This window comes from Xenopus laevis, chromosome 1S, assembly GCF_017654675.1.
Source record: "Xenopus laevis strain J_2021 chromosome 1S, Xenopus_laevis_v10.1, whole genome shotgun sequence".
Classification (NCBI taxonomy): domain Eukaryota; kingdom Metazoa; phylum Chordata; class Amphibia; order Anura; family Pipidae; genus Xenopus; species Xenopus laevis.
The window spans coordinates 27,671,462-27,815,640 of NC_054372.1; the positions used below are offsets into that span (position 1 = coordinate 27,671,462).

Here is a 144,179-nt window from a genome sequence, read left to right on the forward strand (position 1 = left end):
TGCTCACTCCAAGGGTTAACATCAATCCTAACTGGGTAATTGTGGTGTAAATCAGGTCATACTTCACTCAGCACCCCCACTTGTGCTATGTGCCATCATGGGTGAATTATAAAATGACAGAGCCACAGCACTTATGTTCTATATGAAAGCCCTAGAGGTGCCTTATAGATTTGATATGCAAGTGTTAGTCAATACACTGCAGAGCAAGTTTCTTGTGTCACTCAAGGAAATCACATTTTGACACTGGCCATGTGACAGACTGCACTGCTATATTCTATTTTTGTATTTATTTTTTGGTATTTATAGCACCAACACATTTACTCAGCGCTTTAGAGAGATTGAACATCATTCACATCAGCCCCTTACCAAGTGAAGTTTACAAATGAAGGTCCCTATCAGGGTTGGAACTAGGTGTAGGCTGAAGAGGAACATTCATAGAGTGCAAAGCTTGGGGGCCCTAGGCTAGAGTCGTGCAGCGGGTCGGGTACCCGCTGGTTACCCGTAAAAACCTGAGGTACCCTGCGGGTTGCATGTAGAAGTTTCGGGATCAGGTATAGAGGCGGGTCGGCAGTTCTTCGGGTATGAGGGACGCGGGTCGGGTCGTGGGTCTTCTCAATAGCGAGTTTTACTCCTTTGTTTCTGATCCCGCCTACTTCTAATGATGTCACTTCCGGTTTACAATGACAGCACTTCCTGTTCAAATCCTTTTTTTCTGATCAGGCCTACTTCTAATTATGTCACTTCCAGTTTACAATGCCAGCACTTCCTGTTTTACTCCTTTTTTTCTGATCACGTCTACTTCTAATGATGTCACTTCTGGTTTACAATGACAGCACTTCCTGTTTTACTCCTTTTTTTCTGATCACGCCTACTTCTAATTAATAATTAAGAATCTGAATGAAAAGCAGGAGGGTGATTTAAACAAGCTACCTTTTGAGCACTGCTGTCCTAAAAGAAACATACAAAGTATTTTGCAGAAAGTCTTTAAGCAAGAATTTAAGCAAACATAGCTAGGCAGTCCTACCTACTATATTTGAAGAAGCAGATAATTGCATGTTATCTTGTTGCAGCAGTTTTCTCCACGTTAATATAGCATGGTGATCTGTGGCAAGTGGTCACTTTAAAGAACAAATGTTAGTACTATGGCTGTCAACTCCCTCTGTATTTCCAGAAGTTACCCGTTTTCAACCCATTTCCACTGGCTTCCTGTCACTATAAGGCATGCCCTCATCGTAGTTACAACTGTGCATGTACACTGAGCATTCAGTAACATCAGCAGGGCTTTGTGTACATGCACAATGGGGTCCATCACCAAGCCAAATCCACAATTTAATGCTGCTAATCTCCTTATCTTCTCATTGGGGGTTCAGGTTTCCTGGATCTAGTTTTGTGTTGGCTTGAATCGGGTTAATTCTGGTGTTAATTCATCCGGCTTTGTTATCCACAAAACAAGATCCTTCAGATCCTTCTGAATTAAGGATACTCAACAAACCTCCAGTTAGTGTATAACATTTTTTTACCATGTGTAATCTTGGATTTACCAACATTTAACCTGATTTGCCAGTTTGCTGACCAGTTTTCCAGTTTAGTCAAATTGCTCTGCAAAGTGGAATGGAATTTATAGCTTTGCACAATTAGTGTCACCAGCAAAATTAGGAACAGTACTTTTAATGCCTACCTTCAGGTCATTAATAAACAAAAGGACCAAGTACAGAGCCCTGTGCTACTCCACTAACATCACTGGTCCAATTAGAACATTTTACCACAACTCTTTGTAATCTATCTTTTAGCCAGTTCTCTGTTCAGCTACAAATATTACATGGTATATCAATATTTCTTATTTAACCAGTAACCTTCTGTGTGATACTGCATCAAATGCAAATAGATCACGTCCACTGCCATCTTTAGTATAAGTTCCTGCTCACCTCTTCATAATACAATTAGTCTGGCGAGATCGGTTATGAATAAAACCAATACCCCTTACAAACGTTTCTAATTGATGTCATACTAACAGGCCTTTAGTTTTTAGGCTGAGAATGGTATGACTTTTTGAGTAATGGCAATGACTTGGCAAAATGCAAAATTGCAGTCCTCCAATCATTGAACTATTGAGGCAGCTATACACTTGCCAATAATATGTATATGGTCAATAGGCAATACAGATACAGAATGAGGGGCCATGCATGCAAAGGACAACTTTCTATAGTTCCAGTCATTCAGACCAACAATCTAAACTAATCTAAAGTGATGTGGAAAGAAGCTGCTCTCCCTCGCTTCTCTTCCTCATCTTTTTGCAATTTTGCAGCATACCAAATTGAGGTACTGAAATTTATCCATCAAGCAAAAAATATTGACTGGGATTGTTGTGCCAGCATACCTGTAAAGAATATTTTTTAAAAAAAGGTGCCAGGATACCACAAAAAAGGACTTTGCATGTAGCGCAAAGATGCTACATTTTTCCCCTTGCAATACTGGATGCAGTTTGTACTAGTCTAGGTCTTGTATAACTCTGAACAATCAGATATTTGTTTCTGAACAGCAGATCGGTTAACCTTTTCACTGATTGGTTGCTACAGATGGAACTTTCCCCCATTATTATGCCGTACAGAAAATAAGGGACAACGCATTTATTTCAACTTCAGATTTTATTTCATTGCATTTTTCTTCATACTGGAAAAATATTTTAATACAGATTTAAAAAAAAATATTATTTTTAACTAAATCCATTGTGTCAATCAACATTACTCTCTGCACTCCGAAGAAACAGAATATACATTGATCACTACTAGAGACTGGGTTTAGTACAGCGTCCATGGTTCCCTAACGGTGCATATAGGAATTAACTGTATAAAAATAGATTGGGGCATTGGAAATGTATTCTCTACATGGAATGTTACTGCAGAATCAACAGGTTTTGTTATCTGATAGGTAAACTCAGTGGTGCTCAAGTTGTTCTCTTTTACCAAAGCAGTAATATATTACACACTACATACTAGGGCTGTTGTAGGATGAATACCCAGTTAATGCATTGGGGCCTATTTATAAAGCATTAAAACAAATTCCTACAAAGCTTTAGTGTTTTATGGCAATGATGGAGAGGGAGAGAAAGGGAAATGGTTGATGGGATGGAGCTATAGGGGTAAATTTATCAAAGAATGAAGTTCCGCCACTAGAGTGAAATTCCGCAGCTCTCAATTAATTTCTATGGGATTTTGAAAGGCGTATTTATCAATGGGTGAAAGTGAAAGTTCACCCTTTGATAAATACGCCTATAAAAATCCCATAGAAATGAATGGAGAGTGGCGGAATTTCACTCTAGTGGCGGAACTTCACTATTAACTTCACTCTTTGATAAATATACCCCATAGAGAGTGCATGTTTTACAACAGGGGCTATAATATTATAATACACAAAAGCCATGAATAACCTGTAAATTATATCCTTATTAAAGGCTCTTAGTGATGTCATCAGTTATAAAGGGAGCTTAGTAATGTCATTTTTTTCACATGACTAAAACATGTGTATTATAATAAATAAAGTACCCCTTGTTGGAAAATATGAGGATATTCGAAGTTACCTTGGAGTACCATGACCTGTATGAAAGCCTTATATAATTCCCCATTTCCGGTAATTCATGACGTTGCTGAGCACCGATGATAACCAATGGCATCACTAAGTACAGTTTATAAGCATATATTTTACTGGATATTCATGGTTCTTGTGTATTATTTAATTAGAATATAATTATATATTTAATTATATAATAGACAAGAACCATGAATATCCTGTAAAATATATGTTTATAAACTTTTTTGTTACTGTATTGTATCTTGCCAGTATCTATGGTAACATGTTGCATGACAGTTGGATGAAAGAAGGTGGAAAGCTAGTGGAACAAATCATGGTTGACACAAAGTTTAATGTGTTAGATGAGATTCCAGATAAAGGAGAGTGGCCTGAGCATCATGCAGCACATTTATGTCTGTATTTAGAATGAAACCTGATTTGAGACTAATGGCCAAACATGTAATTTCTCAGTACATAGTTGGTTATACTCACAATAAACTGATTTCTATAAGTACATGTTATTTAGCCAAGTGTAAGGTATGTGGTAGCACAAGGGGATACTCTGTTATGTCACTATCTGTGGATTTATTGACCTTTATCTTTGTATGCAGCCCATAGACAGCTATAACCTTTTTCCTAGTCCAAGTGATCCCCATGACTGTAGCTCTATTTATATACACTACTTATACTGATACCTACATGGAGTTATAGAGCTCTACATTCTAAAGGTGGCCATACGCGGGCCGATAAAAGCTGCCGACAGACCGAGTCGGCAGCTTATTGGCCCGTGTATGGGGCCCCCCAATGGGCTTCCCCGATCGAGATCTGGCCGAAAGTCGGCCAGATCTCGATTGGATGGGACAATAATCCCGTCGGATTTCGGCCGCATCTGCTCATTGATCCGACTGCCCGTTCCCATTCATTAGGATCTGATCGTTGGGCCCTAGGGCCCACGATCGGATCAGCCCGATATTGCCCACCTCAAGGTGGGCATATCAGAGAGAGATCCACTCGTTCGGCGACATCACCAAACGAGCGGATCTCTCCGCCACCTTAAGTTGGCTCCATCAAGGGAAGAGGCCTGAGGCATATCATTGAACTATTGGGAAACAAGTCAAAATGTAGAGCTTTCTCAATGCAAATAAAATGTGATCAAGGGAAGCCTCTGTGCTTTATAACTCTTTTCTGCACGTTTCCATGTTTGACTATGATTTTTATCTCAGGTCATTACTAACATGCCTATTTAGACAGACAACATTTCTTTATTTTAATATCTCTTAATAAGCATGTAGCCTCCTTTCAAAACTAAAGCTTATCGCCCTTTATGGAATTCTTTTTGTGTGCCTTCTCAGGAAACATCTTATATCCATGCACTTGATTATCTCAGTCCAGGAACGGACTAAACACTCCTACTAAATGTCTTTTTGGGGTTTGCAGCAGGCCTGTGTTAGAGGTCCAGAGTAAGATCTGAATGTGGTTCCTACAAGATGTTTCCTTTGAAACAGCAGACAAATGCATGTTTACTGCTTGTAAAGATTTTTTACTAACTCTTTAAAGGTAAAGGCACACGCTAAGATTCGCAGAGATTTAGTCGCCCAGCGACAAATTGCCTCTTCTTCGGGCGACTAATCTCCCCAAAAATCCTTCCCACCGGCTACAATCTAAATCAGCGGCGGAATGGCACTCGGAGTGCTTCATTTTCCGAAGTTGCCTCACAAAACGTAGCACTCCGAGTGCGATCCCACCAGCAATTTAGATTCTAGTCGGCAGGAAGGCTTTTCGGGGAGATAAGTCACCCAAAGAAGAGGCGATTTGTGGCCGGTGACTAAATCTCCCCAAATCTTAACGTGTGCCTTTACCCTAAGGCAGGATCCCCAACCTTTACCCGTGAGCCACATTCAAATGTAAGAAAAGTTGGAAAACAACACGAGCAAGAAAAACAGAGAATATGTTTGGCAGTATACATGGTTTGTATGCAACCAAAACTTGCCTTAAATTCAAAAATAAGCACCTACTGTGAGGCCACTGGGAGCAGCATCCAAGGGGTTGGTGAAGAACATGTTGGGGGCAATGCTTTAAGGTATCAACTTTAAATTGCCAATAACACCATAAAAATTAGCTGAAACATTAGGTTCTTCCTTCAATTAAAAAAAATTACCATATTACCAAAATGTACAAGGCAAGCAAATAATCTATAAACTATAAACCAAAAATTCTATTTACTTTCCCTTTAGACACATGTACTCTTAAATGAACAGTAACACCAACAAATGAAAGTGTTTTCAATTAATGAAAATATATTGTACATTTGCTCTGCACTGGTACAACTGGTGTGTTTGCTTCATAAACTTCATAAACGCTACTATAGTTTATATACTATAGCTGCTGTGTAGCCATGGGGGCAGCTATTCAAAGCTGAAAAATAGAAAAGGCACAGGATACACAACAGATAACAGATAAGCTCTGTAGTATACAATGGGATTCTTCAGAACTTTTTTGTTATCTACTGTGTATCCTGTGCTTGAATGGCTGCACCCATGGCTACAAAGCAGCTGTGCACCTGATACATCCTCCTAATGGCGGCAATCAGGGGTGGAAGCAGAGCGCCAAAGGTTCCTGACAAGGTGATGGGAACAGGCCTGGGTTGGCGGGACCCACTGGGTTTTTTCCTGGTGTCCAGCCGGCCCAGTCCAACCCTGGATACAGTCCCTTCCCACAGAGCAATACAAAATAAAGTTTTCTGTGTTAGGAACTTAGGAATCGGATACACACAGAAATAATTCCGAATGAACACTTATATACAACATTTCTAATATTTCAGACTGAAATACAGAATACCAAGGACAAAAATATATCATTCTCATTGCTATTCACAAAAAAATGTCCTCACATGAAATCTCACATGAGGCTAAGGCGATGTTCTGGTACAGCACAGTCTTCAGCTGGTTAGGAAACTGTGAATGTATATTTGTCTTTCAATCCACTCAACAAAATGAGACACATTGCTGTAGACTCCGGGTCCTAAAACCTTGGAAAAACATACAGATCCCCAAGATGTGAGACCATACAGCGTCCATTTTCCTCCTGGCTGTTCACAAACAAGGGGCCCTCCACTGTCTCCCTGTGAAAAAACACAACGCAAACGTTTATTTACAGGAAAACATTGGAACATTTTATTCATGCAACAGTATCCAGATGTCCAGCCTAGGACTCTTGGAACATTCTGGGAGTTGTAGATCAAGGGACACTATATTAAGTTAAGACTCTGCTATTTTAGCTACATCCTTATAATTGCCTAAAAACATATACAATTATTTTATTGATACTTTATTTTTTATTATTAGTTTTATTAAAAAAAAAAGTAAAGGAATAATCATTTGGAGGGGAGCAATTTGTTAGACATCCCCAGTGATTATAATTGCTTACCTGAGACCCTGGGCCGGTGCTCCTGTTAACTGAAAACTACACCGGCCCGGGATACTAGTATAGGAGCATTACATCTCCTTGTGGATCCCTGTATGATCCCAGGCCAGGTGTGCAAAGTTGAGCTTTTCACTTTACAGTAAACAACAGTCACAAGGGATCTCTTGGAGAAGAAGATGGTTATGTGGCCCTCCAACAGTAGTACCCCGGCTAGTGCAGTTTTCAGAAAACAGGAGCACCAGTTGGGGGTAAGATAATATAATCACTTAGGGCACCCTCCAATGATTATACCTTTTCTTCCAAAGTAAACACTTTCCATAACAGGGTTTCAATGGTGTCTCCATTGGAATATCTGTATTTGCAAAAAAGAGAGCCACACTCAGGACTTCCCTGTCTGAATGTTTTCTTTCCATTGATGTCAATTTTACAGGCCTATAGTTTCCTGGCTAAGCATGGGATCACTTTTTGAATAATGGCATCACATTGTCACGGTCAGCACCCTAAATTCAGAACCAATGCTAAGCACCCTGTTCTCGGCTCTTGCTTCCGCCTTTAACAGCCGCCTTTCACCTCGGTAGGAGCCCTCAGCTAATCGGATGCCGCCAGGTCTTATTAAGAGAGGTGCCAAGCGAAAGGTTCTGAACGAGCAAAGTGGCACGATGGTAATGCAAAGTCTTTTGGTACAAGGCGTAGGCAGAAAGCGTAGTCAAATCAGCCAAAAATTCGCGCCTATGCACGCTGGCGTCATCACGCCAGTGCGACTGCGCCTTTAATTCTAGCAGAGGCGCGGCGCGCACTAGAGATCCGGCGCATGAGAGGAGGAAGACCGTCGTGGCGGGCGTCCCTGCCGAGAGCGCGGCGGCCCACTAGACTACCAGGGTGAGTAGCCCTCACACACATTAGCAATTCGCAATAGCTTGGCACCATGCCAGACATGGTTTAGTCATCATCAATAGGTTATGCAGCAGTGTAAACAGAAGTGGTTTTAAATCTTTGCTTTTTATATGTTTCCATCCATTAATGTATCATCCTCTCATACCAAGGGTTATTTATCAAAATCCAAAAAATGTCTCACTATTTTCTGAAAACTACTCCTACCAAATCCACACAGACTTCCCCCCCTATTTATCAATAAATGTTTCTGAAAAAAATCGATAAAATCATTTAAAAATCCATACTGTACAAATTTTTCGCATTTGTCATCAAAATACTGCGACTTTTTCAGATTTGACTCCTGAAACCTGCAACTTTTTTTTTCGGATGTGACGCCCGAAAACCAAGAAATCTGAAAAAAACCCAGTACCATCTGGATTTAATAAATCACGAAAAGGTTTTTTTTCCTATGAAAAAATGGTGGTTTTCCCTTTTAAAAGTCAGAGCAGAAAAATCAGACTTTAATAAATAACCCCCAAGGGTCTCACACACCCTTGCTTGAGAAGCTTAAGTGTTTTTTTGTTATCTATTATAATTGATCTATCTATAATGTATTGAAAATATTAATCTTTGTCTTAAACCTGCAGCCCACCAACTTCCAGCATCCCATTGACATCTAAAAAGATCTGTGTTGTATTAAGCTGCCTTTAATATACAAGTCTACATTTGATTAAATATACAGAACATTTATTCTCTGCAGATGTCTTTAACTAAAAAGTCAGCTATTTCATTCAACTGTGCATGCGTTTGCCCCGGGAATTTAAAGAAAGAAGAAGCTGGAAGAGGATCGCTCTGTGGTGCTCACTGGTATAACCCCGGGCCCGTGAAGTTTTCGGTGAAGCACTGGCCCTGGGATTTCAGGTAAGTCAATACAATCACTTGGGGGTGCCTAACATTTGGCACCCTCAAGTGCAGGATGCCTTTCCTTCTCCTTTAAAGTTTATATTATTCAATGATGGTATAGTGCTGCAGTTCGTGGGAAATGGTACCACAGGCCTGACCTTTAATAAGCAGAATAAACTATACTGTGGCTGGAGATTTATTTGCCATTTTAACAATCCACAAATAAAGGAAGCTTCTCGGCATAGCATAGCATACTTTTATTTGCTTGTCCAAGCTCATTAGCCACGACTTTACAATGCCTTTCTACTGTCAGGGAACATCATTAGATGTGATGGCGCCAGACAGTGCCTTCTATCCCTTGCCTTCATATTAAAGAAATTGGTTTGCGGAGGCAACATCCATAACAAAAACAGGGCACTTTACCATGCAGGAATCGATTGTTCCAGACTCGTAGCCAGCACACAGCATACTGGATGTTATTGTCTTCATATCAAAATAGGATTGACAGCGTTCCAAGGAAATAACCCGAACTTCCCCTTCTTGCAACTTAAAAGGCACTGAAAGAAAGTGATTCCAATAAATATTCTCTTTTTTTCTCTCTAATGTAGAAAAGTCATTACATAAACCACAGACAATGCTATGGAACTACATCTCACACGTGACCCCTATGTCTGCATAAAGGTGTTTTTAAGCCTCCATAAAGGTTGAAATACTAAGATTCGGAAGGGTTTTTTTTACAGTGAGAGCTGTGAAGATGTGGAATTCTCTCCCTGAATCAGTTGTACAGGCTGATACATTGGATAGATTTAAGAAGTGGTTGGATGGTGCTTAGCAAGTGAGGGAATACAGGGTTATGGAAAATAGCTCATAGTACAAGTTGATCTAGGGACTGGTCCAATTGCCATTTTGGAGTCAGCAAGGAATTTTTTCCCCCTCTGAGGCAAAGTGGAGAGGCTTCAGATGGGTTTTTTGCCTTCCTCTGGATCAACTGGCAGTTAGGCAGATTGCAAAAAAAAAAAAGCTGGAACTTGATGGACGTGTGTCTTTTTTCAACCTTACTTACTATGTTACTATGTTACCACATTGAAGGTGGAAAACAGAAATATTGCGGGGATTTTTGTGCAATTTTTATGGGCTTCCCAGCAGGTTCTGCTTCTCACCTGATGCTGAAATTGCAATTTATCTATAATGGCATTAACAAAAAAAAAAAATTAAATAATTGGTGGCCATGTTTTTAGCACTTGAAGAATGCTGCTAAACTTTAATAACTAACTCCTAAATGTATTTACTTGCATTGCAAGGTTATAATGACCTATAACTTCTCTCTCGCAATAGATGTTACTGTTTAATCCACAGGCTGCCAAACTGTAGAAAATGCACATCTTAGGTCTTAATATTTTAAATGGGGGCTCAGAAGCCAAATTAAGGAGCAATCTTATAGGATGAGTGCTTATTTACTGTACATTGGATCGCCCAGAACTACAGCAGTGTGACTGGTAGGACTACTTACTGTATGTGTTTCAGTATTATGAACTAAAGGTAAGTCATGTCCATATTTTGGACCACATTTTCCCCTTAGAATCTAAAAACTCCAGTCTAGGGGATAAAGATGTTGAATAATAGCTACCTTTATAAGCAAAATGTGAAGGCCTTGGAACTAGGGTTACCAGCTGACCAATGTTATTAGCATATACAAAAATAGGGGGTTGTGGGAGCACTCAAAAGGATAAGTTAAAGTATATTTAAGTATAATGGAAGTGCTACTTTTCAATGCACATTCCCTGGTCCCCTGTCTCATAAGTAATTCAGTAGATATGCAAGTGCATGTGTTTACGAAACAGGGGTTTTCAGTTACAAAGTTATGATCATAAAGTTGAACAAAAATCCCTTCTAGAAAAAGATGTAAAGCTATTTTATTTTTCAGGAGAAATGTATGTCTCTATGGAATTGCTTTATCAGATTATGCTGTTGGCAACAAAAACACTTGTCAATGTCAATGTCAATTGCTGTTAAAACCTCTTGGCTATAAAAAATACTACTGTATATGCCTTTCAGGAAGAAGACTTAAAGGGATACTGTCATGGGAAAAACATTTTTTTTTTCAAAATGAATCAGTTAATAGTGCTGCCCCAGCAGAATTCTGCACTGAAATCCATTTCTCAAAAGAGCAAACAGATTTTTTTATATTCAATTTTGAAATCTGACATGGGGCTAGACATTTTGTCAATTTCCCAGCCAAAAAATGTCACTGATAACAATATTAGCTCTTTAAAGAGTGATACTTTCAATTTATGTCAGCATTGGTAATATTAATGAAATGTGTATTTATTTAAAATTTGCTCTATTTCCCCAATAACTGTATAATTGTTTCCTAAACAGCCAGTTTATCTACGATAGGATGGTTAGAAGCTTCCTTATCACCTACCATGGTCCTTCTTTTGTGTCATAATCCCATTCCAAGATGCCAAAACGTTGCACAGAGGGATCAGAGCAGTATAAATCTCAGTATAAATCTCAGTATAAATCTCAGTATAAATCTCAGTATAAATCTCAGTAAGTCATAATCTGCTCTAGGGCAAGAGATAATGTGATTTGAATATAAAACAATACAGGTATGGGATCCGTGATCCGGAAACCCGTTATCCAGAAAGCGCCGAAATATGGAAATGTTGTTGGCTATAGACTCCATTTTATCCAAATAATTCAAATTGTAAAAAAGTATTTTCTTTTTCTCTGTAACAATGAAACAGTACATTTTTCTTGATCCAAACTAAGATATAATTAATCCTTTTTGGAGGCAACACCAGCCTATTGGGTTTATTTAATGTTTTCATGATTTTCTAGTAGACTTAAGGCATGAAGATACAAATTACAGAAAGATCCCTTATCCAGAAAACCCCAGGTCCCGAGCATTCCTGATAACAGGTCTCATACCTGTATAATATTAGCATAACCATGCAAAATGATAATTACATATGTTAGTGATATATATCTGAAAATCTTAGAAACTAAGAAGAAAAAATACTTTGAGAAATTGGACTGTGGGTATAAATCACAAAACACCACATATTTCAACAGAGAAATATTCCAAACTGAAATATGTTCTGCTGACATGCATGAAGCAGAGCAAATTTAGACCTAAACAATATAACAGGCACAAATCTGTAACTGACAGTTGGGGCTGAATAGTTTGATTTGAGTGTATTATCATTCAGAAATGAAATGTTAACGATGCAGCTAAATGAAATGTTAACGATGCAGCTAAATGAAATGTTAACGATGCAGCTAATTTGGAATGTTATGAATACAGCTAATACAGCTAAATGAAAACAGGATTGTTCTGCTTTCACCCATGCCCTGCTGTTCACTTTCAACAATTGCATAAATGATAGAGTTTTTGGCACAATACTTACTTTTGGTACCCATGTGGCCCCAGCCTGTGATGTAACAATATGTATCTGGTTCTATCAACTGTCCCTTAGTCGGTAAGCACACGGGTCGTACATAACTGGTCTCTGTGATGTCCTCATTTAATTCTACAATGCTAATGTCATAGTCTACTACAGCTCTGTTGAAGCGTGGGTGGAGGATTATTTTCTTCACCAGACGGGTCTGCGCAAAATCTGATGGGTGATCCAAGTTGTTTATTCCGAATACAACCTTCCACACTGCGGCACTTTCTCTCCTATACCACATCGAACACATACAGCAAAATCAGTTATCTCACTCTTATATAAATTCCATTCTGTGCTTTAATACATTTTCAAATATGCATTTAATTTGCTACTAAGGGGTCATAATCAAGTGCCATATCCATCAACACTTTCTAAAATGCTCTACCAAACATGTACAAAATAATAAATATAACCACCAAACTCATAATTTTTGATACTGGGGAGCCACAATATGTTCCCAGGATGCAACTGTAGTGCAGAGCTTAATCTTAGCCCAAAAATATCTGTTCCAGGGCTGGAACCAAACAGAAAGTCTGGGGTGCCAATCCAAGGGGGGAATTTAATGTTCCATTAAGAAGCCTACATGTATCAGGCACAGAACATTCATTTATAAACTCAGTATCTCCCTATTACACATCTTACTGCTCTACAGCCAGCCAAGTAGTTTCTACGGCAGTTTTTGGACTATTAAAAATCAAATTAAGAATAAATGTTGGGCCAAAGAAAGAAACAATTATTCTGTTACATTATTTGTCTTACACAGGTATATATACTGTATATACATTTTTACACCAACCTAGAACCTCAGTGTACCTACCAATCATCCTTTTAAGGTACTGTATCATTAAAAAGCAGTGGGGCTTACTGAAAAGAGGGTGTCAGTTAGGAAGGTCAGAGCATGAATTGATATCAGGCAAAAATAATATATTGCTAAGATAGTATTCTGATTTTAGCCCTTCAAGCTCAGTACTGCACTTTACCCACCATCATTGTCACTTTGTTGTGAATAATATGATAAATACACTATATGACCAAAGGTTTGTGGACACCCTCTCTAAGTATTGGAATTGGCTATATCAGCCACAACCACCGTTGCTGAAACAGGTGCCACTATATCATAAAATCTTTTGGATAGGCCCTTTCCTGTTTCAGCTCAATAATTCCAGATGCACAAAGCAATGTCTATACACAAAGGGTTTGCAGGAGTGAGGGGAGTGGAAGAACTTTACCAGTTTACACAGAACCATGACCTTAGCCAAATAAACACCTGTGGGATGAACTGTGTGGTGTTTTTACAAAGGGCCTATAGGTGTCACTGTGCACAAGAGTTATACTGTGTACATAGTACTTTCTATACTGCTTAAAAGTATTAGTTACTATTGAAGTGTAATGACTGCATGAACCTGCTAATAAAGCACTGTTATACTCTTCTCATCCTCGGCTACCAAAACATAACAAATTGGCGACATGATGTCTCTTCTACCTCTGCAGCAGCTTTTCTCCCAAACCCTGGTGAGCCTACCATACCTTTTACTGCTTAGATCCGTATGTTTGAAAATTACATTATTTCTGCTGACCAAGGGGAGATTTCTGCTGCTAGAAAGCGTGCTTTACTTATTCACTGCCTGGGAGCAGAGGGACAGCATATATTCTATACATTACCATTAGCTGATGAGACTTATGAAACTGCACTTATTGCTTTAAAGAACTTTTTCGTGCCAAGCGTAAATGTGGTTGCTGAAAGATATAAATTCAGCCAACGTGGACAACTTAATGGCGAATCCACAGAACAATTGGGAGCCTCAAGCCAGGCCTGATCCCCAACATCAGTGTCCATTCTTGGGAGGACCAACTTTGTATTAATTAAACTGGTTTCAGAATGCGATGCTGGACAGGCTTGTGCCCACATGCTTTTGACCACATAGTGAATTTTGGTGCTAAGAATACAATGTATATGCTCTGACTGAATGTTGCCTTCTGCTTGCTTCTAAGTACAGTTATGGGATCCATTATCTGGAAGTCCGTTATCCAGAAAGCTCCAAATTACGAGAAGGCCATCTCCGATAGACTCCATTTTAATCAAATAATTCAAATTTTTCAAAATTTAATAAATCCCATCTAAGATATAATGAATTCTTATTGAAGGCAAAACAATTCTGTTGGGTTTAATTAATGTTTAAATGATTTTTATAGAAGACTTAAGGAATGGAAATCCAAATTACAGAAAAATCCCTTATTTAAAAACCCCCAGGTCCTGAGCATTCTGGATATCTGGTGCCATACCTGTACATTGTTTAACATTATATTTGCATTTTAAAACTTGCTTCAATTATTATAATTGATGTGAATTGATCAGTAGTTGCTGATCTAAACCAATATTCATCTGTTATTCAAAATGACTCAAAACAATAGGCACTCACCCCTCAAAGCAATGTGCCACGGTAAGCACCCATTTTTTTCCTATCAGTACACAGCCACATATATGCCCACTTGGATCACTCTGTAGGGAACATTGCCACGGCCAGCGTCCAGGCCTGCTGGTCCTTCCACCAAGTATCCGTTTGCTCATTCTCGCAGCAGGGCGGCGCCCACAATCTAATGATAATAACAGTTGAATGTACACATCAGTTATTTGCATCACTCTGTATACTTTAATTTTATCTACCCTTGATATAATCTGAACAAAATTACCCAAATCTGTTTTACTTATGAGGGTATATTTATCAAAGAGTAAAGTTAAAAATTGCCACAGTCTGCTAAAGTGAAATTCCGCCACTCTCCATTCTTTTCTATGGGATTTTAAAAGAGTATTTATCAATGGGGGAAAGTGAAAGTTCATCCTTTGATAAATATTCTTTTAAAAATCCCATAGAAATGTATTGAGAGTGGAATTTCACTCTAGAGGACTATGGCGATAAATATACCCCTAGTATAGTTTTGCCGAAAACTAATATGATGTTTAATATAGGGTCAAGGGGAACTTAACTTGGCCCCAGACCCATCTTGGCCTGAAAATATCCTTGGTAAAAGTTCAAATGGCACAATTACTATTCTATTAACACAATAAACTGTAAAAGTGCACGAAGTAAACATTCATAATTGGTGCTTGCTGACATCACTTGTGTCACATGACACATTTCAATTGTATATATAATATAAATAAAATACCCTTTATAAGGATATTAGAATCACCATGACCTGTAGAAATGTTCCTGTGATCACGGGCCTCCTCTGTGTCTTCATTTTTGGTAACAGGGCCAGAACTAGTGGTAGACAGAAGAGGCACCTACCTAGGGCGCAACTATAAGGGGGCACTTGGCAGGTACTAAGCTTCTTCTGCCTACCCCCAGTCCATGTTCGCTGCCCTCTCTACCTCTCTCTAGTCTCCTCTCCTTCACTCCCCTCCACCTTCTTCCCCTCTCTCCTCCACCTCTTCCCCTTCTTCCTCCCCCTCCTTCCTCCTCCCCCTTCTTCCCCTTTCTCCTCCTTCTCCTTACCCTCCCTCCTCCCCCTCCTTTCCCTCCCTCCCTCCCTCGTCCCCCCTCCTTTCCCTCCTTCCCTCCCTCACCGCCGATCTGTAACTTGTCTTGATCAGACGCACACATTAGGGCTTGCACACAGTTGGTGGCAGTCTGGTCGGCCGGGTTGCCTAGGGCGCCTGGTTGGCTTGGCCTGGCCCGGCCCTGTTTTATTGTATTCCTTATGCAACTGTTAGTACTTAAGTTACAGCTTCTTAAAAAAGCTGTTCACCATAAAATTAATTCAATTAATTATTGAATGAATTATGTAGACAGCAGTAAGACAATTAGCAAATAGTCTGTATTTTTTTTTTCTGGTTACCTGGGATTACCTACTTACTATTTCAGATTGTCGGCCTACATTTTAGATCTGAGATAGAATGTTTCTTGTCCTCCTGCATTCTAAAGGCATGGACACATGGATGTTTCCATACAGCGTATATAAATGGCATATACCAAACATGACAGTTGGAGGTTATACTACACTGATTGTTGACAGACCCCGTATCAAACACCACACAACATGCTCCATTTATATGCATAGGACAAGATTACAGGTCAGGTGGCAACACCCTACAAATGTTATGACTAGGTGCAGTAATCCAATCGTTCATTTTATTTCATTAGTTTGACTTCACTATGCCAATTAAAGTTTATTGCTGATTGACTTCTATGTGTCCCTGAAGTGGTGCAGGTTTACTTATGTTAGTAAAACTGTATCTTTATAACCATGGCAATTATATGCTAACACACTATAAACTACAGACAACGGTGCCGTTCCATAGAAGATTCCCATGAAGGCATTACCTCAAGTGTCAAGTGTATGTTGTACTTAATCACCCTCAGGCCTCCAGACAAATGAATTAAATTTCACGATTTCTATGCACGCTGCATGGTTGTTCAGAGAACCACATTTCATTTCACGGGGATAACTGTTATCCTATATACCAACTTGCTATGATGTTGGACTGTGTAAATATTAGCAATGTAAATATATTTCACACAGATGCCTCTGCTGCTACATATTACTGCTCTCCAACAAAGGTCACATTCTTTAAACTTCGCTACATTCAGAAGCATTTAATTCCAAGATATTAGAGTGCAGATGGTTTTACTTTCAAATGCAGTAAAGAGTATCACTGTTTGAAATAAAATCCCAGGAAAACCAACTTGATTCCTGGCAAATTCTGAGAACACAAAATGAACAAGCACAAAAGTGATACCAGAGAATTAAATATGTAGCTTCCACATTATCAAAGTAGGCTGTAGTGTACATATACTGTCTGGGTATTGGAGGTGCATATGTACCCTTGGTTCCCATGCTTGGTTCCCATGCATCTCTGGGGTCTGTGATTTAGATTTAGGGCCAGTAATAGTGGTAGGCAAGAGAGGTGGCTGCCTGGGAGGTGCAACCAGTGGGCAAAGTCGAGCATGGAAGCTTATCAGATGTATTAGCTGGGGGAGAATGGCGGAATGTTAGGGCACCCACACAACTTGGGTGGTACTGGTTCAGGACTGATCCACCTTAATAGGGTGCTATTGGTTCAGTCTATGAGTAAATGCCCATAACATTTGGAAATGCATAAGGCATAGAGTACTATTTGCCTATTGTCTTCAGTTCTTTGCCTGTCTATGGGATCTAAGTAGTGAAGGGCTCCTCCTGACATGATAGGCAGAAGCGTGAGTTATGACTGGAACCCTGGCATCTGTTCTGGGTTTTGAGATACCAAATGTGATACTCCCTGCCTGTTCCTGACTGTCCTGATTGTTGCCTTCCTTGACCATAGAATGTATATTTACTATGAGCCTTTTAATCCCTTGAACACTACACTATTTGACTTTGGCCTGTTCCTCAGAGTCACACTTTCTACGAAGTACCAACTTCCAGGACCTGAAGGCCTTGCAGCCCTGACAAATTTAAGGCACAAGTTGTACTGTTATAAGCCATCATGACACCTAGTGCATAATGATGTATTTAGCATAGCAAAATATGAATAGTCATATGACCATGTCATTTACAGCCCTTTCAAGGGAGGGTTCAATGTTGTCAGTATGAGTTCCTTTAAAACTACTATACAGATGTCAATAAAAAAAAAATATTAGAACTGATAGGCCTATATAGATAGGTTAGCCATGCAAGGGCAAAAACATAAAGGGGCCCATTTACTTAGTTCGAGTGAAGGAATAGAAGAAAAAATACTTTGAATTTCGAATGGTCGAATATGGCTACTTCGACCATCGAATTGGCTACTTTGACCTTCGACTACTACTACGACTTCGAATCGAACGTTTCGAACTAAAAATCGTTTGACTATTCAACCATTCGATAGTCGAAGTACTGTCTCTTCAAAATTCTTCGACCCCCTAGTTCGCCACCTAAAACCTACCAAGGCCAATGTTAGCCTATGGGGAAGGTCCCATAGGCTTCCTAACAATTTTCTGTTTGAAGGAATATCCTTTGATCGATGGATTAAAATCCTTCGAAACATTCGCTTCGAAGGATTTAATCGTTCGATCAAACGATTATTCCTTTGATTGTTCAATCGTAAGAATAGCGCTAAATCCTTCGACTTTGATATTCGAAGTCGACGGATTTTACTTCGACGGTCGAATATCGAGGGTTAAATAACCCTTGATAATCGACCCTAGGTAAATGTGCGCAATAATGTAATTTATAAAGAAAAGCAATTTCACTCAGCTGAGTATTATGGCTCTAATAATATTATTAGTTTACTTCTTATTGGGGCAGCATGTGATTTATTTTAAACTTTGAATCTCTATTACTGCCCTTCAATTTGACTTTATAAGCACTAATGCTAAACTCCATTTTCTCCAATATATGTATCTTCTCTCTAGGTCATTCATTTTGATTAATGGATCTCATATCAGAATAATTCATTTATTAAAAAGGTTCTTCACCTGACCTGATTGTGGCTGAAAAATGGCTGCATTTTAAGCCACTTAAACATGAGTACACTGCTGTGAATTTTGATTTGAGTTACGTTTTCCTTCAAAGCCTTCTTTTCATCCTACTGTCTCCTTCAGCAAAGTAAGTGACCTCCTCTGAAAGAGTTAGCAATTCTACTGAATCAATAATCTCATGTGAAGAGAACAACAAATATTTCATTTTATTCTGCTCCATTTCCAGACTAGTAAGATTTAAAATAGAAAAGAAAGAGTGGTAGGAATAATGAAAAAAAATTATATATTTTTTGTAAAACCTGAAACTTCTCTGCCATTACAATTCTGCTTAGTCATTTTCTATCTTTTTCCCGAAACATGTTGTGATATGAACACCAATAAGGGTTGATTTCAAATTAAGCACTGTGGATTCCTTGTCTGTTTCTACCTTTATTCTTGTGGATTTCTATCTTGTTTTTTGTGAGTTTGCATACGTATGAATTACAAAAATCCACCCTCTTCACCTCTTATGTCCAAGTCATACTTGACTTCGCTGGAAGTGCAGCGGACCAGAGTGTCTTAATTACGACATATTCTTAGAATACAGAATATGGCTTCAAAGAGTTCAGGGGCAAAGAGGGCAACCAATAACAGGTGAAGGAAGGTAATCATGAGTATAAGCGTGCTATTGGGAAGTCCAAAGACCCTAAGAGAAAATGGTATTTAGGAGAAAGGATCTCCATGTGTAAGCCAGTTGTCAAATCATCGCCACAGCATATAATAATGAATGTAAAATATAAGAATATTAGACGTCACCCTGGAATTTCATTGCCATATGAAAACACAAGACCAACGTTGGTGTATTTTTTTTATCCGTGGATCTCCAAGGTCATGTCCAATGTCTCTTATTTAATATAAATAGGGACTACATTATTTCTTATGATAAAAGAACGATGTGACATAAGCAACATAATAAACATGGTTTATAACTACTGACATTACTAAACACTGTTTATATAAATCTGTTTTACAAGTTATTCATTTTTTTATTATTATTAACATGTATTTATATAGCGCCAACATATTGCGTAGCACTGTAAAGTAACTGTGATTATACAACTACATCACATGAATTACATACATAGAATATATGGAGTAACAAACATCACAATCAATACAGGTACAAAGAGGTGAGGAAGGCCCTATGCATAGGCATACAGTCTAAAGGGAAGGGAGTAATACACAAGGTGTGGGGCAAGATCGAAGTAAGTGGGTGAGAAATGTGGTGTTGCGTTTGGTAGTTAAGCAGAGTGAGTGTATTTTATAATGTGTTTTATATGTTTATCCTGAGTGGGACAACTGTTAGGACACCCGATGATGTCCTCTATAATCCCATCCCCTCATCCACTGGCTGTGTTGTTTCTATTTATACACCCTTTTTAAAAGCACACAGAACTAACCCATTTTCTCCTGAGTATACTCTGGTGGCTTACCGATAATAGGCCTATGAGCCTATGATCAAGTGTTTATGACACGAAACGCGTAAGGCTGTGGACACAATAAACTTCTTCACTTTGAACCATTTGCCTGGTGGACGTTTGCCTTCATTGAGTGTCTGCTTCAAAAGGTTTTTCGGTTTTGTCCACTCCCCATGCTGAGGGCTTAGGGTGGTGCACCTGAGCCACTTCCTTTTCGTGGTGAGTAATCACTTTACATTTGGAGACCCTACGTACTATTACTAGTGCCTTGTGCTGCCTTCAGAAAATGTAGTATTACTCTCTACTCTTTGGCATCATATGGAGAGGAAAATGTCTGCTAATAGTGATAGTTTTCCGGGTTGCCAGAAGACTGGACCACTAATAGTTTAATAAGCATAAGGACTGTTACCAGGAAAGGTGGTACTTTTGGTTCCTGCAACAGTATTAGTTTGTTAAGCTACACCAGAATGAAAGAAATATAAGCAAGGGTGGGAGGGGGTGGTTTGTCTCCTGTAACCTTAAACGTAATTATCATGTCTGTTGGGGCACTTACTCATAGGCTGGCCTATGAGTAAGTGCCCCAACAGGCATAAAATGCGTTAGGCCTTTGCCAATATGTCCTAATAAATATTTTGTATTATTTTACTTGCTGCTTTATTTTTTGGAGGAACTCACGTTTATCATTGGGTGAAATGTGAGAATACCCTCCTGCCTATTCTCATTTTCTTTTTTTCAACTTTTGAAAACGCATTTATTTTGGTAGTACTCATTTTGACTGTGTGCGCCATTTGTTATTGAAATTTCCTGTAACCTTTTACCAACCTTTTATCAAAATACAAATTTGTGAATTTTAGACGTTTTTTCTTTAATTCAAATTAACTCAAATTCAAATGTTTGCTTATTTATTCAAAAAATAGAAAGTAAAAAGTAGAATGTTCCTAAAAAAGAACTTGAATGCATCAATCTCAAATTCAATGGGTCTACAAAATAATTGAAAAACTTAAAAAAAACACAAAATTTTGCCTAGGACAGCTCTCATTGACTTCTACATGAACTCACAGTTTAAACTTTTGAATGTCAAAATTTTAGAATTCGAGTTTTTCCAATTTAGGAAAACTGGGCAGGATTCCCTGAGATTGGCTCAGCGATCGGCCAATTGCTGAAAGGAAACAGATTCAGAATGCATGATATGATGAAATAGAGACAGTAGAAGGAGGAGCTAATGAAGGGGAACACGACTACACAGAAGCCACTGTATGGAAAATGTCCTTACCTTCCTTGGTACAAAGAAGTGAAACTTTGCGTCTGCTTTCGCATGCTTGCCTAGGAAATGAAATATATATATATTTAATATATAAGTTGTCTTCCTATCCTATAAGAATACAAAACAGGCTACATAATAGTATTTATTTGTTGGCCTCCCTGGGAAATATTTGTTCCTGCTCATGGCCATTTTCTGCATGGTCACTTCAGAAATAAGAGTATATAGGGTAACCACTGCATTACTGTAAAAAGGCCTACAACTGACTCAAAAATCAATGTGCTTGATATTGGAGTTAACGGTACCAGGTATCAATTAATTGTACTCAATTAAAAACATTCATCCTTCCTCTTTATTTTAAAGGGTATTTAAGCTCATCAAAAGTTGTGTGCCAGTGTGTTTGGACCGATTATATTATCAGCTTCTAGTTTGTGCTGATAAATATTGGCATTGAAGGGAAGAGTGTTGGCCTGAAAAGAGAGGATGGGAACATGAGTAAAGGTACTGAATAAAATATTTGTATTCATCTCAGTATTCTATATACATGAGAATGTCTAGGCAACCCTATGACCTGAGAAGAAAAAAGTGTGAGATGGAGAAAAAAAAAGGTTGTTTTTGGTTGTCAGCCAATGTGAAACAAACCTAACAAATGTTATCTTTAGTGACTTAAAGGGGTTGTTTGCCTTTAAAATAATGTTTAGTATAAAGTAGAGGGTAATATTCTGAGACAATTTTCAGTTGGTTTTCATTTTTTATTTGTGGTGTTTGTGTTATTAAGCTTTTTATTCAGCAGCTCTCCAGTTGCAACTTTAGTAATCTAGTTGCTAGGGTTACCCTAGCAACTATGCATTGACTTGAGTAAGAGACTGGAATATGAATATTAGAGGATCTGCATAGAAAGATGAGTAATATAAAGTAACAATAACAATACATTTGTAGCCTTACAGAGCATTTGTTTTTTACATGGCATCAGTGACCCCCCCCCCCCATTTGGAAGCTAGAAAGAATCAGAAGAAGGCAAATAATTAAAAAAAAACTAGAAAAAATGCAGCCCAATTGAAAATTTAGATAGATAGATGATGATAGATAGGGATAGATAGAGATAGATAGAGAGAGAGAGAGAGAGAGAGAGAGAGAGAGAGAGAGAGAGAGAGAGAGAGAGAGAGAGAGAGAGAGAGAGATAATAGATAGATATAAAAATTATATTGGGTTATTTAAAAGAAGATCTTTTACAGAGCAATTAGTAGGAATAAGTCAGACAATGGTTGTTCATTTATTACAAGAAGGGAACTAATGTTGGGAAGACTCCTACTGAGTTCCAAGCTGTGCACCATTAACAGCATTTTTTATAAGCAGGAATAACAGATTTGGCTGGAAAAGATTAAAGTGCATGGAACATCTGGATGTTTTAATGTGGTTCCATGTTGCTATCTAACACGCTTCAGCATCATCTTTTTGTAATCTTTTTCACCTTTCTTTTGCTGCTATTTACTAGTGTAATCAGCTGTACAAGGCTGTAAGAGGACTGGCGTGATTTGTCTGCCGCTGTCTGTATGTTAGAATGTGTTGAGATGGCATTAATAAGGGCAGCAGACAGTGGGGCAGCCATCAGTAACTATACTGCTTCAGATTAACCTCATAGATATTGCCCCTATCTGCTCTATTGGGAGCTTAAAGACCCCCTGCCATTCCAACATGATAAATAAAAAGAAATTACAATAAAATCAGTCAAGGAAACTTGACAAGTCACTGAGACCTGCATCCTCGGTGTTGGGAAGTATATGATTTAAATATGCAGGCTACTTATACCCTTAATGGGAGATCCTTGATGGTGAAGGACCTGGGGGTACTTGTTTAGCTGTAGCAGATAAAGTTATACAATGTAAGTAAAGTTATGCAATGCATTCCCTGAAGTAGTTGTATTAGCAGATACTGTTCATGAGCTCCCATATGTAAGGACACAAAGGACAGTAGCAGTAACTAGTGATGAGCGAATTTTTTTGCCATGTATGGTTTTGTAGCAAATTTTCACTGCCGGCGAAACATTTTGCAGAACGGCGCCAAAAATTTGTCACGTGGTACAGTAGTCAAAAATGTTGTGCGGTAGACTAAAAAGTCACAGTAGACAAAGTCTCCCATAGAATCCAATGTATTTCCATGACAACAATGTCATCCATAGACTTGTGGGGGAATGTAATAAAAGTCACAAAGAGCTAAACAATTTGCACAAATAAGAATTTAAATTCGAATTTTGCAATGTAATACGCTTCCTTAAACTGTTATTTCATTGCAAATTTTCATTGCACATTGCTCGCTTTTAAGAAGTGTATGAAGGTGTTGTAATCTTTTGGAGCAAACGTAACAACTTTTTCAGTAAGAAGTGTTATTACATTTACTGCGCACTGACGCAAACTATAAAATTCGCACCGTTGGAAGTGGTCGCTAAACAGTTTTCCGGCTTTGCAAAAGCAGAATTAAATTCCTGCAATGGAAAATCCGTTTGCACAAAGGTGTAACTTTTCGCATTGCGAATATTTTTTCCCTTACTGACTGTTATTACATTCCCCCATTTGTGTTTTGCAATTTTTTTGCCATTTTACAAATTGTCTCGTAGTTTTGTGAATTTTTCAGCGAAGCGAAAAGGGACAGATTTGCTCATTACTAGCAGTAACTTTAAACTGGACTTTTTTTCTAGTGTCACATACTATAAGAAAACGATATTTCTAGGAACACGGTTTACGTAGAGGAAGCAGTGTTTTACTGCAATATGGGGGGAATGGGGAGACTTAAAAAGTCCAAAACTCAATGAAGTGATTTATTAAATGGAGAACAAGCTGACAGGCCACAAGTTCAACAGGCACACAAACACCTCAATATTATTGTTAGCTTAGTACTGTAACATTATTGATTACTTCTGAAGATCATACCCTTTTATTAGCAGCTCATGAAATGTAGACCCGTTTTGCTTTTTCCAGTCTTCCTTCAGGTGCAGCCATTCATTATGTTCTAAGTAGTCAAGTTCTGCTGCTTTTGCTGTTGTAGATGGACCTCTGGAACACACACAGACTGTTGTTAAATTTTTTTACTTATACCTGTATCTGAAACACTGTGGCATTCTATGATAGGTAGTGGAAACATTTTATTTAATTTAGTTCCAAAAAAAAACCTATATTGATGTTTTCTGTTTGTGTAAACGGAAGTGTGTTGTCTGGTACTCATCTATTCCCACTTCTTTTAAAACTTAACACTCTATTTCTGTCTTGCTTAATGGAATCTACTTGATCCAAACTAAGATATAATTTATCGTTATTGAAGGCAAAACAAGCCTATTTGGTTTATTATTGTTTAAATGATCTTCTAGTAGAGTTAGAGGGCATGTAAAGGCAAAAAAATAAAATACCATTTTTACTTTCTTTGAAAAAGAAACCTATCTCCGATATACTTCAATTAAAAATGTGTACTGTTTTTATAAGAAACCTGACTGTATGCAGTGACATTCTCCCTTCATTTACTGCTCTGGATAGGAATTGTCAGACGGTCCCTAACTGCTCTGCAGGGAAACAATCATACTTATGAACAGCAGGGGGAGCCCCTGCCTTACTTCCCAGCCATGCAGAACTCAAGCAGCTTTGTTTGTTTCCCTGTAGAGAAGTCGGCGACTGTGTAGAGATTTGTATTGGATTTTATTTTTGCCTTTACATCCCCTTTGCTGTTTCCAACTCCAGCTGCAGGGAAAAAGATCATAGAAACAGATTTAAACAGATAAACTGGGATTCTATTTGGAGGATTATTTTGCTGCAGTCACTGGTTCTGCAGAGTTGGAGAAAGTTTTTATTAAACAATACAAAAACTATAAAATCCACATTAGATTACATGACAACACAGGATCCAGTGGAGTCTGTATATTCTGATTATTAATCAGTCTTGCTGTATCTGCTTCTGGCAGATATTATTTGACTTGTGCTGTTTTGAAAATTTATGACAATCCCTAAGCAGCCCAGACCACACTGAGCATGTGCACAGTCTTAGTCTTGCAAGATGTTTAACAAAGTTACAAGATGGTGACCCCCCTCTGGCCAACTTTGAAAGCATAAATCATTTGTTTTATTGGCTTTTGGTGCAGTAAGTTCATTTTTATGTTTAGTATACAAAATATAGCATTTCTAACCTTATTCTATTTTAGACTTTACTTCTCCTTTAGTGAAGAGCCAAATTATGGAAAGATCTGTTATCCGGGAAACCCCAGGTCCCGAGCATTCTGGATAACAGGTCCTATACCTGTAGCAAGGTCAGCATAGAGATGTGTGATGTTGAACTACAACCTACAGTGGATTCTGGTTGTTGTAGTCTAGCAGTAGCTGGAAAGCCATAGTTTAGGTCTAGATCCGTGGAACTCATCTTTCAAATGAATACACTGATAATACATAATTTTCTATTTGCTATAGATACATATTTTTATGACACTGAGGGGGTTATTTGCTAAACTCTGAATGCAAAAATCCCGAATTTTTTTTTGATTTTTCTCTAAAATTCGGACTTTTAAAAAATCACAAATTTTTCAGAATTTATTAAACCTCGAGGATGGAAAAGTCTGAATAAGAAAATCCGGCATCTCAGACCTGTCGAGGTTGCATATAAGTCAATGGGAGAAGTCCCAATGATTTTTTTGTTGGATTTCGTATAATACCCCAAAGTTTTCAGGCAAAAAAGCATAAGAAATCTGAGTTTTCAGGTGAAAAATCCAGAAAAATCATGAAAATCTGATTTTTCATGCAAAGCTAATTTTCGGGAAAATTTAATAAATAAGCGTAAAAAACCTGAGAGGATTTGATCGGAGTTTGTAGCAGTAAATGTTGAGATAAAACTGATTGATAAATAACCCCCTGAATGTTAAAAAAAAGTATTTTTGGCAAGCACAGCAGGGTTGGTTGCCATATGAAGGCACTTTAAGTATAACTGGCAGAGCTGGTTACTCTCAAATGCCCAGATCTCACTGACTCACATGTTAAATTTATTTTACAACCCTCACCATGGTCATTAAAGTGGACCTGTCACCCAGACACAAAAATCTGTATAATAAAAGTCCTTATCAAATTAAACATGAAATCCAATTTCTGTTTTTAGTAAAGCATTCATAGCTGTTGTAAGTTAATGTAAAAATCTCAGCTGTCAATCAAATATTGCCTACCCCTCCTCTATGCCTTAGGCATGGAGGCGGGGCAAGCAATTACTTTCACTTTCCATTCAGCTTTTCCTAGATGTCGCTGTTTTCCACACATTACCTCGTTCTCTTAACTATTTAATTGTGTAACCAGGGCATGGGGATGGACATCAGGTCCCCCATTCTGGTGCACAAACAAGATTCTGAGATGACGCAAGGCTTGTCTTAATAACAGTGTCCACAAAATGGCACCTGTCTGCTTGCTATAATTATGAATTCCCAGACTGAAGGAAACATTTACATTTTTTTTTAAAGCCAGTTAAGAGGGATCTGACTATAACATTTCCTTCCACTGGGAAAGTCGACTCAAAAAAGAAATAATTTCCAGTAGGGATGCAACAAATACACTATTTGGGATTCAGATGAATCCCCAAGTCCTTTATGAGAGATTTGGCCGAATAACGAAATTAATCTGAATCTTAATTTGCAGATGCAAATTAGGGGTGGGAAAGAAAAAGTGAAAAAATTTATTTTACTTACTTATTTTGTGACAAAAAGTCATGTGATTTCCCTTCCCGCCACATCAGAGTCAAATACGGACGCTGGCGTCAAAAACAAGAAGCCGACGCTGTTTCGCAAATTTTTGGCTCAAATTCGCCCATCACTATCTATTTATTGTCATACTCAGAATTATTATGCTACAAACTACTGACCTTACCCTAAACCCATTTGATTGCAGACCCATTGTGTCAACTCTTCGTCCCAATCATCTGCACATACGTGATAGTCAGATGCTGACCTGTGAATGGTCAGGACAGTCAAAGAGCTGGTACTTTTAGACAAGGTGACTGAAAAGAAAAAATTTACATTATTATGAAGGTAGTTTGTGTGAGATTCCGAAACAAATAGAATAAAATGTAATACATTGTAGGTTAAACCTTACCTTTTAATGATTAGAAATGCTTCAAATAAAAAGGAAATCCAGCCTAGCATCCAGCATGCAAGTAGAGAGACACCTGCCGTGGGATCTGTGATCTCTACTGCCTAACCCAAGATATTTTATAAAACTGCCAGTTGGTGAACATCGCTGCGAAATATGTTGGCGCTATATAAATACATGTTAATAATAATAATAACTGAAATTGATCACTCAAGAGGGCTTGTTTCCACTGCTCCATCGTGTAATGGCAGTGACCTTTACACTTACCAGCCACCAATGCTTTACATTGTGCAGGGTGATATATCCAAAATGTTTTTGTATATGCTAATGTCAGGTTTATTTACCTCTTATCATCCACGAAAACCCCATGTTATGTATAAATAGTGCTGACATTGCTTCAACAGACATTTTGGAAGCCATCACTGTGTGTTCCAACTAAAGATGTCATTTTCAAAGGAGTGTCCAGATACATTTGGGTACAAATGTGCTCATATATTATTTTTGGTCATATAATGTAATGTAGTGACTGTGCATGGGTCTGCATGGGCTTATAAAAAAGGTTCTCTTAATATCATTTTGTACAACTTTCAGTATGTGTATGACATGCTGATGCTCTTCACTAGCGATGGGAAAATAAATTAGTCAGGCGCAAATTCTTCGCAAATTTCCGTGTTTCACCTCCATCGAATAAATTTGTGAAACTGCAGCGAAAATTTGGCGGCATCAAAAAATGTTGGACGCACGGCGGAAAAGTCGCTTATGTCAAAACCGTCACACCTCAAAATTATTTGACGCCCATTGACTTTAACGCCGGCATCAAAATTGATGCGATCGTCAGAACTGACGCTCACGGGACAAATGAGCCCATCACTACTATTGATTATGGATATTGGGTGGTTGTAGATCAGCTCTGTTTGAAAATCTACTCTGTTGATGCACCATACCTGCCAGTGTATTTTGTGGTGGCAGACTAGGAAGTGAAGAAGAGCTGCAGCTACTCTTCACTTAAATTTTGTTCTGGGATGATCGAGAGGCAACCATACCATGTGTGGGCCTTGTCCATCCATTTGGCAGGATTGACTGGATACTGGTTAGAGTTGCATAGTGTATGGCTGTCTACAATAGGAGTTGGTTTGCTTGGAGATACAAGTAAAATGACTATTTACCACAATTCCATTCATCTGAGCTGTCTGTGCAGTCAATGAGACCATTACACCATCGATCACATGATACACATTCATGATTCGCGCATTCAAGTTCTTCAGATGTGCATGAAGCTGTTGATAATTGAGATAATACTGGAGTGAGTTTTCCAGTTCTTGCCTAACTCCTTGTAATAATAATAATAATTATTATAATAATAATATTAATGCAATACTATTGATTTCAACTAACCCAATATAAACCCTTTACTCTTAGAGGCATATTTATCAAGGGTCAAATTTGCAATTTATATGAGTTTTTTTTAACTCCCATAAACTCCCATCAATTTGAAATTTGTCTAGTTGAAATTTATTATTAAAATCAAATTTTTCCAACTGGACGAATTTAAATGACCCGAAAACTCAAATAGACTTCGATCAAACTAGATTCAAGTTTTTTCTCCGAAAAAACCTCCAATGTCAGGAAAGATTCAAACATCTCCAAATTGATCCCTGGACCTCTCCCATTGACTTAAACAGCAATTCGGCAGGTTTTAAGTGGCGAATAGTCAAATTTGAATTCTTAAAGGGCCAGCGCATGATACATCTGGAAAATTTAATTCAAATTCTTTTAAAGAACTTGAATCGAGTTTGGATAACTCTTTAGTCTAATTTGACCTTTTTGACCATAAAAAAAAAATTGAAAATTAGAATTCAAATTTTCAATTCGAATCTTAATAAATCTGACCCTTAACATTTAGATGTATTTTTGTAGATTAAAATAATGGGATTAAACCCTTTATCCAGAAAGAAACATATCCCAAGCATCACATATATTCTATAGATCCTATAATTCCATAATTAAGCAGTTCATATATAAAAAAAAACAGATTTGCATACAACAGTTCTTTTCCTCGAGTTCTTCTGGACAATCAGGAAATCCATCACAGATCATGGAATGTTTAATACACATTTTGTTCACTGGACATTCCCAAAGGCCTCTCTCTGCACATTCTGCCAAAATAAGAAGAACCTGTTATTAAAACCAAGTACTTTTAGTATCAAGCAATGATCCAGCATCTCTCATACAGGCAGGTTTTTAGAATAATTAGAATTTCCCCTGTGTGGCTTCTGTATGACTGCATTTTATACAAAAAAAATCACCCACATTTTTATCTTTTCAGTGTTTCCTCACAGTCAGGTTTACTGGCTATCCCTGGGCAAATTTGCAAACCCAGGGAAATCAATCAATGATTAGCTCTGGTTGGACAGCCATCAAAAGGAAACATTGATGTACATTATGTATAAAGTTCCAATGGTTCAAGCACTCCCACACTGAGATATATCAGACCCAGGTGCTATTCCTTGCCAATTATTCAGAGTTTCTCAACATTAAAAGAAAACAGGCCAACGTTTCAGTTCCCCAACTTGAACCTTTATCAAGACCTTGACCTCTTGATAAAGGTCCAAGTTGGGGACCGAAACGTTGGCCTGTTTTCTTTTAATGTTGGATTAAATAAAGGTGAAGATTTTTTCTCTCTCTCTCTCTTTCTCTTTCTCTCTCTCTCTCTCTCTCTCTCTCTCTCTCTCTCTTTCTCTCTCTCTCTCTCTCTCTCTCTCTCTCTCTCTCTCTCTCTAATGTATTTATAGAACTTGATGAGAATTGATTAAAATATTTAATCTTCATACAAAAGGTTCTCTAAATAAATTAAATTATAAGTATTTTATAAATTATATGTAGAATAAAATAATTTTAAATGAACTGGTGTGTTGGTATTATCAGATAAGCTTTAACTACATATTTTATGCAAGATGACTAAATGCTAAATTATTTGTTAATGCTGCAGTTATTTTCACTGAGTTAGTTTAAAGGAGAACTAAAGCTTAACAAAATAGTCTAATGTTTTGACATTATGTGCAGCATTTCTAGCCTACACTTTTTCCAGGTTAGTTGTGTCACGGCCGGCACCCGATACCAGAACAAGTGCCAAGCACCCTGGTCTCGGCTTCACCAGTAGTGTGACCACCGTTGGGCTTCGGGAGGAGCCCTCAGCTTACTTGGGTGCCACCTGGACTTAAAGAGGGGTGCAAGGCGAGATGTTCTGGCTGGCAAAGGGGCACGGCTGTTAGCAGAGTCTTTAGGCCGAAGGTCACGGTACAAAAGGACAAGGCAAGCGGATGGTCAGACAGGCTGAGTCGAGGCAGGCGGATATCAGAATAGTCGGGCAGGCAAGGGTCAAAACCGGGTATCAAACAGACAGATGGGATCAGGCAAGAGAGTGGTCAAAGTTCAGGCTGGGTCAGGATTCAGAGTTCAGAATAGTCAGGATACAGGCAGGGTCAAGCACGGACAATCAAAACAGGATACAGGTTCAGGGACAGAAAACACAAGGCTCAGGAAGCACCAGGATAACAATCCTATCACGGGCAAGGTCCTGTGGTTAAAACTGGGCTTTTGTATTTTCAAATTTGGCGACATTGCGCGCTGGCGTCATCACTGACATGTTTATTCTGAAACTTTAGGCTGGTGCAGTAATTCAAGTATATAAAATATGTAGTTTCTAACCATACTTGTTTCTAGGGTTTAGTTCTTCTTTAGAAACATGATGAGAAAGTGTTTCATAGTTACTTACCACAGTTTTTTTCGTCGCTGCCATCTTCACAATCTGCTTCCCCATCACACCTTCTGGAGGATAGAATGCAGCGTCCAGAACGGCATTTGTAGTGACTGGGTGAACATTCTGCAGGGAGACATCATTGTAACTAAAGGCTTAAAGGTAATTCTTGCCAAGATAAACTAGGAAATATACAAGATATACCATGAATAACCATGTTTGCTTGAAGTCCTAAAAAGGTGTTTAAGATGCAGCCCCGGACTGGGTGAACATTTTCCTGGGGGACATTAGTATAACTAATATTATGATATTGATTTCCACACAAAAAATATTTGTGCACACAAGAATTTTCTTTTGCGTACAGCCAAGAAAAAATTAGAGGGAACAATGTCTGCGCCCCTAGTATGTGCTACATAATTGGTGGTTAGTGTAGTTTGCCCTAAGTATAAACCCTACATACCTGCCTACCCCCGTCAAACTGCTCAGGTTTGTCATGGCTTGATGCGCAGCTATCTTCGTTTCTACATACAGTATGTTCTGAACGTATGTTTTTAAGTAAGTTATCCAAGTATGTATACACCTCGGATTTCTTAGAGCAATTTCCCACGTACCCTCCTGATGGTGGACCTGGTTGACTCCACACACATAAATGGAAAGTGGACTAGATCAGACTATGTCAATCACTGTTGACTGATGAGCACTCATACTCTCTCTGCTGAGTAACTTTTACCCCATTACAATTGCATATTCTATAAAGCAAAGGTCAAGTAGAAGAATAGAACTACTAAGGACAGAGACACATGTGGAGATTCGGGGAGATTAGTCAGGCAGCGACAAAACGCCTCTTCTTCGGACGACTAATCTCCCCGAGCTGCCTTCCCGCCAGCTATAATCCAAATCGCCGGCGGGATGGCACTTGGAGTGCTTCATTATCCGAAGTCGCCTGAAGTTTCCTTGTAAGGCAACTTCGAGAGACTTTGAAAAATAAAACGCTCAGAGTGTCATCCCGCCATCGATTTAGCTTCAAGCCAGCAGGAAGGGGAGATTAGTGCCTCTTTGCTTAGTACCATCCCTTATTCTGAATTTCTTCTGCTCTGGATTCATTTGCTGCTATCTTATCTTCTTTTTAACTTTTACTTTTCAGTTTGCACTGCAGGACCATCATTCCTCAATCCATTCCCTGCAATGACTATGCTTTTCCCAACCCCTTCCCATTCCGAAGTCGCCCGAAGTTTCCTCGTGAGGCAACTTCGTGTGACTTGGGAAAACGAAGTGCTCCGAGTGCCATCCCACCGGCAATTTAGCTGGCTGGAAGGCAGTTCGGGAAGATTAGTTGCCCGAAGAAGAGGCGATTTATTGCCGGGCGACTAATCACCCCGAATCTCTACATGTGTCTCTGCCCTAAACCATTTTTCCAGCCTAACCTTCTACATCTTCATCAGGCATAAGGCAGGTCTGATTATCAGATTTTTCATCTGGGAACTGGGTACAGTCTGTGTCTTCAGGCCACTGTAATCCCACAATGCCCAGTACTGGTTCACATCGCGCTTTTGAATGTTCACAAAGTGACCTGCAAAGAGACAATTGAAACAAGCTATAGAACTAATTTCCTCCCTAAACAAAAATGACACATCATTCACAAATGATATTCAATCTTTGCCCTAAAGCTGTTGGAGAGTACAATGCAGGGTGGTTGGGTGGGAGGTGTTATCCCTAACGTAGCTATAAAGATTAAATAATATTAATTGTAGAATTTTTCTCCACTTTTTCATTAATGGCACGCTATCATTGAATTCTGATCTGTAAAAGAAAGGAAATTGGGGAAAAATATTTACTTCAATTTCACAATAATATTTATGCTGTGCTACCTTTTATTTAATTCAGTAGTCCATCATTACGGAATGAGATTCTAAAGAGGAGTGGACTCACAGTGTGAGAGTTATGCATATTTGCTCTAAGATGTTGAAGGATCAACCAGAACAAGGGAAATATTACCCACTTCCACAGGAAGAACCCACATATTTCTTCAGATTTTACATAAAGATCCTGTTTCTTCTGCACCAACAGTATATACCGGTAAATGTTGCTTAGTATAAGAAATGATGTTTTCTGCTCCATACCAATTCTTCTTACTCTCATCCTCTGATCTCTCATTCCCCCAGTGCCTATTTGCTTAGTACCATCCCTTCTTCTGGATTTCTTCTGCTCTACTCAGATTCATTTGCTGCTCTTTTATCTTCTTTTTAACTTTTACTTTTGAGTTTGCACTGCAGGACCATAATTCCTCAGTTCATTCCCTGCAATGACTATGCTTTTCTCAACCCCTTTCCATTCCCTGGGGGTGATTTTTGCAGACATCAAAAACATATACAGAGCTTTAGTTTAAAATTCTGGCAAACAACTAAGCTGAGGTGGGATTGGTGACATGGCGATTGATATGTATGTTCTGACAGCAAGATACCACATAATTCCACTCCATATCTATTAAAGTTCACCTTGGCTAACAACATATTGATTAATTAGAGACTATGCGGTAACTTCAGCACAGTCATTTGAAATTCAATATAAAAAATATTCTGGGACATTTATATGAGGCCAGGCAGTCTCAGGATAATTATATCAGTGACTAACATGACTACATGAGTTTTTTTGGTTAGTCTTGCCTTTCAATGATGGATATATAGCACTGATCTTTCAGGAAAATCACTATACCTCATCTCCCACAAGGCTTTCTCAGTCTGCACCCCTATTGTTATGCCAGTGCAACCAAATATTATTATCTGAATATGTCTCAGGTTTGGCAGATCTACCAGTAGATGAAGAAGCACATGTCTGCCTTCCTTTAGTTCGAATTTCTTGCTGCCAACCAGCTAGGGAGCAGTGATGCAATGCTCAAAAACAATGGTCATCATACCCTTACCTGTCATGTCGCTCCCCCAGCCCTCACATCACTGTAAGGGCAGTGGATTCCATTGGGTGCTGCTAAGATTTGTCCCAGCACTGAAATTACTTAATGAAAATCAAAACATTAAACCCAACAAGTTAAGAAGTAAAGAAAACCAGCATTTAAAGATTTAATAGTGTTATTATCGCCAGGTGTAAACATTCCCTTATTTCACATGATCCCAAACAGAGGGGCTTAGGCAGAAAGTCAGTTGAGGGTGGTGGCACACACAGCGTTCAGGGGAGATTAGTCCCCCGGCGACAAATCTCTTCTTCGAGCGACTTATCTACCTGAAATGCCTTTACGCCGGCTAGAATGTGAATCGCCGGCGGGAAGGCATTTCGGGGAGATTAGTCGCCCGAAGAATAGGAGATTTGTCGATGGGCGACTAATCTCCCCCGAACACTACGTGTGCCACCGCCCTGAGAGGAAATTTAGGGTTCTTACACACTGCATTTTTTATGCATTTGAGACACAGGTTTGAGTTGCATTTTATTCTGTGTTTTATGGGGGTGCTGCATTTTCTTTTCTATTCAATAGAGAGTTGCATTTCGAACTGACAAAAACGTACTCATGTGAGTACATACTGTATAAATTCAATACATGAATGTTTAGAATACAATGCTTTCCTAAACTCATAATAAATGCCTTTGTGTAAGAGTCCTTACAGTGAAACCAAGCCCTACAGCTATTCAAGGAGAAATCTGGACTGTAAACAGATAAATAGTACAGCATTTTTTTCATATATTTTTTATTATGAATTTATACATGAAAGGGTTCTCAAATGAAAGGATACATATTTAGAAGTTATCACTCATTATAACATTATTATAGCCATGAGGTTCATATTAATTTGGTATATATTATATCAGAAAAGCCAGAAAAATTGAGTTACCTGCAAGGTGGTATGCGCTGATGTGTCTCCGGCTCACACTTAGGTACCAGAATGGTGCATGCAAAGTACATGAGATATTTGTAGCAATTGGTTTGGACAAGGGCTGGAAATAGTGAGGATTCCCAGCTAATAGAGGCTTCTTTCTGTGTTCGATGACCGAGGTAATTTGGGAAAGTTGTGTAGTTATAAGGCAAGTTAATGCATAGCTCCAAAGTGATTGGTTCACATTGACCTGAAAACACGTCAAAACAGAAAACAATAAATGATTTATGATTTAAGTAAAGATTCTAAAGCTTTTGTGTCCAGCAACTCTAAGCACTGACTAAAGATACTGGAAGATATATTTCACATAATTTTCTAGCTAGCTATCCTTCTCGGACTCCTTGCCTCTATTCTGACCATAATTCTGTCTGATCCTCTTCTGTGCCACAATTTGAATCAAACTGTACAGTGTTTAGGTTTCCTGTAGGACCACAGAAAAATCTTATCACTCAACCAGTCCCTGGGATTCTGCTCCACAGATCATGATATAAATATATGTTTGTGTAAAGATCTGTTTTGTATACTGTAAATCATGAAATAAACATACTGTAGTTCTTCACTGTGGATTCAGACTTCTTGACCCTATTTTGTTGTGTGTACTGTGGGATTTACAAATTTTACAGAAATAAACTATTTAGATGGACCCTACAGTTTAAATAAAACAAGAAAATGAAGACAACACTTACTGCAGTTGGTTATGTTTTGAGTCATTCCACAGTTGGGATCATTAACACAGGCCCGGGCACATGCTGCATAGACACATTTTGAATCCCCATCATGGCAAGGCTGACCTGAAAGCAGAATCGATAAAGGCTCATTTACAAATAAAAGTGCAGTGGGCAAAGTGCAATTTCAGGATTCCAGCATAACTGTGGCTGCAAGCAGTAGTTGCACTTGGGGAAATTTTGTCCGGGGCATCAAGACACGTTTTGCGCATGTGCGTTTTGTTGAACCAGGTTATGCTGTACAAGATTCTGACTCTCTATGTTAGGGGTCCTCAACTTTTTTTTTTAATTATTAGCCACGTTTAAATAGAAAAAAGTTGAAGAGCAACATAATTATGCAAAAAGTTCAGAGAGGAGCAGATGATATTAACAATTGGTAGCCCCTATGTGGACTGACGGTCTAAAGGAGGCTTCTTTTTCCAGTACACCAGGTTTTTATGCAACTAAAACTTGCCTCCAAGGAAAGAGTTCAAAAATAAACAACTGCTTTGAGGCCACTGGGAGTAACATCCAAAGGGTCTGAGAGCAACTGGCTAGGGATCACTGCTCTATCCGTATATAAACAAATAGCAGGTATAGGGCACTCTAGAAATCACTTGCAGATGAGACCAAATATATGTTAAAATGTAGAAAATCTTTATTTAGACATTCATGTTCAGCTTTACGTATTTCATGTCCATCTGACACTTACTCATAAGCTTAAACTAATTACATATGATGTCAGTATCTCACCAATGAGAAAAGAGGGAGGAGAAAAAGGACTCATAGGTCCAATCCAAATCCTGAATAGAACAATAAAGATTTCAAGAAATACAAGAGTCTTTCCAAGTTGAAATTCACAATATATATGTGTATATATATATATATATATATATATTGATTTTTTGTATTGATTTTTTGTGGAACGTTTCCTGTATATATTATTTTTGTATCGATAACTTTTGTATTTTAATGTCAATTTGATGTTCCTTACTTAAATGTTTGATTCCCTTTCAATTTTGGATTGGACCTATCAGTCCTTTTTCCCTCCCTCTTTTCTCATTGGTGTTTGGGTCTTTAAATACTGACATCCTATCTAATTAGTTTAAGCTTATGAGTCAGTGTCAGATGGACACGAAATGCGTAAATCGTAAACTGATATCTGGTCTGATCTGCAAGTGACTTCAAGAGAGCCCTATACCTGCTATTTGTTTCTATATACTTATATAAATATATATATATATATATATATATATATATATATATATATATATATATATATATATATGTATATATATGTAGACAAAATGCAGGGATTGACAGCACTCCAAGGAAATACATCAAGTCAATAATTCAAATGAAAGTGGAGATTTATTGGTGATCCAACGTTTTGGCTCCGCACAGAAGCCTTCGTTAGGGAATGTTTTTCTTTCCCTGACGAAGGCTTCTGTGCGGAGCCGAAACGTTGGATCACCAATAAATCTCCACTTTCATTTGAATTATTGACTTGATGTATTTCCTTGGAGTGCTGTCAATCCCTGCATTTTGTCTACATACTTCTCAGACTAGCACCCAGGTTTCTGCATACTAATGGTTGTGCATTCCATTCTGTTTGATTATATATATATATATATATACAGTATATATATATATATATATATATATATATATATATATATATATATATATATACACATATATCTATACTGACCGCTTTCCTGAGCTGAGGGCCTGGGCAGGAGCACTTGGGCCACTGCTTTACCTGGGTGAGTCTCTTACGCAAAATGTGTGCTTTTTTTTTTTGCTTTTCTGATCACTGCTCTATGTCATATGACATCTTTGTGTGATGCTTTAGAGGCAAGTATGCTGCACCTATTGATGTGGGCTGCTGTGAGAAGCCTGGAGGTAAAACCAAAACCTTGAGGCCCTGCATTACAATGTTAATGGAGAAATAGAATGTAAACAAGAAAAATTGATTTGGCTTCCATCGACTATAGTGCAAATCAGTAAAGGATTAATTATAAGCTTGAACATGTTTTTGGGGACACATCACACCACTAAATCCATCCTTGGTTTGTAAATATGCAGCTTGCACTTACCCTTTATTTCAGGGCAGTTTTCTTCATCGCTTCCATCTTTACAGTCATTGTCCCCATCACATCGAAAGGCACTGGGAATACACTGTCCATTCTTGCACTCTGTCAGTCCTTGGCTGTGACAAGCTACGGGTATTGTTCTAATTAAAAGCTAGACCACTACCCTGTACATTAAATATATTCCCACACTGCTAAAGAAGTTAACCACAATATGAAGGAAGTTAAAACGTAGGGGCTGATTTATCAAGTATCTAACTGGGGAGTGCAGAAGGATTTGCAGAAACTTAATTGAAAGGAATGCAGAATTAAACTAATTTTGCGAAGGCATTTGATACAGTGCCATGATTGAAACAATAAAATAAATATTTCTAAATATTGAAATCTATAGCTTAATCTGTTTTTTTTTTTTTTTTTTAAATATTTTGGCACTAATATTTATAAAAGTTAAAGTTTAGGAATGGGAAAAAGAAAATAATTAATGGGTGTGGAGTTTGGACATAAAGTCACTTGTTGGCAGTAGAGATATGTAAGAGCACATTTATTCCAATTTGAGATACAATTAAAACATATAAAAAATTGCAATTCCTCCAGGAGATGAATACAGAATAACAAATCCTTTTTTACAGAAAGCAAATATAATAAACAGGACATCTTACAGCAGTTGACTTCATCTGACTTGTCGGCACAGTCATGGTCTCCATCACACACCCAACTTAATGTTATGCATCGCCCATCTCCACACCGATAACTTTCCAAGGGGTTGCAACCTGAACAAGCATATGTGACAGGTGACGTCTAATGAAACACTTAGAAGAGACAATATACTGATACATTTTATATGTTATAAATGATTACAACTTGGTAAAATTTCCTTAAAATATAAGGGTGCTCCATTGATTGAAGGATGTGCCATTCATAAATGCCCACTTACTATATATAATGAAGCACTTTAAAGGAGAACTAAACCCTTAATGAAAAAAACCCTACCCCCTACCCTACATAGACCCCTTCCCTGCTCCCCCCCCCAGACTAGCTGCTACTCCTGGTAAATGCCCGTAACTCTTTACTTACCCCTTGGTGCAGATTCAGGGCATCTGAGTTCACAGGCGCCATCTTCCGGCACTTCGGGTCTCTTTCCTTCACTTCGGCAATTTCGGTCACTTTCGGCAGTGTGCAGTTGTCGAGAAACGGAAGATCGCTCCAACTGCACATGCGCCGATACACCACTCCCATTCGATGATAAGAGAAGAAGATGGCACCCGTGAACTCCGATGCGCTGAATCTGCACCGAGGGGTAAGTAAAGAGTTAGGGGCATTTAGCCAGGGTAACAGCTGGGCTGGGGAGGAGCAGGGAGGGGGGTCTATGCAGGGTTGGGTGGGGTAAGGTTTTTTAATTAAGGGTTGAATTCTCCTTTAAAATGTTTCTACCTTCATTTGAACACTGGATGACTTTTTTCATTGTGGAACATGCTTCTTAACTATTTCCTAAGAAGAATATTATTCCCAGACTGAGCCAAATAAGTAGTCATGGACTTAACTGGGTAATAAGTGGTATTACACCCAGGAGCATAGAACCATGCCTGTAATAAGTAGGACTAGTGACTAACAAGGACTAGTGACTAAATGCCATGACTGGTCATTATCTGCATTATTGTAGAAGTGATATGACTTCAGCTTAAAGGAACAGTAACACCAAATAATGAATGTATTGCTGCACTGCACTGTTACTACTGGTGTGTTTGGTTCAGAAACACTACTATAGTTTATATAAACAAGCTACTGTGTAGCCACGGGGGCAGCCATTCAAAGCTGAAAAGGAGAAAAGGCACAGGATAGACCTCAGAAAACAGATAAGCTCTCTAATATACAATGGGAGTCTTCAGAACTTATCTGTTATCTACTGTGTATCCTGTGCTTGAATGGCTGCCCCCATGGCTACACAGCAGCGTGATTATATAAACTATAGTTGTGTTTCTGAAGCAAACAGACCAGTTTTACCAGTGCAGGGCAACAGTACTTCATAATGTAATTCCTTTAAAACATTTACATTTTTTTGGCATTACTGTTCCTTTAATAAGGAAAGAGTAGACAAGGTCTTCATATGGTGTACAACAGCAGCAATGTCTTCTTCCATGACAAACAGTTACATGTTGATTGTGTCAATCAGATTTTTGCTCATAAATACATTTTATACAAGATAAGATGGGCGTACCAGATGTTGTGCATATGTGGGCTTTTTGTAATAAAGAGTAGGGATGTCGCGGACTGTTCGCCCGCGAACTAGTTCGCGCGAACATCGACTGTTCGCGTCCGCCGAATATTCGCGAACGTCACGCGACGTTCGCCAATTTGGGTTCGCCTTAGCTGGCGCTTATTTTTGCCATTTCTCCCCCAGACCAGCAGATACATGGCAGCCAATCAGGAAGCTCTCCCTCCTGGACCACCCCCACACTCCCTGGACCACTCCCCTTCCATATATAAACTGAAGCCCTGCAGCGTTTTTTCATTCTGCCTGTGTGTGCTTGGAAGAGCTAGTGTAGGGAGAGAGCTGTTTAGTGAGTTGAGGGACAGTTGATAGTAACTTTGCTGGCTAGTAATCTACTTGATACTGCTCTGTATTGTAGGGACAGAACTCTGCAGGGATTTGAGGGACAGTGAGTTTAGGTTAGTTAGCTTTGCTGACTAGTAATCTACCTTCTACTGCAGTGCTCTGTATGTAGCTGCTGTGGGCACTGCTTCTGATCTCATCTGCTGACTGCTGCCTGTAACCCAATAGTCCTTGTAAGGACTGCTTTTATTTTCTTTTTTGTTTTTTTTACTTTGCTACTGTAAGAGCCCAGTGCTATTAGTCTAGCTGTGTTGGGGAGTGGGACTGGTGTGCTGCTCCTCCTAGTAGTTCACCACCACCAGCACCAACCAGAGTCAAAATTGTTACAAAGTATCTTATTTGCACCTGTTAGCTGTTCTGAGCTCTCTGCCAAAAGCTAATTAAGTTAGAAACTGGGTTTTTTTCTGGCTGTTCAGTGCAGAGAAAAGAGGGACTTTCCAGTACAAAAGAGGGACAGGGGGTTGAGTGGTCAAAAGAGGGACAGTTGGGAGGTATGCAAGTGCCACCTAGCTGTGTGAGCTTTTTCACATTCTGTCTAAATAACAATAATAATTCCGTGTCCGTAAACATCACCTGAGTGATGTTTTTACAGCAGCAATAATATATTCCGTATCCACTACTGTATACGTTGCCCTTGCAGGCATTGTTTGCCCAGTCTTTAACCAAGTGCCACCTAGCTGTGTGAGCTTTTTCACATTCCGTGTCCAGAAACATCACCTGAGTGACGTAGTGTGATTTCTGCCCTTTACAGCACAAAACGCAGCGCTGTGTCAACAATGTATTTTTCAGATACATTTTTGCCCTTGATCCCCCTCTGGCATGCCACTGTCCAGGTCGTTGCACCCTTTAAACAACTTTAAAATCATTTTTCTGGCCAGAAATGTCTTTTCTAGCTTTTAAAATTCGCCTTCCCATTGAAGTCTATGGGGTTCGCGACGTTCGCATTTTTGGACGCATGTTCGCGAATATGTTTGCGAACATTTTTTCCGACGTTCGCTACATCCCTAATAAAGAGTCACATGGAAATATGAAATCCATTGTGCATTGGTTCATATGTTTTTCTAAGTTAAAACCTTTTAAAATACGTCACTCCCAAGCTGTTTTTCATTTTTCAACTTGTTATCTTGTTAAATGTTATATCGATGCTATTATTTAATCATCCTGGCTGCAAAAACAACATTTCAAAGCAGAAGCTCTACAATTCAGAACAGAATAAAGATGTTCTGTCTCTGGCTGCCAAATTCAGGACATACCGCAATTTTGTTCGTCGCTTAGATCTCCACAGTCATCATATCCATCACAAACCAAGCTGCGATTCAGACATTTGCCCGTGTTACAGCGGAATAAATGTTCACTGCAATCTGTAAGAGGATAAAAATGAGACTTTAAGAGTCAGAGATACAATATCCTACGCATTCCATAAAATGAAAGAATATCACGCCAAATGGGGCTTGGGGGTATATACATAACTCCTGCCAGATCATGGTACAGTTTGTTGTAAAGGAGGTGAAAGCATTCCAAGTATTTCTCCTGCAAAATGCCCAAAAATGAAGGGAGCCAGGCACCCTACTGGGAAACTACATAATAAATCCAGGTACTGTCTGTGCTGAAATAAATCAAGGCTTGAAGGCTCATATCACATGTTCTTGAGATGCCACTTATCACCCAACAAATATGTCCTGCAGCACTTGAAATTCATTCCTGGCATATTATATGAGCAAAAGGGAAAGCCCATGATTAACAGTGTGAAATAGAACAGTCATAACAATATAAATCATATATATGTCGAGTCAGTATTAGCCTTTTAATACATTGTGTGTTGTACTGTTTCAACTGATGTTGTTGCTTCTACTGGTGAAGTCGTTTCTTCTCTAGGAAACTAGTATACAAGTAGTTTATAGCGATATTATAGCTTTATTAGTACAGATATGGGACCTGTTATTCAGAATGCTCAGGACTACCGGATAACGGACTTTTCCAAAACTTGGATCTTCATACCTTAAGTCTACTAGAAAATCATGTAAATAAACCCAATATCTTGGGTTTATTTCAAATAAGAATTAATTATATCTTAGATGGGATTAAGTACAAGGTACAAGGTTTATTATTGCTACAGAGAAAAGGAAATCATTTTAAAGAAATTCGAAAGTCGCCCATTCTGTAAATCGTGGATAATGGGTTTCCGGATAATGGATCCCATACCTGTAGGTTGAATTTATTTTGTTTGACCGTATCATATTATATAGCTGGAAATCTGCAATACTTGTGGAGCTCATAACTAGGAGACAGGTCAAAAAGAATTACTAACTAATTGGTATGGGCCATTATACCCACATTTTATTATTTTCCTATTCTCTCTATGGCTAGATTCAAGCTTAGGGGATAGTTCCACCTTCAGCTAGTGCTGCACATTTCCTTTGCCATTTTATTTGGCAAGCCATGTTCCTAAAAACATCATGTCACTTAAGTTGGCCTTATATACACCAATAAGAGCCTGTGATTTTTGGTACTTTATGGTGGCCCCATCCCAATCGATATTCATGTTCTATGGACATCAGTTGGTTCAGGGATCAGACATGCTGGAAAATTCAGAACATTAGGAAGCAAAGGTGCCGAGCACAGCAATACTGAAGTACGGGTATGGGACTTGTTACCTAGAATGCCCAGGACCTGGGGATTTCCGAATAAGAGGTCATTCCATAATCTGGATTTTCTACCACTCTAAAATAGAAGGGCTGCAGCCTCTCTTCAATTACAGGTAAGGGATTCGTTATCCGGAAACCCGTTATCCAGAAAGCTCTAAATTATGGGAAGGTCATCTCCCATAGACTCCATTTTAATCAAATAATTCAAATTTTTAAAAATGATTTCCTTTTTCTCTGTAATAATAAAACAGTACCTTGTACTTGATCCTAACTTAGATAAACGTTTGATTGGTTCCAATGGGTTACTGCCTAGGTGCTAATTTTCCAAGATTTGATAAATGAGCCCGATAGTTGCTGCTAAACACATTTTAAAAGGAAGCCAGTGCATTTCTCTCCCATCTGACTTAAAATTGTTGTTTCATTCTTCTCGTTGATTCCATAAAAGTGTCTACATATCAAATCAACGCTTCACAGCCAGCTTGGCAAAGATGACGTTTTACAAATCAACAGACATCTCACTGTCATGTTAATTCAGTTGAAGGATTTATTTCACAGCTTTTATTCTTGAGCTGAGTGACAGCTTATTTATGTTTCAGAGCGTGACAGTCATTTGTTAGGACTTTTGCATTAGATGTTCCCTGTCAGTATCATTCGCATTTGTAAATCACAGAGGCAATAAAGCATGAAACAAGTATTCAGCAAAGTATAAGATGCATCTAGGAGCCTTCTCTTATTTTACTTTCTCTAGAAAACAACTTTATAGCTACTGGATATGTTTCTAATATTTGCATAATACACAGGTAATGAAATATTGAATACTGAAATATTGTGAGCAATGGACATATGTGGAAACTGCAACATTGCTTACCTCAGGTAAAGTTATTACATATGTCACCAGGTATAAGAGTTGGATACAGCTAAATGAACAGATTGTGGGGCAAATTTACTAAAGGGCGAAGTGACTAACGCTGGCGAAAATTCACCAGCGTAACGTCATTTAGGTACATCGCTGATTTACTAATGGTCGCTGGTGTAACTTCTCTAGAGAAGCAGATAGACTCTAGCGGTACTTTGCTCCCTAATGCCTGTCGAATTTTCACTCTGGCGAATGGACGTAACTAAACGTAAATTCACTAAGATGCGGATTTTACTGAACGTTACTTCTTGCGCCAGACTTGCCTTCACCACCTCAGACCAGGCGAAGTGCAATAGAGTAGACAGAACTTGAAAATTTTTCAAAGTCCACAAAACGATGGTGTCTTTTCATTTTTCAGGGTGATAGGCTGCAAAAGAGCGTAAAATTCTTTTGGGGTAACCTGCTTCTCCCCTACATTTCCTAACATATGGCACTATATATAGTGAATAAAGTACCCCCTTTTGTAAAATATAGGGATATTATAAGTTACCGAGGAGTTTCATGACCATATAAAAACACGAGGCCGAGGTAACTTCTAATATCCTCATATTTTACAACTGGGGGTACTTTATTTATTATAATACACAAATTTCAATGAGTCATGTGACAGAAATGACATCAGAACTCACCGTTTATAACTGATGACATCAGAACTCACCGTTTATAAGGATATAATTTACAGGATATTCATGGCTTTTGTGTATTATATAGTGGATAATGTACCCCCTACTGTAATTTATAAAGATATTATTAGTCACCGAGGAGTTATGTGACCATATAAAAGCACGAGGCCGCAGGCCGAGTGCTTTTATACAGGTCACATAACTCCGAGGTGACTTCTAATATCTTTATAAATTTAAGTTGGGGGTACATTATGCATTATAATCTACAATTTTTGTGTGCAGTGGTTTATTTCCTAAATAGCTGACTTTACTACATATCTGGCTTAACGTTCTATACAGTTGTAAATTTTAGTCTGTAATTGTTCCCTTGGCTGACTTCAGTTTTTGGTTTACCCAGTTTCCCTTATTTAGGACTAAGTACCTGCATCTGTACTCTTCTGGGTCTTTTAGTTCTTTTAATGTGGCCTGCTATGGGTGACGTCATCAGCTGAGGAGAGGGAAAGGAAGAGAGATTGAAACTGGTACCGGATAGTGGAGGGGAGCGACACTGGAGAGGGGCCTTGTGAGGGGAAGCCAGACAGAGCAGACTGTCACTTGATGTCTGCGAAGCAGAGGAACCGAAACTTGAGATGGTGGGAGGGAGGGGGAGCCAGACTGCAGACGCAGCGTGCGAGGAGGGAGCTGGGAACGTCATCACGTGAGGCACTAGACGGAGCCGACACGGAGGGGCAAGGAGAGAAGAAAGTAAAGACTGGATGACTTGCGAGTATGTTAGGAGGAGCGCGTTAGCTGGTCTAGGAAATTAGACGGAAGGGGGGGCAGAGTGGAGTAACAACTACAGGGAGAGCAGTGGCAAGTGCTCTCTGTCTTATAATCGGCGCGTTCTGCCGCAAGAACGCGCCGTTTATAAGGATATAATTTACAGTCTGGTCCCATAGGGAAATGACCAGACTGTAGATTATAAACTATATAAACTATACACTGGGCTCATGTGTAGGGCAATATAACAACTCTATTTTATTTTATTAAGGTTTCCTGGACTTGTGTAGTGTAATGTATTTGCTGCAACATATACGTCCATTCAGCTTTAACTTCCCGCCCTATGCAAATTAGCCAACTTCGCCAGCGTTCGGCGCCCTGGACGCAACTTCGGATTTTAGTGAATTAGCGTTGTCCTGGCAAATCTACACTTGTCGCTGGCGAGGTTAGTAAATTTGCCACGATATATCTTAGTTAATCAACTAAGTTCTATCATTAGACAGAAATGGCAAATCAGTCAAAAATGTAGTATTACTTTTTACAAATAGCACAATATGCCATATTTAGCAGCTTTCCGGCTAACAGGTCTCTGGATAATAGATACCATACCAGTACATACATATACTACTACAGGTATGGGACCTGTGCCCAGCATCACTCAATTTTTTTTTTTGTTTGTTTTTTGTGTTTTTTTTTTTTTTTTTTTTTTTTGACATTTAGAAAATGTTTTATTATCACTCAATTTTTAACCTGGTCAAGTGCAGGGTACAGCAAGTCCAAGTGCTCTGAAATATTTAATGATGGTTGATTTTTAATGCTACAAATGTTGTCCCTAATGCTTGAGGAACTGTCAGTCAGATGTGGAATGTTTTGTATTAGAAAGCGCCTCGTTATACCTTAAATTCAGGCTATTAGTTAGTTAGGCTAAGTAACCAAAAATGTTATAGTGCTAACACATTACCAGCCTCTGGGATACTGATCAAATAAAGTATCCATGTTATTAGCTGTTCTTACACTGCCAATATGCTGGATTGGATAGTAGGCCCGCTCGCACACCCTGGCCTTCAATTCTGGATGCCTTGTGCTCGGTGTTGGAGGGATCGGCACCCTCCCAATTAATCTCAGAGAAAAGTACACTGGCACACGCGGCAATTCAAGCAGGGAGGACCGGTCCTCTCTGCTTGAATTGCCGCGTGTGCCATTGTACTTTTCTCTAATATCTTCAAATGCATCATGATCGCCCTCTTTTTTTTGGATCTGGCAATGGATGAACAGCAAAAGCAACTCCCCTGCAGCACAATAATGTGTCTTGACACTTATCTGATTGAGTCTATTGCTCAATTTTAAAAATATATATTGGCTGGAATGATAATAAAATCGATTGAGTGGAAAAACGAGTGTCTGAGACTGACTTACTGCAATATACCTCGTCACTCCAGTCATCACAGTCATTGTATCCATTACACGTTAGTTTCTTTTGTATACACACTCCATTGGCACACAAGAAGCTGTCGTGTTCTCTGCACGGAGCTAAAAGATAATGAATAATTATATGTCAGTCAGATAATGTATATAGGTGGCTAGTGGTGGCAGTTAAGTGGTAGTTAAGCTTTAGTTCTCCTTTAATATCTACAGTGTATAAGCACAGAGCCAAATGCATTTAAAAAAAGACTAAAAAATTCTGACCTTCTTGTCCTTTTTAATGTTTTCTGTTTTATTCCATGAAAACGAGAACAAATATTTATGTGTTGTACAAAATACATGATTTTGTTGCTATCTACTAATCTCCGAGCTTTAGTAAATAGGCTATTACCCTGCATCCTTTTTCTACTTAACTACCTGACCTCTGATACATATCCAGTTATATAGCATTGCCAAATGAGGATTTAAGAACAAATCCTGCAAATTAAAGAAGAAACAGTGTTTTTTTGTTGAAGTCATAGCTCCCCCATGCCCATTTTTAATTTGTTCTGTGGACCCAAATCCCAGTGTAAAATTTATATTAGCGCCATGAACGTTTACAAGCACATTCTGTAATCAGAAGCAGACTGGCACATTGACATCAATTCCTAAGGACAGCAGTGTTAGCAGAATGCGATGCCTGTTTAAAGAGGGTTTGGAATGCTTTCGCTAGAGAAAATGCCATTGTCATGAAACCCAGTTGGGTTTTCAGCAATTAGCATCTATCATTGTTTGTACTTACTGTAAAGGTCCTCTTCTTTTAACAAAGCTGCCTTTCTGTTTCTGTTTGGGTGAGATTCTAGTAATTAAGCAGTTGGAAAACCTGTCTGAAACTCAATTAAATCAGTGTAGGATTTTGAGTAGTGATGGGCGAATTTGTCGCTGAAAAATGTGCAAATTTCCAGTGAAATTCGTGAAACGCTCGTGTCAACACCAGCGGTAAAGTCAATGGGCATCCTAATAATGTTGATGCACAATGGTTTTGCCACTAGAGACTTTTCCGGGGCATGTCCAAAATTTTTTGATGCCATAGAATTTTCGTGGTCGTTTTGCAAATTTATTCGCCGGAGGTGAAACATGGAAATTTGCTGCAAATTCGTGCCCGCGAATTTATTTACCGATCACTAATTTTGAACACTAAACAGGATTCCTATGTCTATCCTATGTTAATAAGAAATCTTAGCAATGAAGATGAAAATGCCACACCACTTACAGTCTCAGCCTTTTATTGTTTAGAATGATACAACCTCTCATTATATATTGCAGTAGAGGTATCACTGGTCATATACTTTAGGAGGATTTAGGAGGAGGATGTGAGTGACCAGGGAATAAGAGCCATCTTACTTTGGCAACTTCCCCCCATCCTGCCCTATTTAGTAAGAGGGTATTAGCCATCGTAGCAATAAATAAGAATGACTTCCCTGCAGCTAGAAAGGGGGGATACCAATTTTAATGCATACGTGGGGTGCAAGGTATAGGCCTCGGGCTAGAACTTTATTAAGGACTACAAGGTAGCAGGTGTGTTGTGGGGATTAGGAGGTGGAGGCTTTGTTAGGCTTAGCAGTGAGTATCCTCAAGTTATTGATGTTATACAGTATTTATTGTTTAAATCATATTTCTGTTTAATGTGTTATGAATATCGATATTATACTATTATGGCTATGTTAGATTTCTTAAAGAGATTCTGACACCAGAAATTAAACCATTTTTACATCTATCATAATATTGGCTTTGTTTGCTAATTTTAATTTTGCCATAAAGTATTTGCTCAAGGCTTTTACATTACCCATCTGTCTCCCCGTGCTCATCTATGAAGGGGCTGCCATATTTGTGCAGCAGGAGTCCGTAAGCATTAGAAACTGACAGGGTGAGATGGGACAGTCAAGTTGGCAAAACAGTCAGGTTTAAGAACATCATCTAAAAATTATTTACAAAAACAGACCTCTCCGTAAACAACGATCAGCATGACCTATAGGTAACTTTTAATGTAAATTCATATTTTAAAAAGTAGTTTTTTAGCGTCAGTATCACTTTAATAAACAAAGCTAAGGCTGTTTCAACCAAAAGCTGGCTTCTGAGTATATGGCTTAGGGTTTCAGGAGAGGCCTGGGAATTATGATTGCCCTAGCATTAATGTTATACCAGAATGTCATACATTGCTTTCCTTTCTCTTGCAATGGAGAGAAGCACACACGGCTGGTGTTGCTGTTGTCTGTTTTATTCTGAAACTGGGAGCACCTTAGGAACTCTGGCCACGAAGAGTTGACCACCTGCAGCATTGGCTCACAGCCTTCTTGCGCTGCCTCACAAAACGATCTGCATGGCAGTAGGGGGTAGCTGCATTAAAGACAAATCCACAAAAGAAGAGGATTAAGACACCTTATTAAAGGAACAATATAATCAGTGAATAAAAGTGATTTGTTGTTTTCATGTCATTTTCATGAAATGGCTCTCTCCATAGCAGCATAACACTTTTGGGTATAGTAGCCCTTTAAATGCAGTTGTTTTGGTGATTTGGGTAGCCCACTCCGCTAGCATTCCCAGTAAATATAAATAGCACATGGTTAAAAGCAGATTGATATGTTTTGGGTAGCCGAAGATGAGTAGAGTATAACAGTGCTTTATTAGCAGAGTCATGCAGGCATTATACAACAGTAACTTTCACTTTTAAGCTGTACAGAACGTCCTGTGTATGCACAGTGACACCCGCAGGCCATTTGTATAAACACCACAATTACTTACAAGGACAGACTGTTACACATTGTCATCACCTACAGAAGTGCTGGATGATATATAAAGTGCTTCACGTTCCTGCTGAATTATCTAATGGAGATCCAGAGCAGTGCATGAGTTCAATGCACAGTTGCTTATCACTTGGGAGCTGCTATAAGGAGACGGGGCGTGAGGTGTGAAGTTCTGTGAATGAAGTGCCCATTCCAAGCCGACACTTACTTGACACATCTGACAACAACAGTCTTTGTGCATCTTTGCCAACAACCAATATAGCACAGAGTTATGGCCACTTCACTGGTGTCAGATAGCTGATAACATGCTGCACTACACATTGTATGATTCAAAAAGAAAATAGAAACCAACAATTGTTTGTGACAAGTGACAGGGCTGCTATATCCTACTTTTATGTACCTGTGATATACAGTTTGGCGGGAGGTGTCCATGTTGTTTCGTATATTTACTTCTGTCTTAATTAAAGGGAAGTTGACCTGATTTATATGTAAATTTCTCAACCCATAATGTTTTTTCCTGGTACAAACAGAACACTCATGGGCCTCCATTTAAAGAATTGCAGCTTTCAACACACCACTGTGGGTTAAAGGGATCCTGTCATTGGAAAACATGTTTTTTTCGAAACGCATCAGTTAATAGTGCTACTCCAGCAAAATTCTGCACTGAAATCCATTTCTCAAAAGAGCAAACAGATTTTTTTTATATTCAATTTTGAAATCTGACATGGGGCTGGAAATTTTGTCAATTTCCCAGCTGCCCCTGGTCATGTGACTTGTGCCTGCACTTTAGGAGAGAAATGCTTTCTGGCAGGCTGCTGTTTTTCCTTCTCAATGTAACTGAATGTGTCTCAGTGGGACATGGGTTTTTACTATTGAGTGTTGTTCTTAGATCTACCAGGCAGCTGTTATCTTGTGTTAGGGAGCTGTTATCTGGTTACCTTCCCATTGATCTTTTGTTTGGCTGCTGGGGGGGGGGAGGGGGTGATATCAATCCAACTTGCAGTAAAGCAGTAAAGAGTGATTGAAGTTTATCAGAGCAAAAGTCACATGACTTGGGGCAGCTGGGAAATTGACAATATGTCTAGCCCCGTGTCAGATTTCAAAATTGAATATAAAAAAATCTGTTTGTTCTTTTGAGAAATGGATTTTAGTGCAGAATTCTGCTGGAGCAGCACTATTAACTGATTAATTTTGAAAAAAAATTTTTTTTCCCATGACAGTATCTTTTTAATAATTATTTGCCTGAATGTTGTACAATGCAGGATACCGTGCTCTGGAAAGAGAAAGGCATTTGGTGCCTAGGCCTTTGAGCAAGGTGTTGGACAACTGAATGGCTGTGTGAGTTGAGTGTATGAGTACCATGCATGCTAACTTGACTCCAGTGACAAGCTTTGTACCTAAATACAATTGCCCTGCATAAAGGGTACAAATGACGCCCCTTGTGTGCTATATAGTGCCTTGCCACCATGCTGTTCATAAAGGAGATATATACATATATAGTATGCTATACTTTGGTTGGAGCCTATACTTCACTAGGAAGTCAAAGTTATTATATGTTAGAGGGTGTTTCCGATTATCCTGCTAATGTGATCCAAATGAAGCATGGAAATTGAACAAGATGGTACCATTTGGAGGGGAGCAGCTGTGCATTACTCAATAATACAATATTAATTTCTGTAAAACCACTAATCTTCAACTGAGATGGCAGATTGTTATGGCAATTACCATAAACTAATGTGCAGTGTAATTACCTCTATGTGGATGAAATTGCAGTTTTCACAACTTTCCTTATAGTGACCTTGAAGCAGGTCTGTAAATCCAGTCACTCCAGCCTTTATACATTACATTTTTGGCTAACTAACTATATTAGAAACGTTTTTTTTATTTTGCACAGCCCATCTATTTACCCAGTTTTTATTTTTATATTGAACAATTGCTTTAAGGCTCCTTTCAAAATGAACAATACGTGCCAACTCTGTGAAAATGATGTCTGTGATAATAAGGAATTCAGGGAGACTTTACTACGGACTAATCACAATGTACAAAAAGTTACTGATAGGACAGGAACGTAGGTCTATTTTTACAACACACACCATTTTGAAGCAGTTCTTGCAATGTCCTCTGTGTGATCCAAGTATATTAAATAGCATTTAACATTTCTGTTATCAATTAGATCATTTTTGCTCTGCATATATTTGTATTTTGTAATCAGACTGGGAGACCCCATACCTTTGCATGAACAAATAAACAAACAAAAAAATGGCTTGAATGAAACTTCAGAGGCTGAGTTATTGTTAAACATGACAGACTGCTTGCTTGGGTTTACAAAATAACATTTGGGCAAATAATTACAAAGAACATAGTGTTTGTAAAATCCCGTATAATGTAACCAGGCATGTGATTTTGTCCTCCAGCTGTTATGGACTAACTACACCCATGGACACCCAGGGTTTTAGAGAACAGAGCTGGATGCCTTCAGTTTAGACATCTGTGCTATTAACCCCATGACAGTTCCCTGATGTGCCAAGAAATGTATCAGTGATGAGAGGAGATATAAATGCTCCATCAAGCTGCACCTGCATTTGGAATAAGATCAGGTTTTGCTGAGCTGTTAGACCTGCAAATAAGTTCGGTATCTGAGTACCAGGTCCGGACTGAGAATTAAAATAGGCCCTGGCATTTCAGGTACACAGAGGCCCAAACAGCCCACCCCAGCCCACTAAATAGTGACTTTCTATGGGACCTTATAGCAGCCCCTCTGGCATTTGCCAGAACCCACAGATTGCCAGTCCGGGCCTGCTGAGTACTATGCAAAAGAAAGTTTTATCTATCACCTTTACCTATCAGGATTTTCTAACAGAAATGAATGCCTTAATTGATTTCAGCTGCACCGTGGGATATCATTACCCATTTCATTGGAAGCAAACTGTTCTGATTTCATCTCCATGGGTACTGGATACATCTGTATACTGTGTGAGCAAAGAATGAATACGCTTGTGACATGCTTTCACACTTCCAACAGACCTTCACAATATGGGGTGAGGCCCAGATGTGTCCATTTATTATTGTATAATAGAAACCTGCTCGGAAACCATCTTCTCCACATAAACATGCACACAGGCGACTGAAACATGTACCATTTGTAACTATCCGATACTGAGAGAACTTAAAGCATTTGTAAATGTGTCTAAAGAACAAGTCTATCTCTATACTAGTAATGCTCACTCTAACAAATAGTGGTTTATTACCTTTCCCCGGATTGGGAAGAAATTCTGTCTTTGGATTTCTGTAGCTTTCAAATATTATAGAACTTTTGTTAGTGATCATAAAATAATAATATTCTGTGCATTATGTCTTATTTTTTCTATTTAACATGTCCTGTCTCTCCCAGTGCATCACAAGCTTTCAAGTACTGTCTACAACACAAATAACAAAGCTGCCATCTAAAGGCTAATCAGCCAACCACTATAGAATAAATATCAGTTGGGGAACAATGCATCTTCATTGTTCCTGCGAGCCAAATAAATATCTATTATTAATAAAATGTAAAAATTCTGTATGGTATGAACAAACTCTTTCTGACACTCCTGTATGCATACCATGTTCTAGCCAAAAAAATTGCTAGGTCAGAAAAAATTTAGCAAAACTGGGGAGGAAAACACCTTCGAGGCAGTGGTGAAAAAATGCTGGATGATGCCCCTTATGGCAGAACACTTAATTAAAATCATAATAATCATTATGTTTGGTGTAAATGCACATTGACGATTTTTCCACAGTCCTGTTGCTTTCTGCTATGAATGGATATTATTAGTGTTGGGCGAATTTATTCGGCAGGCATGGATTTGCGGCGATTTTCCACATTTCACCCCTGCAAATGTTTTTTCATGAAACTGCGGCAAAAATTCACTGGCGAAAAATTCGTTGCAACAACAAAATTGGCGTGCCCATACAAATTGTCACGTGTCAAAATTATTTGGATGCCAATTGACTTTAACATTTGGACAAAATAGTTGCGTGTATAAAAATTTTTTCAAAATTGTCACATGTCGAAAATATCTTGATGCCCATTGACTTCAATGCGTTTCGCAATTTTTTCGGCGAAACAGGACACATTCGCCCATCACTAGATATGATCAACAAAATATTATAAAATCTATTTTTGTACATACTGTACATATAGGTTTATTTATATTTTCAGCCGGCAGTCATGGCAGCCTTCTTTTGGCTCAATCATGGTTCTGGCTAAATGTTCACATCGATTCTTTCTTACTAACAGAATTAAAAGTTGCAATCCAATGGTGCCATTAGTTCAAAAGACAAGCTGTGCAGAGAAAAGTGAAGTGTTTCTAACAGGTACAAACCATATTTTGCTCAGCTATCAAGAAAGGGTTATATAGTGTGTTTTACTAGACTCTAGAGTCAACTTTACTACCCAGCTATGGGTTTATATCATCAATGTTAAGGCTCCCTAACCATATAGATAAACACAGAGGTAAAAGTCAACAGACAATGGTGCACATCTTTTCATAGGCACCAAGCTACATAAAAAAACTATTCACAGACAACATGGAGGTGTTACCAAGAAAATCCAGTAAGCAGCATCCAGTCCTGCCTAAAAAGTCATGCCTAAAACTGACCTATCTGTATTGCTGAAGAGGATAATAATCAGGCTTAGAGCAATTTCCAACTAGGATGAAAAGCCGCCTGTTGAGACTCTATCTTTGACAGTATTTTTGAACATTTTGCAAGAGATTTTACAAATAACACAACACAACAGCACAAATATCTAAGCCTGTGTAGAAAAAAAATTGAATCTATTATATTTTTTAATTGGATTTTGTATCAGGACTGTCCACATGGAGGTCAATGTGCCACTTGTGGCCCCCAACACTTTTTATGGTCCCCCAGCCTTCCCTTGGACTCCACAGAAATTGTTTTACAACATTTTTTCAATGTGATCTGACATTGTAGTGTACAGTTTGTAAAATACTAACCCTTTACTGTAATGTATCAGATTGCTTAGTAGACTAGTAACTAGTTCTGGGTGTTTGTGACTGCAGTGAGGGAGGCCCTACTAAATTTCTTTAAAAGAGACAGCTCCTGAGTGCAGTGTTGCTGTAAAAAGCTGCGTAGCAGAAAGATTACAGAAGGAGAGCAAAAACAAAGCTGACATATGCCAGTAAAAGCTGTCAGACTTCAAATGAATTCAACCCCCTTTGGATTTACTGTTCTGTGTTATTAGCAGGCCTGCTCTGCAGGTGTAATTTGTTTCAATAATCTAACATAGATACTAAAGAACATAGGAGAAATATTGTTGAGTACTCTGGAAGTGTATTGATAAGGAGATACATTTCTCTGTTGTTGCTTAGCTTAAATAAGTTACATTTCATATAAACTGTACCTAACTTGCTTATTGTTGTGGCTTGTGTGCATAAACTTTATCCACAGAGAATCTCATTGACCACCATCTCCCAAACTGCTATGGTCCCCTAGATTGTATACACTAAAAGGAGAACAAAACCCCTTTTAATAAAATCCCCTACCCCCCCTTCCCTGCATAGACCCCCATCCCTGCTCCCCCCAGCCTAGGTGTTACCCTGGGTAAATGCCCCTAACTCTTTACTTACCCCTCGTTGCAGATTCAGGACATCAGATTTCACGGGCGCCATCTTCTTCTCTTCAGTAATCTTCTGGAAGAGAGTGGTGTATCTTCGCATGCATAGTTGGCGCAATCTTCCGGTCCCAAGCAACTGTGCATGTGCCGAAAGCCACGGAAAAAGCGCCGGAAGATGACCCAAAGATTACCGAAGAGAAGAAGATGACACCTGTTAACCTGAATCTGCAACAAGGGGTAAGTAAAGAGTTAGGGGCATTTACCCAGGGTAACAACTAGGCTGGGGGGGCAGGGAGGGGGGTCTGTTTAGGGTAGGGGGTTTTAATAAAAAGGGTTTGGTTCTCCTTTAAGCAGCTTTAAGTTAATCTTGGTGTCATTCCAAAAGTTATTGATGAAAAAAATTACAATAAAGAGGACAAAAATCAAAATATGCACATCTTATTTCATTGATGAAAAACAGCAAAAAGGACTAGATCCAGTTCTGAACTGTACACTTATTCTGTGAACAACCTTAGAATTTGAGTGATTTATGTCCATGTACAATAGTTTGCTACATTTCAACCTGTACAAACCACGTACGCTAGGGATGTTTGACTTTTTAAAAATAGCCCACAGTCAAGTTTTAATCCCAGTAGACATTTATAATTTGGTGCTGCCAAATACCTCTCATCGCTGTGGCTGTAGCATTCTGGAAGGGCCAGACTGCAACCGAAAAGCATAATGTGTTGATAGCAGCTGAGACGATTGAGATAGCTGAAGAACTTGAGGAACATTTCCATCTCTATGCTCTTAACAAAGGAATACACTGATTTGGGAACAGTGTAATTGTACGGCAGATTTTGGCATTGGTTGTGCGTAATGTTTATACAGGCACCTAGAAAAAAACAAATTAGAAACATTTAGTTAAAAAACAAACTATATTATAAAAGGTTTTTCCTTTAAAAAATGCAAACTGGTATGCATAGTGTAGGGTATGGCTTTCTTAGAGCTCCCTAATTCTGCAGAACATGGATAATGTATTTTCTTTCTCCAATAAAGATTATGGATCGACAAGCACCACTGGCCCCCCCCCCCACCAAACTTCTCTGACCTCTCTTTCTACTACATTTCTCTTAGATTCTTAAATAATAGATATCCAACGCTGCCTCAATAGCTCCTACAGTGGAACCCTGATTCCTAATTCCAGGGTTCCCACAGTGAGTAGCATCAATTGGTGCACCACAAGAATCACATTGTAATGTCATCATAATAGCCAGCACCAGAAGTGATGCAATCTTTATTTGCATTCAATTAATTATCACATGCCTGTGTCGTTGCATTTGTTTTGACCTACCAGGCACAGTTTCCCACATGGTCACAATTACACTGGACTTATGGAAAAACTACATAATGAGTAATGCAGATGATAGCTTGCATATAAATATAAATATAATCTTTGCCATACCTTCTTTAATTGCAAGCCCGTGCTTTGCTGGACCAGATGTCTTCACTGATGAAGAGTTATATTCCTCAATCAAGTCCCCAGAAGTGACATTTGTAGTCCTTTTTTCTAGTAGGGTTTCATCTTGTTCCCTTTCTTTGGTCAGTAAGGAATCATTATTATCATCATCACTGTCTTGTAGTAGTGTGCTTTGAGTAAAAGGGATGAGTGGCTGTTCTTTAACTCCACTGAAGTTCATATAGCTTTGGTCAAACTGAGTTGCAGGAATATTCCTTAATGTAGGCTGCATATCCAAGTCTTTGTGTAATGTTCCATCTGAAGTATTGTCCCCCATGCCAACAATAGGAATGTGCAGAGATCCTTCTCCAACGTTATGTGTTAATATGTCACTTTTATTAAAGTAGAAACAGTTTTTGTCTATTACACCTACAAAGAGAGTTTTATTTAAAAATTTAAGATTATTTAATTTCATGGTTTCACATTAGCCTTTAGGAGAAAATTTGGGTTAAAGTTAGTTTTATGTAACATGTAGACCCCCAACATTGTAAGAGCATTTTCATTTGGTTATTTACATCTAGAAGATCTACCTGTAGAACATATACCTGTAGCATGTAATACATGAGCTATAAAACATTATTATTAAATGTATGTTTGCAACTGCAAGGAGTCTGGAGATGCTGGTGCTGGAGGGAAAATATGATGTGATTGGTGTGGCCGAAACATGGCTGAATGAGTCGCATGACTGGGCAGTAAATATCAGTGGTTATACTTTCGGAGGGACAGAGGCAATAGAAAAGGAGGAGGGGTATGTCTGTTTGTTAGGCAGGATTTAAAAGCTTATATAAAGGAGGAGGTTATGTTAGAAAATGAGGGGGCAGAAGTCTTGTGGGTGGAGTTCTTCACCAATTGTAAAGAGTCCAGCAAATTAATTGTAGGCGTATGCTATAGACTCCCTAATGTAAGTGAGGAGGAGGAGGCGAAGCTCCTCATGCAAATAGAAAAGGGGCTAGTTTGGGTAAAGTAATGATAATGGGGGATTTTAATTAACCAGATATTGACTGGAGCAACAGTACTGCCAGATCAGTTCATGGGAACAAATGTTGCATGACAATTTTATGGCACAGGTTGAGCCTATTAGAAAAAATGCTATTCTGGATTTAGTGATCTCAAATGACCCAGAACTTATAGCAAATGTGCAAGTCATTGAACCCCTGGGTAATAGTGACCATAATGTTATATCTTTTAATGTCTGGTGCAAAAAACAAATATGTACTGGGGCAACAAAAACCATGAATTTTGCAAAAGCTAATTTTAGTGCCTTGAGGGCTGCCCTACAGAGCATTGATTGGGGCATTACGTTTTCAGCTAAAAACACAGAACAGAAATGGTTGTCATTTAAAATGATATTAAATCATTACTGTTCTCAATTTATTCCCATAAGGACTAAACGTAGAAGCTCTAAGAATCATCCTGTGTGGCTTAATACAGAAGTAAAGAAGTTAATGGGAAAGAAGAGAAAGGCATTTAAAAACTACAAATCTGTTGGGACAGAAGCTGCATTTTGTAAATCAGCAATCCGGAAGGCAAAGAAAGGAAATGAAGAGTTAATTGCGGTGGAGGTGAAAACTAACCCTAAAAAGTTTTTTAAATATATTAATAGTAAAAAGATGCAGGTTGAGAGTGTTGCTCCATTAAATAATGGTACCAGTATGGTTGTAACAAATACAGAAAAGGCAAATGTGTTAAATCAGTTCTTCAGTGTATACAATAGAGGAGTCTGAGTTCCCTGGCTCACTTTTTAGCTGCACTAATGGCTCAGCTCAATCTAGTCAGTGGATGACTCAGGATATGATTCATAAAGCTTTAATAAAAATTAATGTAAACAAGGCTCCAGGGCCTGATGGCATACACCCCCGGGTTCTAAGAGAGCTTAGTTCAGTTTTAGACCAGCCCCTAATTCTGATTTTCTCAGATTCACTTTCATCTGGTATGGTGCCTATGGATTGGAGAAAAGCTGATGTTATTCCAATATTTAAAAAGGGATTACGATCTCAGCCTGGCAATTATAGGCTAGTAAACTTGACATCTGTGGTGGGCAAATTATTTGAAGGCTTGTTAAGGGATCACATTCAAAATGTTGTCCTAGTGAATGGCATTATGAGCAGCAATCAGCATGGCTTTATGAAGGATAGGTCATGTCAGACGAATTTGATTGCTTTTTATGATGAGGTAAGTAAGATGCTGGACAGTGGGGGGGGCAGTAAATGTGATCTATTTGGATTTTGCCAAAGCGTTTGATACAGTGCCCCACAAACGACTGCTTTCTAAACTAAGGTTTGTTGGGCTTAATGAAGTCGTTTGCACGTGGATAGGAAACTGGCTACAGGATCAGGTACAGAGGGTGGTTGTTAATGGCAAATTTTCTATTGGAGTAAGGTTCTTAGTGGGGTCCCCCAGGGCTCGGTATTGGGTCCAATTTTATTTAACTTGTTCATTAATGACTTAGGGGAGGGTGTTGTAAGTAATGTATCAGTGTTTGCAGATGACACAAAATTATCCAGCCCAATTAATTCCATCCAGGATTCGGCATCCTTGCAACAGGATCTTGACAAACTGGCAATCTGGGCAGCTAAGTGGCAAATGAGATTCAATGTTGATAAATGTAAAGTCATGCACCTGGGATGTAAGAATATCCAAGACATGTATACCCTTAATGGGACTGCACTAGGCAAATCCATTATGGAAAAGGACCTTGGAGTCCTTGTAGATGATAAGCTTGGCTGTAGCAAGCAATGCAGCATCAAGGGCAAATAAGGTCTTGAGCTGTATTAAAAGGGGCATAGAGTCATGGGAGGAGGGGGTCATTCTTCCACTGTATAGAGCACTTGTAAGGCCCCATCTAGAATATGCCGTTCAGTTTTGGTCTCCATCACTCAAACAGGACATTATTGAATTTGAGAGGGTACCGAGAAGGGCAACTAAGCTGGTGAAAGGTATGGAAAATCTTAGCTATGAGGAAAGACTGACCAAATTGGCAATGTTCACGCTGGAGAAGAGGCGCTTAAGGGGTGATGTGATAACTATGTATAAATATATAAGGGGATCATATAATAATCTCGCTAATGCTTTATTTACCAGTAGGTCTTTCCAGCTGACACAAGGTCACCCATTCCGATTAGAAGAAAAGAGGTTCCGCCTAAATATTCGGAAGGGGATTGTTACAGTGAGAGCTGTGAAGATGTGGAATTCTCTCCCTGAATCAGTTGTACAGGCTGATACATTAGATAGCTTTAAGAAGGGATTTGATGGCTTTTTAGCAAGTGAGGTAATACAGGGTTATGGGAGATATGCTCATTGTACAAGTTGATCCAGGGACTAGTCCGATTGCCATTTTGGAGTCAGGGAGGAATTTTTTCCCCCTCTGAGGCAAATTGGTGAGGCTCAGATGGGTTTTTTTTGCCTTGAATCAACTGGCAGTTAGGCAGATTTAAAAAAAAAAAAATTTCCAAATCTCTACTTTCATTACCAATGGGGTTGTACAAAAAGATTGTGGATCATAGAAACTGCAGGATTTATAGCTGGTGCTGTTTGTCCGCTTGCACGAGTGGTGTCCTTGCATCAGGATCAGCCAATGCAGAAGCTTTATAAACCCCAGATAGTATTTTCAATGGCAACACTGTCTTCATTATTTATTATTGTTTTCTGGTAAATAGATTCAAAGACATAACTAGACCTCACAACACTCGTCCTCACTAAAATATATATTTCCAAACTACAAGAACGTTGAATCTATGGATTATAGGATAAGCTTACCGCTTTCCGTGGTGTGTCAAGGGTGCTCATGCCCCAGACCTATGATTAAGTGTCCTTGGGTGACACGAAACGCCTAAGGCTGTCTGCCAATGTGTGCCCAATGTGCCATAACCGTAAATGTGCACTCTCTTTCAGAATGCCATCGTTAGTTATTAGTATCAGTTTCTCTAAATTGCATCCTAATACTGTGCATGTAAAATTTCATCCAAATGCACCCTTAGGCCATTATCATTGAATAAGTAGTGCCATCAGTGGGCAACAAAACTTCTCTTGCTTCCATAATGCAAAGAAAGCTGTATAGTATTTATATGTATTTTTATAAAATAATAGAATAGCTTTTCATTAAAGCATTCATGCCTATTTGACTGCTAACTGCATGTAATTTTATTGCAATATTTTCCGAGCTATGGCTATATTGAAATCCACTGAATGGTATTAAAAAACGATTTCACTTCCTTAGATTCCTTCCCCTCCACAAAGGATACACAGCAGAATACTGTGAGCTACACTGCATCTATTAATTAACCTAATGATTTTCATGCATAGGTCAAACCTTTTACTGATGATGAATTCAGCTCTATGGCATTACATTGCTCATTCTTCTGTATAAGGCAAAAGTCTAGCTGTCAGATATGTGTTCTGGATGTTGAAGGAATGTGGCTGGCAGAGGAATCCCATGTTATGATATCAGTGCATAAAAACAGTTAATAAAGTGAAAGGTCATTTTTGCCAAATAAATCAAATGACTTTCTCTGGGGAGGTCAGTAATGAGCTGGCCAAGGGCAAAGCTGTTTACATGATATAATTTGATTTCTTTAAACAGATGAGTACATAAATAGGGGCACTGGGACACATAGTAGGATTTGTACCAAGAGAAAGAACACAGAGTTATCATAAACAGAATAAGTTGTTTTTGTTGTTTTTTTTTTTTTTATAAACAGAGGAATGCAAAGTTCAATGCTGGGTCCATACCCTTTTTTTTAGTTTTTCACTATTAGTATTGTGGTTTTTATAGACATTAGTAAAAGTCTATATTATTCACCTTATACATTTTCATCATATACTGTATTCAAAAACCCCAATACAAGATATTCTCAACTTTTGGGATACAAATCGTTGTTTGACTGTATGTTTCAGAATAATATTTCTAGTAATAGTTTTTAGTACTTTTAGTTTTAGTACTTTTTGTATGCATGTGTATTGGTATCTTCTGTGTCAATCAGATCAAAGTTGGTCTGTCCACCAGTTCTGCTGATGTCTCCCAGACCTTAAAAAGGTTTGACAGCCTCAGTAATGACAGGGAGTACATTGTGTTCCTTCACATGCTTCCCCTCATGTCCCCTGTATCTGATCAGTTGAGTTTGGCTACCTACAAAATGTTTTATAGTCATTTTGCTGTGTGCAACATTAAGGGGCAAGAATCAAATTTGTTGTGTGAGGGGTTTTCTATATTGGATAAACTTGAATTTTTGAATGTTTGTGTGTTTAAGGAAAAATCCGAACGTCAAAAACAACAAACGACAAACGACAGGGAAAAAAACTCTAATGGTCGAGTTCATGTCCTGAAAAAAACTCAAATCAATCGAATTTATGTCCTGAAAACGGAATTGATCGAGTTTTTAGATAGAAAACAAATATTTACAATTGAATTTCAAATTTGTTTTGCCTATTAACTCACAGACATTCGAGTTTTCAAAAATAAAACTCAAATGTGTGATTTTGGGTGCAAAGAAATTGGAATTGTGGAAAAAAAATCACATTTGATTTTTGATAAATTTTTTTGAACTCCCATAACTTTGAAATTCGAATAAAAAAGACCAACCGAAATTTAGTAAAAAAAGAAGAAGTTTTTTTTCTGTGGGTGAATATGCAGTATTTGATCGTTCTAATCGAACTAAGATTGTATTCAATTGAATTTGATTAAAAGTATTATAAAAAAAAAACACCAATTGACTCCAAATGGGTTCTAGGATTTCCCCCATGGGCTAAAACAGCAATTCGGCAGGTTTTAGATGGTGAATGGTCAAAGTTTTAAAGAGACAGTTCATGATAATTTTTTTCAAATTTGAATCGAATTTGGACTATTCCCTAATCGAAGTACACAAAAACAGCTCAACATTTGAATTTTTTTACTTCAAATTTTCACTTCGGCCCTTTCCTGCTTTGGCCCGAGTAGTCTTCCCCATCCCCACAATACAAGAACCAGAATAATTGCTCGCAAGAATCCAGGGAGAGTGGTACATTATTTAATAATAAACGTTCTTCTTGTGCTTTCTAAGTTGAATGTATTATTAGCTACTACTGGTTTTCCTCAAACTGGAATGTGACAGCGCCCAGAAGCAAATATTTAAGGCATTTCATCTTCAACAGTTGGTGCTAATGATGATATGATGTGACCCAGAAGTTTGAACCCAAATTGTATTTCTATTTTTAATTTCCATTACTAAGAATAAATATAACAAGCAACTATGCCAACTAGTGCAAAGAGGAGAAAGGCTTGAGTTGTGCAAGGCAGCAGGAGAGCTCTCTACTCTCTCCATGTCATATCTATGGTGAATGTGAAAACAAACATATCTCCATGTGTATTTAACTTGCACAATCTCCAGCTTCAAGTGGAAATATAATGTAAACCTAGCTATGGTTTCCATTCTAGTTTCCTAAAGGGAATGTTACATTTATCTTACATATATTTTGCCTTAATGTCAGGTTTCTCAATATTAAGTTAATAATAACACTTGAATACTTTATTTTTTAAAATATATGATATCATGAGGTATGAATGAATGGAAGTTATTTATTAATGTGGTCTATATTTGCTCCAGTCTGTTAAACTATAACAAACTGCGATTGTTCCTACTGTAGATTGCTAGACAAGGGCAGATTTGCTAACGTTACAATAATGTAATATAATTCCTTGCATTTTCTTAAAATTCTGCGGGGAAATGGCCCTAATGTAGTGGACAGACTTGATTAGATACTTTCTCTGACCCCCAACCACTCCACACACACAATTGCTTATTTACAGGTGCAATTGCTGGAGAACTAACAGGGGGGAAAACTGCACATCTTATGGCTCATACATGGCACACTTGCATAAATGTAGATACCTCATCTGGAAAAATAAAGCTACTCTTGAAACAACATCTCCAAAAAGGCTATAGCAGTATAGAGTCTGTAATTAGCCCAATATTTGATGACATTTCCCCAAACAGCAGATGAGCGTTGGCTACCACTGCATTGTTGTGCTACACCTGGGGTTAATAAAGCAAATCCATTGTTTTATTACAACATGACATTTATGAATAACTTCCTGCTTTGAAAAACTGCCATGAAACATGAGTTTTAAATTCTCAATAAACACATCTTTTCTTTGAGACGTTGTCTTGGTAAAATTTACTGAGAAACCATAGTCAGAAAACATATGGTTTTTTTTTTCCAAAAAAAAAAAAAAAAAGGTGGGGATAAATTTATTATTATTATTATTATTTTCCATTGCATACTTTATATTTACTTCCAGTGGCATGCATGTGTCTTGTAAAAATACATTCCCTTAAACCCCCTGATATGACAACCCACTGGTAGGGAATCATCTCCAGATTGGACAGGGCAACCTGCAGGCTATTATTACAAGGAAATGTGAGGATGGTTCAAGAACAGGATGCTAGACTTTACTTTATTACCTTTACATATGTAAACCCCTCCCCTGTGAAAAAGGCTTGCAAATGGATAAGCAGAATTTGAAATACACCGATTTCCATCTGTAACAAGTCATTAAACAGTGGGGAGACAGGAAGATGCCAAAGTCTAGAAAAATGCCATTGGGCAGAAGCAAAGAACCACTGAGCTCCACTAATCTTGTTTTTCCAAAAAAAAAATATTTGAACTTTATCCTTATTTTGTGTTCGGGGTGTCCATCTCATATGTCTAGCAATCTGCATGCTCAGTGTGCCTCCATAACAATAATCTTCAGCCTAAGGCTCTCCAGATGTGGTTTAGCTACAATTCTCAGTATCTCAAAAACCAGGTGGACAGTTTTGAGCCCCAGTAAGGCTGCACAGGAGTTGTAGTGCACAAAACACAAGAGATACAACTATCAAGTTGCATGTTTAAGGGATCCTTTCATCAGAAAACATGTTTTTTTCAAAACGCATCAGTTAATAGCGCTGCTCAAGCAGAATTCTGCACTGAAATCCATTTCTCAAAAGAGCAAAAAGATTTTTTTATATTCAAGTTTGAAATCTGACATGGGGCTAGACATTTTGTCAATTTCCCAGCTGCCCCTGGTCATGTGACTTGTGCCTGCACTTTAGGAGAGAAATGCTTTCTGGCAGGCTGCTGTTTTTCCTTCTCAATGTAACTGAATGTGTCTCAGTGGGACATGGGTTTTTACTATTGAGTGTTGTTCTTAGATCTACCAGGCAGCTGTTATCTTGAGTTAGGGAGCTGCTTTCTGGTTACCTTCCCATTGTTCTTTTGTTTGGCTGCTGGGGGGGGGAGGGAGGGGGGTGATATCACTCCAATTTGCAGTACAGCAGAAAAGAGTGATTGAAGTTTATCAGAGCACAAGTCACATGACTTGGGGCAGCTGGGAAATTGACAAAATGTCTAGCCCCATGTCAGATTTCAAAAATTGAATATAAAAAAATCTGTTTGCTCTTTTGAGAAATGGATTTCAGTGCAGAATTCTGCTGGAGCAGCACTATTAACTGAATCACTTTGAATTTTTTTTTTCCCATGACAGTATCCCTTTAAGCAAAGTATAGCATACAAAATCTTTTTGCTAACATTCTAAGCCCTACATTTCTTCACTTGTCTCCTGTATGTTCATGGCTGTCTCCTCTGCTCCTCACAGAGAACAATAATACCAAAAAATTAAAGCGTTTTAAAGGAATGACAATATAATGTAGTGTTGCCCTGCACTGGTAAAACTGGTATGTTTGCTATAGAAACACAATAGTTTATATAAACAAGCTGCTGTGTAAATAACAGATAAGTTCTGAAGAATCACATTGCCTATTACAGAATTAACAATACTTATTATCAAACACCTTCTCAGCACTTGCCATACAAAGATGTCATCTAACTCCATGTCATGAGGGTGATAATCTAGATACAGTCCTGGATTTGTTTTAACTTAATTTGCCTTCACGCTATATGATAACATAAAGTAAGTTCTCAAAATACCCAGAATGGATTATACTCAGGTAATTATGGTGTCAGTTGACATCTCTGGGCATGTGGCACATGAACTATTTTTATGCTTGTTTATACTTTTTGTGTTGTTGCTATCAAGCCATCAGCCTAACCCAAACCTGCACAACCTGCACAACTCCCAAGTGATCCATGGGTTTGCCCTTAGGCCCATTCAAAAGAGCAGTTTTAATTCCCCACCACCAACACGACCCAAGTACTGCAGATGGTTGTTTATTATGAACCAAAGTCCATATATAACGAGCAGTATACAATAACAGAACAATCCCCATCTTCATGGTCACTTGAAATATTTTTGCTATGCAGAGATCGCCCGCAGATCCCTAATTAGTGTTATCAAATATTTTTCAAGAACCAATATAATCTGCAACATCGCACAGTAGAAGGGTATACAGAACATACAGAACAGATACACTGGAATTTCATTATTCCTTTGAGGCATAACAATGACCTAATTTTGTACAAAATTGCATGCCGTATATTATTTCATTACATCTGTTATTATCAGACAAAAATCATTTTTGGGTCTCTCTTTCATACATGCTAAATAAATTAAAACCACAAACTGATTGTTTTGGCTTGTTGCATCTTATAATCCTAAATGAGTTCACCTGATTTACTGCCGTTCAGGGTCTTTGCTTGCTATTACACTAAAGGGGTTATTTTTTATTATTTTTTATTTTTATTATTTTTTATAAAATCACAAATTTTTCGGAATTTATTAAACCCTGAGGATGGAAAAGCTCGAATCTGAAAATCCGGCATCTCAGACCTGTCAAGGTTGTATATAAGTCAATGGGAGAAGTCCCAGTGATTTTTTGATATGCGATGGGTTTCGTGCAATACCCCAAAGTTTCCGGGGTTTTCGGGCAAAAATCCGAAAAAATTGTGAAAATCAGATGAAAAATCCCCCCCAAAAATTGTGAAAATCGGATTTATTCCCGCAAAGTAAATTTTTGGGAAAATGTAATAATAAATAAGTGCAAAAAACCCCGAGTGGATTTGATAGGAGTTTGTATCAGAAAATATTGAGATAAATTCGGACCCTATGGGGGTTATTTACTAAACTCCAAATGCAAAAATCACGAAAAAAATTAGTGATTTTTTTTTATAACATCTGACTTTTAAAAAGTCACGAATTTTTCAGAATTTTTTAAACCCCCATGATGGAAAAGTCTGAATCTGACAAGTCCTGCATCTCAGACCTGTAGAGGTTGCATATAAGTCAATAGGAGAAGTCCCAATTATTTTTTGATGTGCACTGGGTTTCGTGCAATACCCCGAAGTTTTCGGAGTTTTCAGATGAAAATCGGATGAAAAATCCGAAAAAATTGTGAAAATCGGATTTTTTCCCGCATTACATTATTTATTACATTTGTTTATTATTACAAATGTAATAATAGAAAAGTGCAAAAAACTTGAGCGGATTTGATCGTTTGTAGCAGAAAATATTGAGATAAATTAGGTCTTTGATAAATAACCCCCTAAACCTTAGAATATATTTTTACTATGTGTGTAAAGCAGTGCATAAAGCTAACACTCAGCATGTACAGCTCTAAGGAATGTCAAACCCTGTCTTCTGTTCTATTCTGCCCCTCTGTTGGGGTTCATTTCTATCTTACCCCACCCTGAACCATGTATCCTATGAGAATTATACATCACACTGACATTTATGGGGTGCTGCTTATCACAAATACATTCTGTTTACAAAACAATAGCTGTACTTGAGACAAATGGCATTAAATAGCGTGCCTTCGACATTTCTTTAATTACAGTAGCCTAAAAAATCACCCAATGCACAATTGCTTTGCATAATAATGTTACCATATATTTCAATACCTTCTGACATTCCATTTCATAGCAGAAAATATTTGTACAGGTATGGAACCTTTTATCCAGAATGCTCTGGACCTGAGGCTTTTTGGATAACGGATCTTTCTGTAATTTCCATACCTTAAGGGGCCGATTCACTAGCTTCGAGTGAAGGATTCGAAGTAAAAAAAACTTCGAATTTTTGTGGTCCTCGACTATCGAATTGGCGTAAATTCGCCTGAGTAGAATGATTCGAATAGATTGAGCGCAAAAACGCTGCGACTATTCGCCATTCGATAGTCGAAGTACTGGATCGAGCGCAAAAACGCTGCGACTATTCGCCCATTCGATAGTCGTAGTACTGTCTCTTTTAAAAATACTTCGACTGCCTACTTCGCCACCTAAAACCTACCGAATTGCTTTAAAAGCCTATGGGAAAGTCCCATAGGCTTGTTTTCCAAGTTTTTGATAGAATAAAAAGGCATTCGATCGAATGAAAATCCTTCGATCGAATATTCGATCGAGCGCCTATTCGCCTGGCGAATAGTCGCCAATTCGACTATTCGCCAGCGCGTAAATTCGCCCGAATTGCCTATTCGATTCTATTCCCCAGTCGAATTTCAAGGGATTTAACCCCTCGAAATTCGACCCTTGATGAATTTGCCCCTAAGTCTACTAGAAAATAATGTAAACATTAAAAAAACCCAATAGGCTGGTTCTGCTTCCATATATCTTAGTTTGGATAATGTACAAGCTACTGTTTTATTATAACAGAGAAAAAGGCAATCATTTTTAAAAATTTGGATTATATAGAGTCTATGGGAGATGGCATTTCCGTAATTCGGAGCTTTCTGAATAACGGTTTTCTGGATAACGGATCCCATACCTGTATCTTTAAAAAAGTTTGCTATAAATTCTAAAGGACAAAGAATCACAACTATAGCAATGACATTTCTGTCTCACTACTAAATTTACCAGCTGGAAAGCCATTGAAAAATCTCAGCTGTCATCTGAGGCCATTGAAAACTTACTTTGGACAAACAAAATCACATCCCTTTATATACAAATCCAGTCGCTGTTTTTTCAGTAATCCTATTTGATCGATATTCTGGGCCTCTTTCCCTTGATCCCCTCTAATCCGAAATGTATATATTCCCTTTTGGCAAAGAAATCTCCCAGTTTAACTGGTGGAAAGAAAGGGCTTCAGACTGATCTATCACTTTCTTTAACATAAATAAATGAAATTCATTAGCTGGGACAACAGGCAACAGATCTCTGAAACTAAAAGCATATTAAATAATAAACTTAAGTGAGTGACAGTGACTTCTTATTTACGGGGGCTAAATTTGCATCAGTGAAGGTTTCTCAGTATGTTGTTCTCCCGAGTAGTACATACAACACCAATTACCATAATGACATATCTCAGTAAATGAGAATCTGATCTTCATTACAATAGTGAAGACACAGTAGGAAGAAGCTATTTTAAAATCTGCTAAATATTCAATAAATATTAGCACTCCAGAAATATCATACAAAGTTTTAGGCAGTATATGGTGCCTACCAGGAAAGTTGACCCAAATTGCTTTGGGGGGCTCCCCCTTCAAAGGAGTATGGGCCATATATAGTGGGAACTCCAGAGACTCTAGGGCTGAGTATATCAAATAAACCATTCAGTATTAGGGGTGAACCCAAAAAGGGATCTGGCAGGAGCCTTTCACAACAAGAGAAATAGTCTGGTCAATCACAGTGCTAACAGCTTTTTTGTCAAAAGGTGAAGCCAAGTTCAGATTAGATTCAACATTGGTAAGTGATAGGATAGCATTATAACTGAAGGCCTTTTGTAAAATGAATAACATACAATTTCCCATATATATTGACAGATGCCTATACCCTCTTCTGAAAATGGACGGATGCTGATTGCCTTTCTGGTCATTGACTGGGGGAATCATGGCAACTGATCTTCTCCCAACCTTTGCTTTGTCCTTGTCTGACTTTTCATTTTTATAATCACTTATTCTGGCCAATAGAGTTATAGGTTTGAGTCTGAAATGATCTCAGTGCTTTGTAGATTGTTCAACATAGAAACGTAAGATTGCTCTGCATGGTAGGAAACAAAATGTAACAAAGGCAACATAACCCTCTAAAACTCTCTCAAAGGCAAAACAGTTAAGTGAACTTTAAGACAGTAACAAGAACGAAGACAAAATACTTGCAATCTAGATCTTTCTGAACTGAGGGCCAGGTGTCTGTTTAGAGAAGCACAGTGATCAACTATGAGAAAGGCCTTGTAAATTTATTGAAAGAATACATAACAAAAAAGGAGCCCTGAATAAAGGTAAACAACAAGGCAGCAAATGGTTTTTTTTAGTATTAATTAGCATGTACCAATAAATAAGGAAAATCTCAAATGTCTGTACAGGTATGGGACCTGTTATCCAGAAGGCTTGGGTTTTCCCGGATAGGGTTTCTTTCCATAATTTGGATCTCCATACTTTATATCTGCTAACAATAAGTTAACATTAATTAACCCAAAAGGACTGTTTTGCCACTAATAAGGATCAATTTTTTCTTAGTTCATATCAAGTATAGGGTCATGTTTTATTATTATAGAGAAAAAGGAAATACTTTTTTAAAATGTGGATTATTTGATTATAATGGAGCCTATGGGACATGGCCTTTCCTTAATTCAGAGCTTTCTGGATAACAGGTTTCCGGATAATGGATCCTTTAATTAAAAGGAAGTTTTTTTTATACAAGTCATTACTATATAACCTTCGGCACTGTCCTCCCCAATGTATTTCACGGTTTATTATGAATATGTTTATAATCATTTTAATTGTACCAAAAATACAGAGCTCAGCAGTTCCCCCACTGGGGGCATGCAGTGTCATTCAACATTTTGATATAGTTATCTGATTCACTTTTTAAGTTGACAGCAACGCAATGTCAAAGTAGAACGTCCATGATATTCATTATGCACAGATATTATTTCAGATGTTCTGCTCTGTAACCTCCCACGGGGTGACCTTCATTGGTGCTACTCAGTTTTATTAACTCTCTTAGCCATAACTCACAGTAAAACCATGGGTTGGAGATTCCAGAGATAGCTGACTAGTGATGCTCAACATTCAGTATCGCCAAGGCAGACCTCCTCAGCCTGAATACCTGTGTCTTTCCAAAATGATTTAGAACAGGGTGTAGGACTTAATTAATCAGTCATGACCCAATACTTAAAGGGATACTGTCATGGGAAAAAAATTTTTTCAAAATGAATCAGTTAATAGTGCTGCTCCAGCAGAATTCTGCACTGAAATCCATTTCTCAAAAGAGAAAACAGATTTTTTTATGTTCAGATTTGAAATCTGGCATGTGGCTAGACATATTGTCAATTTCCCAGCTGCCCCAAGTCATGTGACTTGTGCTCTGATAAACTTCAATTACTCTTTAGGGCTGTACTGCAAGTTGGAGTGATATCACCCCCTCCCTTTTTTCCCCCAGCAGCCAAACAAAAGAACAATGGGAAGGTAACCAGATAGCAGCTCCCTAACACAAGATAACAGCTGCCTGGTAGATCTAAGAACAGCACTCAATAGTAAAAACCCATGTCCCACTGAGTCACATTCAGTTACATTGAGAAGGAAAAACAGCAGCCTGCCAGAAAGCATTTCTCTCCTAAAGTGCAGGCACAAGTCACATGACTGGGGCAGCTGGGAAATTGTCAAAGACACAGACTGACAGCAAATAGACGTACCACACTCCAGGGTCAGAACCGTGTAAACCAAAAAATAAATACAAGGAAAAAAGTAGAGACTGGCATGGCATGGCCAGTAGAGGCTGGCATGCTTAATAAGGTAGCAGGTGGATGTGATAGTGGTAGGGATGAGGGATGAAAAGTAATAAGATCAACTAAAATGGTGACCTGAGAAAAGTCATGGTATTGTAAGGGTGAAAATGAGGATTTAAGGAAAAATGAAAAAAAAAAAATATGACTTGTTTAAAGTTAATGGCACATAGGCCAAAAAGAGCCCACTTGGGCCTGCACTTGTGAAATATATTCTTTGCCAGACTATTGCCTCCATGCTTTGGAACAAGTGCTTGTCAGGTGAGTCTACTGCTAGCCCATGAGTCTACTGCTAGCCCGTGAGTTTTTTTGGGGGGTTCTTAATCATAACATGTTTGGGCTACATAAAAACACACTCTAATGGGCTTTTGCCCATAAAGGCTTGGTAAAGTTACACCTTCATTTTTAGTATTGCCTTCATATATTTCCAGTGGAAATGTAATATTTTATTTCCTTCTTGTTTTGTTTTCTCTGACTTCTATTAAGACTTTATAGTTTGAAACTTTAGCTCTGAGTGATATTCCTTTAATCTCTGACTCTATAGCGAGAACCATATATCCTCAAGTAGTCCCACTATAATGTTATTGTTTACTTACATGCAGCATGACCTGGTGACCAAGAGATCAAGATGGCATGACACTGTAGAGTAGCCAACCAAATCCCATCTGGTAGAATTTCATGCCACAACCCAATGCAAACCATCAGGTAGAATAACATGCTAAATCCGAGAATTTTTATACAGAGAAATAGCATAAAACTATGTCAGCAGCAGTATTCCAATTCATAGTTCCATGTACAGAAACTCATTTTTACTGGCAGATCCTGTATAGTAAAGCCCTGGAGCTATAAACACAGGGGCTGCAATTTTTGCATATTTTGTGAAATGTCAGGAGGTTCTTGTCTTTATGTTCTGATATTATATAGTAATAACTGAATGTAGATGAATAAATACACTGTTATATTGTGGTTTTGGTGCTGTAATACTGTATAAATGTCTGCATAGTATTTTTCATATTAAATGAATGTCAAATGTTTGATCCAGGGAATGTTGCTGATTGCCACTGGGGTCAGGAAGGAATTCTTTTCCCTCTTGAGGCATAATTGCCATTGGATTCAGGCTGGGTTTTTTGCCTTAATTTTGATTGCCCCTGAGAAAGATCATTCTGTGCTCGAAATGCATTGGGCTAATGATATTTGTTTTGGGACTATTTTTGTAAGCTTTTATTTTTATGTAATAAAACTTTTTGTTTCAGCCCGATTGTGCAATCCTTCTTTTGATTTTTTATTTGTCACAGCAACGGTAGGACCTTGCCAGAGTACTGCACTGGTAAATTTAGAAGACGGGGGGAAAGGAGGTTCTCTCCTGTGACTGCACGTGGATGGGTTGATTGGTACAGACGCTAAAAACATTTGTGCTAGGTGACAGCCTGCTTGGCTTTCCTATCATCAACACACTGCAGATTCAGGGCTGCCAGCAAGGCTTCTAAACTTCTCTTATGGTTGGAGATGCAACTCCTGCTGGTAACAGATTTGGTGTATAGAAACAAAAGAGGTACCGGCACTCGAGGCAATTCAAACAGGGGATAACCCCTTGTGTGTTTATTACGTCAGATTTGGGGGCCATCCTCTCTGTAGGTAGAAGCAGCCTAATACTCAGTGGTGGATGTAATGACATATCACTGATCTCAAGTCTGAGGAAAGGCAGAGCATAGTAGTGATCTCTTATGGAATTCTGAATATTGCCTTGGGGTGAGCCTGGCAAGGTCCTATTTATATGATAAAATGTGAATAAATGCCATTTTACCCCATTTCTTGCTCCTGCTGTTTTATTAAGGTATGTAACAACGGGGTTCATTGGGATGGCTGAATGTGAAGAGTCAATTGAGGAGTCTCCTTGTTAAGACTATACAATTTCAAATAAAACAAAATATTTCAAAAACAAATGCTGCCTCCAAGTGAAGAAGTATAAACTATTTACTCACCTACAAATGTAAGCAGAACCACTAGCAAGAGTGTAAGCGCACAAACACATGGAATGAGAATCAGCAGCAAAATCCGTACATATTTGGCAGATGCCAGCTTCTGAGAACAACCATCCCCCATATTATCTTCATCTGCTCCAAAGACCTGTAAAACAGAGGAAGAAAACAACTTACTGCTATCTAGTTCCAATAGTTCCAAGTCTTAACAGCTGCTATCTTATGCATAATTAGAGTTAAAAAAAATCTATATACTGCAATGACTAATAATTAAATGAAACATATATTATTAGGGGAGTCCAGTACAATATGAGAGAAGTGCTGGGCCATTTGTAAAGGTTCCCCTCTACCATCGTCAGGATAATGGATTACTGGGTCAGTGCTGTATGTAAATTTACAAATTATGTTTACTTAGACTGTATTGTTTCTAGAAGGATATTTAAATGGAAATATGCACCTATGTTCCCTTTGTATATGGGTCAATCACCCTGATCATGAATATTTATCATCTAAAGCCCAAGCACAAGAGTTAGCCCCTTAAGCTGGCCATAGACGCAAAGATCCGATCGTATGAATCGTGGATTCGTACGATTTTCGGACCATGTGTGGAGAGTCCCGACATTTTTCGTCCGTCGGAGATCGGTCGTTTGGTCGATCGGACAGGTTAGAAAATTTCTGTCGCCTGCCGATAATATCTCTGCGTGTATTGCCGATCGTACGATTTTCAGTGGGAGACTGTCACTAGTGTTGTCAGACATAAGTATCGTACGATTGCTGTCAGGGGCAGAACATTGGCTGATCTGTTCTTATTTGATCGGAATGGTAAAGACTTTGATCTGAATGGTTAGTGGAGGGTCGGGAGATGGGAAAGTCCGATCGTACGTTGATTCGTACGATCGGATCTTTGCGTCTATGGCCAGCTTGTACAAAACATGGCCAATTGCAACCTTTTTTTGCCACTATCCTATAATCAGATATACTGTAAAAACCCAGCATGTTGTTGTACAAACAGATTGAACTGCATGCATTTTCTAGACATGCCACTGCACTGCACTGCACTGATGACCATAGATGTACAAAACACATGAAAATTAAAAACAGCAGCTAAAATGGATGCACATGTTGTACTTATTAGCACTATTTATTGAAATGCAAATGCTCCTTGCACTTCCATATAATTGTGCCAAACAGCATTGTACAGTGTCTGTCCTGCCTCTTCTGCTAAATCACATTCAAGTGCAACTACTGATATTGGGAAAGGCTGGATCTGAATGTAGTAGTGACTCTCTGTCTGGTCACAGTTACAGGTAATGTTTAAAAGGAGAACTCAAGCTTAACTAAAGAAGTAGGCTAGAAATGTTGTACATTATGTTTTGGGCTTCTGTACCAGCCCAAGGCAACCACAGCCCTTTAGCAGTAAAGATCTGTGTCTCCAAAGATGCCCCAGTAGCTCCCCATCTTCTTTTCTGCTGATTCACTGCACATGCTCTGTGCTGTTGTCACTTACTGAGTTTAGGGACCCACTCACAATATACAGAACACATAGAATAGAAATGTCACAATATATAGCTGATTAGTAATTAATACAGATAATTACTACATGGCAGCACAGAAACCAGTGCAATTAGCATCAGAATTTAATATTCAGCCCTGTAGCATCAGCTTATATTACAGACAAATCTTATTTTCTGCTGGATAATTAGTGACGACCCCTAAGCTTAGCTTTTCAGAGCCCACTGCTCAGAGCCCACTGAGCATGTGAGTGTCACAGACACTTTCCAAGATGGTGACCCCCTGTGACAAGGTTGAAGTCCTGGATCATTGCTGCTGTAGAGAAACTTTAGGCTGGTGCAATAAGTTCAGCATATAAAATATATTTTTAGCTATATTCATGTTTAGTGTTTAGTTCTCCTTTAAAAGAAAGTTTTAGCAAATATACGGTACGGAGATCAAAATCAAGGAAAGACCCTTTATTTGGAAAAACCCAGATCCCGAGAGTTCTGAATAACTGATCCCATACCAGTACTTGTAGTTATGGGGAAAAAGTCTCATTGTGAGTAAAAACATGGAGAGTTGCATCTGTTGTTGCACTTTGCACACTGAACTTGGGGAAGTAAGGGGTCTTGGGTTCATACGTCCAATAAGGGCAGTCCACGTATCCCTTAACTTACGTTTTGAGAATACAATTACAGGCATAATTTTTTTTAAAGATCTAAACACTGTACAGTAAATACAGGACAGAAAGAACCCTTATTCACAAAACGCCATGTGCTAAGCATTCTAGATAATAGATCCCATACCTGTAAGGAGATTTGTAACCCTAATGGCAGTTTATGTATAATGCTGCAGGTGAAAGCAATAACACATGATGGATCACTTAATTAAGCACAGTTTACAAAGGCTTTATACAGTAACTACCCAGAGAAATGAAATGCTGCTGCTGTTTACGGCATCCCCCTGAGACATTCATCTCTTGCTTAAAATTAAAATCTTGCATGTCTAGACAACATAGGGAAAGAGCAAAATGATTAATCTTTTACAGCCTAGTGTCTGACACAAGTGGGTCAACTGAACAAGGAACAGATCAGCTTCTCTAATCAGACTGAGTATAGACAGCGACAGGATTCATTGCATGTCCCATTCCTGTATTACAGATATTTACACAATTTACAGAATGACTGGCTGAAGAATGGAAAGCAGCGCACTGGGAATACACAAGCTTTTAAAAAGACGGTATTATTAAATGATAACAGTTTTGTTTTTATCTGAAAACAAGGCAGACGTTAAAGTAAACAAGAGTATCAGAGGGCAAAATCATTCATTTTAATTCTGAAAAGGAAAATTTACTTTTTCTACCAACATATTTCATTAGACCACTAAGACTCATTTTCAAAATGTCTGTTTTACCCAAGTACCTCTATTTGTTTGAAACTTTACCGATTCAGGTATCCCCCAAAGTCTTTAGGGAGCTACAGGCTTTATTTCATAATTTTATCTGGGCCCAACGGGGTCACAGAGTGGCCAAATCGGTGATGATGACACATACGAAAATGGGAGGTTTGGGGGTCCCCAACCTTCAACGGTACTATGAGGCCGCACAGTTGAGGCAACTTCTAGCTTGGTCTCATCATCTACCATCCACCACTTGGGGTCACATTGAAAACTGTATGGTGAAAGACTATCACTTAAACGCACTCATCTGGGACCTTGCCTCCTTTAAACGGATTCCGCCATCCGCCCTCTCAGCAACGGGGTTTTCTTACTCTATTTGGCTGAAGACCAGGCTTAAATACAAAATGATTTCTGCTAAATCACAGGTGACAACCTTTTTAAATAACCCGGCATTTCCACCAGGCACTGAGTCATCATTCTGTGCAAGGTGGTCTAAGCTACAATTTTTTACGGTCAAGGACCTGCTCACTCCGCTCACACAAGTGATGTTGCCTTTTCAAGAGATCAGGGAGAAACAACCTCTAATGGACATAAAACTGTTTGAATACTTTCAAGTACGACATTTTCTAGCACCATATGTCACGTACCTCAAGTCAAATCCTCCCACGATGTTTGAGACTATAGCGATCCAGGGATTGCCGCAGAAAGGCCTCATTTCCAGGATTTATGGTATACTGACTACCCCTCCAGACTTGGATCATCCCAGGCATAAATATATGGATAAATGGGATCGAGACCTCCCACACCCAGTTCAGACCAGGGACTGGCCCTTGATATGGGACAACGCAAAACGTATGGTCACTTGTGTGAGACAGAAGGAACACATCTATAAGATTTTGACCTGTTGGTACTACACCCCCGACAGATTGCACAAATTGTTTCCACAACATTCACCCCTCTGTTGGAGGAATTGTGGAGCTCGGGGCACCATGCTCCACATTTTTTGGGATTGCCCAGTAATCCAACCACTGTGGACTGAAATCTCTCAACTTTTGGGCCGTATACTACATAGTCCAGTGCCGATGGATCCTATCATCTTGCTGCTAGGCAAACCTATACCACGGCTGCGTAAATGTGGTCAAGCCTTGGTTAACCAAATTCTGACTGCGACCCGCCTGGCCATATCTTCACACTGGAAGAACTCTATGCCACCGACTATATCTGAGATAGTTACTAGAATTAATGCAAACAGAGCCTTTGAAGCAGGTATTGCACTGCTATCTAACACTATGGATAGGTTCACTAATATTTGGGACATATGGGATTTGAGAGGTTTAGTTGCCAATGGGACGCAAGGAATCCACCCCCCATCTACCAGCTCGGCGTGAGGGGCTTGGTGTGTCGTTCTATAATTTTAATTAGTGAAGGTGATTTAGTGCACTAGTACAGTCGGTCCCGGACGTAGAGTACCGGTTCTATTTCGACTTAGCACACATCTAATCACTCTGACGACTGCTGTGGTGTACTGAGTTTCTCTCCTGGTTTCATTTATTTGCTTGTATGTACCCTTATCTGTATCCGTTGTATATGCTGACCTACAGAAGTGTAATGTTGCAATGTTTAATGTGACTTTTGTGAAACCAATAAAAATCTAAGTTACAAAAAAAAGACTCATTTTCAAAGCTTGCTTGGCATCATTTCTGGTGTCCGGTGTACAAGAAAAGTGCGTCCACCCTATTCATTAGAAGAAAGGTAACCTTGAAGCTGCTTATGTGAAAAATATTGTTAGTTGTTGGCTTGTTCAGATAACAGATATACTTGTCTAGAGGCCAGATAAAACTTTCAGTAGTTATCGTCTCACACCTCACTCAAGTTTCATCATACGTTTACATTATAACACTGGGTGATAATACTCGAGAATATTAACATTTGCAATAAGTATTGGTTTCTTAGAACATGATTAGAAATTGCTCTTTATTTTAAACCAAATATGATCATTGCTTATATATTCACATTCACATTAAGAGGACTTTATTCTGCCATATGATGGGCTCAGAAAAGGATACAAGCTGTTCTTTCTTACTAAAAATGAAGCTACTGTCATGTCCCAAGTTTTACCGCTCACAGAAATAAAGAAAACATTCTACCATGTTTCACTGACAGTTTGGACGTGAAAGTCACAGCAGTTGGGAAATGATGTGGGCCTGACATTACATGCCTTTGTCTAGAGACGGGGTGTTAAGGTGGCTATAGACGCACCGATAATATCGTACAAAACAATATTAGGTGAGTGTATGGTGGGAGACGAGCCGACCTATATTGGAAGAAGACGTGGATATCGGTCGGCTCGTTGATTGGGATGACCAGAAAGTTTTGATTGGGCGCCTTTGAACATCAGCCACTAATAGTGCAGAATCATTCAACTCTACACTTGTGTACTGAAGCAAACAATCTTTCTTGGAAAGATCTTTTGCAGGAAAGATCGTAATTGTAGCGTCTACGGCCACCTTTACTTGAGAATGGTACAGCAACATCACTGGCTTAGAGCCTTAATTCTAAAGCTTTTCCCCCTAGATCACATATTGTACTTTATCGTTGTTCACTCCCAAGCCTTATCCATTAGAGAAATTGCTAACAAAAATACAATTACTGGTTAAACATATGTCTGCAGATAAACTGCTATAATTACTGCATTTGCATACATCACTGCATTTGCATTGCCTCTGCAGACACAGGGTAATAAGAGCAGCCAGAATAAAGTATTTTTCTTTTGTATAGTGATAATGATGTGTTTGCAATTTTTTTTACATTAATATATTTTTTTGCTTTCCCCTACCCATGGTCCCACCCCCCCACCCCCACGTACCTTCCCTTGTTGGGTTCTGAATCTTTATTGTCTGGTTGCAGCAGCTGATATACTAGGCTAAGGTCTGATGCAAAGACTGATATCCTGGAGCACAAGTGTTTACAGTATCTCCGTCCCATTAGTTCTACTCACCCACCCCTTGTTTGGAGTGAAGGCAACTGCAAAAATGCGCAGGAACATAGGACTGAGGGAGTACTTTGCAATAATACAGTCCATCTGTGTTTATACAAGAAGTAAACACCCCACTCACTCAGATTGTATCACTTGCCATTCATTAATATCAAATCACTAGACAAACACCCACTCTTCCATTGCAAAGCTCTGTAGGACTCCTGGGCCAGGTGACAATTTAGGTAGAAAACCAGCTCAAGGGCAATGTAGGGTGAAGTCATTATCAATGATTACTTTAGACCAGGGATCCCCAACCTTTTGAACCCATGAACAACATTCAGAAGTACAAGGAGTTGGGGAGCAACGCCAGCATGAAAAATGTTCTTGGAGTGCCAAATAAGTCCTGTGATTGGCCATTTTGTAGCCCCCATGTGGATTGTCAACCGACACTGAGGCTCTATTTGGAAGTGCACCTGGTTTTTATGCAACCAAACCTCCAAGCCAGGAATTCAAAAATAAGATCCTGTTTTGAGGCAACTGGGAGCAACATCTAAAGGGTTGGAGAGCAGCATGTTGCTCACAAGCTACTGGTTGGGGATCGCTGCTTTAGACTGTTAAATACTGAGAAAAATGCTGCTGTATCAACAAGGAGCAGAGACACTTGTATCTTCAAATGCAGATAGTGGGCTTTCTCGCAATGGTGTGATCTTAAACAAGTGCATATGGTTTTGTTTGAATTGGGTGAAGCTGGTAACCAAAATAAATGAAAATGTGGCTGAAGAGAGGGAATCAGAGGCAACAACAGCCGATGGAAATGTTAACTGGTAACTAATGTCTAACTGGTAACTAATAACTAGAAAGCATTTCTCACCCTTGTTACATATCTCAAACCATATGCTATTGTTTAAGATTATACCATCAGTCGGTATACTATCCCCTATCAAGTACAAGCTACTGTTTTACAGAGAAAAGTAAAGTGTTTTTTAAAATTAGGATAATTTGGAAAAAATGGAGTCTATGGGAGTGAGCCTTTCCGTAATTTGGAGCTTTCTGGATAATTGGTTTCCAGATAATGGATCCTATACCTGTATAAGAACCTATACCGTACAAGGAATGTGCTAAATGTCTCAAGGAGCACTATACAAATAAAAATATACATACATAAATACATACATACATACATACATACATACATACATACATACATACATACATTCATACATACAAAGGTGTTTAGAAAGATTAGAAACTGCTCAACCCTGTTTGCATTCCTAGAGGTAACCATGTACCCTAGCAACCAAGTATTGATTTGAGACTGGAATATGAATAGGAGAGGCCTGAATAGGAAGATGAGGAATAAACAACAAATAACAACAAACAAACTTTTGTAGCCTTAAGAGCATTTGTTTTTAGATAGGGTCAGTGACCCCCATTTGAAAGCTGGAGTCAGAAGAAGAAGACAAATAATTAAATAAAAGCTATAAAAAATAAATAATTAAGATAATTTGAAAAGTTTTTAATTATTCTATAACATACTAAAAGTTAACCAACATGTCTATGTGACATCTAATATCTTCCTTATTTAGAATACCAGGGATTATTTTACTTTTGTGCAGATTTCTAAAATAATTTGAATCAATCTCATTGCGGCTTTTACTGCATCCTGTCTGCCTGCATCAAAAAGAAGAGAAGAAAATTCTAGGAGGACCCCTCCCCAGGTGGATTGATGGAAGTACACAAATAGAATTTTAATTGCTGCAATTTTGCCTACAATTTTAAACTTTCACAGCACCAGGCTATAGTAAAGCCCTAGAGCCCTAAGTGTTTTTATACAGACATGTTTTTATCTGCACTTTCTCCGCAATTTGTGTGATACATGTGTATAATACACAAAATACATAAACATGCATACTTGTTTTTAGTATATTTTAATATACTAATACTATTCTATAATAATTTTTATATTTTACTATACTTTAGTAAATTGTAAATTTAATAAACAGAAATATTTTACTAAAATGATTTACAAGCATTTCAACTTAGGAGAAACAAATCATCTTTATTAGAGCCAGCAAGTTACGCAGCGCTTTACATTCATTTATTATGAACAGGGGTGAAACCTTCACTCCTAATTATTTGTTAGGCCAAAATAACTTCCAGCCCCTGGATTGCTAGAGATTCAGAAATTTGCAATTTATTCCTTGTATTGAATAAAAAAAGTTACAGCAGGAAAACTACGTGCCAGACGGCTTGTTCCTGAAAACGACTTCAGATTGGTTCATTTAGATCTGAATCGTGGGTAATGCTTCTAAAGCAAACATTGTAAGCAGTGATGAATATATAAATTCAGAGGAGAGGAAACTAAAAATAAAATATAAAATGGCTGTTATTTCAGCCCAGTGTGCTTCTCTTGGGCAGGAGCCAGAGCTCACTATAATGTTTCACTGTGTACATAATGATACTATTGGTTTAAACATAATTATATACAAAAATAAAGAAATATCTACTGATCAGTAGAGATGTCGCGAACTGTTCGCCGGCGAACTTGTTCGCGCGAACATCGGGTGTTCGCGCTCGCCGGAAGTTCGCGAACGTCGCGCGACGTTCGCCATTTTGGGTTCGCCATTGTTGGCGCTTTTTTTTGCCCTCTCACCCCAGACCAGCAGGTACATGGCAGCCAATCAGGAAGCTCTCCCCTGGACCACTCCCCTTCCCTATAAAAACCGAAGCCCTGCAGCGTTTTTTCACTCTGCCTGTGTGTGCTGAAGAGATAGTGTAGGGAGAGAGCTGCTGCCTGTTAGTGATTTCAGGGACAGTTGAAAGTTTGCTGGCTAGTAATCGTTTTGATACTGCTCTGTTATTGGAGGGACAGAAGTCTGCAGGGGTTTGAGGGACATTTAAGCTTAGGTAGCTTTGCTGGCTAGTAATCTACCTTCTACTGCAGTGCTCTGTATGTAGCTGCAGTGGGCAGCTGTCCTGCTTCTGATCTCATCTGCTGACTGCTGCAATAACAGTAGTCCTTGTAAGGACTGCTTTTATTTATTTTTTTGTTGTTTTACTACTACTACTACTACTACTATAAGAGCCCAGTGCTATTAGTCTAGCAGTGTTGGGGAGTGGGACTGGTGTGCTAATCTGCTGCTCCTAGTAGTTCAGCAGCACCAACTTTAATTTTTTTTTTTTAATATTCATTTTTTTTTTATTTTACTTTTTTTTATTTTACTACCGCTGTAGTAGTGTATAAGTTGACCTTTTAGGCATTATTTGCCCTGTAGGCATTATTTGCACACTGTTTTCTTCAACCCGCCATCTAGCTGTGTGACCTTGTTCACATTCTGTCTAAATATCCATAATATTACCGTCTCCAGAAAAAACACCGGAGTGACTTTTTTCAAGCAGCCATAATATATTTTACGTAATCCGTATCCACCGCTGTAGTAGTGTATACGTTGACCTTGTAGGCATTATTTGCACACTGTTTTCTTCAACCTGCCATCTAGCTGTGTGAGCTTGTTCACATTTTGTCTAAATATTGATAATATTATCGTCTCTAGAAAAACCACTTGAGTTACTTTTTTTCAAGCAGCATTCATATATTTTACGTAATCCGTATCCACCGCTGTAGTAGTGTATACGTTGACCTTGTACGCATTATTTGCACACTGTTTTCTTCAACCCGCCATCTAGCTGTGTGACCTTGTTCACATTCTGTCTAAATATCCATAATATTACCGTCTCCAGAAAAAACACCGGAGTGACTTTTTTCAAGCAGCCATAATATATTTTACGTAATCCGTATCCACCGCTGTAGTAGTGTATACGTTGACCTTGTAGGCATTATTTGCACACTGTTTTCTTCAACCCGCCATCTAGCTGTGTGAGCTTGTTCACATTTTGTCTAAATATTGATAATATTATCGTCTCTAGAAAAACCACTTGAGTTACTTTTTTTCAAGCAGCATTCATATATTTTACGTAATCCGTATCCACCGCTGTAGTAGTGTATACGTTGACCTTGTAGGCATTATTTGCACACTGTTTTCTTCAACCCGCCATCTAGCTGTGTGAGCTTGTTCACATTTTGTCTAAATATTGATAATATTATCGTCTCTAGAAAAACCACTTGAGTTACTTTTTTTCAAGCAGCATTCATATATTTTACGTAATCCGTATCCACCGCTGTAGTAGTGTATACGTTGACCTTGTAGGCATTATTTGCACACTGTTTTCTTCAACCCGCCATCTAGCTGTGTGAGCTTGTTCACATTTTGTCTAAATATTGATAATATTATCGTCTCTAGAAAAACCACTTGAGTTACTTTTTTTCAAGCAGCATTCATATATTTTTTTACGTAATCCGTATCCACCGCTGTAGTAGTGTATACGTTGACCTTGTAGGCATTATTTGCACACTGTTTTCTTCAACCCGCCATCTAGCTGTGTGAGCTTGTTCACATTTTGTCTAAATATTGATAATATTATCGTCTCTAGAAAAACCACTTGAGTTACTTTTTTTCAAGCAGCATTCATATATTTTACGTAATCCGTATCCACCGCTGTAGTAGTGTATACGTTGACCTTGTAGGCATTATTTGCACACTGTTTTCTTCAACCCGCCATCTAGCTGTGTGAGCTTGTTCACATTTTGTCTAAATATTGATAATATTATCGTCTCTAGAAAAACCACTTGAGTTACTTTTTTTCAAGCAGCATTCATATATTTTACGTAATCCGTATCCACCACTGTAGTAGTGTATACGTTGACCTTGTAGGCATTATTTGCACACTGTTTTCTTCAACCCGCCATCTAGCTGTGTGAGCTTGTTCACATTTTGTCTAAATATTGATAATATTATCGTCTCTAGAAAAACCACTTGAGTTACTTTTTTTCAAGCAGCATTCATATATTTTACGTAATCCGTATCCACCGCTGTAGTAGTGTATACGTTGACCTTGTAGGCATTATTTGCACACTGTTTTCTTCAACCCGCCATCTAGCTGTGTGAGCTTGTTCACATTTTGTCTAAATATTGATAATATTATCGTCTCTAGAAAAACCACTTGAGTTACTTTTTTTCAAGCAGCATTCATATATTTTACGTAATCCGTATCCACCGCTGTAGTAGTGTATACGTTGACCTTGTAGGCATTATTTGCACACTGTTTTCTTCAACCCGCCATCTAGCTGTGTGTATTATCGTTTCCAGAAAAACCAACTGAGTTTTTGTTGTTGTTGTTGTTTTTTTAAAAATAATGCCAGGCAAAGGCAGGCCGCCACGCAGAGGCCGTGCTAGGGGCCGTGCTGCTATGCAATCCTGTGGCCCTAGCAAATTGCCCAGTTTTAAAAAGCCAATGACCCTGAACTCCCAAAATGCTGAAGAGGTAGTTGACTGGCTTACACAGCACACCCCATCCTCTACCGTTTCTAACTTTACCACAACATCCTCCTCATCCTCCACTGCTATGGCCACCCCACGTAACACTTCCTCCACCACCGGTGCCCCTTCTTCACTGGGGTCAGAGGAGTTATTTTCCCATGAGTTTCTTGAACTGAGTAATGCGCAACCATTATTGCCAGAAGAAGATGAAGGAGATGAGGACCTTACACCAGATTTAATTCTGGCAGAGAACACGATAGAGATGGACATAATGAGTGATGAGGAGGAGGTCCCCGCTGCTGCTTCCTTCTGTGATGTGTCAGAAGAAATTGATGCATCTGAGGAGAATGATGATGAGGAGATTGATGTTTTGTGGGTGCCTAGTAGAAGAGAGCAAGAGGAGGGTAGTTCAGATGGAGAGACGGAGAGTCAGAGAGGCAGTAGGAGAATAAGACTTAGAAGAAGCAGGGAGGACAGCCCGCAGGGATCAGTAGGGCAACAACATGTATCGGCACCTGTGTTCAGCCAGCCAACGCACCCGCCATTGCCGCCAATGCCGCCAACTTCTACTGTTACCGCCAGATCGCACACTTCCAAAAAGTCAGCAGTGTGGGATTTTTTTAATGTGTGTGCCTCTGACAAAAGCATTGTAATTTGCAATGAGTGCAGTCATAAACTGAGCCTTGGTAAGCCCAACAGCCACATAGGTACAACTTCTATGCGAAGGCACATGAGCGGCAAGCACAAAGCACTTTGGGAGCAACACCTCAAAGGCAACAGGCAAACTAAAAGCCACACTCCTTCTGGTCCAGCATCTTACTGCTCTACCTCTGCTCTCCTTGACCCGTCTGAACCACCCTCCACTCCGCCTTCCACCTTGACCACCTGTTCCCATTCCCAGTCATCTGCCACCAGCCAAGTTTCTGTGAAGGCCATGTTTGAGCGTAAGAAGCCAATGTCTGACTGTCACCCCCTTGCGTCTGACAGCTGGCTTGTCTGCACTCTTAGCCCGCCAGCTTTTACCATACCAGCTGGTGGACTCTGAGGCCTTCCGCAAATTTGTAGCAATTGGGACACCGCAGTGGAAGGTACCCAGCCGCAATTTTTTTTCTAAAAAGGGAATACCACACCTGTACCAACATGTGCAGAGCCAAGTTACCGCATCTCTGTCACTTAGTGTTGGGCCAAAGGTCCATATGACTACTGACGCATGGTCCTCCAAGCATGGTCAGGGCAGGTATGTCACGATTATTGATGTATGGCAGCGCACTCCAGACCACATTCAATAGTCACCAACACCGCAGTTGCTTGTTAAAAAGATAAATTTTATTTGAACATTAGGCTAAAAAGCGTCTGAGGTCTGACGCGTTTCGTGTTCACACACTTCCTCAGAGAGGTCTCTGTGAACACGAAACGCGTCAGACCTCAGACGCTTTTTAGCCTAATGTTCAAATAAAATTTATCTTTTTAACAAGCAACTGCGGTGTTGGTGACTATTGAATGTGGTCTGGAGTGCGCTGCCATACATCAATAATCGTAACTTGGCGTTTATTTCTTGGCGACGGACTCGGGGCGGCTGCACCCGGGTCACAGCAGAAATCCGGTAAGCTAAATTGAAGATTGGGGTTATCGTAGTTGGGGACGACTTTTCTCTCTCCCCCCCTTCCTTAAGTGAGAGGCTCGGGGCAATTGGCACCTGAGCCAGTTTAACTTAATGGTGAGAAAAATTTGAAGTTAACAAATATTATCGAATAAGCTTATACCGGATTTCACAACTCTCTGTATGAGTGTGAAATAAATTAATTATCAGGGCAGGTATGTCACCTACACTGCCCACTGGGTGAACTTGGTAATGGCTGGGAAGCAGGGAATGGGTAGCTCAACAACAACAGTGGAGTTGGTGTCACCGCCACGGATTGCACGCGGTTCTGCCACCACCTCTACTCCTCCATCGCTCTCTACCTCGTCTTCTTCTTCTTCTTACTCTGCTGCTGGGTCCTCCTTCTCCTCCTCCACACCTGTGCACCCCCAGCTCCCCCTAGGCTATTCGACGTGCCAGGTACGCCGTTGTCACGCTGTCTTGGGGATGACGTGCCTGGAAAGCAAAAACCATACCGGATCTGTACTCCTGTCATCTCTGCAGTCACAGGCCGATCGGTGGCTGACCCCACACCAACTGCAGATCGGAAAAGTGGCCCTTTGGCCAGTCTGTAACGTCAGACATGCAAATGTTTTTCTGTCCAAGGCAGCGCCACAACCCTTCTGGATCCACCCTCAAAGAACGCCTCGACCGGCAGGTAGCGGACTACCTGGCATTAACTGCAGATATCGACACTCTGAGGAGCGATGAACCCCTGGACTACTGGGTGCGCAGGCTTGATCTGTGGCCAGAGCTGTCACAATTTGCCATGAACCTCTTGTCTTGCCCAGCCTCAAGTGTGCTCTCAGAAAGGACCTTCAGTGCAGCAGGAGGGATTGTAACTGAGAAGAGAACTCGCCTAGGTCACAAAAGTGTCGATTACCTGACCTTTATTAAAATGAATGAGGGGTGGATCTCGGAGGGTTACTGCACGCCGGAAGACTTGTTCTGACTTCTATGCAGCTGTCCTTCTCTTCAAGCCTCATGACTCCACACACAGCTGTCCTTTAGCGTCCTCCTCCTCCCTCCGCCACCGTTACAAACTAGGGTGCAAACCCTACTGGTTTAATTTTTCTGGCCTCTGTGCTTCAGTGGCTGCAACCAAAAAAACTGGGCAAACAATGTCTACAAGGTCAACGTATGGCAAAAAATGACTATTTTCAGCATTTATATGGCATATTTTTTCTGGCAACTGTGCTTCAGTGGCTGCGGCCAAAAAAACTGGGCAAACAATGCCTACAAGGTCAACGACGTTGACCTTGTAGGCATTGTTTGCCCAGTTTTTTTGGCCGCAGCCACTGAAGCACAGAGGCCAGAAAAAATATGCCATATAAATGCTGAAAATAGTCATTTTTTGCCATACGTTGACTCAACGTATATGGCAAAAAATTACTATTTTCAGCATTTATATGGCATATTTTTTCTGGCAACTGTGCTTCAGTGGCTGCAACCAAAAAAACTGGGCAAACAATGCCTACAAGGTCAACGTATGGCAAAAAATGACTATTTTCAGCATTTATATGGCATATTTTTTCTGGCAACTGTGCTTCAGTGGCTGCGTCCAAAAAAACTGGGCAAACAATGCCTACAAGGTCAACGTATGGCAGTTGTTTAAAGAGAACAGTAGATTACTAGCCAGCAAAGCTACCTAAGCTAAAATGTCCCTCAAATCCCTGCAGACTTCTGTCCCTCCAATACAGAGCAGTATCAAGCAGATTACTAGCCAGCAAACTTACTATCATCTGTCCCTGAAATCACTAACAGCTCTCCCCCTACACTATCTCTTCCAAGCACACACAGGCAGATTTTTCAGATACATTTTTGCCCTTGATCCCCCTCTGGCATGCCACTGTCCAGGTCGTTGCACCCTTTAAACAACTTTAAAATCATTTTTCTGGCCAGAAATGTCTTTTCTAGATGTTAAAGTTCGCCTTCCCATTGAAGTCTATGGGGTTCGTGAACCGTTTGCGAACCGCTCGCATTTTTGCGCAAGTTCGCGAATATGTTCGCGAACTTTTTTTCCGACGTTCGCTACATCCCTACTGATCAGTGGGAAACGCTCTAGTGACAAGAAGCTGATAACACTTTGGATTAACCCGATGGTTAAAGAAATGCAATCTTCTTGGTATAGCCACCTTTGAGCCAAGTATGAAGTGTTTCTTTGTTTAAAAAAGACTTGTACAATTCAGCCCCCATCTTATACAGCATGCCTCACGCTAGTTCTATGCAGCAGTCACAGCATGCCTGTATGCATATGTATATAGATGTATAGTATGTACAGCATTAAATATACCTAAAATGACATAGAACTTTGTGGCTGTGACCTTGAGTTTGTTTGGCGAAGTGGGAATGACCAAAAGTAAGTGTGGCCTAAATAAAGATTTGCACAATGCACTTTTATAGGTGTCCCTGGATTTCACATTGAAAATCAAGTAACCTTGGATCAAAGATGTTGCTTATAAATTCTTAAAGGAAACTAAAACCCTTGAAAAAAAATGCATGTAAAATAGATAGATGTAGATAGAGAGAGAGAGAGAGAGAGAGAGACAGACAGACAGACAGACATACAGACAGACAGAGACAGACAGACAGACAGACAGATAGATGTAAATACATAATAGATATATAATATGGGGCAAATTCACTAAGATTCGTAGTTGCGCCAGGCGTAACTTCGCCGCACTTCGCCAGGCGTAGTTTCGCCAGCGCTTCGCAAATTCACTAAAATCCGAAGTTGCGATCAGGGGTAGCGTAAGGTTGCGAAGTTGCGCTAGCGTTGATTCGCTAAGTAAAGCGAAGTTATGCTAGCGAAGGCTAATTTGCATACGGTGCGAAATTCAAATTTCAATGGAGGAATACGTATCAGCACTACAAATGCCTAGAAAACCTTCAAATCATCAAATAAAAATTTTATTTTGCCCTTCACATGTGCCCACTGTATAGGTAAGTTGCCATGAGTCAGGAAATGTAGGGGGGAAGGAGGGGAGCCCCAAAAAAATTTACGATCTTTTTCAGCCTATCACCCATAATGTAGAAAACACGCCAGCGTTTTTTGGGACTTAGAAAAATGTTTGACTTTTTTTGAAACAATCCCTATCTACTCTATGTAACTACATGATAGATATATAGATAGATAGATAGATAGATAGATAGATAGATAGATAGATAGATGATAGATAGATAGATAGATAGATAGATAGATAGATAGATAGATAGATAGATAGATAGATAGATAGATAGATAGATAGATAGATAGATAGATAGATAGATAAGTGAATCTTGCAGAGAATTTTTTTTTATTTTTTTGGTTGCCTGGAAAAGGCAATATGTACAATCTAATATACTAAAATATTAAATAACAACTTATTTTATAAAAACATAAAAACTAAAAGTCGAAATTCCCCCTTAATGTTCACTAGCCTTTGGCTAAAAGTTCTGGTAAAATTATAACAATATACAAAGCCCCCACACTTCACTGGTATCTTATACAGAAAATATTTTCACCCTAAAGATTTGCTATGAATTCTGTATTATCAGTTCCATGGGAGTTATAGGAGGAATACTGACACATTGCTGACACTGCTTTATCACAATGTTACAAAAGGTTGTACTGTTTTCTGTCATCACACACACACCAGACTTTATCATTGAATAAATTCCTGAGTAATGTCGACAACACCTCAAAGCCTATTTGACCTAAGGAGATAAATGAGGCAGATGCAGCAATAATATATATATAATATAGATATACAGTACTTAGCCCAGATATAACAAAATGATTCGGGAGATTTTGTCCATGGCCCCATTATTTCCAACCATGCCGTGTTACTACCTAACCACAAACCCCACTTTGCATGAACCTGGTATATAAGTCCTCTAGATTGCAATATGGGAGAGTTGACAGTTCTAATAAATGAAGATTAAGAAATAATATCATTACAGAGAGAATTTGCTCAACAATGTGCATCTGCTTGAGGGCACTGGGAGCAACGTGTTACTTGTGAGCTTAAGCTTCTATATTACTGATCTAAAGCATCCATTGGTTGGTCTCCATTTAAAAAAATGCCCACAGATTCTGCTCATATTACTATATTAGTAGCCCCTTTGTGGACTAGCAGCCTATTGGAAACTCTGTTTGGCAGTAAACCTGGTTTTATGCAACTAAAAATTGCCTCCAAACCTGTAATTCAAAAATAAGTACCTGCTTTGAGGCCACTGGGAGCAAATTCACTAAAGCGCGAAGTGGCAAATTCGCCAGCGTGACGTCATTTCGTTACTTTGCTGATTTACTAACGGGCGCTGGCGTAAATTCGCTAGCGAAGTGGACCTACTCTAGCGCTACTTCGCACCCTTACGCCAGGCGAAGTTGCGCTATGGCGAAGGGACGTAACTACGCTAAGTCACTAACTTGCGGATTTTCATGAACGTTAACTCTTGCGCCAGACTTGCCTTCGCCAACTGAAACCAGGCGAAGTGCAATAGAGTAGATAGGGCTTGCTTCAAAAAAAGTTGAAGGCTGATAGGGTGATAGGCTGAAAAAGATTGTACATTTTTTTGGGGGTACCCTCCTTCCCCCCTACATTTCCTAACATATGGCACCTAAACTATACAGTGGGCTCAGTGAATTTGCATAGCGCTGGCAAAACTACGCCCGGCGAAGTGCGGCGGAGTGTGGCGAAGCTATCACCGGCGCAACTTCTCATCTTAGTGAATTTGCCCCATAGACGGGAGAAAGACTGGCATTTACAGAGAATGGTGGTTTGTGGCGTTATTTATGTTTCCTTTTACAACACTGCAGTTTTAGTGATGTTTAACAATATTGACTTTCCCAGGCACCATTAACGCTCACAGTAACCTGCCGTCTAGCAAACGGTCCCTGGAGTATCCAGTACATTACCGCACTATTGAATGCGTTATTTAGTCCACTGAAAATACATATGGACAAAGTATTCAGGGTAATAATCACACTGAAAGTGGCATTTAATACACAGTCTGAAGTTGTTCAGTGCATTAGTGCAGATTTTCTATTGACTCTTTCTACCTAGAACTCCATACATTTACACGTTAAATGGCAGTCACAGCTCTTGGAGTTTCCACTTGCAGATAAAACAATTGCACAATAGTGAAGACTGAAGCCCAGCGTCTGTGGTCAGGACATCAATCCAAGCCTTTATCAGAACTGCTGTGACCGGAAGTGCAACAACACATGTTCTAGCTTTTATTAAAACAAATTCTGTGTACCAGGTACAACCTTTTGCTGTGCCTGTGCTGCTTTTTCAGTACAGATAATGAGTACATTTCCCTCCCACTCTTGGATTTTTCCAAATAAGTGGTCCTTCTGTAATTTGGATATCCAGACCTTAAGTCTACTAAAAATAATCCTTTATACATTTTGGGGGTTTATTAAAGTTCAATTTTTTCTGGTCAGACATTTAAAGGGGAAAAACAATCATTTTGTAGAAAAAGAACTTTGTCAGGATTGATTAAACCCCGATGGTGTTAAAAGTCAGAATAAAAAGGTACTCCAACTCAGACCTGCCAAGTTCATGTAGAAGTCAATGGCAGATTTCCCACTGATATCCTGATCTGAGCTGGATTTCATTCAATAATCCGAAGATTCTGTATTTTCCGGGCGACAAGTCTGAGGTTTCTGGCAGCAAATCTGAAAAAGTTTGCGTTTTCGCCAACAAATCCGAAAAATTCATACAATTCACGCTTGATCTTTTCCCAGCACAAGAAATGTTCGGAAAAATATATTGATAAATGGGGGGGGGGGGTCCATGTCTATGACTATGGTCAGGGTAGTTTTTAGAAAGTAGTGAGAACTTTTCCAATTTTGATAAATAACCCCCAAAATAAACCCAACAGGATTGTTTTGCCTCCAATAAGTATGAATAATCTTAGTTGGGATCAAGTACAAGGTACTGTTTTATTATTACAGAGAACAAGGAAATCATTTTTAAAAATGTGAATTATTTGATGAAAATGAAGTCAATGGGAGACGGCCTTCCCGTAATTTGGCACTTTCCGGATAACTGATCTCATACCTGTATTACTTGTTAGGGATGTTATACAAGATATGTATCAGATTGAATTTTCATTTTAAAATACCCCCTTCACAAATAACTTCTGTACCACATAATGCACCGAAAGTATTTCATGTCTTTCCAACTATTTCCAGAAGTGTCCTAGGCTGTGACAGGAACCGTGCTTAGCAGCACCCTGCATGGGTGTCACAGCCTCTCGTCTATTTATAAACAGGTATTTTTACTTACAGACTTTCCGCTCAGGCATAATGGGGTCAAGGAGGGAGATGGTCATTTGGGGAGAATTTGAATTTGAGTATTTTTAGGGTGGAAAACAGAAAGGATTCCATATCAGTCAGCCCCCAGATAATCTTGGACTCTGAAAGGGAAACTTTTATAAGGAGAATCCCCTGCAATACATGGGAGAATGTGAGCCATTTAAACACTTTCACTGCACAAAAAGAAATGCTTTACATTGTGGAAAGGTGCTGAGTATTCCTGCTGAGAGTCAGAGTTAAAAAAAAATTTCAGTATTAACAGGATGATAATAATAGGAAATTATTTAATTATGTTCCAAGTCTTTCCTCCGGACACGGCAGGACACTGTCACATTTATCTCTCTATATATTTACATTTTGCAGAGATTTGCTAATGCATAACTTGTTGCCATGTTACCTACGCACACTCACACATATTTATATACACAGTATAGGTACACAGTAAAGGGATGGGCAACCTTTGGTATAGCAGCTGTTGCAGGACTACAATTTCCAAAATCCCCACTAGACCACATAAGACTGTTTGTGCAGGGCACTATATATTATTAATATATAATTAGAACCTTAATCGCAAATGAAAAAAATAATTGGAATATTAAAGCCCCCGTTAAATAAGTTTGTTGCCTACACCATTCTCATTTTTATTCTTATGACAAAACTCACTATCCAGTGACTGCATGGGGAATTTCTTTTATTGAGCTATTACTAGCTGGTACATTTATTATCATTTTACCATCAGGAGTAGCAGCACAAACACTGGTGCAAAGCCAGATAACTTCTATGATTTAACAGTGTCTCGGTGATTTATTACTCAGTTGAAATAACATGACTGTAATAGGCATCCCATTTACATTCCAGCTGACAGCCCCCAGAGAGCCATGAAAACAACAGAATGCTGAATATTGCTATTTTGCTGAACACAAAGTACAATGTACGTTACTTTTAGGGTAATTTAATTTGCTGGTTTTGCCACTTGCATCCAAAACTTTCACAGCCAGCCTTTCCTCCAGATTAACTTGGTGAATATTGATCAATATGTTGTTTATCACATCAGTCTCTCCTAACCCAGCTTCTCTCCATCTGCTTTATAAACTAATGGATGTGCCCTTAATGTTGTCCAGATGGAAGACTAATAAAAGTGCCCTATTTTGCAAAAAAAACATGAAGCAATATATGTTTATCTTTTGTAAATGCGACAACAGCTTTGGCATAACACAGCAGGACACAGTTTTAATTGGAAACAGAGACACAACTGAAATCTGCTGGTTTCCTACTTATTGCTAAACAGACAGGCGCATGTGTAAATGCCTCTACCCCCTCGCTGTGTCACTGATATGGGGCAATAAGGGGAAGCCACAGAGAGCCTATATGCCATCCACAGTAATTATAATGGGGCCTTGGAACATTTACCCCGGTCTAACCCATATAAACTTTACAGCCACCTAGCAGGAAAGTTGCCGATGTAACAGACCGTTCTTTTAAAGGCAACCGTTTACTGGGAAAGAGGGAAGGGTAAACCCAATTCCAGCCACACAAGTAACAATATCTCTTCTGTATATTTGGGAGAAGTGACTATTGAAAATATCAAACACTTAAATTAAGGAAAACCACTTCCACTGGGATATAGGAAATGGAAACACCTACTAAAGGCCAATTATTGTGATAAAAGGAATATTATATTGATAAAGTATGGTTTCTAAAAACAAGATGTGTATGTTGAAAAATAGGTTCATAGAATCTAGCAATAGGTTACAAAATAAATGTGGTTTAAGCACATCCTTCTTGTTAATAAGGTATATTTTGCCTTTACAGTGCACCTTAATAGTGATGGGCGAATTTATTCGCCAGGCGAAGGGCAATTCACCTTCATTAGCAAAACTGTAATAACTGAAAAAAAAACACAGAAATATGTTCAAAGTTTCATAACCTGCCAAATTTTGTAAAATGAACATGGTTATTATGGGGTGTGGCCCCAAAAATGCGTGACTTTTTTATCCCTCTTTTTATTTCCTGAATGTTGGGAGGTATGTCTAAACTCTGTCCCTAAATAACTGACCCAACAAAAAAACTTATACAGTTAGAGAAACAACATTAATAATAATAATAATAATACCTGTATTTAGAAACATTTACTGGTACCTGAAATTTTCTTTACTATTGCTTTATCTGTTTCCAGTCTCCCTTTTTCTATACCCAAATTATTCCATACTGTGATGATCTTATTTATTCCCCACAGCTGCAGGCAACACAGCAAGGACTTGTATATCACCCACCTACACAGCTCCCTGTAATCTCACTACTTGTAACCACTAATATCATCATATACAGGGTACAAGTAAATAGCACTGGACCCAGATACTGATTCTTTAGACCAGTTCCAGCATAGCACATATTTCCCAAGGTATAAGGCACATTGATCAGATCATCTGCACAGAAAATGCAGGCACATGTACACGCATCTAGCACTTATTATAAATCTATGACTATCCTGAAATACCATGGCCAACCTTTGGTTTGTTCAACTGGTGCCAGGGAATCAACACAGGGCTACTCCAGACTTCACATTATACTTCTATATAAATTCCAGTAACATTTAAATATGTTGAGCCTAGTAAGTATGAGTTAAAAGATACCAAGCAGGCAGATCAATGGGCCAATGTACTTCATACACTGTTCACATGTGTTCTTTCCCCGTCTGCTCCATTTGAGCATGCTGTATTAAAACTATATTTATTTATTAATCATTTGTATAAACCTATAGCTTTGAACTAAAACTCCAGCCACTGGTTGTCAGTGTACACTAGGATCTATGGTTCAGATGCAGCTGGAGAGATTCACATTGAAAATTCTGAATGAAATGACAAATAAAAGGATGCCATTCACAGGCATAAATAATGATATGATCAGGTTACATAATAAGATATCCTCCAGCAGCAGGTCTTACCCTTTCAGTCAATGCTGGAATCCCAAAACACAGATCTCAGAAGGCTTTTTTTCCCAGTAAGGCTATGCAGATCTGAATAATTATGCCCCCTTCTTGTCCCTGGCACAGTGATAGAGTGGCAAACTTACCCTGTTAGTGCAGATGACTGGCTGGTATTGCTGCTCAGGCGGCACAGAAGCAAACTGTTGCACTGAATGCATAGTCAGACTGCTGCTGCTGCTACTGCTCCATTCTCATCCCCTGACACTTTCCTACATGGAATGTCTTCTCACAGACAGGGATCACTGCTCCTCTGTCCCTCCAGTTGCTCTAGATGAGGGGTCTCAGCATCCAGACTGCTCTAAAACTACTCCACAGCAGCCCCTACTCCACCCACAGCACACCCACCATCCAGAAATACCCTTTGTGTGCAAAGCATACTCAGTCTGAATCCTTTACTGGTCCAACCTTTCATTCATCATGATCAATATCCCATTATTAGAAATAATCACACAGCTACAGTTATAGAAATATTTAAGATTTACCTGTGATATATACAAAGTAGTATAGAGAGGATTACATATGTCATACCCCAATAAAGTGGAGACTTTAAAACCCCCAGCAGAGAGTAGGAGAATGCGAGTGATTGAACACTTTAACTACTATCAAAAAGTTTGCTGCAAACAAATTAATTAAATCTTGTTATATCTTTAAAGGGCATGTAAAGGCAAAAAAATAAAATCCCATTTTTACTTTCTTTAATGAAAAAGAAGCCTATCTCCAATATACTTTAATTAAAAAATGTGTTCCGTTTTTATAAGAAACCTGACTGTATGCAGTGAAATTCTCCCTTCATTTACTGCTGTGGATAGGAATTGTCAGATGGTCCCTAACTGCTGAGCAGGGAAACAATTATACTTATGAACAGCAGGGGGAGCCCCCACCTTACTTCCCAGCCATGCAGAACTCAAGCAGCTTTGTTTATGACGCTCCCTAAGCAGCCCAGACCACACTGAGCATGTGCACAGTCTTAGTCTTGCAAAGATATTTAACAAAGTTACAAGATGGTGACCCCCTGTAGCCAACTTTGAAAGCATAAATTATTTGTTTGATTAGGCTTGTGGTGCAGTAAGTTCATGTTTATATTTAGTATACAAAATACAGCATTTCTAGCCTTATTTTACATGCCCTTTAATTTCTTTCAGTATGTACCCAAACACATTATATTACTCATGTTTAACACTGCATATTAAGGACAGAATTTGCAGACACAATCACATCATTTACCAACGTCCCTCTTTAAAGGTCAGCTTTCAGGCTGCAAGAGGCAGGGCAATAGGTAATGTTGTAGGCTTATGATATTTGTTGATAGAGCAGCGCTTCCCAAAATGCCAAACCTGTAGGGTCCTAGGACAGTAGCAGGGAGGGCTCAGTCTGAAGGGTGAAGTTGCGGCAGAAACCCTATTTGCTCTCCTAGATACACCAGCAAGTCTAATATGCTGGTGTAATTTAAGGTCAGTTAAGGTGAAATTCAATATTTACTATTATTGATTCATCGACTAGAAGAATCACTGAATGGCTGATATACTGTAACTATATTTTCCTATACGTGATCACCTGTTAGGGAGCAGAAGGGACCTGGCCAAAGGTATGGGATCCATTATCCAGAAACCCATTATCCAGAAAGCTCTAAATTATGGAAAGGTTGTCTCCCATAGACTCCACTTTACCCAAATAATCCAAATTGTTAAACATGATTCCCCTTTTCTCTGTAATAATAAAACAGTAGCTTGTACTTGATCCAAACTAAGATATAATTAATCCTTATTGGAAGCAAAACCAGCCTAATTGGTTTTATTCAATGTTTACATGATTTTCTAGTAGACATGGGGGCACATTTACGTAGGGTCGAATATCGAGGGTTAATTAACCCTCGATATTCGACCGTCGAAGTAAAATCCTTTGACTTCGAATATCGAAGTCGAAGGATTTACCACTATTCCTACGATCGAACGATCGAAGGAATAATCGTTCGATCGAACTATTAAATCCTTCGAATTGAACAATTCGAAGGATCTTAATCCATCGATCGAAGGATTATCCTTTGATCGGAAAATTGTTAGGAAGCCTATGGGGACCTTCCCCATAGGCTAACATTGGCCTCGGTAGGTTTTAGGTGGCGAACTAGGGGGTCGAAGTATTTTTTAAAGAGACAGTACTTCGACTATCGAATGGTTAAATAGTCTAACGATTTTTAGTTTGAATCGTTTGAATCGAAGTCGAAGGTCGGAGTATCCCATTCAATGGTCGAAGTAGCCAAAAAAAAACATTCGAAATTCGAAGTTTTTTTCCTCTATTCCTTCACTCGAGCTAAGTAAATGGGCCCCTTAAAGTATTATGATCAAAATTACAGAAAGATCCTTTATCCAAACCCCCCAGATCCCGAGCATTCCGGATAACAGGTCCCATACCAGTACCTCCAAGAGTCAAATTATCCTGGTAACAAATACATTAGAGATTGACATGTTTTTCAAAGTATAAGAATGTGACCTGTGTTGTCCTGTGCGGTATGAAAGGTTTATTTTTTTGTGTTTTCTTTTAGGTGCAAAAATGTTGCGGATCTAGTAACCCTTAGCAACCAGTCATCAGCAAGGTTATACTGGTAAACTGTAGGAAAACAAACATCTGTCTGAATTATATGGGTTACTAGACCTGGGCAAAACTTTGCACCTTTTATTACATTACCTCTGTATTCACAAGACATCCTTGACTTGCACTATTAACTACATGTGTTTATTTGATCAGTATCAGGCTCCAGTACATGACTCTGCTGGAGCTGGGAGTACCTTCTAAGTCAACACACACACACACACACACACACACACACACTGACACAAAGACACAGTTGTGATGCACAGGTGCTGGCAGCAGCATAATTTCCTTGACCTCTGCAAAAATTGTTTCTGGAACCCCCTCATCTACAGGAGTGACACCTGAATGATCCCTTGCTCCCCATTTATGTATGCATGGAAGTGGCCAAAGGCCAATGCTGATCCTTACTGGACCGACTCAAAGCTCACAAATAAACATTTCTGTCCCAGTGAGCTCTTCCTCAGTACAAAAACACTTATCTTACAATAAACTGATTTATTCAATTTTTTTTACCAATAATTGGAAGGGGAATGTGCTTTTATTGGACTATTACTAACTGGTACGTTGATTAAACATCAGGAGTAGCAGCACCCACACCTGCCCAAAGCCAAATAATTTCTATGATTTAACAGTGTCTCAGTGATGTTGAAATAACATGACTGTAATAGGCATCCCATTTACATTCCACCCGGCAGCCCCCAGAGAGCCATGAAAACAACACAATGCTGAATATTGCTATTTTGCTGAACACAAAGTACAATCTATGTTATTTTTAGGGTAATTTAATTTGCTAGTTTTGCCACTTGTATCCTTAATATTCACAGCCAGTCTTTCCTCTGTGTGTGGTCATTCAGATTGACTTCCCAGTACAGAATAACTTAGAGGCAACTTAGTGAATATTGATCTATATGTTCCTTAATCCCATCAGTCTCTCCTAACCAAACTTCTCTTCATATGCTTTACAAACTAATGGATTTTCTTTTAATGTTGTCCAGATGGAAGACTAATAAAGTGCCTTATTTTACAAAAAAACGAAGGAAAAAAATTTTTCCTAAATCTTTTGAAAATGCGACTAATGCGACAGCAACTTTAGGTTTACTCACCAGGACATGGGTTTAATCTCAAACAGGGACATAATAACTGAAATCTGCTGGTTTCCCAGAGAGACAGGCATATGTGTATGTAATACCTCTGCCCCTTCACTGTGTCACTGAGTTGGGCAATAAGGTGATAACCAATAAGCCATTCACAGTAATTGCAATGGAGCCATGGAACATGTATCCCCTGTGTAAACAATAGAAAGTATACAGGTACCTAGCACCCGTAGGGGGCAAGTTACTACAAGCATAGCTGGGTTAAACAATATCAATGGGTGAGCTGTGATGGTTTAAAAACAAGTTAATTACTTGCTTTTGTTTTGACAGGAAAGAAAATTATTCAAGAAAGTTGCTTATGTAATAATATGTATATATATTGTACATATGCCTTGATAAAGATCCTAGAACCTGACTAATTATATATATATATGTATATATATATATATATATATATATATATATATATATATATATATATATATATATATATATAAAAAATATATATATATATATATATATATATATATATAGGTATGGGATCTCTTATCCGGAAAACCGATAGCCAGAAAGCTCCGAATTACGGAATGGTTGTCTCCCATTGACTCCATTTTATCCAAATAATCCAAATTTTTAAAAATGATTGAAATTGATAACTTGATCCCAACTAAGATATAATGAATCCTTATTGGAAGCAAAACCAGCCTATTGGGTTTATTTAATATTTAAATGAACTTCTAGTACACATAAGGCATGAAGACCCAAATTACGGAAAGATCCGTTATCCAGAAAACCCCAGGTCCCGAGCATTCTGGATAACGGGTCCCATACATATATATATATATATATATATATATATATATATATATATATATATATATATATATATATATATATATATATACTGTATATATGATCTAAGAGATCTGACAAGATGTAAGAGCTTTCAGCCAGTTTGGAATTTGTATCTGAGGGTCAACGTCTCTCATTTTTATTCTTAAGGCAACGCTATGTGAGTTACATGAGGAATGTGAATACTGTCTGTTTTAAGAAGGCTTTCACTGTTTGTAATGTACAATGGGTGCAGTTTTTCTGCTTTACCCCAAATATCCCATACTGTGATCATCTTACTTATCCCCCACAGCTGCAGGCAACACAGCAAGGAATACACTTGTGTATCACACACCTACACAGCTCCCTGTAATCTCACCGACTAACGCAAACTTGTATCCACTGATATCATCAATGTCTCACATACTATGATGTGAATATTCAAACAATTATCCATATTCAATAAATATACATAAGTTATTAATTACATGTTTAAACCTACATGGCTACGGCTGTTTCTAAACTAAAAACTACAAGCTACCAGGGCACGCTGGGATTTGTAGTTCCGAAGCATGGCATGGCTTTATATATGATGTCACCCACAAGGCATCTGTACATATTACATGATACTTACAGAATATGATCAGGATACAGCAGCAGGTCTTACCTTTCAGTCAATGTTGGAATCCCAAAAAAAAGATCTCAAGAAGCATTTTTCCAGCAAGACTATGCAGATCTTATGCCCTATGGCAGCTGGATGCCCCCTTCTGGTCCCTGGCACAGTGATAAAGTGGCAAACTTACCCTGTTAGTGCAGATGACTGGCTGGTATTGCTGCTCAGGCGGCACAGAAGCAAACTGTTGCACTGAATGCATAGTCAGACTGCTGCTGCTGCTACTGCTCCATTCTCATCCCCTGACACTTTCCTACATGGAATGTCTTCTCACAGACAGGGATCACTGCTCCTCTGTCCCTCCATGTGCTCTAGATGAGGGGTCTCAGCATCCAGACTGCTCTAAAACTACTCCACAGCAGCCCCTACTCCACCCACAGCACACCCACCATCCAGAAATACCCTTTGTGTGCCAAGCACTTCCCTCTGTCTGAATCCTTTACTGCTCCAACCTTTCATTCATCATGATCAATATCCCATTATTAGATATACTCATACAGCCATACAGTTATACAAATATGCAGAATACACCTATTCCCTATAAACCTATTACTTTATAAACACTTAGGGGCAAATTTACTTAAGGTCGAATATCGAGGGTTAATTAACCCTCGATATTCGACTGTCGAAGTTAAATCCTTCGAAAGATTTAGCGCTATTCGTTCGAAAAATCGTTTGATCGAACGATTAAATCCTTCGAATCGTTCGATTCGAAGGATTTTAATCCATTGATCGAACGATTTTTTGATTGCTAAGCCTATAGGCCATATAGCCTTAGGCTAACATTGACTTCGGTAGGTTTTAGGTGGCGAACTAGGGGGTCAACGTTTTTTTTTAAAGAGACAGTACTTCGACTATTGAATGGTCGAATAGTCGAACGATTTTTATTTTGAATCGTTCGATTCAAAGTCGAAGTCGAAGGTCGAAGTAGCCCATTCGATGGTCGAAGTAGCCAAAAAAACATTCGAAATTCAACGTTTTTTTTCCCCTCTATTCCTTCACTCGAACTAAGTAAATGGGCCCCCTAGTTAAATTATGTCAGCATTTTTATGAATGATTGAAAGGAAAATATACCTTAGCCCTTTATTACATTGCCTCAGAGTTCATGTGGTTATTTAGAAATATTTCATGCATCTCAGATTTTTATAGACTAGGCATAGAATTCAATAAGGCGAGGTATTTTTTTGTTAAAGGGATTCTGTCATGATTTTTATGATGTCGTTTTTATTTCTAAATTACATTGTTTACATTGCAAATAATTCACTCTACAATATAACATTTCTCTCCTAAACCAGCAAGTGTATTTCTTTTTAGTTGTAATATTGGTGTGTAGGCGCCATCTCAGGTCATTTTGCCTGGTCATGTGCTTTCAGAAAGAGCCAGCACTTTAGGATAGAACTACTTTCTGGAAGGCTGTTGTTTCTCCTACTCAATGTAACTGAATGTGTCCCAGTGGGACCTGGATTTTACTATTGAGTGTTGTTTTTAGATTTACCAGGGAGCTGATATCTTGTTACCTTCCCATTGTTCTGCTGGTGGGCTGGTGGGGGGAAAGGGATGGGGTGATATCACTCCAACTTGCAGTACAGCAGTAAAGAGTGACTGAAGTTTATCAGAGCACAAGTCACATGACTAGGGGCAGCTGGAAACTGACAATATGGCTAACCCCATCAGATTTCAAAATTAAATATAAAACAATCTGTTTGCTCTTTTGAGAAACAGATTCCAGTGCTGAATTCTGCTGGAGCAGCACTATTAACTGATGTGTTTTGAAAAAAAAAATTTCCCATGACAGAAACTGTCACATTTTGAGTGCTCTGAACTATTATTTTTTTTTTTTTAATTTTATTAGTTTTCCAGTTATTTCAAGTTACAGTTAAAGTAGAGACACACAAAGAAAACACCATACACAGCAATTGAAAGAATGTAGATAAACTTGTGCCGGTGTTATTATTATAGAGGGCAGATTCCTGTATATTGGGGGTCAAGTGTTACTGTTATTTTCAAGTGTCCGTGTTGTTATAAAACTAGTGCCAGTGTTTTAGTATGAAACCATGTCAGTGTTATTATAGAAAAGGGTGCCGGTGCTAGTATAAGAAACGTGTGTCAGTGTTATTATAGGGGACAAGTGCCCCTATAATAATAATAATAATAGAGAACAATTATCCGTGGTTGTTATGGGGCGTGAGTGCCAATGTTAATATAAGGAGTAGTGTCTTTATCCTTGTGAGGGACAAATGCCCTTGTTATCATGGGAAATCTGTGCCGGTGCTTATACAGGGGGCAGTTGTGGTGTTGTTTTAATGGCATTGTTATTGTAGGTAATGAGTGTACAATATTCCCCCATAGACTTTTCCCTGCTTTACGCCTAGCAGTACCACAGTCTCCCAGTGTGTGATTATTGCTAGCTGTGCTGACCAACATCACCTGACGCGTTTCATGAGTAACTCCCTTAATCATATAGCCTATGATTAAGGGCGTTACTCCAGAAACGCGTCAGCAGATGTTGGTCAGTGACCTGTTAGAATAAACCACCTTTTTATCTCACCGGAGTGCCGCCTTTTCATCTTTTGAGCAATTACAAATTATTTCACTGCATAATGTGCCTGGCGTGACAGTGTCCATTGCTCTTAATGTATTATGTGCTTGGAGGTGCCAACTGGTCTCTTTGGGGGTGACCCTTACTGTTGATTTCTTCTATAATATGCTTGTTAAACCTATGCACATTGCTCATGCCCATTGCTCTCACTGTATAATAGTTGTTCATGTAGATGAGGCTAATATTCAGTGCTAAGAGTTGAAGTCAGGGCTGGATTTACATAGCAGGCGCTCCTTGGCCTGCTGCCATTCATCGCCCCTGTCCCCTCATCTTCCTTTGTGCACATGCACAATTGGGGATTGATGCACAGGAAATTTTAAAAACTATTGTGAAAAATCTTTGAATCCCCAGTGCTTCTGAACCACTGTGGGTGTGGTTGGGTGGCATGTCGCCCCCCCCCTGAAATTCTGCCACCCTAGGCCCTGGGCCTTTGTGGCCTTTCCACAAATCCGGGCCTGGTTGTAGTTCAATAAAAACTGAATTACAGGTTGGGCAGACCAGATATAAGAGCTGCAGATCACATATAATTGGGCCATGTAGGCTATTTCTTCCCTTGCCTCCCATTCCTGTGATATCATATCTGACAATGCCCCACAAAAGAAAGTGAAAGTCTTTATAGAGAATGATAGTTATCTGTTGGGCACAAGCTAGGAAATGAATCTCAAAGGATGGCACTATATGCTATTCCCTGTGATGGTAAAGAAAGGGCACTTCTTCTTCTTCTGTGTGGGGCAGCTGTAGTAATTACCTACCATTTATGTATTTCCCATAACACTCACTGGGTCGCCTGACATGTCTGGTTAAATATTTTTTATTGTACCTTTGCAATATTGTATATTCATTTGCTGGCTCAGTATTCATGGGAATGCATTGAATCCAAAAGAAGACATGTACAGACTCTTTTGGCATATGCACAGGAAACACAGTGGAACTGTTAATTTTACGAGGTTCATAACATTGATACTCTGGATACCAATTCCAGATTTCTTGGCAAGCCATTGCCTGGCTCAAGACTCAACAACCACGGCTTGGCTGTACATGTGTATAGTGAAGGGGATATTTCCTTTTAGGTTAAATGATATAGGTTTTCATTTTTACCATTCTCTGTGGGAAATCACCACATTATTTCTAGATTTATTCACTTATTATTGATATAACGTATAGGTATGCTATGCACAAAAACTTTGCACATACTGTACAGTGATGTAAAAAAAAATATTGCAGCACAGAAAGTTTACAGTATATCTCTACTGACCAGTCACTCCATCAGGTACTGTATATAGCGTTATGCTTGGTAATGATGTGTGGGTCACAATAATTATTATGATCAGCGCCTGACCCTATCCTACCCCTAAGGAGCCTGCACCCCCCAAGCCTGCAGAATCTTATTTTTCAGTCAACCTGAACCCATCAGTATTGTCAAAGAAAGCGAGGGCCTGACATCACAGGAAGGGCTCACCAATAGATGAACCTGCTATTTTCCCATACCCTCACCAGCAACCATACTTTATGACCCAAACCTGCCGAACCTATGGGCAACTGAAGTGTGCCCAATACATACCGCCAAGTAGACCAGCAACAGATTTTTTGGCCAGGGCTGCATGGGCCTATAATAAAATGGGGCATGGATCAGCAGCTCAAAACAACATACTAAAAGCTAACTTTAAAGGGATACTGTCATGAGAAAAAAAAAAATTCAAAACAAATCAGTTAATAGTGCTGCTCCAGCAGAATTCTGCACTGAAATCCATTTCTCAAAAGAGCAAACTGATTTTTTTATATTCAATTTTGAAATCTGACATGGGGCTAGACATATTGTCAATTTCCCAGATGCCCCAAGTCAGAGCAGATTAGACTCACCTAAGGGATGTAGAATTTCTACCCCAGCCTTGACCCCTGCTGGAGCATCTCATCTACCCAACTTTTGTTCATGGAAGTTGGCGAGTTGGTACTGAGAGTGTGTATAAGGGAAAGCTCTGAAATTGTCATAGCCAGGGCCAGAACTAGGGGTAGGCAGAAGAGACATGGGCCTAGGGTGCAATGTTGTAGTGCTGGGCATCTGCCTACCTCTAATCTGAACCATTGTCCCTCCACTCCTAGTGGTTGCTGGCGCTCCTGCTTAACCAATCTTGCATGTGCGTGCACATCCACACCACCACAGAGTTATAGAGAGAGGGGCTGACTGGGTTGCCTAGGGCATCCAGCTGACTTGGCCTGGCTCCGTCCCTAGCCCATTCCCTGTAAAAAGTAAAATTCTGCAGGACAATCTGGTGGTACATGAACACTAAAATATTTTTTAACCTATTTTTTTTTCAAACTAAAATTGTGATCTGTGCTGATGCAAAGACTTTATTTCCAGTAGAAAATGCTTCTCACAATATCATTTGTGGGTATTTTTCATTTGATGCTGACTTTGCTAGAATTAATTTTACAATTCAGATAATAATTGGCCAAGTCAGTAGCACCATTATACTTTAATACGTTTTTACTTAGCCTTAGGAATGCACCCACAACCCCCCTTTTTGTAGATAATATTTGAAGACATTATAGTTCATTATGGGGCATATATACTTAGCTCGAGTGAAGGATTAGAATGAAAAAAACTTTGAATTTCGAAGGTTTTTTTTTGGCTACTTCGACCATCGAAATGGCTATTTCGACCTTCGACTACCACTTCGATTCAAATCGAACGATTCGAACTAAAAAACGTTTGACTATTCGACCATTCGATAGTCGAAGTACTGTCTCTTTAAAAAAAACTTTGACTACCTACAGTACTTTGCCACCTAAAACCTACCGAGCACCAATGTTAGCCTATGGGGACCTTCCCCATAAGCTTTCTAAGCTTTTTTTTATCGTAGGAAAATCCTTCGATCGATGGATTAAAATCCTTTGTATCGTTCAATATTTGCGGTAAATCCTTTGACTTCGATATATGAAGTCGAAGGATTTTACTTCAAGGGTCGAATATCGAGGTTTAATTAACCCAGTGCTACGCAATATGTTGGCGCTATATAAATACATGTTAATAATAAAAAATAATAACCCTCGATATTCGACCAATAGTAAATGTGCCCCTATGTGTTGATGCGTTGGATGAAGTTCTTATGGTATTACCGTTGCATGAAATGTATAGGTTGATCTTTTTTGGAAAGACTCTGTACTCGTATTTTTATTTTTTTGGACATCCCCCATCCCCTTTCATGTCCTTATTGGTTTGTTTGTTTTTTTAACTTGTATTTTTTCATATTGCTGCAGTAAATTTGAAGGGTCCCAAGTGGCACTGCACATTGTGATAATCACAATCGAGCCATTTCTGGGGATTTCATTAATCCTATTGTTCTGTAACCGATGACATAATGATAGAAGCTGCCTAAAAGCTATTTTAAGAGGTGTTAAAAAGGAAACTGGATAGCGAGAAAGGTAATGCTGAAGGACACAAATAGATAATGGGAAAGTGTGATTATATCTAGAGAAAGCGAACATAAAAAGAATGCCCAGCCTGGCAATGAACTTCAACTGACAACTGCTAACACCAAAAATCAACATGCAAATTGAACTTTAAATTTCTTGTGCAATAAATATTCCTCAATTTGCTTTTTTACAGCTGTAATATTTATTGTATTTAATGCACTTCAGTTTCTTGATATTTTCATCCAGATCCTTTTACATTTTATTCCAAAAAAGTTTAAAAACCTCAATACATTCAAAGTCTGTTTCTGCAAGAAAGCCGGAAACTACAGGTATGAGATTTGTTCTCCAGAATGCTCGGGACCTGGTGTTTTCCAGAAAATGGATCCATATTTTGGATCACCACACCTTAAGTCTAATGGAAAATCATTTAAACATTAAATAAGCCGAACAGGCTTTTTTTTTGTCTCCAATAAGAATTAATTAAATCAAGTACAAGTAACTGCTTTATTATTAAAGAGAAAAAGGAAACCATTTTTAAAAATGTGAATTATTTTGATAAAATGAAGTCTGTTTCTGTAAATTGGAGCTTTCTGGATAACGGGTTTCCAGATAATTTATCCCAGGCATGTCCAAAGTCAGGCCCGCGGGCCTATGGTGGCCCGTTTTCAAATTTACATCGACCCTCAGCCTCCGTCAAGAAATTAATATGTGGCCCCCAGCACAGTGCAATCAGGAATCTCGTAGCCATAATATATGATCTGCCACTTGGTCTATACTGCTGCCTGTGTGCTGAAGGTGTTAGCAATAGACACGTACTGACACGGAGTGACGCACCGCTCTCGCATACGTCTTTAGGGCTGAAGGTGCAATAGACGTACTGACGTGCCAATAGAGTAAACTAAAGATGTATGCGAGATTCCTGATTGCACTGTGCTGGCGGGCCACATATTATTAATTTGTTGACGGAGGCTGATGGCCAATGTAAATTTGAAATTGGGCCGCAATTGGCCCGTGGGTCCGACTTTGGACATGTCTGACCTACTCTATGGGGCAGATTTACTAAAGAGTGAAGTGACTAATGCTGGCGACGATTCACCAGCGTTACTGCTTTAAGTCACTTTGCAGATTTACTAATGGGCGCAGGCGTTACTTCTCTAGCGAAAGAGACGCTAGACGCTAGCGCTCATTCGCACTCTATCGCCAGGCAAATTTTCTCTCTGGCGAATGGACGTTACTCTGCAAATTCACTGAGATGCTGATTTTACTGAACATTACCTTGTCCGCCAGACTTGCCTTCGCCAGCTCAGACTGGGCAAAGTGCATTGGAGTGCATAGATCTTCCTCAATCTTCTGTTACATCATATTTTTAGTGGAAAAAGTTTGTAAGTCCTAAAAAACGCTGGTGTCTTTTCCTTTTTTCAGAGTGATAGCCTGCAAAAGTCCTTAAATTTTTTGGGGGGTAACCGGGTTCCCCCCATCATTTTCTAACATATGGCACATAAACTATACAGTGGGCTCATGTGTAGGGCATTATAACAACTCTATTGTCTTTATTAAGGTTCCCTGGACTTGTGTAATGTAATGTATTTACTGCAACATATACGTCCATTCAACGTTAAATTTCCCGCCATATGCAAATAAGCCTGAGCGAAGACCTCTAACGAAGTTGTGCTAGGCATAATTGAACGCTAGTGCATCTTCGCTTTGATTGCCGAAGTAAAGCTAACGAAAATTCGCCAGCGTTCGGCGCCCTGGATGCAACTTTGCATTTTAGTTAATTAGCATTGTCTGAGCGAATTTTCGCCTGGCGAAGTGTAGCGATAGTAAATTTACCCCTATGGGTTAATAGACCTACAGGGTCAGCTCTGCTGTGATTGCACCTCCTTGTAGGTGATCCCTTCATTAGCCTATCAGTGTAGCTAATGGGCTAAGCACTGGCAACATCTTGCTTCTAGCAGCTGATGGGTCAGACTGGCCCACAGGGATATCACAGGCTAGTCCTCAAGCCTGTCCCTGCCACCAGTCCTGTTGAATAGGCTATGCAGTGGAGGCCATCTTGAATTTTGCAGGGGTGCAATGTTCAGTGGTGGGTGGACCTAGAGGTTCACTTTCCCTGTGTGCCCACTGAACTCCAGTGCGATTCTGGCTTTGTAATATCATCTATTCCTCGTTGAAAGTTGAGATTAATTCCCCTTTTTCTACGACTTTAAACCTGTCATAATGAACATGGCACAGGATCTAGCATGAAAAAGTTCTGAAATGAAAATATCCACTTTGCTACATCAGTAGAAAGGATGCAAAGCCCATTATAATCTATTCCAAGCAGGGCTCTTAGCTTCTGTGGCAAAGGAACTCATGCTCTGGTTCCCATTTCTTGACTATACAGTATTTGCTTTCTGTTTCTAAATTAACATTTACCCCCATGTCTGGAGAACTGTACCATTTGTACTTAAAAACCTACATTTAGGTCACGTTGTGAAACCTGTCAATACTTGTGCAGGGTGTGCACTGCCAATTGAATTTAATTTCCTCCCATGAATGGAAACACATGGGGTATGAAATGGCCCGAGAAGATGGGGGGGGGAGGGGGTGATATCACAATAATTTGCAGTGCAGAAGTAAAGAGTGACTGAAATTTATCAGAGCACAAGTCACATGACTGAGGGCACCTGGGAACTGACAATATGTCTAACCCCATGTCAGATTTCAAAATTAAATTTAAAAACATCTGTTTGCTGTTTTAAAAAACGCATTTCAGTGTCTGCTGGAGCAGCATTATTAACTGATGCATTTTGAAAAAACCTTTAACATAACATTATCCCTGTAACATTATATAATCCAAAAATGCAGCTATAACTGCATCTATACTAAGGGGCACATTTACTAAGGGTCGAATTTCGAAGTGGCAAAACTTCAAAACTCGACCATCGAATTGTAGAAATTCAATAGTCAAAGTTTTTTTTTTTGGAGTGATTTTTGCTGTTTTTGATCAAATTAAAATCGTTCGATCGATCGTAGAAATAGTTTGAATCGAACTATTTGAACGATTTAATCGATCGATTGAACGATTTTCAAAAAAAACCTTCGACTTCTAAAAACTTAGCCAAATACTGACTATAGGTTCTAGGAGCTCCACATAGGCTAACATAGCAATTCGGCAGGTTTAAGGTGGCGAAGTGTCGAAGTTGACGTTTTTCAAAGAGACAGTACTTTGATTTTCGAATGGTCGAATATTTGAAGTTTTTTCAATTCAAATCGAATTTTGGCTTATTCCATGATCAAAGTACCCAAAAATTACTTTGAAATTCGAAGTTTTTGAATTCGAAAATTCACTTCCAATTCACTTCGACCCTTAGTAAATGGGCCCCTAAATCTCCAAAAAAAAAAAAAAAACTGACTAAAGAAAAAATATACTGTTCTATGGGACCTGTTATGCAGAATGCTCAGGACCTGGAGTTTTCCAGATAAGCAATCTTTCCTTAATTTGGATATTCATACCTCAAGAAAATCATGTAAACATTAAATAAACCTAACAGGCTGGTTTTGCTTCCAATAAGGATTAATTATATCTTAGTTGGGATCAAGTACAAGATACTGTTTTATTATTACAGAGGAAAAGAAAATCATTTTTAAGAATTTGCATTATTTGGATAAAATAATCAATAATTTATCAATAAAAATATAAAACACATTTGGGGGAATGTAATATGTTTTGTTAGCACAAAAAATTTTTTTATATGGAAGAGCAAGAAGTATGTTTGGACTTAATAAACAGAATCAGTACATGCGGTAATGGCATCCATTTTACCTTGATCCTACTTACAGCTGCATTCATACTAGGGATGCAACGAATCCAGGATTCTGCCTTTTTCAGCAGGATTCGGACTCGGCCGAATCCTTCTGCCTGGCCGAACCGAATACAAATTCTAATTTGCATAGGGGAGGGAATGTTTTTTTCCTTCCCACCACTAATTTCCATATGCAAATTAGGATTCAGATTCGGGTTCAGTATTTGGCTGAATCTTTCGCAAAGGATTCGGGGGTTTGGCCAATCCAAAATAGTGGATTCTGTGCATCCCTAATTTATACCCCTATTATCAATTGCTGCTAGTAATTACACTATTAAATGTATATTTATATATGAATTGTGAAATTGTAATTTATGCTGTGAATTTTTGCATTATATGATATCTGCGTAATGAGTTTTGCACAAGTTTTTTGATACTTTATGTGAATTAATAAAAAAAACCTCAATTAATTGAAATGAACTCCAAAAATCATTTAATTAATTTATAAACTTTATTTCAATAAGATGTAATTTACAGAGTGCGACAAAAGGGACCATTTTTTGTTTAAAGATATGGAATGTGGAAACTCACATAGTTGTGTTCTCTACAGTCAGGAATCAGCTGAAGTACACTTTGGATAATAAAGAAATATGCTTTCTGTGTATATTTAAGAACTGGACTTCAAGGGAAGGCAATGTGGCCACTGTCACTCCCAGGTCAGTCCAGTTGAAACCCATGCCAGTACTGCCTTCTTAACGGCCCCAAATGATTGACAATATGGACGAAAACATTTTTTTTAATGGCCGACCTTAAGGAACTGATATGTTCATACACTGTAAGAAGAAATTTGATATACAGAATGATACAGGGTACAGTAGGTGAAAATCATCCAAAAGGAGGGTGATCAAATTGGGACAGTTCACTAGAAATATGCAGTGAGAAGCCTAAAAGTCTGGCTCGATTAAAGGGAAGGAGATAAACTTTTCACACTGCATTATCAGGCAGAACAGACTTTGTATTTTATATTTCATAATGCCCAGATTCAATCTTGTCAGCACACCAAACTCATGCATTCATTTTGTTTCTTACTTTTTTTTCTCTCTCTTTTATTTTTAATGTATCCACCTTAGGCTGTAATAGTCATAGCCTGCCAGTGCATAATTCTGGCATTAAGGGATTATCTCTTTTATTGATGCACATGAACAGATACAACTCTTTAGGGTGGTAATAAAATTGTTTATACCTGTGCTGTATATTTTATATAGTTCAGGTACTTCCACTGCTGTTCAATATGTACAAGGATATTATGAGTGCTTAGTTTATTCCAGGGAAGTTTAGGAACTACAGCAACAGCTCCCCAAGAAGCCATCAAGGGGCCAATGTGCAATTGGTGTTTATGGTGTTTGCCTCATTTATATACAGATGCTCATGGGCTGCCTATTTGCATTTGTTGAGCATGACGCTCAAGAAAGTCTCCCAGATGACCCTGGTGATAAAATGTGTTGGCTAATGCTGTTATAACCATGTTCTGGGCTTTTATTGCTGCCCCAGATGGCCATTTGTAAATGACTATCAACCGACAAGAAGAAAAGAAAGCATGAAAGTGTGAAAAAAAGGTGAAACTGCTATGAAAACAAAGTGTCGAATGCAGAGAGGGACAAAGGAGCAGCAAACATTTGTTAAAGGAGAAGGAAAGGCTACAATTAAGTAAGCTTTATCAGAAAGGTCTATATAATTACACCAGTAAACCCTCAAAGTAATGCTGCTCTGAGTCCTCTGTCATAAGAAACACCACCTTTCTTTCCTTCTATTGTGTACTCATGGGCTTCTGTATCAGACTTCCTGTTTTCAGCATAAACCTCCAGGGCAGGGCTTGAGCATGCTCAGTTTGCTCCTCTCCCCCTCCCTCCTCCCATCCCTGCTGTAATCTGAGCTCAGAGCTGTAAGTGAGCAGGGAGAGACTCAGGCAGGAAGTGATGTCACACCAAGGTTATATGGCAGCTTCTATCCTAAACAAACAGAGACAGTGTCTAGAGCTGTATGGTAAAGCATTCTGCAGAATAAATATAGCATTCTAGCTTGTACTATTGTGGCTAATCTGTTGACAATAAAGCGTCTTGGAGCTTTCCTTCTCCTTTAAAATGCAACCTGAGGCTTGCGGTAGACAAACCCCCTGGTCACAGTGGCATTTTAGGAAAAAAAAAATTCCTTTAATTGACAGTGTCCCTTGTAATAGGAATATAAAGATATGTATGGGGGAAAACGATATATATAAGGGTTTATACTGTATAAACAGTATAAAATCGGACTATTAAAAAATCACACATTTTTCGGAATTTATTATACCCCGAGGATGGAAAAAGTCTGAATCAGAAAATCCGGCATCTCAGATCTGTCGGCCTTTTATTGGTAAAATGCAAACATATGCCTAAACGTATACAAATAAATACAGATTTTGGAATGGAATAGAAGGCAGAAGTTTGCACAATCTGGAGAAGAATAAGAGTTCTCCGTGCAGTCCATAAGGCATGGAAGTTTCCATAAAACAGAGCAGTAAAAATCTATATTTTTCTAATTCATATTTGTATCCAATAACAGAGACCCTTTGCTTTTCAGAAGACTCTTCACAAATACTGAACAGGATTTTACTTGTAATGCCGTTTAGTTAGCAGCCATGGGGCTGATTTTGGAGCTGCTGGACAGAATGGTCTGTATGTGCATGTGAATGGCAAAATTGCACAGGCCTGGCCAGATCATAAGAAAACCTAGATCTCCATCATTGGAAAATGACTCTCTATACATTGATACTGATATGGGGTCACCACACAAGCCTGATAAAGTCTGGTTGAACTGAACTTGCTTAATCTGAGGAACTGGTTACTTCATAAGCAGCAGCTTTTTTGCAGCAGGACAGCATTGTGCAACTGGATGAGAGGACTTCAGGGCACACAACTGTTTTTTTCAATGGCTTTCCAGGTGCTGACAATAATATGGCTACAGGAAAATGGTTCTAATTGTGGACAGGTGGGTCCCCAGCCATGCAGGCCATTGGTGCAATCTAACCTGCAAGAAATCTGACATTAGCTTAGGAGTTCCAGCCTTAGGAGTAATAGTTCTTACTGCACATATTTGAATGCTAATGTAGGGTTGTCAAAATGTGAAACAACATTTAAAATCAGCATTAGTGTACAAGATATTGTAGCTACCATATTTAGGTTCTGATGTCTAACAGTAGGTAGACAGTAGCACCTTTTAATATGACATGATATTCAGTTTCATTGAACACAGTGTTTACCACTGAAGAGCTAAAACGTGCTAAATTGTAGAACAACATTTACATTATTTCAAAGGCCATCCTATGGTAAGAATGGGAACTGCTGAAGTGGTATTTTTGTTTTGAATGTGTGTATGTGCATAGAGATGCAATTGGCTGGATTTCTATCCTTTTTTCGCAATGTTTTAAAGTGTTGATGTCCAGTTAAAAACCATACAGGTGGCAACCCTATCTCTAGCTACATTCTGCTTGATGAGTAATCCAAATGAGATCTGTTATACAGAAATCAGTTATCCAAAAAACTCTGAAATACAGCAATGCTAATTTAGAAAAAAAAATCTTAGTTTTGATTGGTTTGCTTTTTTTTTTGTATCTGTAATAATAAGAAATTAGCTGCACTTGATAATAATTAAGCCATGTTGAGGTGATTATCTAAGTATTTAAATGTTTTTCATGTATGGCCAGATTAGTGTTCGGGTTTCATAAGGCTGAAAACTGAACAGAAAGTTCGGACCCAAACAGGCCTTACAAAAACCGAAATGTTTGGGTCAAAACCAGGTGGCAACCCTAGTTTAAGAGCAAAGCACAACGATTATATTATACCCCTTAAATTACCTAGAAACAATCCCAAGTGCTTCACTACAGTAATTTCTATGGAACCTGAGAAGAGTTCTCCTGGGTGAGCACAGAGCCCAGATATTCTATGCACCTATTTGAGTCCCTGGAAAATGAGGAGAAATATGTGGTTCTGAAATAGTTCCATTAGAGCATTTCTCTCCTATAAGCTATTATAAGCTACTGTATATATATATCATAAGCTATCACAGCAATCTGGGGAGGGTTCTGCAGATAGATGGCTTTCTGTCTCCAAGCAGATGCTCCTTTTAATTAAGGGGTTTAACCTATGAATTCTTCTTGATGTAACACATCTCCTATGTCATGCTGAGAAGTAATGTGCAGCTGAAAGTGAGTTTATACAAGCACTTCAGCAAAAAACAAAACAAAATGTATTTAGCGCAAAAAAACTCGAGTGTAAAACTTCGGCATCTAAAATGTAACATTTTCATGTAGAAGCCATTAAGAACATCTATGGCAAAATTATAGTGTTTTTTAAAATGTTCTTGCCTATAGGAGCCATTGTACTGGTATGAGCCTAATCTACGATCAGGCGCGATCCAGGCTGTTTTGCCACCTGGGGCAGCATTTAAAATGCCACCCCCCCCCCCCCCCGCCCATCGTGCTTACCTTCTCTGACGGGGGTCCAGTGGGTGCTGCATCGCTAGCGCAGTGTTTGAAATTGCGCTCTCTGCGCTAGAAAAGCCAAATTTTTTACTTTTGCATCTATAAAAGTATTGTTAGCATTCTAATAAAGAGCCTGGCTGAAGTAAGTACTGTATATGAAAAACTACCTGTCGGGGGTGGTGAGGGTAGATTTGCAGGCCGAGGTTGAGTAAGGCTATGGAATGAATGAGCCTAACAGGTATTCCAGTGATTTGTCTTAGGAGTTGTGAAACCTTGTTCCAGAATGGGGCATGTGTTGAGCATGCCCACCATATATGAAATTATGTACCTTCTGCTGTATTGCATCTCCAGCAGGTTGCAGGAACTGATGGAAACATGCGGTGAAGCCCCATGGGTGTGTTATACCATCTGTAAAATATTATCCTTTGACATGTGATTGGAGTTGTACATGTTAAGCAACTATTGAACCCATCCCATTCCCATAAACCCTGCCTTCAAGTGTCCCATAAACTCCGTTCAGTGTCCACAGTTCTTTCATTTGTTTTAAATGTAAAGCATTAGTGTCACCAGTTGTATTATGATTAAATCAGTGATACAGAGCCACACCATAGGATGGACTACATCTAGGAAGATATAATGTGGGCTTTAAAGCTTTCTGTTTTTAATACATGATTATAACCTTGCTCTCTGTAGTTTCTGATTATTCCATAATGCCTTAGGCTAATCAGCCTAGCTTCCCCACATTGGCTTGGAGCTATGGAATTTTTATTGATGCTGCTAAACAGTGGTGAACAAATACCCAAGAACTGTAGGTCACTTTCTAGTGCTGAACCTGAGCAGTGCCTTCCCCGCCCTTCACAGGTGCATTTTTCAGTTGGCATCGACCAGTAGCCACTAGAGCTTTTGACTATTTAACAGAAGCAAACAAATATTAATGTGTCTTACCAGGAAATGAAAGCTAGCAACATAGAGATGTTTCTGTATGAACCCATAATTGTATAGTCAAAAAGAAGGAATATAAAACCCTTCAGCATTCTTTAAAAAACATTTGTGCCAAATTGTAAGCCTTCAGTGGAGTAACACTTCAGAGCTCCTGATGTTTTTATCCAGTCTCCTAAGATTCAGCTTCAGTTTTAGCTAAGTTCCCTTGGAAGAGATCTACCTCAAACCTATTAACATAAACATGGTGATTATGTGGGCAGGTCAACACCCCATTGAGAGGGATCTTTGCCACTTTCAGCTTTGTCCTGGGCTTTTGTTAAGAACCGAGGAGTTATTTGATATGTTCAAAGCATTAGCAGTGATGTTACATCTGTCATAATAACAAAAAATATAAATGTATATATATAAGCCCCCATAAATTGACAAGCAAGGCGAGTTTTGCAGATGAACTCTAAAGCACACTTTGTTAGCATTTACCAATACAGCTTCACAACAGTCCTTCAGATGTTCTCATGCATTCAGTAGTTTTGAACTATTGGGTATTATACACAGAATACCTGTGGAAGAAGCCAACAATGAAATTTGGTGAGCTTGCTCTGAATATTATATTTGCTTCAGATGTTCTCAGTCACAGTATTATTATTAGTAGTAGTACTACAGTGCAAGAGCAAGGTTTAACAGTATGTTCAGCGTATCCCTCATTCCGCCTTTCTGAGACTTTCATTTATTCAGGTGCTCTCATCTCACAGGTGTCCATCTCATTGTGGAGCACACACATTTAAAGGATTTAGCACATACCTATCCCCTCGTCCTTAAATTTGTGTTCCAGACTGGCAAGTATTGCCAGGGAGCTAATCTCTTTCTTCCTCCAGGGTAGAGCATCAACCACTGAACTAGCTGGCCTACTCCTTTCTTCCTACCATCTAAGGTGAGCTTAGCAGAAACTGCCCCAATACTAGCTGGCCTCTGTTACATAATAAGACTCCCATCTTGGGCAATTCTCTGAGATATTGGTCCTCAGGCCCTTAGATTCACCAGCTCTCCTACAATCAGCCAGAGAGCCCCCTGTTAACATTGAGGCACACCCTCAGTCTCAAAACTTCTACCAGGGAATTCCCTAACCCCAATTTAACCGGTTCTAGTGACCGGAAAAGGTAACAACTATAGACTAACACAAAATACAATGCGTGATATAGACTCGTATATTACCATCCACCTTTTAAATATTTGTAGAATAAAGTAATGGCAATTGGACTAAATAAGGGATACAAACAAAACCGCTATACTAACTAAATGCTTAGCGGCTGATCAAAAACATAAAGAAAAAAACCAAATTTTGAACTCTTCAGTATGATAAAGGGTGCAATATTCTCTCAAAGCAAGCATTCCAAAGTCCTCTACTCATAAAGCTTTATTGTGTGCACAGAGTAGATACCATACAGGGTATTTACTTATATCATTTTTATAAGAACCCCCTGTGTCCACCAACAATGTGCATAGGAGAGGTTTTATGTGTATTCTTGCTTCTTCTTTAGAGATTTTTTTCCAGTAAAGCTGTGGTTCATATAGACAGCAATCATATACAGTCAGTTGAATTTCATCAGAAACTGTCTGTAATCTATTGAAACTTAATCACACAAAATATATATTCCAAAAATTGCTGATGAAATTTAAAGCTTATTTCATAAAAAGGGACATTATAAAGTAAATCGCTAACAGAAAGAGAAGATTCTGAAATCTTTCCAAGAAACTCATTCTCGGGGATGTTGCTATTTACAATTAAGTGTACAAAACACACTTTCTGACATCCAATGGAACTATTTAAATAAATACATGTCAAGGACACATCAATTGGTAGGGTTTTTGATCATGGATTTAATAACAATGCACTGAAGATCTGGAGGTTATAGAGAAGCAACCTACAAACTGTTGGCCTCCAGGTGCTGTGATCTACAGCTTCCAGCTGACTCCCGTGCTATTTGAGTATAAATATTTGTGCCATATTAGGTGATTACTAGATTTCTGCCGCTCAGTGTTTACACTGGAGCATTGCCTACAGGATATATGTATTCCCCCTGTTTGAGTTTCTTGCTACAGTTCAAAACATAGTGGTAAATCAAGTTTCTCCTGATGAAGGTGTCCCCAGTCATTTGCTTGCAAGCACCACTAGTTAAAGACTTAAATGAAGTTTATTATGTTCCAGTCAAGAGGATTGATTAGCAACATGGCTCACATGTGGTATTAAAGTTTTAAGATCTTATGTATGCCACCCGAAGCTCACTTGATAACCCATATTAACAACTAAAACGTATTTAGGTTTTATAAAAAATAGCATACATCGGATCAATCATAGGTATACAGCTGGCCATACAATAAACAAAAATGACCAGTAAATGAGTGGAACTGTGGCGAACATATGGGATGAAACTTATTGGGCATGAAGAACTCAACGATTCAGTAGTCAAAATGATAAGTTGGATCAGAGGAGGCTTCTAAGCAGAGTAGTAACAAAGCGACAGCCTAACATGCCAATGGTATTATTTGACAGATAGAAGCTCTATCAGCCACTGCAACAAGTCATGGGCAATAGCCTCCTCTTCCTTTCACATCTGGAACCAATGTCTCGGCTCTGGAAAAGAAATGCAAGGCGTTGCCGTTGCACCAAAATCAGCAGAGTGTGTTTGCGCTGGAGCAGACACAATGGTTCAATCCTGTTTATGCCTTATAAAGCGCTGCAAACAATTGTGGTGCTATAAAAATGAATGCATACAATCCAAACATTCTTTAGACCCAGGTTACAGTGAATTTAATTGTTTATATTTATATTCCGGGAAGGCCAACAGAGGTACCATAAACAAATGCGTTAAGGATTAATTGAGAGGAATGCGTGACGCTCATCTAAAATATTTACCATTTGGACTGATCATTTCCATTGCATGTCCAGTGCATATTGAAACAACTATCGAGCCCTTTCATTAAAAAGTGGAAGACTTCCAAAGAAGTCATAAAACATCAAATATTTCTTAAGATTCCAAGAAAAAGTATAAACAGCTACATTTTTATGCATTTATGTTCTGTAAACAGATACATCTCTCGATAGCCCTCCAACCCCCACAGATTTAGTTCAGGTTGATGAGGCACCAATAAAGTTTAAGGATAGCTCCTGTATTGTGAAGGTGCTCATAGTCAGATATAACCAACAGTTTAGGTTATTATTTTATTTTTTCCTTGTTTATTTTCTTTCGAAAAACATAAAGGGTTTTAGAATAATAGCTTAATATCTTAACCTTTTCTAGAATGCAGATAACAATGTATATGTGAAGGTATACAACTGATTTAAATCAGAGTCGGACTGAGCCATCTGGGGACTGTGATCTAAGGACCCTCTCCCCAATGTCCAACCCAGCCCCCCTGTACCAGTGTCCCTCCTCTTTTACCACTTTTGGGTTTGGATGGGGGAGAGGCTACTTTCCAGTGTCCCAGTGGCCTAGTCTTACACTGATTTAAGTACTCATCTGTAAATGAACTGGATCCTGGTGAATTTGATAGTTATGTATGTATATTTGTGGGCACCACTGGGGCAGGAATGGATGTAAAAGACTGAAAATGCTTTGTAAAGTGCTGCGTTATGTTCACCTCAAGATTGGGGATAAGTGCTTGTGCAATATCACATTCCAAAATCAAAGACATTAATATGAAGTTGGCCTTCACTTGCTTGATGCTAAAAAAAAGCCTCTACTCTTTTTTGGAAGCCTTTTAACTATATGCTGAAACATTAATGGTGGAATTTGCCCCGCATTTAGCCACAAGAGAATTTGTAGGTTGGACACTGATGATGTTGGTGGTCAGGCCTGACTTGCAGTTTGAGTTCCAATGCATCAGGTATTCCATTTTTCTGAAACACCAAAGGGCCTTCTCAAAACTGTTGCCACTGAACTGAACAAGAATGAAATTGTATGATGTAGCCTTGAGGTTTGTTTTCAGTGGGTCAGAGGCTCTAGCCCAGTGATCCCCAACCAGTAGCTTGTGAGCAACATGATGCTCTCCAACCCCTTGGATGTTGCTCCCAGTGGCCTCAAAGCAGGTGCTTATTTTTGAATTCCAGATGTGGAGGCACGTTTTGTTGCATAAAAACCAGGTGCACTGCCAAACAGAGCCTCAAAGTAGGTTGAGAATCCACACAGGGGCTACCAAATGGCCAATCACTTCACTTATTTGGCACCCCAAGAACATTTTCATGCTAGTGTTGCTCACTCCTTTTACTTCTGAATGTTGCTCACGGGTTCAAAAGGTTGCTCTAGCCCAAAGCCCCAGACCATTATTCTACCTCTACCAAACTTTACCATCAGCATTATGCATTCAGGCACATGCTCTCCTGGTATCTGCCAAACCAACACTATCCCCTCAAGATATATACAGTACCAGATGCAGAGAGCTTATACCCCTGAATAAATACCTTTTTCGGTATCAGGTGCTATGCTGAAGGACCCAAACCTGCTTCAACGGTCAGACAATCCAATGGAGAGAATGTTAGCAGCACACTGATAAAGGGCCCAGGTGGCCCCAAACGTTACCTTTCTTTTGTATGTTTTGGGTTCAAGAAACCTCACACTTTTTCAAATCCTCAGTGTGCTGCTGGCATTTTCTCTATACCCTCAAGATAGTGACATGTTATTTATTTATACAACATGTTTTAACTGTTCCAATAACAGGAATATTTACACCACCCCAGACAATGCTTGCTACTACACATGGTGATATTAAGTTTGTTTGTCCCTGATCAACCATAAAATCCCCTCTCTTTCTCTATAAATAATTCCTATGCTGACATTGCTCCCAGAGAGGGATTGACAGTGAGTGTTCCATCTGAGGACATATCATTTTAGACTGAGTGATTGGAAACTTTAGGTTGAAAATGCGTTTGAATAGCTTTGACCATCTAGTGTACCTGCTTGCTAAGTGATTTCTGGTTAACTAGCTGGTCTTGCTTGTCTTGACTATTTGCTTTGATTTGGATTTCCCACCCATGAAGTATGAAAGGACTGCTACAATAATTTGTGTAGTGAGTTCATAAATTCTATTTAAGGCATGGTGCTGCTGTATACCTTCCAAATACAGCTGTTTTGCATGTACTTATGAACTAAATTATACCTGCCACCCAGAAGGGACCTCGTGAACATGCTCAAATAAGCAACCTGTAGCACTGGAAAGACACAAGAGAGGAGGATCAGAAACTGGAATAGATTGGAGGCCATGTCTTGAAATTTCCAACACATAATCTGCTTGAAAAACAGGCATTATATAGAGGGTGATTCTAAAATGAATGCACATACTTTAATGCCAAGAATCTCTACCTGGTGGTAGCTGGAGGGGCACAGAATAAAGAGAAAGCAAATTATTTCCACATTTGTTTATTGTTTGTAAAAAAACACAGACGTGGCCTGCACATCTGTCCTGGGATGTGCAAGCAATCAGTTGCTGAAAACAACATAAAATCTACAGCAATAGCAGCAATAAAACGTAAGCCCCTTTTGTCGGCAAAGGACTCATCTGCTCATCTGGATCATAACGTTCCTCTTTAAAATGTTGATAAAATCCTCTAGAATTGCTAAATGGAAAATGAGCATATCACAAATGCACAGGTGTTTCCCATTCCAGAAACTGAGTACCCGTTTTACTACATTTAATTATATATGTTTTTTCAAAAAAATCAATCACCTCAGTGGTATCTCAGTGTTCCTTGAGCTCAGGTTTATTCAGTTTTACATCCCCCTTTACGGATCCGCTTCCAAGTGTTCCATCTGTGCAGTCTAATTCAGTCGTAGTCTTGTTTTATAATACTTTATGCAGTAGGTTCCATGATATCCCATGAAATAGTTTAGCAAGGCTGAAACTAAAGCAGAAATATCTTGCATTAAAGGGAAAACCATGGTTACTATGTGAGCACACATGTTCTTGGCTAGGCGATGATTTACATACAGTACATGGCTGCACAGAACCCAAAGAACAGCAGCAAGAAGTTTGGCAAACACCAAGAAATCTTTGTTCAAAGATCAAGCATTTTCTTCTTCTGTATAAATGGCAACCACTGTGCTTCTTTAGAGTCTGGGCTCTTTCAACAAAATGGTTCACCTTGTTGAGTCTGCATGAATGGAATAAATGAAAAAAATCACCTTGTTCCTTCTAAGATAGAGTTCCTCAGAAATTTTCTAATTTTTCTGCCTGAGTATTTAAATAGTTATTTGGTTTTGTTAGGTTAATACACAGATGGGTAACTTGCAATCACTAACCACTGTATGAGGTGGTATTATGGAGTTTGAACTCCATTCATATATGTGCTTATACCTATGTGCATTCCTCTTTACAGTTGTTATAACAATAATATGATACAGTTTCTGACATCACTTGTAAAGTATATATTATATAGTGAATAAAGTACCCCCTCTTGTAAAATGTAAGGATATTATAAGTTACCGAGGAGTTTCATGACCATATAAAAACACGAGGCCGAAGGCCGAGTGTTTTTATACAGGTCATGGAACTCCGAGGTAACTTCTAATATCCTCATATTTTGCAACTGGGGGTACTTTATTTATTATAATACACAAATTTCAATGAGTCATGTGACAGAAATGACATCAGAACTCACCGTTTATAACTGATGACATCAGAACTCACCGTTTATAAGGATATAATTTACAGGATATTCATGGCTTTTGTGTATTATAAAGGGATATGTTAAAATATGGATATTAACACAACCTGCAGTCCTCCAGATTGGACATTGTTCCTACAATGATGTACTTTTGTTTATTTACTGACCTTGTATTACAAAATAAAATGTTTCCAACTTTTCAATCTTTTTTTAACACTGCCCTTTAGCTCACAAACTCCGATTGCCTTCAAATGGGCAGTCCAGTTTTGCCAAAAACTTTGTGAATTTCCCTTGAAATTCACAAAATGGGGAAAAATTTGGGAAAACGCAAATATGACACATGCATCAATTCTGATGCTCGCGTCAATTTTGCCGCTGGTGTTAAAATCAATGGCCGTCCGAATAATGTTGCCGTGTGATGGTTTTCAGGTGAGCGACTTTTCTGACATGCGTCCAACATTTTTTGATGCTGGCGAATTTTCGATGCATTTTTGAGAACGTATTTGCCGGAGACGAAACGCGGAAGTTCGCTGCGAATTCGCACCTGGCTAATTTATTCGCCCATCACTATTCCCCACACAAAACATACAGTGGACTCTCCCTGCCTCATGTCATTAAACATTCCCCAGGCCTCTAGGCCTTTAAACGGTCAATTTAAACTCATTCTTCATTCATGTTTCTAATCTATGACATCAAAAATGTGTCTCCCTTCTCTAACTCTCTGACCAGTACATGCTTTCTTATTGGTTGTGATTGGTGAGAAAACTTTGCACCCTTTATTTCATTACCACCTATGATGATGAAGCTTTTCTCCCCAACAAAAGATTTTTTCCACTCCTGCAGAATATGGTGCAAACTGTCATATTAGGTCCTGTCAGTACATTGGGCAAAGGTCTCCATATCACAGAAAGGGTTCCTTCATCTATTGTCTAACACAGTAAGTAATGTGATGACAGATCTCACCGTTTTTTATTTCCCAGCACAACAATAAAAGTGGGGGTCATTTATCAACACTGGGCAAATTTGCCCATGGGCAGTTATCCATAGCAACCAATCAAATTGGTGCATTCATTGTTCTACTTGCAGCTGGCTTCAAAAAGCCAATCGCTGATTGGTTGCTATGGGTAACTGCCCATGTGCTAATTTGCCCAGTGTTGATAAATGAGCCCCATTGTGTGCAAATGTTCTAGCTTCCAAGGAATCATGGAATATCAGCGTTATAGTGTTTATAAAAGGTTATACTTATCTTTGAACTTCACATTTGTAAAAGAGTCAATGCAATCCTTTTTTCTTATTAAAATGGTCAGCAGCTCATCAAAGCTCGTTATTAACATTAAAAAAAAGTTCAGATTTTTCCAGATACTTGCGTAGCTCACAATACAATACATAAAACTGTCCATTATTTTAACGCTGATTCATCATAGGATGTACCCAATATTTTTTACCAGCAGCTCACTCTTGCTTTTTTTCTCTACTAAATATTGATACAAATATATAAGTTTGGGACCTGTTATCCAGAATACTCAGGATCTATGGTTTACCAGATAACAGATCTTTCCATAATTTGGATCTTCATACTTTTAGTGGCACATTTACTATGGGTAGAATATCGAGGGTTAATTAACCCTCGATATTCGACCATCGATTAAGTAAAATCCTTCGACTTCGAATATCGAAGTCGAAGGATTTACCACATTTCGTTCGTTCGAACGAATGAAGGAGAACGATTAAATCCTTCGAATCGAACGATTCGAAGGATTTTAATCCATCGATCGAATGATTTTCCTTCGATCAGAAATTACTTAGAAAGCTTATGGGGAAGGTCCCCATAGGCTAACATTGGTGCTCGGTAGGTTTTAGGTGGCGAAGTAGGTAGTCGAAGTTTTTTTTAAAGAGACAGTACTACGACTATCGAATGGTCGAACGATTTTTAGTTCGAATCGTTCGATTCGAAGTCGTAGTCGAAGGTTGAAGTAGCCAATTTGATGGTCGAAGTAGCCAAAAAAAACCTTCGAAATTCGAAGTTTTTTTCATTCTAATCCTTCACTCGAGCTAAGTAAATGTGCCCCAAAGTCTACTAGGAAATCATGCAAAATAAACTCAATAGGCTGGTTCATCTGGATCAAGCAAAAGGTACTGTTTTATTATAACAGAGATAAAGGAAATAATTTTTAAAAATTTGGATTATTTGTATAAAATAGAGCCTATGGGAAACAGCCTTTCCATAACTAGAAGGTTTCTGGATAATGGGTTTCCAGATAATGGATCCCATACCTGTACCAGAAAAAACAGTATGGCCACTGCCCTTAGATGTCACTTCAGCTTCTCCCCTACTTAATGATGAGAGTACATAGATCATGTTGGTGGGCACTCTTCTGTGTACCTTATACTAGTGAAAATCTACTGAAAATTATAGAAATGTGATAATTCTAAGCGCCAGGCGTTGTTCACAGTGGATTTCAACTTATTGATGATTCCCGTCTTTGACAGATTTTCAGAATACAAACAAACAATGGCAGATAGGCAATCCTTTAACTGACATACAAAGAACCACATTTCTTATAAAAAAAAAAATTCACTTTTTTTTTTAGCTTCCATCATTCCTACTTTACGATTAGATTATGTCAATCAATTACTGGAACAAACTGGACACCCAATGACTCACTACTCTAATTCTCGACAGCAACTTACACCCAGTGGCGGAACTACTAGGGTTGAGGGAAGGGTTCAAATGAACTAGGGCCCACACCCCCTCAGGGCCCACCAGCATTTCACCCGCTGCGAATCTGCCACAATCTCGACTTTAGGGCCCCAGGTGCATCCACTAATTCAACCAAATTCTAAATGTAGAGTGAATAAAACACAGGGGCAGGTAAGTGCTCAAGTGAAAGTAGTCAATTCAGTCATTACAAATGCCATTACTATTTTAGTTTCTCTTTGAGAATGGAATTATTTAGTAGCACATGTATAATTACTTTATTTACCCCTTGTCTTTTTTTTTCCGTTTCAGCTTCTGTTAGGGCAGGACTCCATGAGGCATGTTGTCGCGCTGAGAGGAAACGCAGGCAACAAGTCGGAGGCGCAGAATATAATGTAAGTGATAGAAATAGCACAGGTACAAACTACACACAACTGTCGGATGAAGACGCAGCGTGCAGAAGGTATGATGTAGACAGTAGTATTCTAAGAAAATTTGCCTTTATTTTTATGTTTTTTTATTTTGGAATTTTTCTTTCTTCAGTTACCAGGCTTGGCATTTAAACTGCCATCAAGCTGCTAGGGCTTAGTTGCCTTAGCAACCAACCATCGGTTTGGAATTTAGAAGGAAAGATGACTAGTCTAGGGCCTGAGTAGATAGATATCCTAAATCAGGGTTATAACAAGAGAAAGACTTTTCCAGTTGCAGCCCAGAGAAAGGCAGAAGATGACGACTAACAATCCCCAAATTGTCAAAAATGAATGGGTCCATCTACAGTATCATATAAAGTTAAATTAAAATGATCTTCCCATTTAATATATGGTCACACATCAACTTTAGTGAAATATAACGTCAACACAGCAAGAGCGATTCCACAGGCATTATTATGTATTTCTTGTATTTCTGTCATGCTGATGGTTGGACCTCCACTTCAATTTTACGCTTGTTCTTTCTGCGTTTTCCTTTCAGCCTGTTTTCAAAAGCTTCCAGTTCAGCCTAGAGCAGAGGGATAAAAGAAAGTTCAGCATAGTACTAGATGAGCTATTCACAGAATTGTCCCAACTTATATTTCCCTGAGCGGATATCTGATAAAGGTCAAGTGAAGTTTCAGCTTAAAGGAGAAGGAAAGGTTAAAACTAATTAAGCTTGATCAGAAAGGTCTATATACAGTAAATACACCAGTAAACCCCCAAAGTAATGTGAACACCACATTTCTTTCCTTCTAGTGTATACACATGGGCTTCTGTATCAGACTTACTGTTTTCAGCTTCAACCTCCAGGGCTTGGGCTTGAGCATGCTCAGTTTGCTCCTCTCCCCCTCCCTCCTCCCCTCCCTGTTGTAATTTGAGCTCAGAGCTATGAGTGAGCAGGGAGAGACTCAGGCAGGAAGTGATGTCACAGCAAGCTAATATGGCAGCTGCTATCCTAAACAAACAGAGGCAGTGTCTTGGGCTATTTACTCTGGTATGGAAAAGCATTCTAAAGAATAAAAATGGCGTTCTAGCTTGCACTATTGTGGCTAATCTGTTGGCACTAAACTGCCTTGGTAGCTTTCCATCTTCATTAAAGCATTTAATAGGTAATATTTCTGGGAAAACTGGCCCGGACCTCTGCATAAGAGACCATTCAAGGGGAATTGTGGTTGTATAAAAACCGGCCTGAGAGTCCTGAGGAGGAAATAAAGCTTCTATTCCAGAACTAGCAGGAATCCCGTCACTCTTCATTCTGTTTCAGTGAAGTGTGTAACATGACACTGGTGATATTGCTGTGCAAGGAACTATGATGCACGACTTCAGGAAAAAGCTGCTTTGTAGCTCAGTAGCCACAACACATAGTGCAGCAGTTGTCACCATGAACCTCATAATTCACGGCCCTGCACATCCTTTGGGTCGGTTTCTATCTCAATGCGATTTTCATTCGCTAGAAAGGCTAGAACCAATCAAGTTTGGTTGACTGACGAAATGGATGTAGTGAGAAAATAAGCAATGTCAATGTGTGTGTAGGTCTGAATTGAATTATTTCACATGTCTGATTTATAAGGACTGCTCCCAACTGATTGCTAAATGTCATAATGACGCATAACCAAGGCAATATGCGAATAAAAAGCATTATTAGCTTTTCCACCCTTATTACATTCCTTCTGCATTACACATCCCGCTGTGTTCAGAACGGTTTGGTAAATATACAAAACAATAGGACATATTTTGAGTAGGGGAATGGAAAACAAGTGCTGAAGATGTACTCCTTTAGCAGAATTATTAAAGAAACGTGTTGGTGGAAATCCATGTCAGCCCAAGCTGGTCCAAGTCCTCATGTATTAAGTGATGAATCTGTATTTGTCTAGATAAGGATTTAGCAAAAAGAGCTAAATTCCCATACTTGCTGTAATGAATTGCTTGGCCAACCTCACACCCACACAGTCTGATTTTAATAAAATGTAATAATAATTTAATAAAAACAAGCACAAATAAGGGCTCCTCTATCCATGCTGGTCTAAAGGCATGCTTGCACAATAGAGCCCACGTGCCAGGCTCACACAAATTAAAGCAATTTACTTCCAGCCAAAACATATGCACTGAATTAAAGTGGGCACAACGATGCTGAAATACTGGGGGGGACAATAGTGCACAAAGATAGATTTTTTGCACGTTATTTATTTGCTCTTTGCCCATCTTATAGTCTTTAAAAATTGATTCAAATTGGTTTCCTTTGAATAACAGGACCACCAAAAACCCCTTCTTGGTGGCAAATTCACTAAGATTCGTGGTTGCGCCAGTGTCCGCTTTGCCGCAATTTGCCACACTTCGCCAGGCGTATTTTCGCCAGCACTACGCAAATTCACTAAAATCCAAAGTTGCGCTGAGGGGAAGCGTAAGGTTGCAAAGTTGCACAAGCGTTAATTCGCCAAGTAAAGCAAAGTTACGCTAGTGATGGTTAATTTGCATACGGTGCCAAATTGAAGTTACAATGGAGGAATATGTAGCATCACTACACAAGCCTGGGAAACCTTCAAAACAGCAAATAAGATTTTTATTTTGTCCTACACATGTGCCCACTGTATAGTTAAGTTGCCGTGAGTTAGGAAATGTAGGGGGGAAGGAGGGGAGCCCCAAAAAAAATTTTGATCTTTTTCAGCCTATCACCCATAAAAAAGAAAAAACTCAAGCTTTTTTTGGGACTTAGAAACATTTTTAACTTTTTTTGAAGCAATCCCTATCTACTCTATTGCACTTCGCCTGGTCTGAGGTGGCGAAGGAAGTCTGGCGTAAAAGGAAGCGTTCAGAATAATTTGCGCGTCAGTGAATTTGCGTAGTTACGTCCGTTGCGCAAATTGGCCAGGCGTAAGGGTGCGAAGTAACACTAGTGAATTTACGCCAGCGTCCGTTAGTGAATTGGCAAATTAACGAAAATGCGCTGGCGAATTCACGCTAGCGTTAGGTGCTTCGTCATTTAGTGAATTTGCCCCTTAGGGTGGTGGCGGCCCAGCGACAAATCTTCTCTACTTCGGGCGACTAATCTCGCCAAAATGCCTTCCCGTCGGCAAGAATATGAATCACCGGTGGGATGGCATAAGAAACGGTTTGGATGTCCGAAGTTTCCTCGTGAGGCGACTTCGGAAATCCGGAACGTTTCTTATGCTATCTCGCCAGCGACTTCAGAAATCCGAAGCATTTCATATGCCATCCTGCCGGCGACTTCGGAAATCTGAAGCGTTTCCTATGCCATCACGCCGACGATTCATATTCTTGCCAGCGGGAAGGCATTTTGGGGAGATTAGTCGCCCATAGAGATTTCTGCAGCAATATGAACAATGGGTTTTCGGCTAAGATCTCAACCTGATTTTAAAGTTCCAGTTAAAGAGAATGCCAGCCAGAAAGCAAGACAAGGACTACTTGCTTTGTAAAAGTAAGGAAGGCAACTTAACCAGCAACAACATATGCAAACGGAAAAAAATAACCATTGTGTCCCAAAATGTGTTCCCAAAAGGGATTCTGTCATGATTTTTATGGTGTAGTTTTTATTTCTAAATTACACGGCAAATAATTCACTCTATCATGTAAAATTTTATTTCTGACCCAACATGTATATACAGTATTTTTTTAGTTGTAATATTGGTGTGTAGGCAGCCTTTCTAAAAGGTCATATGCTTTTAGAAAGAGTTGCAGTGCTGCACTATGGAACTGCTTTCTGGCAGGCTGTTGTTTCTCCTACTCAATGTAACTAAAGGAGTTGCAGCAGGACTTGGATTTTTACTATTGAGTGCTGTTATATTTACCAGGGAGCTGTTACCTGTTCACCTACCCATGGTTCCGCTGATGGGTGCTGGGGTGGAAGGAAGGGGTGTGATGCAGTACAGCAGTAAAGAGTCACTGAAGTTTATCAGAGCACAAGTCACCTGACTGAGGGCACCTGGGAAACTGACAATATGTCTAGCCCCATGTCAGATTTCAAAATTCAATATAAAAAATCTGTTTGTTCTTTTGAAAAATAAATTTCAGTGCAGAAGTCTACTGGAGCAGCACTTAACTGATATGTTTTGAAAAAAAAACATGACAGTATCCCTTTAATTGTTGTCAAAGCAACACTACTACACAATACACACTTGTATCCAGGCACATACAGAAAATAAAAAAAAATATACACAATACGTAGGAGTTCTTTAATTCTTTCCCGTTAGAGTGAGAAACATTGTTTAATGTGCTTGTTTCACTTACAGTAAACAGGACATATACAATCTGCTTTTCCAAGTCTGTGAATGGTTTGGGGGCTGAGACAAGTCCTGGCCCTCACTCAATCAAGTTATGCTCAGAGCTCCATATGTTTTCTTGAAATGCTGCTCACTGTTTCTCAATTCGTGAATATACAGGTATGTATAATTTGTTGCTTTGTATTTTATCAGTCCCAAAAGCTCTGTTAAATGTTTTTAAAAGGGGTGGCTCATCTTTAAGGTAACTTTTAGCATGCTATACAATAACTAATTCTAAGCATCTTTCAATTGGCCTTCGTTATTTATTTTTTATAGTTTTTTAAAATTATTTCTGTTTTTCTTCTGACTCTTTCCAGCTTTCAAAAAGGGGGGTCACTGATCCCATCTAAAAACACATGCTCTGTAAGGCTACATATTTATTGATATAGCTGCTTTTTATGACTCAGCTTTCTATTCAGGTCTTCTCCTATTCACATTATAGTCTCTTATTTAAATGCATGCATGGTTGCTAGGGTAATTTAGACCCTAGCAACTAGACCAACTGGAGAGCTACTGAATAATAAGCTAAAGAATGCAATAATCACAAATAATAATAAAAAAAATGAAAACCAATTGCAAATGGTCTTAGAATATCATTCCCTACATCAGGGGTCCCCAACCTTTTTTACCCGTGAGTCACATTCGAATGTAAAAAGAGTTGGGGAGCAACACAATCATGAAAAAGTCCCTTGGGGTGCCAAGTAAGGGTTGTGATTGGCTATTTGGTAGCCCCTGTGTGGATTGGCAGCCTACAGGAAGCTCTGCTTGGCAGTATACTTCGTTTTTATGCAATTAAAACTTTCTTCCAAGCCTGGAATTAAAAAATAAGCACCTGCTTTGAGGACACTGAGAGCAACATCCAAGGGGTTAGAGAGCAACATGTTGCTCACGAGCTACTGGTTGGGGATCACTGCCCTACATCATACTAAAAGTTAACTCCAAGGCGAACAACCCCTTTACGTTATACACAAGTGTTGTTTTCTCAACTCTGTGTAGTACAGCAAAAGTTCAATTGAAATACACACGGACGTACCATTGGTTTGAATGGATCTTATGGGTTTTTACTTACTGAAATGGCAAGCAACAATACTCAGAATAAATGTAAATTTAAAAAAAGTGTTTTCTCTGAAAGGATACTGCCACCATGTGACATTATTAGAGACAATGAGCAAAACCCTTATCATAAGGAAAAAAAAAATACAATCAATAATTTGCTGTCGCAATACATAAATATCTTAATGTGAATCACAGACAATCTGGCTTTGGTCATCTTAAAACTTATTATTCTGAACATAGCAGTCTAAGCAATAACAATCAGTCATGGGTGGATAAAACATTTGAAGAAAACTTGTGTTGTCTTTTTCCCCAAAGTCTTAGCCGAGCCATTTTTAAGTTCAAGGAATACCAGGAATTTCAAATTATTGGCTGTACCAATCTGGTGTTATCTTACTCCCCGAACAATAAAGATCAAAACATTTTATATGAAATATTAAATATCTGATGTCTGCGTCTTTCTTGCTCAATAGCTACCTTTTCTTCTTCTGCTTATTCTGTAAAATAAAATAGTCAGCTTGGAAAATATGATCATATATGTTTTAAATGATAACTCTAGGATAAATCAAGATTTCCACAAGCATGTGTGGAGCAGATTTAAGCAAGAATAGAACTGTTTTATTAGTTTGGAAGTAGAGCCACTGTGCTGCAAATGCATAGGAAAATAGTTGCGGCTCCCCATTCCATATATATTGCATATAAAACCGCTGGCATCTTCCTTTTTTCAGAGTGATAGGCTGCAAAAATCCTTAAAATTTATTTTGGATAACCAGGTTCCCCCATACATTTTCTAACATATGGAACATAAACTATACAGTGGGCTCATGTGTAGGGCATTATATCAACTCTATTTTCTTTATTAAGGTTCCCTGGACTTGTTTAATGTATTTGCTGCAACATATATGTCCATTCAACTTTAAATTTCCATTTTCCGTATGCAAATTAGCCTGAGCGAAGACCTCTAACGAAGTTGCGTTAGGTAGAATTGAACGCTAGCACATCATCGCTCTGATTTGCTCGCATTGCTGAAGTAAAGTTAGTGAAAATTCACCATCGTTCGGTGCCCTGGACGCAATGTTTGCATTTTAGTAAATTAGCGTTGTCTGGGCAAATTGCCCAGGTTCGGTGCCCTGGACAAAATTTTGCATTTTAGTAAATTAGCGTTGTCTGGGCAAATTTTTGCCTGGTGAAGTGTGAGCTGTAAATCCGAAGCCGCTTAGTAAAATTACCCTTTGGTGTTTCCCACTGCAATGACTAGGAAGCAATCAGTTACAGTTGAACCCCAATTTTAAGTACCCTTATTTTAAGCTTTTCCAGATTTTCCATTGTTTTTCCCCGTTCCCTTCATGTTCAATTGCATTTCAACAGGAACATTTCCTGGGTTTAAAGTTTTGTTTTCCCAGATTTCAAGTCACTTTATCACCCTTATTGTCCTTTGCCAATCACTATTTTTAAAGCAAAAACTCTTTTCATTTTAGCGTTTAGACTTTAAAAACTTGTGACACGATGCACATTCTGCTGGAACTGGTAACAAGGAGTAAGGGACCGGGGCACAAGATGAGCAAGCAGACATAGGGTCACATGTAAATATGTACCTAATGAACACAAAGCTAGGTATGTGACCTCTGCAGCTTTTTTTCTCATATCCGAGCAAACAGAATCGCATTCTAGTGCAATGTAACCTCCCTGCACAGAGTTACAAGGCATCTGCTGGGCACAGAGAGAAACAAGTTCTTAAATTAATAGTATCAACAAGATCAGGGTACGGAGGAACTGAGCACACAGATGGTGAGTGGTGAAATTCAACCTCCCCATATTAAAAAAAAAAAGCAGCACAGCTCTTCATGTGTAATGCATAAAAGCAGGCCATGGTCTGGTGTGACCACTGATTGTGCCATGCAAAAACAGCACATGTTTGGGAACAATGTAGAGCTGCACTGAAACGTGTTTCTGTTTATTGAAGACAGATTGGTGCTAATCTGAGACATCACAAAATTTTAAAACTTTATTGTCAACTAAATTTCCATCGCTATGGTGGCCAAAAGGGCGAGCCATCAAAGGCATAATATTTTATCAAAAAGAAATTACCCAACAGAGTAGATGTGTTACTATAACCAGGCAACAATATAAGGAATCAGCTGGAGCTAGGGTCAACTGAAGGAGAAGCTGCTAGAAAGAGAAAGCATCTATGGGAGCAGATGCACTGAAAGGAAACCCTCACTACAGCACGAAAACCTAGGGGCTTGGGCAATGCATCACAAGCTCTTTTTAAATAAAACTCATTCATAAATAGTGGACAATTTGCATCTGGGCAATAACGAATACCAACCAATCAGTGACTGGCTTTTCTCTGCCAGCTGCAGGTTGAACGACGAAAGCAAACATTTGATTGGTTGCTATGCGTTACTGTCCAAATCAGGCCCGGACTGGCAATCTGTGGGTTCTGGCAAATGCCAGAGGGGCTGCTAAAAGGTGCCATAGAAAGTCAGTATTTAGTGGGCTGGTGGGGGCTGATTGGGCCTCTGTGTTTCTGAAAAGCCAGGGCCTATTTTAATTATCAGTCCGGACCTGGTCCAAATCCAAATTTGCCCAATGAGCCCCCTAAAATGCATCCAACAGTACCATTGGTACCATTGTCCATATGGTATTGCCACTGTTATGAACACTCAAATATGTCAGATGCATGAATAAAGAAACGTACATCAAAATCTTTTTTTTCCCTTCTGTCTAGACTGCATTTTCTCATGCACTTTTTTATGATTTCCCTATCCAGGGAGGGGTTGTTTTGTATGCAATGGCAACGAACCAACAACCACAGTGGGATACTAAGACAACTTGCTGAGGATACCATATAGTTTATGTCTAAAATAGTTTATGTCTAAAAAAAAAAATCAACTGGAGAAGTCTTGTGTAATACAAAATAATGGCTTGAAATGAAAGAAAATGACTGGGAAAGCAATCAGACTGGGTTAATCTATCAGATATATGGAGAACATCTGAGTTATTACCATTCTCAGTCCCACGTATTCTCACAAATACTCTATTGATATTATCCTGAGATCTGCGGATGCATAGTTTAGTAACCCCTACATTAAGCAGCTACTTATTACCAACAATAGAGATGAGCAAGGAGACACAAAAATAAACATGCAAAGAATTAGACATGAATGTAAAATGAACAGTAAATAAAAATATTAAATAATTCAATCATTCAAATATGTATTTCACTCCAGTAAACCGGCTATTCATGTTCGGTCCCTCCGTAGATGAAATCTGAAGGCCATTGAATAACCCATTGTATAAAAAAATGATGTGGAGAGAGTGTAAGTAGCATAGACAGAGAACTTACTTTTTAAATTCTTCTGCAAAGACAGCGGCGTATTACTTTCTGAGCGCAATAGAGAGAAGAATTCCCTTGGTGGCAAATTTCTTTGCATCGGTGACCACAGGGCAACTAGAAGACAAGTACACATGATGGGTTAATACTAAGGGGCACAATTACTAAAGGACGAATTTCGAAGTGAAAAAAACTTCGAAATTCGACCATCGAATTGCAGTAGTTCGAAGTCGAAGTTTTTTTTGATCGAAGATGGGCATTTGCGATCGAAGTAAAACCGATTGATTAAATCCTTCGATTCGAACGATTCAATAGATCAATCGACTGATTTTAAAAAACAAAACTTCGACTTCTAAAAACTTAGCCAAATGTTGGATATAGGTTCTAGGAGGTCCCCATAGGCTAAAATAGCTATTCGGCAGGTTTAAAATGGCGAAGTGTCAAAGTCAAAGTTTTGTAAAGAGACAGTACTTGATTTTCAAATGGTCGAATACTCGAAGTTTTTCCAATTCGAATCAAAGTCGAATTTGGCCTATACGATGGTCGAAGTACCCAAAAATTACTTTGAAATTCGAAGTTTTTGAATTCGAAAATTCACTTCGACCCTTAGTAAATGTGCCCCTAAGTGAATCGACCTCCTGCAACTCTATTGCTCATTCACGGCAAACATTCATTTTACACCTGCCACATTCCTACAGTCAGAACCAATTCATCCTCATAAAGTGCAGAACTGAACTTCTGAACCAACATGTTCTTCCTCATGTCTCACCATTAATACAGTGTGACTGGAGAAGTAAATCAAATAACAAATGAACGCTCCAACACCCCTGCAAATAGTTCGAATGTAGTCACCTGGGTACCATAAGCTACTGCATGGCAGCAAATCTGCACCTAGTTATGAAGTATAAATAGGAGATTTATTGAGACTCTGCTTCATGTGTATATTCTCTCTTTAACTGCACTTCGTAATACAATGTCTTTAGCCTTTCAGTGATATGGTAGACACATTTGGTGCCATTAATAATGTTCTAGATACCTCACTCCATATACAAAAGCCATCTAAACAGAATAACAAGTTCTTTAAATGGCAAAAACAGATGGCAGTCATTTACATATCATTATATTAATATAGGCTCATTTCTATTGTTCATCTTGTTTCCTTCAAAAGGAAATCAGGCTGCGAACACCAAATTTCTCAATGCAAATGTTTACAGAACACCGTATTTGTATTCGCATAAAAGGTTCTGCTATTGAAAATGAGAAGGGAAACACAGGACTCAGGTCAAGAAGTATCACCTCTATCAGCCACAAAGGGTGAGAATCAAAAAACCTCTTTCTGCAGCCAAAAGAAATAGCCATGTCTGACAAGCTGCTACAATTGCACTGCACAGGCTTTAGGTCTCATTATAAACCTCTCCAAATCTAATTTCATACGACTAGTTTCCTTGCAGATGAATGTGAGTATGTTAAATGTTTCCGAATGTGTGGGATTCCCAGGCAATAAAGGCACAACCTATATAGGGAATTGCTCAGTTTGCCATTTGGTGAAGCCATCAGATAACGTATATGCAACCGGAGAAGCAGAATTATGCATGGAAAGCTAATCATGTTTAATGATGTAAGTGCTACTTCTTTCCTGGGGAATCTGCTAATGTACTTCTCTATATAAAAGACCTAATATTTCTTCCTTTTGTGAATTACTTTACAACTGTCAAAGACAATTAAATAAGCAGCCAAGGTCTTTCAGGTTTTAACTTCAACTTCATTTTCCAAGCCTAAGGGTGGAGGTTAAGTCTATGTCCATAATTGCAAGATATTCTTTCATGTTCATAAGAATACCAAAATATGTATACAGGAACCGTTATCCGGAACCCAGTTATCCAGAAAGCTCCGAAATACTGAAAGGCCCTCTTCCATAGACATAATTTTATCCAAATAATCCAAACCATTAAACACACTTTCCATTATATCTACAATTACAAATGTAAATGCAAGGTAGTCATAAGGTAACTGCTATTATAAGGCAGAGACACACGTGGAGATTCGGGGAGATTAGGCGCCCCTTCTTCAGGGTAATGAATCTCCCGAGCTGCCTTCCCACAGCTAGAATATAAATCACCGGCGGGATGGCACTCTGAGCACTTTGTTTTCCGAAGTCGTCCGAAGTTCCCAGTGCCATCCCGCCGGTGATTTTGATTCTAGCCTGCAGGAAGGCAGTTTGGGAAGATCAGTTGTCGAAGAAGGGGCACCTAATCTAAAAGAAGAGGTGTTTCATGCTCTCAAGATCCTTTATGAAGCCTAATGTTACCACATACCAAAACATCTTATACAGTGATTGTTGTAACATTAGGCTTGATAAAGGGTCTTGAGGGCCAGAAACGTTGCCGGATTGGGCTAAATAAATCACTTTTTTGCATCATTACAACTGACTTGGTGTGCTGCTGGTAACGTGACTTGATATTTTTATGAACCCGTGGCAGGATCTTCTGCTTGGATGTCATTTTCTGGGAGTTTGAGCTATCCATTCCTGTGACTTTCACATTGGTGGATGTTGATGTTCCACCATCAGGAGAACATTGAACAGCAATGGTGTGTATGGCCACCCGGCCAGTATTTTTACCAGCCTGGCCAGTAAAACATCCGCCCAGGCCAGAGCCGGTATTACAAATTTACCGTCAATGTAGTTGCTGACCCTTCCTTTGGCCAGGCCGGTAAAAATTTGTGCAAAAGGTGGCAACCTTAATGGCAGACTACGTATCGCTTGGATACGAAACGCGTCAGGATGCAATGGTTTTAATGTATTTTGAAATAAAGCAATAACTTTTACTTACTACAAGAGGTTTCCGGAGTGCTTGCTGACCTTTTCCTAAACTCCACAAGTGCATATACCCGCAGCTACGGGTTCGGGGCGATGCACCCGGACCACTTGAAACGTCGGGTGAGTGCTTTTCCCTCATTTACTGGAGACTCTATACCACAATCTTCATTTATGTGATTGACCTGGGGTTTGTACACCCAGGTCACTGCTGTTACCGGGTGAGATATTTCCCATTACTCATCCAGCGAACATATCCAGTAGCAATTAGCAATTTGCAATTTGTATTAGGACTGTGCAGCTGTTATCTTTTTCACTTGTTTGTATAACCTTAATGGCAGAGTAGCAAGGAGAAAGCCGCTGCTCTCCCCAAAACTATTGCTGAGCATCTACAGTTTGCTAAAGATCACATAGACAAATCAGAAGGATACTGAAGAATGTTTTGTGGATGGATAAAGCCAAAATAGAACTTTTTGGCTTAAAAGAGGAAAGTTACATTTGGAGAAACAAACATACTGCATTCCAGCATAAGCATGCTATCCCATCTGTAAAACATGGTGGTGGAAGTGTTCTGGTTTGGGCCTGTTTTGCTGCACCTGGACCTGGATGGCAATCTAATACACAATACTCTCCTGCACTGGGGACATGTGGGACCTACCTAACTCACTATTAGGTACCTGGCTGTTTCTCCAATACACTCGTTTTTATTATGAAAGTACCAATCCTCTGGAAGGGTTTAATAACCACACAGTTCAGTTCAATTGCAATTTCCCTTCCCCAGAGCTCTTATACTCCAGGTAGTGCTACCTTTTCCAAAAGTACCTCTCCCTTTGGAACTTAGCAGCCGCTCCCACGTAGCAGGTAAATGCACAAGACCTGTCCTCAAATTGGAGCCCCACGTTTGTATCCTTGCCAGTATCTTCCCTTGGGTGGCTCACTCACCGGGGTGCTCTCAGAAGCAGTCAAACTGGAGATTACAGGCAGATCAGCAACAGGGTCAATCTCACCAGTGGCACCTTTCTCTTCCTGAGTCTCTAGCAGCTTGGCAGGGAACAGGATGGGTTCTCTCTGTACTTCCACAGATTCAACAGCTTGGACTGTCTCACACAAACTGGTTCTGGCTGGATGTTTCAAAAAAGCTCTGTCCGAAACTCTGTGCAAAAGGCTCCAAAGTCAGGCACACCAGTGCTCAGCCAATCGGATGGCTCTTCAGCCTGTAACTGGGTTGAATGATGTCACAGACAGAAAAACAGGGGAAGGATTTCTCTGGTCCCCTACGAGAGGAAACCCACCAATGGGCTAAAATTCCTCCGAGTTGATGTGCACGACTGATCAACTATTACCGCAAATGTTTAGTTGCAGTTATTGCTGCACAAGGGGGTCCCACCAAATACTGATTAATATATGACCAAATATAATAATTTTGGTTTCATTGGTTTAACTACTTTTAGGACTTTTGAAAAATCAGATGATGTTTTAGTTCATATTCATATAAAAATATAGAACATTTTAAAGGGTTCACAAACTTTCAAGCATTGCTGTAGATTGGTTGCACAGTAAGTGAACTTCAGATATAAATTCCTTTCTATGGGTCATCCTGAGCATGTGCCACACATCTATCTATTTGTTATTAGTCCATCAACTACATTTTTTTCCACCCTGCTGCAAATAACTCACTTATGTAGTTAAAGGGGTGGTTCACTGTCATTTAATTTCTGCCATGATGATGATATTTACAATATTAAAAGTGTCCTAAACGTATTCATGAACCTAGAAAAAAAAACCCTGTTAAAACAATTATTTATTACTGTGTATTTTGCTTGTTTTCGCAAAATCATTGGTTCTGTTTCCGAAATACTTTCTGATGCTCCCCACCCTTACAGCGTCTCTCCCCAATCCCATTGCCCTTACTATTCTACCATTTGTTGTGGTTTGTCCCTCCTTCAGTGTTCACGATTGGTTAAAACCAAAACAAACTATGTGGGGTGTAAGCAGGGAGGGGAACTACCTAGGGTAGTAGGCGGGGCTTTTCTTATTGGGGGGGGGGTTATTTCACCATTAATGATGCTCCTTGTCTCAATAGCTGACATCAGGCTTGAGATACAGGTCAAAATCCTGATAGAGTGGGGCAGTGTTGCTCCAGTGTTGCTCCAAGCTCAACATCCACTACTTAGACAAGGTAGAGAGAAGTTATGACAAATACAGACACAGGCCTGAAATGGGGAATAGTGATACATTCCATATAAATGTTGAAAAGCATCACTATTCTTTTAAAGTTCAGCTACAAAACACACGTAATGGCAAGACATAATGCCACCAAATTTGACCTACGTGCATTCAACAAACAGATTGCGGGTCTTGCAGTGACATTTGGTTCGAGGTTTGGTGAATTCTTCCTCGCATGCAGCACATTCTAGACCAGCCTATACAGAATATAAGAATTTAAAGAGCTCTGTATTATATTTTTCTTTATAATGGTTACACTTCCCTTTAAAAGAAATAGGTAACAAAGGGAATGCTCTACTAGGGTAATACAAAAACACTTTAAATTAGGAACAAAACAGTGATACATTTAATCTGCTCCACCCTTATGTGATTGTAATACCTGTGCTGCATTTATCACTAGATTTTATCAGTGGGTAAGATTAATTTAGCCCTTAGTATGGAAGACTTTAAAATATAAGTAAAAGCACAGTAAAAGTCCATGTAAGCAATCACAAGTAACATACAGTAACTGCAGTTCTGGAAAATGTGATATTAATATTTCCATACAGGTTTATTTTAATTTTTTGCTCCCTAATCCAGATCATGGACCTGTATTATCTAAATTCCATGAATGAAGCCAAAACCCCGATTCCTTCACAAAAGATTGTCTGAATACCGTACCAAATCCTAATTTGCATATTTAAATTTGGTTCAGCCGGGCAGAAGGATTTGGCCGAATCCGAAACCTGCTGAGAAAGGCCGAGTCCTGGCGAATCCAGAACCGAATCCTGGATCCGGTGCATCCCTAGTTAAAAGGGGTTGTTCACCTTTTAATGAACTTTTAGTATCATGTAGAGAGTGATATTCTGAGATAATTTGCAATTGGTTTTCATTATTTGTGGTTTATTTAGTTATTTAGCTACTTATTCAGCAGCTCTCCAGTTTGCTAGGATCCAAATTCCCCCAACAATCCTGCATCAATTTAAATAAGATACTGGAATATAAATAGGAGAGGGCCTGAATAGTAAGATGAGTAATAAAAAGTAGCAATAACAATAAGGGGCAGATTTACTAAGGGCCGAATTTCAAAGTACAAAAAAAACTTAGAAATTCGACCATCAAATTAAAAAACTTTGAATATAGAATTCGAAGTTTTCTCAACAAATTTGGCAATCCTGTGGTTGAATAAAAATCGAACGATCAAATCGTTCGAATCGACCGATTCAAATGATTTTTAGCGATCGATGGAAGGATTTCTATTCGACCAAAAAAAAAAAATAAAATTGCACCAACAGTGTTGACAACATATTTTATTGCCATCTGATACAGGTATACAATAAAATACACAGAACTCGTATTTATTTTTCAGCAATAAAATAATCAGTTTGCTGTATAACGTAAACATTTAGTAGGGAATCACTCTCCTTCCCAGCAACACACAGGCACCTTCCTTAACTCAAGAAGATCCTCACATGGCCCCACACCCTCCTCCAGCTCCAGGAGATATCCAGGGGAAGAAGCCTTGAGGTGTTGCTCCACACCTCCTTTTAACTACAGCTCACCTGTAGCTTAATTAGTTAACGGCCTATAGCTTTGCAGCTGAAAACCCCTTACTGAATCAAGGAATGGAAGCCCACCCTGCTCTCTTCCATTCACTGAAGGGACCCACTATCCAGCTTTTCCTAAGCCAGAATACAATTAAACAGCATTACTTGCTGCAGTCACACAGACTTTTCCCTGGAGTTTATACTTCACCAGCCTAATGCTGGTAAAATACACACAATATTGGGCCCTTTTGACACCCATATCCTACACTGTACATACAAACGACCAAAGTAAAACTGAAAAAGGATGAATGCTTTGCTATAAAATCCCATCCGTACATGCTTCATGTTTGACATGTACTCACCTCATGTTTTCCAAGACATTGTCGAAAAGTAAAGAAAATTAGAACTAATTAGATCCAATATAATATAAAAGCAATATAGGCTACAGTGTTTTTTTAGAATTCAGTGCCAAACCAGCTAATTCTGGTTGCCTGATGGAATGCCAATGCACTCGCACACTGTGTGGCACCTAGATACTTTGCTCCAAACTGTGATTTGGAGTGATCTGGGGTTGGCCAGGAGGCTGTAATAACAAACAACATCCCATCACACTTCAAGTGACTGGTAATAGTTGCACTATAAATAATCACAATTATATTTACAACAGAAGGTATGTGCAGAAGCATTAAAGAATGAGAGTCAGTGTAGCTTATTTTTAGCTATACTATTGCTGTAGGTTAGGGATATATTGCTATAGAAGAACCTAATGTTTTGGTCCTGAGGCCCATGTTCAGGTTTAGATTACCCAGACAATCTACCTGCCACACTCTACCCCGTCCATCACAGAAGTCAATCGGTTCTGGGTGGCAATATGCAATGGCATGCTAGGAGAAAAGGAATCCAGAACAATATTTGCTTAACAGAACAGACTGAGAAAAAAAAAAAACATAGGCACATATCTGTATGATCGAGAAAACATACCATGTATAATCTATATTCGACTTGTCTGAGAATTGTACATTTATAGATTTAGTGAGCAATGATGAGATTAATAAATGGCAGGGCAGACTGGAGTCTTTTTAAGCAGCCGCTATGCATGAAGCAGATCGGAGTCATGTTTCACCTGTCACAGCAAGACGACCAGACATATCATCATCACCATAAAACATCCTTCTTGGTAGGAAGCAATAAAACCACAGAAAGGATATTAAAGGAACTTGAGCCTGAGCATATTAAAGGCAATTCCCCAATGTAGCTGTGATGGACTGAACATGAGAGCATTCTTCTACTGATAATGCAATTACGATAGGAACAAAGTAGACTTCACGAGTTTCCTCATGAGGCAACTTCGATCGACTTCGGAAAACGAAGAGCTCAGAATGCCATCCTGACGGTGATTTACATTCCAGCCGGCGGGAGGTAGTTCGGGGAGATTAGTCGCCCCGAAGAAAAGGAGATTTGTCGCCAGCAACTAATCTCCCCGAAACTGAGCATGTGCCCTGACCCTGAATGGCTGCCCCCATTGCTACACAGTAGCTTATTTATATATACAATAGTAGTGTTTCTGTAGCAAACACACCAGTTTTACCAGTGCAGGGCAACATTGCATTATATTTGTATTACTTCAAAAAAAACTTTCATTTTTTGATGTTACTGTTCCTTTAAAGGATGCATATATTGTATATACTCACATTGGAATGGGTACTTGGCAAGGTGGACAAGGTAGGGCTGTCTGAATGAAGGCTGGCTCACAATCCCCATTATGAAAATGTTAGCCACAACTTTACCAAAACTTTACCAAAACACCCAGTGGCGGAACTACCGGGGGAGCAGGGGGTGCGAGCGGGCCAGGGCCCGCACCCCCTCAGGGCCCCCCCAGCAGTCCGTGCGCCACTAACAAATGCGGCCAAATGCGGCCAAATGCAGCCGTACGGAAGGGACAGGGCCCGGCTGCGCGTCACGCACCAGGGCCCTCCCCCCTCTTGGATCACTACTGCAAACACCCATGCAGCTGCTGCCTCAGACATGTGAAAAACCATGCTGATTTGCATCCGAAAATTGCACTTTGCACAATGCACTGTGTTTGTGAATGACCTTTTACTTTGTATTTTATTTTCCAGCCAATTAGTCTTCTTTGGTTTGAAACTTGTAGTGGAATCCTTCAATTCTTGGCAAGGCGTTCGTTTATTCCCTAGACGTACTCCATGTCAGTACGTTACGGGATAGCCCCTCCTCCCTGCTCCAATTAGAAGGAACCTCCCCAAGCCTTTAAAAGGCCACCACACCCACCTACCGGCGTCTTTTTTTTCCTTCTCTTATGCTCTTGGCTTTGTTCTCTGAACAAAGGCCTCAATCATTAGAAGCAAATTTTTGTTTTTCTCTTTTTATGCCTAGGAAAGCATTAGGCCTGCCCGGAAGGCGTCCTAGGGACAGGGGTTTTGGTCCATGGGACCTTTTTTCCCCCCAGCACACTACCTCAGACCTGGAGTCTTCTGAACTTCAGCTCCTGAATCAGGTAAGGCACTGAGGTGCAATGTTTGCTACTCCTTGTCTGCCTGTATTTCAGTTGCCTTCCTGTATTGCTATCAAGAGCATTGGGTGGCAGGTGCTTGTCCCCCCATTCGTGTGCCCTCCCGACCTGCCCAGAGGGCCTCAGGCGGCACTGGTGTATGTGGCCCCTACACCCCATTTTTACGAATGGGCGAGGGAGGTGGCAGTTAATTTAGGCTAATTAGTTAGGGGCCTGAACCTTACTGCCCCCTGTTACCTTTGTTTTATTTTTGTTTTAATGGGGGCAGGTCATGGCCAACTGCCTCCCTCAACAGACTTTCCTAAGGTGGAGGTAGTTAAAATAATAATAAAAAAATAAAAAATATAAAAAAGTTTCGCTATAGGCTTCATATTATAGCAAACTTGGGCCTGTGCAGGAAGCACCAACACTAATTATCCAATTTGCCTCAGTATAACCTACGCAGTTGCTTTGGGTTCCCTGCCTATACAGACACCAGCTGAGTATAATCAACCCCCCACTGAGTGCAGACACCAGCTGAGTATAATCAGGTCCAGCTAAAGCAAGTGGAGATGGCTCCGCCCACTCTCTAACTCAGCAAGCGAG

The 144,179-nt window shown here is 39.1% G+C and overlaps 1 protein-coding gene across 1 annotated transcript; it reads right to left on the minus strand.

Annotated features, from left to right (window-relative positions):
- Positions 1-6,044: 6,044 nt before the first annotated feature.
- Positions 6,045-95,836, minus strand: corin.S (corin, serine peptidase S homeolog). Its single transcript, XM_018243131.2, has 22 exons — positions 95,648-95,836; positions 73,389-73,533; positions 56,733-57,155; positions 55,952-56,162; positions 49,086-49,267; positions 46,886-46,999; positions 41,780-41,887; positions 38,575-38,685; positions 37,922-38,044; positions 35,805-35,909; positions 35,077-35,308; positions 32,662-32,807; positions 31,256-31,363; positions 29,523-29,636; positions 28,647-28,757; positions 27,259-27,388; positions 24,307-24,429; positions 21,392-21,441; positions 14,642-14,816; positions 12,180-12,451; positions 9,190-9,323; positions 6,045-6,688 (listed from the first exon to the last, which is right to left on the minus strand). The coding sequence occupies exons 1-22, from the start codon at positions 95,717-95,719 to the stop codon at positions 6,506-6,508; spliced, it is 3,372 nt and encodes a 1,123-aa protein (XP_018098620.1). The 5' UTR covers positions 95,720-95,836; the 3' UTR covers positions 6,045-6,505.
- Positions 95,837-144,179: the final 48,343 nt, after the last annotated feature.

Coding starts and splice junctions, on each gene's coding strand:
- corin.S (XM_018243131.2), bottom strand. CDS start 95,719: ATGCATTCAGTGCAACAGTTTGCTTCTGTGCCGCCTGAGCAGCAATAC. Junction 47,000..49,085: donor GCAAGAGAAAGGAAAGCAAT/GTATGACATTCT, acceptor ATTATCTTTTAG/CTCCGTGCAGAGAACACGAC. Junction 41,888..46,885: donor GAGTGACGAGGTATATTGCA/GTAAGTCAGTCT, acceptor ATCCTCTTACAG/ATTGCAGTGAACATTTATTC.